A 144,179-nucleotide genomic window follows, 5' to 3' on the forward strand; every position below is an offset into this window, starting at 1 on the left:
GCTGGACTTGCGGTTGCCGCCGGGCGACGGCGGCCGGCGATGGCGGCGTCAGGCGGAGGTAGGTGGCGGTGGGGCGTGGCGAGGGAGGTAGGTGGCGGCGGGGCGCGGCCCGGTTGGCGGCGCGGGAGGGCCGTCGGCGGGCTCCGCGGGCCGGCGGCGGAGGAGATGCGGCTGGGCCAACCGGAGGGCGACACGTGGCGGCGGCGGGGCTATCCGGACATGTCCGTCGATGGACGTTTTTGTCCGGCGGCGGCGGATGAAAGGGATCTAAGGTTTCGGGGGAGGAGAAAAGAAATTTCGAAGGGGGTTCTTTAAATAGACATAGGAGGAGCTAGGAGAGTCCAAATGAGGTGCGGTTTTCGGCCACGCGATCGTGATCAAACACTCTAGATGATGGAGAGGGTTTTGGTGGGTTTTGGGCCAAATTGGAGGGGTGTTGGGCTGCAACACACACGAGGCCTTTTCGGTCCCTCGGTTAACCATTGGAGTATCAAACGAAGTCCAAATGATACGAAACTTGACAGGCGGTCTATCGGTAGTAAACCAAGGCCGCTTGGCAAGTCTCGGTCCAATCCGGAAATGTTTAATCCCCACACACGAAAGAAAGGTAGAAATGACCACCGGAGGAGAACGAAGAGCCGGAATGCAAAACGGACAACGGGGAAAATGCTCGAATGCATGAGATGAACACGTATGCAAATGCAATGCACATGATGACATGATGTGAGATGCATGACAACGACAACAACACATGGAGACAAAAACCCGAACCCGAGAAAATAAAATAACTTAACACCGGAAACGGCAAGAGTTGGAGTACATATTGGGAATGTCATATCCGGGGTGTTACAGGGAGAAACATCATAACATCCAAATATAATAGCAAAGCTCGCGATACATCAAGATCGTGCCGACTCAAGAACACGAAAGAGAGAGATCAAACACATAGCTACTGGTACATACCCTCAGCCCCGAGGGAGAACTACTCCCTCCTCGTCATGGAGAGCGCCGAGATTATGAAGATGGCCACCGGAGAGGGATTCCTCCCTCCGCCAGGGTGCCGGAATGGGTCTAGATTGGTTTTCGGTGGCTACGGAGGCTTCTGGCGGTGAAACTCCCGATCTAGGTTTCTTTCTGGAAGTTTTGGGTTATATAAGAGGTGTTGGAGTAGGGAACAAGTCAGGGGGGTCTCCGGGCTGTCCACAAGGTAGGGAGGCGCGCCCAGGGGGGTGGGCGCGCCCCCACCCTCGTGGGAAGCCCGGGACTCTTCTTGCCCAACTCTTTTACTTCCTAGCCTTCTTCTGGTCCAAAAATAAGTTTCATGAAGTTTCAGGTCAATTGGACTCCGTTTGATTTTCCTTTTCTGTAAAACTCAAAAACAAGGAAAAAACAGAAACTGGCACTGGGCTCTAGGTTAATAGGTTAGTCCCAAAAATCTTATAAAATAGCATATAAATGCATATAAAACATCCAAGGTTGATAATATAATAGCATGGAACAATAAAAAATTATAGATACGTTGGAGACGTATGAAGCATCCCCAAGCTTAATTCTTGCTCGTCCTCGAGTAGGTAAATGATAAAAACAGAATTTTTGATGTGGAATGCTACCTAACATATTTATCAATGTAATTCTCTTTATTGTGGCAAGAATATTCAGATCCGAAAGATTGAATACAAAGTTAAATATTGACATAAAAATAATAATACTTCAAGCATACTAACAAAGTAATCATGTCTTCTCAAAATAACATGGCCAAAGAAAGCTATCCCTACAAAATCATATAGTCCGGCTATGCTCTATGTTCATCACACAAAATATTTAAATCATGCACAACCCCGATGACAAGCCAAGCAATTGTTTCATACTTTTGAGGTTCTCAAACTTTTCAATCTTCACGCAATACATGAGCGTGAGCCATGGACATAGCACTTTAGGTGGAATATAATGGTGGTTGTAGAAAAGACAAAATGGAGAAGATAGTCTCACATCAACTAGGCGTATCAATGGGCTATGGAGATGCCCATCAATAGATATCAATGTGAGCGAGTAGGGATTGCCATGCAACGGATGCACTAGAGCTATAAGTGTATGAAAGCTCAAAAAGAAACTAAGTGGGTGTGCATCCAACTCGCTTGCTCACGAAGACCTAGGGCATTTTGAGGAAGCCCATCATTGGAATATACAAGCCAAGTTCTATAATGAAAGATTCCCACTAGTATATGAAAGTGACAACACATGAGACTCTCTATCATGAAGATCATGGTGCTACTTTGAAGCACAAGTGTGGTAAAAGGATAGTAGCATTGCCCCTTCTCTCCTTTTCTCTCATTTTTTTGTTTTTTTGTTGGGCCTTCTCTCTTTTTATGGCCTCTTTTTTTATCTTTTATTATTTTTCGTCCGGAGTCTCATCCCGACTTGTGGGGGAATCATAGTCTCCATCATCCTTTCCTCACATGGGACAATGCTCTAATAAGGATGACCATCACACTTTTATTTACTTACAACTCAAGAATTACAACTCGATACTTAGAACAAAATATGACTCTATATGAATGCCTCCGGCGGTGTACCAGGATGTGCAATGAATCTAGAGTGATATGTATGAAAGAATTATGAACGGTGGCTTTGCCACAAATACGATGTCAACTACATGATCATGAAAAGCAATATGACAATGATGGAGCGTGTCATAATAAACGGAACGGTGGAAAGTTGCATGGAAATATATCTCGGAATGGCTATGGAAATGCCATAATAGGTAGGTATGGTGGCTGTTTTGAGGAAGGTATATGGTGGGTTTAAGGTATCGGCAAAAGTTGCGCGGTACTAGAGAGGCTAGCAATGGTGGAAGGGTGAGAGTGCGTATAATCCATGGACTCAACATTAGTCATAAAGAACTCACATACTTATTGCAAAAAAATTAGTTATCGAAACAAAGTACTACGCGCATTCTCCTAGGGGGATAGATTGGTAGGAAAAGACTATCGCTCGTCCCCGACTGCCACTCATAAGGAAGACAATCAATAAATAAATCATGCTCCGACTTCATCACATAACGGTTCACCATATGTGCATGCTACGGGAATCACAAAATTCAACACAAGTATTCCTCAAATTCACAACTACTCAACTAGCATGACTCTAATATCACCATCTTTATATCTCAAAACAATCATCAAGTATCAAACTTCTCATAGTATTCAATGCACTCTATATGAAATTTTGTATTATATTAGGACTAAATTCATAACCAAAGCAAACTACCATGCTGTTCTAAAGACTCTCAAAATAATATAAGTGAATCATGATAGTTCATCTATTTCTTCAAAATAAAACCACCGCCGCGCTCTAAAAGGATATAAGTGAAGCACTAGAGCAAATGACAAACTACTCCGAAAGATATAAGTGAAGATCTATGAGTAGTCGAATAATTATGTAAATATGTGAAGGCTCTCTAACATTTAAGAATTTCAGATCTTGGTATTTTATTCAAACAGCAATCAAAATAAAAGAAAATAAAATGACGCTCCAAGCAAAACACATATCATGTGGTGAATAAAAATATAGCTCCAAGTAAAGTTACCGATGAATGAAGACGAAAGAGGGGGTGCCTTCCGGGCTATCCCCAAGCTTAGGCTCTTGGTTTTCCTTTAATATTACCTTGGGGTGCCTTGGTCATCCCCAAGCTTAGGCTATTGCCACTCCTTATTCCATAGTCCATCGAATCTTTACCGAAAACTTGAAAACTTCACAACACAAAACTTAACAGAAAACTCATAAGCTCCGTTAGTATAAGAAAATAAATCACCACTTAGGTACTGTTGTGAACTCATTCTAAATTCATATTGGTGTAATATCTACTGTATTACAACTCATATATGGTTCATACCCTCCGATACTACTCATAGATTCATCAAAATAAGTAAACAACACATAGAAAACAGAATATGTCAAAAACAGAACAGTCTGTAGTAATATGGATCAAACACATACTTCTGGAACCCCAAAAATTCTAAAATAAATTTCTGGACGTGAGGAATTTATCTGTTAATCATGTGCAAAAATAATCAACTAAGTAGCGCTCTCCAGTAAAACATAGCAGCAAATCTCGTGAGCGCTAAAGTTTCTGTTTTTTACAGCAAGATCGCAAAGACTTTCCCCAAGTCTTCCCAAAGGTTTTACTTGGCACAAATACTAATTAAAACATAAAAACTCAATCATAACAGAGGCCAGATGAATTATTTATTACTAAAAAGGAGCAAAAAGCAAGGAACATAAATAAAATTGGGTTGCCTCCCAACAAGCGCTATCGTTTAACGCCCCTAGCTAGGCATGATGATTTCAATGATGCTCACATAAAAGATAAGAATTGTAACATAAAGAGAGCATCATGAAGAATATGACTAGCACATTTAATTATAACCCACTTCCCATGCATAGGGATTTTGTGAGCAAACAACTTGTGGGAACCATAATCAACTAGCATAGGAGGGCAAAACAAGCATACCTTCAAAACTTTAAGCACATAGAGAGAAAACTTGATATTATTGCAATTCCTACAAGCATATGTTCCTCCCTCATAGTAATTTTCAGTAGCATCATGAATGAATTCAACAATATAACCAGCACATAAGGCATTCTTTTCATGATCTACAAGCATAGAAAATTTACTACTCTCCACATAGGCAAAATTCTTCTCATTCGGAATAGTGGGAGTATCATAAGAAACTCGAATACTACAAATTGTTTCCACATTAAAAGAGTAATATTCAGGAAAAGGGTAATCATAATCATGACAAGTTTTAATATAATCATCACTACTTTTTATAGCATACATGTCATCACAATAATCATCATAAGTAGCAACTTTGTTCTCATCATAATCAATTGAAACCTCTTCCAAGATAGTGGAATCATTACTAAATAAAGTCATGACCTCTCCAAATCCAATTTTATAATTGTCAAAATAAGATTCAATATCCTCCAAAATAGTGGGATCATTACTTCCTAAAGTTGACACTCTTCCAGACCCACTTTCATCAATATAACCATCATAAATAGGAGGCATGCTATCATCATAATAAATTTGCTCATCAAAACTTGGGAGACTAAAAATATCATATTCATCAAACGTAGCATCCCCAAGCTTGGGACAAACATTAATTGCAGCAAATACATACTCAAACATGTCATTCTCATCAAACATATCATCCCCAAGCTTGGGCCTTTTCATATCATAAGCATAATCACTCTCATCATTAATTGTATGTATAGCACCAATAGTGTAACAATTATCATCATCACGATGAGTAATACGAGCAACCTCATTTGGGAGAGATACCTTTTTACCTTTGCTTCTCCGTCTTTTCTTTCTCTTCTTCACATCATGTGTGGGTTCAATCCTCCTTTTGGAGCTCCTTATTAATGAGATTGGTTGAATAGAAGGCTCCTCCTCGTTACATGATTTATCACAAGAAATAATAGGAGTATATTGGGAAGTCTCTTCCCTTTCATTAGTATTCTCTTCATCTTCTATTTATTTTCTTGTCTTTATGTATTTGGCAATATAAGGATTTTCAACGCAATTCATAGCACAATACACATAAATTTCCTCTAGATCAAAATCAAGAACTTTATCAAGGGCAAATTATGGAATATCCTTAGTTATACGTTTCATTTCTTCATAACCCAGAAGCAAACTAAGTTCATTATGGTGCGCAAGGGAAATCAAGTCATCACAATTTTTGGACATGATTCGATCATGAAACAGTTTGCATTGGATATTTAAATGATCACGTTCATTGCAAAGTTCACAAGGATGGCAAAGAAATTTTAAATCTTCAGCACAAGCATCTAGCCTTTCTTTCAACCATTTAGTTTCTAAATACTTATGCCTCTTGCAAAATCTATCTTCCCTATTTGGTGTGTGCTTGCAAGCTCTATGCACTCCACAAAAATTGACATGCTTATAAGAGACATTTTCATCATGACTAGTGCAATCATCATTAGTACCATGGATATTCAAGGAATTCATACTAACAACATTGCAATCATGCTCATCATTCAAAGATTTAGTGCCAAACATTCCAATGCATTCTTCCTCTAGCAATTTGGCACAATTATCGAAATCCTTATTTTCATGAAAGATATTAAAAAGATGAAGCATATGAGGTACCCTCAATTCCATTTTTTGTAATTTTCTTTTATAAACTAAACTAGTGATAAAACAAGAAACTAAAAGATTCGTTTGCAAGATCTAAAGATATACCTTCAAGCACTAACCTCCCCGGCAACGGCGCCAGAAAAGAGCTTGATGTCTACTACACAACCTTCTTCTTGTAGACGTTGTTGGGCCTCCAAGTGCAGAGGTTTGTAGGACAGTAGCAAATTTCCCTCAAGTGGATGACCTAAGGTTTATCAATCCGTGGGAGGCGTAGGATGAAGATGGTCTCTCTCAAACAACCTACAACCAAATAACAAAGAGTCTCTTATGTCCCCAACACACCCAATACAATGGTAAATTGTATAGGTGCACTAGTTTGGCGAAGAGATGGTGATAAAAGTGCAATATGGATAGTAGATAAAGGTTTTTATAATCTAAAACCACCAAAACCCACTCCGGAGAAGAGGGGTATCTGTTGGGGAACGCAATATTTCAAAAAAAAATCCTACGATCACGCAAGATCTAACTAGGAGATTGATATGTCTCCAACGTATCTATAATTTTTGATTGCTCCATGCTATATTATCTATTGTTTTGGGCAATATTGGGCTTTATTTTCCACTTTTATATTATTTTTGGGACTAACCTATTAACTGGAGGCCCAACCCAGATTTGTTGTTTTATGCCTATTTCAGTGTTTCGAAGAAAAGGAATATCAAACGGAGTCGAAACGGAACGAAATCAACTGGAGAAGTTATTTTTGGAAGGAAACCTACCGGATAGACTTGGACCCTACGTCAGAAGATGAAGGAGCAGCTCACGAGGGTAGGGGGCGCGCCCCCCTGCCTCGTGGCCACCCCTTCGGTCCACTGATGTACTCCTTTCACCCATATATACCCACGTATCCTAAAACTTCCAGAACACACAATAGATCGGGAGTTCCGCCGCCAGAAGCCTCCGTAGCCACCGAAAACCAATCTAGACCCGTTCCGGCACCCTGCCGGAGGGGGCAATCCTTCTCCGGTGGCCATCTTCATCATCTCGGTGCTCTCCATGACGAGGAGGGAGTAGTTCTCCCTCGGGGCTGAGGGTATGTACCAGTAGCTATGTGTTTGATCTCTCTCTCTCTCTCTCTCTCGTGTTCTTGAGATGATACGATCTTGATGTATCGCGAGCTTTGCTATTATAGTTGGATCTTATGTTTCTCCCCCCCCTCTTCTCTCTTTTAATGAATTGAGTTTTTCCCTTGAAGTAATCTTATCGGATTGAGTCTTTAAAGACTTGAGAACACTTGATGTATGTCTTGCCGTGGATATCTATGGTGACAATGGGATATCACGTGATTCACTTGATATATGTTTTGGTGATCAACTTGCGGGTTCCGCCCATGAACCTATGCATAGGGGTTGGCACACGTTTTCGTCGTGATTCTTTGGTAGAAACTTTGGGGCACTCTTTGAGGTCCTTTGTGTTGGTTGAATAGATGAATCTGAGATTGTGTGATGCATATCGTATAATCATACCCATGGATAGTTGAGGTGACATTGGAGTATCTAGGTGACATTAGGGTTTTGGTTGATTTGTGTCTTAAGGTGTTATTCTAGTACGAACTCTAGGGCTGTTTGTGACACTTATAGGAATAGCCCAACGGATTGATTGGAAAGAATAACTTTGAGGTGGTTTCATACCCTACCATAATCTCTTCGTTCGTTTTCCGCTATTAGTGACTTTGGAGTGACTCTTTGTTGCATGTTGAGGGATAGTTTTATGATCCAATTATGTTAGTATTGTTGAGGGAACTTACACTAGCGAAAGTATGAACCCTAGGCCTTGTTTCCTAGCATTGCAATACCGTTTACGCTCACTTTTATCACTTGCTACCTTGCTGTTTTTACTATTTCAGATTACAAATACCTTTATCTACTATCCATATACCACTTGTTTCACCATCTCTTCACCGAACTAGTGCACCTATACAATTTACCATTGTATTGGGTGTGTTGGGGACATAAGAGACTCTTTGTTATTTGGTTGCAGGGTTGCTTGAGAGAGACCATATTCATCCTACGCCTCCTACAGATTGATAAACCTTAGGTCATCCACTTGAGGGAAATTTGCTACTGTCCTACAAACCTCTGCACTTGGAGGCCCAACAACGTCTACAAGAAGAAGGTTGTGTAGTAGACATCAAGCTCTTTTCTGGCGCCGTTGCCGGGGAGGTTAGCGCTTGAAGGTATATCTATAGATCTTGCAATTGAGTCTTTTAGTTTCTTGTTTTATCACTAGTTTAGTTTATAAAATAAAACTAAAAAATGGAATTGAGTTTGTCTCATACGCTTCACCTTTTTAATATCTTTCGTGAGTATGATGGAAAGGATAATTGTGCTCAAGTGCTAGAAGAAGAAATCTATAAAATGTTTGGCACTAAATATTTGAATTATGAGCATGATTGCAATGTTGTTAGTATGAATTCCTTGAATATCCATGATGCTAATGATATGCAAAGCCACAAGCTTGGGGAAGCTATGTTTTATGAAGATGATATTTTTTGTCCCCCAAGCTTTGATGTGCAAATTTATTATGATGAAAGCATGACTCCTATCTATGAGGATTATTGTTATGACACGTATGCTTTAAATAATAATGATAACCATGAAACTTGTCATCTTGATCTTAATTTTCAATCACATGATAGTTATTTTGTTGAGTTTGCTCCCACTATTATTCATGAGAAGAATTTTGCTTATGTGGAGAGTAATAAATTTTATATGCTTGTAGATAATGAAAAGAATGCTTTAGGTGCTGGTTATATTGTTGAATTCATTCATGATGCTACTGAAAATTATTATGAGGGAGGAACATATGCTTGTAGGAATTGCAATAATATCAAGTTTCCCCTCTAGATGCTTAAAATTTTGAAGTTATGCTTGTTTTACCTTCCTATGCAAGTTGATCCTTGTTCCCACAAGTTGTTTGCTCACAAAATCCCTATGCATAGGAAGAGGGTTAGACTTAAATGTGCTAGTCATATTCTTCATGATGCTCTCTTTATGTTTCAATTCCTATCCTTTATGTGAGCATCATTGAAATCATCATGCCTAGCTAGGGGCGTTAAACGATAGCGCTTGTTGGGAGGCAACCCAATTTTATTTTTGTTCCTTGATTTTTGTTCCTGTTTAGTAATAAATAATTCATCTAGCCTCTGTTTGGATGTGGTTTTATGCTTTTAATTAGTGTTTGTGCCAAGTAGAACCTTTGGGAAGACTTGGGGAAAGTCTTGTTGATCATGTTGTAAAAAACAGAAACTTTAGTGCTCACGAGAATTGCTGCCATTTTTATTTGGAGAGTGCTATTTAGTTAATTATTTTTGCAGATTATTAATAGATAAATTCCTCAGGTCCATCAATTTATTTGAGAATTTTATGAGTTCCAGAAGTTTACGTTTGATTCAGATTACTACAGACTGTTCTGTTTTTGACAGATTCTGTTTTTCGTGTGTTGTTTGCTTATTCTAATGAATCTATGGCTAGTAAAAGAGTTTATAAACCATAGAGAGGTTGGAATACAGTAGGTTTAACACCAATATAAATAAAGAATGAGTTCATTACAGTACCTTGAAGTGGTGATTTATCTTCTTATACTAACGGAGCTTACGAGTTTTCTGTTAAGTTTTGTGTTGTGAAGTTTTCAAGTTTTGGGTAAGGATTCGATGGACTATGGAATAAGGAGTGGCAAGAGCCTAAGCTTGGGGATGCCCGAGGCACCCCAAGGTAATATTCATGGATAGCCAAGAGCCTAAGCTTGGGGATGCCCCGGAAGGCATCCCCTCTTTCGTCTTCGTTCATCGGTAACTTTACTTGGAGCTATATTTTTATTCGCCACATGATATGTGTTTTGCTTGGAGTGTCAATTTATTTTGTTAGGGTTTGCTTGCTGTTATTTAGAACAATGTTTTGCATCTTTTATTTCAATAAAAGTGGCATTGATAGCCTTTATTATGCCTATGTTACAAGTATACATGTCGCTGTTTGAAAACAAAAAGTTTACCGCTGTTGCAATAATTCCCTAGAAAAGTCAGAATGTGATAAAATGTTGAAACCTTTTGCATATTAAGATCTGATAAATTTAGTACAGTGGGAATTTTATTTCATACTTTTTGGAGCTAGGGAAGTATGGATGTTGCAGCATTCTTTACAGACTATCCTGTTTAGGCAGATTGCTGTTATGTTTGCATTGTTTGCATATGGTTGCTTCTTTAATGATTCTATTTGAGGATAGGACTATTAAATATGCAGAGGCATTTAGTATGCAATGTTGAATAATAATCTTAGTGATTTGCTACAATAGAGTATGATAAGGTTTTTGCAATGGTTTATACTAACCTATCTCATGAGTCCTTGTTGAGTTTTGTGTGGATGAAGCTTTTGAGATTTAGGGAGACCGTGATATGAGAGGAATTTAGGAGACACAAAAGCTCAAGCTTGGGGATGCCCGGTTGGCATCCCACCTTTCTTCTTCAACAACTATCGGTTAGTATCGGTTGATCCTAAGTTTTTGCTTCTTCACATGATGTTTGCTATTCTTAGATGTCATTTTATTTTGCTTTGCTTGCTGTTTGAATAGAATATCAAGGTCTAAAATTATTAAATTTTAGAGAGTCTTCACATAGTTGCATAATTATTCGACTACTCATTGATCTTCACTTATATCTTTCGGAGTAGTTTGTCATTTGCTCTAGTGCTTCACTTATATCTTTTAGAGCATGGTTGTAGTTTTATTTTGAAGAAATAGATGAACTTCATGCTTAACTTATATTATTTTGAGAGTCTTAAATAGCATGGTAATTAGCTTAAAATCCTAATATGCTAGGTATTCAAGAATAATAAAATTCTCTTATGAGTGCATTGAATACTATGAGAAGTTTGATACTTGATGAGTGTTTTGAGATATGAGGATGGTAATATTAGAGTCATGCTAGTTGAGTAGTTGTGAATTTGAGAAATACTTGTGTTGAAGTTTGTATTCCCGTAGCATGCACGTATGATGAACCGTTATGTGATGAAATCGGAGCATGATTTATTTATTGATTGCCTTCCTTATGAGTGGCAGTCGGGGACGAGTGATGGTCTTTTCCTACCAATCTATCCCCCTAGGAGCATGCGCGTAGTACTTTGTTTCGATAACTAATAGATTTCTGCAATAAGTATGTGAGTTCTTTATGACTAATGTTGAGTCCATGGATTATACACACTCTCACCCTTCCACCATCGCTAGCCTCTCTAGTACCGCGCAACTTTCGCCGGTACCATACACCCACCATATACCTTCCTCAAAACAGCTACCATACCTACCTATTATGGCATTTCCATAGCCATTCCGAGATATATTGCCATGCAACTTTCCACCGTTCCGTTTATTACACACTCCATCATTGTCATATTGCTTAGCATGATCATGTAGTTGACATCGTATTTGTGGCAAAGCCACCATTCATAATTCTTTCATACATGTCACTCATGAGTCATTGCATATCCCGGTACACCGCCGGAGGCATTCATATAGAGTCATATCTTGTTCTAAGTATCGAGTTGTAAGTAAATAAAAGTGTGATGATCATCATTATTAGAGCATTGTCCCAGTGAGAAAGGATGGTGGAGACTATGATTCCCCCATAAGTCGGGATGAGACTCCGGACGAAAATAAAAAAAAGAGGAGAAAGGCCATAAAAAAAGAGAAGGCCAAAAAAGAGAAGAAAAGAGAAAGTCCATAAAAAAAGAAAGGCCAAATAAAAAAAATGAGACAAAAAGAGAGAAGGGACAATGCTACTATCCTTTTACCACACTTGTGCTTCAAAGTAGCACCATGATCTTCATGATAGAGAGTCTCCTATGTTGTCACTTTCATACACTAGTGGGAATCTTTCATTATAGAACTTGTCTTGTATATTCCAATGACGGGCTTCCTCAAAATGCCCTAGGTCTTCGTGAGCAAGCAAGTTGGATGCACACCCACTAGTTTCTTTTGTTGAGCTTTCATATACTTATAGTTCTAGTGCATCCGTTGCATGGCAATCCCTACTCACTCACATTGATATCTATTGATGGGCATCTCCATAGCCCATTGATACGCCTAGTTGATGTGAGACTATCTTCTCCTTTTTTGTCTTCTCCACAACCACCATTCTATTCCACCTATAGTTCTATGTCCATGGCTCACGCTCATGTATTGCGTGAAGATTGAAAAAGTTTGAGAACATTAAAAGTATGAAACAATTGCTTGGCTTGTCATCGGGGTTGTGCATGATTTAAATACTTTGTTTGGTGAAGATGGCGCATAGCCAGACTATATGATTTTGTAGGGATAACTTTCTTTAGCCATGTTATTTTGAGAAGACATAATTGCTTAGTTAGTATGCTTGAAGTATTATTATTTTTATGTCAATATGAACTTTTGTCTTGAATCTTTCGGATCTGAATATTCATATCACAAGTAAGAAGAATTACATTGAAATTATGCCAAGTAGCACTCCGCATCAAAAATTCTTTTTTTATCATTTACCTACTCGAGGACGAGCAGGAATTAAGCTTGGGGATGCTTGATACGTCTCCAACGTATCTATAATTTTTGATTGCTCCATGCTATATTATCTACTGTTTTGGGCAATATTGGGCTTTATTTTCCACTTTTATGTTATTTTTGGGACTAACCTATTAACCGGAGGCCCAGCCCAGATTTGCTGTTTTATGCCTATTTCAGTGTTTCGAAGAAAAGGAATATCAAACGGAGTCGAAACGGAACGAAATCAACTGGAAAATTTATTTTTGGAAGGAAACCTACCGGATAGACTTGGACCCTACGTCAGAAGATGAAGGAGCAGCTCACGAGGGTAGGGGCACGCCCCCTGCCTCGTGGCCACCCCTTCGGTCCACCGATGTACTCCTTTCACCCATATATACCCACGTATCCTAAAACTTCCAGAACGCACAATAGATCGGGAGTTCCGCCGCCAGAAGCCTCCGTAGCCACCGAAAACCAATCTAGACCCATTTCGGCACCCTGCCGGAGGGGGCAATCCTTCTCCGGTGGCCATCTTCATCATCCCGGTGCTCTCCATGACGAGGAGGGAGTAGTTCTCCCTCGGGGCTGAGGGTATGTACCAGTAGCTATGTGTTGGATCTCTCTCTCTCGTGTTCTTGAGATGATACGATCTTGATGTATCGCGAGCTTTGCTATTATAGTTGGATCTTATGTTTCTCCTCCCCCTCTTCTCTCTTGTAATGAATTGAGTTTTCCCCTTGAAGTAATCTTATCGGATTGAGTCTTTAAAGACTTGAGAACACTTGATGTATGTCTTGCCGTGGATATATGTGGTGACAATGGGATATCACGTGATTCACTTGATATATGTTTTGGTGATCAACTTGCGGGTTCCTCCCATGAACCTATGCATAGGGGTTGGCACACGTTTTCGTCGTGATTCTCCGGTAGAAACTTTGGGGCACTCTTTGAGGTCCTTTGTGTTGGTTGAATAGATGAATCTGAGATTGTGTGACGCATATCATATAATCATACCCACGGATACTTGAGGTGACATTGGAGTATCTAGGTGACATTAGGGTTTTGGTTGATTTGTGTCTTAAGGTGTTATTCTAGTACGAACTCTAGGGCTGTTTGTGACACTTATAGGAATAGCCCAATGGATTGATTGGAAAGAATAACTTTGAGGTGGTTTCGTACCCTACCATAATCTCTTCGTTCGTTCTCCGCTATTAGTGACTTTGGAGTGACTCTTTGTTGCATGTTGAGGGATAGTTTTATGATCCAATTATGTTAGTATTGTTGAGGGAACTTACACTAGCGAAAGTATGAACCCTAGGCCTTGTTTCCTAGCATTGCAATACCGTTTACGCTCACTTTTATCACTTGCTACCTTGCTGTTTTTATTATTTCAGATTACAAATACCTTTATCTACTATCCATATACCACTTGTTTCACCATCTCTTCGCCGAACTAGTGCACCTATACAATTTACCATTGTATTGGGTGTGTTGGGGACACAAGAGACTCTTTGTTATTTGGTTGCAGGGTTGCTTGAGAGAGGCCATCTTCATCCTATGCCTCCTACGGATTGATAAACCTTAGGTCATCCACTTGAGGGAAATTTGCTACTGTCCTACAAACCTCTGCACTTGGAGGCCCACCAACGTCTACAAGAAGAATGTTGTGTAGTAGACATCAGAGATGCATAGCAACGAGAGGGGAGAGTGTGTCTACGTACCCTCGTAGACCGAAAGCGGGAGCGTTTAGTAACACGGTTAATGTAGTCGAACGTCTTCGCGATCCAACCAGTCCTAGCACCGAACGTACGACACCTTCGCGTTCAGCACACGTTCAGCACGATGATGTCCCTTGAGCTCTTGATCCAGTTGAGGACGCGGGACAGTTTCGTCAGCACGACGGCGTGTTGATGGTGATGATGAAGTTACTGGCGCAGGGCTTTGCCTAAGCACTACGACGATATGACTGAGGTGTGTAACTGTGGAGGGGGGCACCGCACACGGCTAAGAGAAGACTTGGTGTGCCTTTGGGTGCCCCCCTCTCACGTATATAAAGAAGGGGAGAAGAGGAGGTCGTACCAAGGGGGCCGCGCCATAGGGGGGAGTCCTACTTGGACTCTCGGTCCAAGTAGGATGCGCCCCCCCCTTTCCTATTCCAACTAGGAGAAGGAGGGAAGGAGGAAGAGGGGAGAAGGAAAGAGGGGGGTGCTGCCCCCTCCTAGTCCAATTCGGACCAGCCATGGGGGGGCACCCCTTGAGGCCCTTCTCTCCTTTCCCCTAAAGCCCATTAAGGCCCATTACTTCCCCCCCCGGGGGGGGGGGGGTCCGGTAACCTCCCGGTACTTCAAAAATACCCGAAACACTTCGGAACCATTCTGGTGTCTGAATATAATCTTCCAATATATCGAACTATATCTCTCGACCATTTCGAGACTCCTCGTCATGTCCATGATTTCATCCGGGACTCCGAACATACTTTGGTCATCAAATCACATAACTCATAATACAAATCGTCATCGAACGTTAAGTGTGCAGACCCTACGGGTTCGAGAACTATGTAGACATGACCGAGACACATCTCCGGTCAATAACCAATGGCGGAAACTGGATGCTCATATTGGCTCCGACATATTCTACGAAGATCTTTATTGGTCAAACCGCATAACAACATACATTGTTCCCTTTGTCATCGGTATGTTACTTTCCCGAGATTCGATCGTCGGTATCATCATACCTAGTTCAATCTCATCACCGTAAAGTCTCTTTACTCATTCCGTAATGCATCATCTCGTAACTAACTCATTAGTGACATTGCTTGCAAGGCTCATAGTGATGTGCATTACCGAGAGGGCCCAGAGATACATCTCCGGTACTCGGAGTAACAAATCCTAATATCGATCTATGCCAACTCAACAAACACCATCGGAGACACCTGTAGAGCATCTTTAATCACCCAGTTATGTTGTGACGTTTGATAGCACACAAGGTGTTACAACGGTATTCGGGAGTTGCATAATATCATAGTGAGAGGAACATGTATAAGTCATGAAGAAAGCAATAGCAATAAAAGTAAATGATCATTATGCTAAGCTAATGGATGGGTCTTGTCCATCACATCATTCTCTAATGATGTGATCCCGTTCATCAAATGAAAACACATGTCTATGGTTAGGAAACTTAACCATCTTTGATTAACGAGCTAGTCTAGTAGAGGCATACTAGGGACACTCAGTTTGTCCATGTATTCACACATGTACTAAGTTTCCGGTTAATACAATTCTAGCATGAATAATAAACATTTATCATGATATAAGGAAATATAAAGACCAACTTTATTATTGCCTCTAGGGCATATTTCCTTCAGTCTCCCACTTGCACTAGAGTCAATAATCTAGATTACATAGTAATGATTCTAACACCCACGGAGTCTTGGTGCTGATCATGTTTTGCTCGTGAGAGAGGCTTAGTCAACGGATCTGCAACATTTAGATTCGTATGTATCTTGCAAATCTCTATGTCTCCCTCCTTGTCTTGATTGTGGATGGAATTGAAGCGTCTCTTGATGTGTTTGGTTCTCTTGTGAAATCTGGATTCCTTCGCCAAGGCAATTGATCCAGTATTATCACAAAAGATTTTCATTGGACCCGATGCACTAGGTATTACACCTAGATCGGATATGAACTCCTTCATACAGACTCCTTCATTTGCTGCTTCCGAAGCAGCTATGGACTCCGCTTCACACGTAGATCCCACCACGACGCTCTGCTTGGAACTGCACCAACTGACAGCTCCACCATTCAATATAAATACGTATCCGGTTTGTGACTTAGAGTCATCCGGATCAGTGTCAAAGCTTGCATCGACGTAACCATTTACGATGAGCTCTTTGTCACCTCCATAAACGAGAAATGTATTGTAACACCCACAATGCGGCTATATCTCCCACGTGTCGGGGCACGACTTAGAGGCATAGACGCATGGTAGGCATGTCGCAAGAGGGGTAATCTTTACACATCCCATGTACTGAATAAGAAAGGGATAAAGAGTTGGCTTACAATCGCCACTTCACACAAATACAAGTTGTCATACATCATCGAGAATACAAACAAGGTCCGACTACGGAACCAAAATAAAAGAAGACAACCCCAAATGCTAGATCCCCGATCATCCCAACTGGGCAGCACTACTACTCAACAGGAAACGAAACAAAACAATGATCAAGATCTCACAGATACTTCCAAACAATTGCATGTGCCGATGATACCAGTGCAAATGACGCAACCCAGCTCAAGTGGGAGCTCGATGAAGATCTTGATCATTGTTTTATTTCATTTCTTGTTGATCAGTAGTGGTGCCCAGTTGGGATGATTGGGGATCTAGCATTTGGGGTTGTCTTCTTTTATTTTGGTTCCGTAGTTGGACCTTGTTTGTATTCTGGATGATGTATGACAACTTGTATTTGTGTGAAGTGGCGATTGTAAGCCAACTCTTTATCCCTTTCTTATTCAGTACATGGGATGTGTAAATATTACCCCTCTTGCGACATGCCTACCATGCGGCTATGCCTCTAAGTCGTGCCCCGACACGTGGGAGATATAGCCGCATTGTGGGTGTTACATATATCCTTAGTACTTTTCAGGTATTTCAGGATGTTCTTGACCATTGTCCAGTGATCCACTCCTGGATTACTTTGGTAGCTCCCTGCTAAACTTACAGCAAGGCACACATTAGGTTTGGTACACAACATTGGATACATGATAGAACCTATGGCTGAGGCATAGGGAATGACTTTCATTTTCTCTGTATCTTCTGCAGTGGTTGGGCATTGAGTCTATCTCAACTTCACACCTTGCAACACAGGCAAGAATCCTTTCTTTGACTGATCCATTTTGAACTTCTTCAAAACTTTATCAAGTGATTTGGGTTCGAGCTTATCAGGTTGAAGCTTTTTCACATAAGCATCGTAGCCCCAAACTTTAAGAAATGACAGCTTAGGTTTCTTGCCAAACCACAGTTCATATGGTGTCATCTCAACGGATTTAGATGGTGCCCTATTTAACTTGAATGCAGCCGTCTCTAAAGCATAACCCCAAAACAATAGCGGTAAATCAGTAAGAGACATCATAGATCGCTCCATATCTAATAAAGTACGGTTACGATGTTTAAACACACCATTACGCTGTGGTGCTCCAGGTGGTGTGAATTGCGAAACTATTCCACATTGTTTCAAATGAAGGCCAAACTCATAACTCAAATATTCACCTCCACGATCAGATCGTAGAAACTTTATTTTCTTGTTACGATGATTTTCCACTTCACTCTAAAATTCTTTGAACCTTTCAAATGTTTCAGACTTATGTTTCATCAAATAGATCTACCCATGTCTGCTCAAATCATCTGTGAAGGTCATAAAATAACGATACCCGCCGCGAGCCTCAGCACTCATTGGACCACATACATCAGTATGTATTATTTCCAATAAGCTAGTTGCTCACTCCATTGTTCCAGAGAACGGAGTCTTAGTCATCTTGCCCATGAGGCATGGTTCACAAGCATCAAGTGATTCCAAAATCCCATCAGCATGGAGTTTCTTCATGAGCTTTACACCAATATGACCCAAACGGCAGTGCCACAAATAATTTGCACTATCATTATTAACCTTGCATCTTTTGGCTTCAATATTATGAATATGTGTGTCACTACTATAGAGATTCAACAAAAATAGACCACTCATCAAGGGTGCATGACCATAAAAGATATTACTCATATAAATAGAACAACCATTATTCTCTTATTTAAATGAATGACCGTAGCACATCAAACAAGATCCAGATATAATGTTCATGCTCACCGCTGGCACCAAATAACAATTATTTAGGTCTAAAACTAATCCCGATGGTAGATGTAGAGGTAGCGTGCCGACGGCGATCACATCGACTTTGGAACCATTTCCCACGCGCATCGTCACCTCATCCTTGGCCAATCTTCTTTAATCCGTAGCCCTTGTTTCGAGTTGCAAATATGAGCAACATAACCAGTATCAAATACCCAGGCGCTACTACGAGCATTAGTAAGGCACGCATCAATAACATGTATATCAAATATACCTTTCACTTTGCCATCCTTCTTATCCGCCAAATACTTGGGGCTGTTCCTCTTCCAGTGACCAGTCCATTTGCAGTAGAAGAACTCAGTCTCAGGCTTAGGTTGAGACTTGGGCTTCTTCACTTGAGCAGCAACTTGCTTGCCGTTCTTCTTGAAGTCCCCCTTCTTCCCTTTGCCCTTTTCTTGATACTAGTGGTCTTGTTAACCATCAACACTTGATGCTCCTTCTTGATTTCTACATCCGCAGCCCTTAGCATTGCGAAGAGCTCGGGAATTGTCTTATCCATCCCTTGCATATTATAGTTCATCACGAAGATTTTGTAGCTTGGTGGCAGTGATTGAAGAACTCTGTAAATGACACTATCATCAGGAAGATTAACTCCCAGTTGAGTCAAGTGTTTGTGGTACCCAGACATTCTGAGTATATGTTTACTGACAGAACTATTCTCCTCCATTTTGCAGCTATAGAACTTATTGGAGACTTCATATCTCTCAATTAGGGCATTTGCTTGAAATATTAACTTCAATTCCTGGAACATCTCATATGCTCCATGACGTTCAAAACGTCTTTGAAGTCCCGATTCTAAGCCGTAAAGCACGGCACACTAAATTATCGAGTAGTCATCAGCTTTGCTCTGCCAGACATTCACAACGTTCGGAGTTGCTCCTGGAGCGGGTTTTGCACCTAGCGGTGCTTCCAGGACGTAATTCTTCTGTGCAGCAATGAGGATAATCCTCAAGTTATGGACCCAGTCCGTGTAGTTGCTACCAACATCTTTCAACTTAGCTTTCTCTAGGAACGCATTAAAATTCAAGGGGACGATAGCACGGGCCATTGATCTACAACAACATAGACATGCAAATACTATCAGGTACTAAGTTCATGATAATTGATTAATCATATTACTTAAGAACTCCCACTTAGATAGACATCCCTCGAGTCATCTAAATGATCACATGATCCATATCAACTAAAGTATGTCGGATCATCACGTGAGATGGAGTAGTTTTCCATGGTGAACATCACTATGTTGATCATATTTACTATATGATTCACATTCGACCTTTTAGTGTTCTGAGGCCATATCTTCATATGCTAGGCTCGTCAAGTTTAACCCGAGTATTCTGCATGTGCAAAACTGGCTTGCACCCGTTGTATGTGAACGTAGAGCTTATCACACCCGATCATCACGTGGTGTCTCGGCATGATGAACTGTAGCAACAGTGTATACTCAGGGAGAACACTTGTACCTTGAAAATTAATGAGGGATCATCTTATAATGCTACCGCCGTACTAAGCAAAATAAGATGCATAAAGGATAAACATCACATGCAATCAACATATTTGACATGATATGGCCATCATCATCTTGTGCCTTTGATCTCCATCTCCAAAGCACCGTCATGATCTCCATCGTCACCGGCTTGACACCTTGATCTCCATCGTAGCATCATTGTCGTCTTGCCAACTATTGCTTCCACGACTATCGCTACTGCTTAGTGATAAAGTAAAGCAATTACATGGCGATTGCATTTCATACAATAAAGCGACAACCATAAGGCTCCTGCCAGTTGCCGATAACTTTTACAAAACATGATAATCTCATACAACAATTTATATCTCATCACGTCTTGACCATATCACATCACAACATGCCCTACAAAAACAAGTTAGACATCCTCTACTTTGTTTTTGCAAGTTTTACGTGGCTGCTACGGGCTTTTAGCAAGAACCGTTCTTACCTACGCATCAAAACGACAATGATATTTCATCAAGTATGCTGTTTTAACCTTCAACAAGGACCGACTATAATCAAACTCGATTCAACTAAAGTTGGAGAAATAGACACCCGCCAGCCACCTGTGTGCGAAGCACGTCGGTAGAACCGGTCTCATGAACGCGGTCATGTAATGTCAGTCCAGGGCACTTCATCCAACAATACCGCCGAATCACAGTAAGACGCTGGTGGTAAGCAGTATGACTATTATCGTCCACAACTCTTTGTGTTCTACTCGTGCATATAACATCTACGCATAGACCTGGCTCGGATGCCACTGTTGGGGAACGCAGTATTTCAAAAAAATCCTACGATCACGCAAGATCTATCTAGGAGATGCATAGCAACGAGAGGAGAGAGTGTGTCTACGTACCCTCGTAGACCGAAAGCGGAAGCGTTTAGTAACACAGGTGATGTAGTCGAACGTCTTCGTGATCCAACCGATCCTAGCACCGAACATACGGCACCTCCACGTTCAGCACGATGACATCCCTCGAGCTCTTGATCCAGTTGAGGACGATGGAGAGTTTCGTCAGCACGACGGCGTGTTGACGGTGATGATGCAGTTACCGGCGCAGGGCTTCGCCTAAGCACTACGACATATGAGCGAGGTGTGTAACTATGGAGGGGGGCACCACACACGGCTAAGAGAAGACTTGGTGTGACTTCGGGGTGCCCCCTCCCACGTATATAAAGGAGGGTGGAAGAGGAGGTTGGCCCTAGGGGGAGTGCACCATAGGGGGGAGTCCTACTTGGACTCCCGGTCCAAGTCGGATTCGCCCCCCTTTCCTATTCCAACTAGGAGAAGGAGGGAAGGAGGAAGAGGGGAGAAGGAAATAGGGGGGGAGGCGCCCCCTCCTAGTCCAATTCGGACCAGCCATGGGGGGCATCCCTTGAGGCCCTTCTCTCCTTTCCCCTAAAGCCCATTACGGCCCATTACTTCCCCGGGGGGTTCCGGTAACCTTCCGGTACTCCAGAAAATACCCGAAACACTTCAGAACCATTCTGGTGTCCGAATATAATCTTCCAATATATCGATCTTTACCTCTCAACCATTTCGAGACTCCTCGTCATGTCCGTGATCTCATCCGGGACTCCGAACATACTTCAGTCATCAAATCACATAACTCATAATACAAATCGTCAAAGAACTATGTAGACATGACCGAGACACATCTTCGGTCAATAACCAATAGCAGAACCTGGATGCTCATATTGACTCCTACATATTCTACGAAGATCTTTATCAATCAAACTGCATAACAACATACGGTGTTCCATTTGTCATCGGTATGTTACTTGCCCGAGATTCGATCATCGATATCATCATACCTAGTTCAATCTCTGTGACGCCCAGAGTCCGATGCGCCATGTGTTTTCCAGTTATTCGCCGTCGTTGCCATGTCTTTTGCTTGCGTGTTGCATCTTGCCATGTTGTCGTTGTCAAAACCGGCGGATCTCGGGTAGGGGGTCCCGAACTGTTCGTCTAAGGCGGATGGTAACAGGAGGCAGGGGACACAATGTTTTACCCAGGTTCGGGCCCTCTTGATGGAGGTAAAACCATATGTCCCGCTTGTTTATTCTTGATAATATGAGTAGTACAAGAGTTGATCTACCACGAGATCGGAGAGGCTAAACCCTAGAAGCTAGCCTATGGTATGATTGTATGTTGTCCTATGGACTAAAACCCTCCAGTTTATATAGACACCGGAGGAGGCTAGGGTTACACAAGGTCGGTTACAAAGGAGGAGATATCCATATCCGTATTGCCTAGCTTGCCTTCCACGCCAAGTAGAGTCCCATCCGGACACGGGACGAAGTCTTCAATCTTGTATCTTCATAGTCCAACAGTCCGGCCAAAGGATATAGTCCGGCTGTCCAGAGACCCCATAATCCAAGACTCCCTCAGTAGCCCCTGAACCAGGCTTCAATGACGATGAGTCCGGTGTGCAGTGTTTTCTTCGGCATTGCAAGGCGGGTTCCTCCTCCGAATACACCACGGAAGAGTTTGAATACAAGGATAGTGTCCGACCCTGAAAAATAAGTTCCACATACCACCGTAGAGAGAATAATATTTCCACAAATCTAATCCACAGACACGTTTTGGCAGCATGACATCACGCCACGGCCCGGTAATTATTCGAACCGTTTTTCTTTAACCAGCCCCGCACATAGCGCGAGGCGGTTTCTTGACACATCTTGTCAAAGCAGAGATCGTGTTCCCCTTATCACGGGATTCTCATCAATACGGACGTGGGTAACCCAACCGCGCCACCAATTACGGCGCTTGGGGGATAAGCGAGTTTTACCAGGCTAGTGGGGGGTGCATAGTTTCGTCCACCCTTATAAAGGGATAAGGTCTCACCTTTTTCTACCCACGCCTTCTTCCTCCTTGCTCATCCATTCTCGCACACTCGAGCTCCAACGCCCAAGTCCACATCCTTCTCCTCAACTCTCTCCAAACATGTCCGGAGCGGGAGGCAAGTGGATGGCCTCCTCCGTCATGGAGGGACACATCAAAAAGCTACATGGAGCTGGATACTTAGCTGCGGATATCGCGCACCGGCTGCCAGCCGCGGGGCAGGTCGTCCCTACCCGGAACCTCACGAAAGGGTGGTTTTCCTCCCCCACTTCGTCCGTGGACTGGGGTTTCCCCTCCATCCATTCGTCTGCGGCTTCATGTTCTATTATGGGCTGGACTTTCATGATCTGGCCCTGAATTTCATCCTCAACATCTCGGCGTTCATCATCGTGTGCGAGGCTTTCCTCCGCATCCGGCCCCACTTAGGCATGTGGCTGAAGACCTTCAATATCAAGCCGAAGGTGGTGGGCGTCCAACAAGCGGAATGCGGCGGAGCCATGGTGGGCAAAATGCCCAACGTTATATGGCTCGAGGGCTCCTTCGTGGAGACCATAAAGGGGTGGCAATCGGGGTGGTTCTACAACACCGAGCCACGCGACACCAACTAGGTGGCGGCCCCCGAGTTTCGATTCAGAATCCCCATGCGGCTCACTTCCTGGAAGGAGAAGGGCATGTCCTGGGGTTCATCGGTGGAGCTGGACGGACTCCAGAAGAGTATCCGGAACATGATAAGCAAGAAACTTAAGCTTGTCAACATAGTCCAGGTCATGCTCTTCCACCGGATCCTCCCGTGTCAACAATGGGATTTCAACTTATGGGAGTTCGACCCGGCCCAGCACCAGACTCTGCACGAGCTCTTCGATGCGACGCATAAGGACGTCTGGAGGGTGCTGTTCAAGGGCGCCGAGGTCCCTCCTTCTCTTACCGAGGACCGCGGGCTAAGCACGAAGCGCCATGTGAATTCGGTAAGTTTTGTACATCTGGTAGGATATTTATTTCCCATAGCTTAATCATGTGCGGGATCTGAGCTCCCATGCCTTTGACAGGACCGGGTGGAGACATCGGAGCAGATTAACTGTCCGGCCCCTCTGCCCGAAGACCCTACGGACGCTCTCCTGACGGAGTTGGAACCACAAGTTGATCCTCCACGACAGTCTAATTACCAGTGGGATCCGGAGATGATTGCCAACAAGTGGCAATCAGAGTCTTCTTCTTCGCAGTACGACCCCAACTATTACTATGGATATCCACTAGGCCAACCCTGGCCACAGACCAACTTAGGCCAAAAGCCTAAGCTTGGGGGAGTACGTATTTCTCACCGACATTACATTCATGTTCACACACTCATTGCTAGATGTCGGTGCTCATACTTTTTCATTGTAATATCCATGCTAGTTTATTTCATTTTTATGCTTTCTTCTTGTGTGTTTAATAAACCTTAAGAAAAACAAAAAAAAATTGTAGCTTTTAGCTAGTTTTAATTTCTATGCTTGTAGTAGTAATTAAAAAGAAAACCCAAAAAGATTTTGTGTTCTTCTTTTTGCTTGTTGGGAGATTTCCTGTGTAAATAGTTTTATTTCTTTTCTTTTCTTTGGGGGTCGATAGGAGAAGACCTTGATTAAATTGTTGAAGTGGCTCTTATATGCATTATTGTTGATCTGACAAAAGAGCCCATATTGCCTTGTCTTCTCCTGTTTATTGAATGCTTGCAGATTCCAGCTTAGTCCAATGCACGCGCACTATTATTATTATCCACATCGTTCGGTCGTGCAAGTGAAAGGCAATAATGATGATTATATGATGAACTGATTGAGATGGGAGAAGCTGGTATGAACTCGATGTTGGGAATATCACTACTGGGTGTAAACCGGCCTATCTAGGCCGGGTTAACTTCGTCAGTAGTTAACTATGTTAAAGCCCAAGAAGGCAGATGAGGGCTCAAGGCCCATAGTCGGTTCAAGGCCTGTAGCAGTAAACCGGCGTTGGTATGTAACTTGTATTGTAAGTTAGGAATAAGTAGAGACCAAACCGGACACATCTATGAGTCGGTATTGGGACTCTGTGAACCAACGGGCATCACCTATGTATATAAGGGGATGACCCGGCGGCGGTTCAGACAACAGACAACAGCTCGAGACTTAGGCGAAGCTTGTTTGCTCCCTAGTCATCGAAACCCCATCAATTCCATCACAACTAGACGTAGGCTTTTACCTTCATCGAAGGGGCCGAACTAGTATAAACTCTCTTGCGTCCCTGTGTCCGCTTTAACCCCTTCAAGCTAACCCGTTGCGATGGCTCCACGACTAAGTCCTTTCACGAGGATATCTACCGTGACAAAACCACGACAGTTGGCGCCCACCATGGGGCTATCGCACGATGGTTTCAAGTTCTTGGAGGGCCGCTTTGAAGGACTCGAGGGCTACGTTGTGGGCCAGATGACTAAGAATCATCGCGGCAAGCTCTACATCGATGATGCAGGTTGGGGCCCCAAGGCCGGCTCAGTTGAGTACGGGTACCGGGTCCCCTTTGGTGGCATACACGTTTTCATCAGCAAGATCGGTGAACCGGGCCCTGAGCCGGACATCTGCACCGACCTCGTCGAAATGGCTCAGCGTGCGCGATCCGCCCGGGTTAAACTGGCTGTGAAGCGTGCCTTCGTGGGAGTCATCCATGGAGGAAGTTATGAGGATGGATCGGAATCTCGCGGCGAGACCGTCGTTTATTCTGACGACGAGTCATCAACCGGAGAAACCGAATCTCTATATCAGCTACAAGATGGCCGGATTGGGGGCTGTTCCAATGGCGACAGTATTCCGGACCCCCTCTGATCTACCCAACCGAGTTGGAATATTCATGGCCGGCACACAAGCAGCGCTTCATTCTTCAACCGCTGCGCCAATAACCTCCGGTTTAGTAGCGGCGACAGCTGCCGGGGCAGGAAGCTCTGCACGCCCGCCGGTTCAAGTTCTATCAGATCTATTTGATGCATTGGCTGTGCTTATGGCAGAAGCTAACCTGGCGGATCAGGACGTCCACAACGCGGAGATTGCAAAGGTGAAGGAACAGATCACCCAGGCCAAGGCGGACCTGGCAGCTGAGAATGCCAAGATGACCGCAGAGCGGGCCGCTTTAGACGCACAAGCCTACAGGCTCATGTTGGACCAGAACGCGTCGCATGAAGTCATGAAGAGGAAGTACCAATCCCGTCTGCCTTCGGTTTTCGAGGCTAGAGACCTTTTCAACACCCCAGGAGCAGGAACCAGTGATCCGCTGTAGGTAAATCGGGCGGAAGCTCCTGGGACCGGCGCGCCGGTTTAGCCCCGTCTGATGGATCTGCCTCGTCAGAACACTGTTATACCTCAGGCTGTTTCAACACCTCCGGGTCACTACTCCAACCCGATGGACAATCTCGTTGCTGCTGCTACACGACTGGAGGCCATTCCAATTGAAGGTGACTCGCTGCAGGCGGTAGAGACGCGATGGGTCAAGGAGCTTCTTAGGACAGCTTTGGTCCAACAGGAAGCATACTCGTACAGCCGCGACCGGATCCACTCGACCCCTCGCCCAAGCCGGAGCTATAACAGGCGTATGGATGAACCAGCCGTGTCAAGTAATGAACGACGGGGAGCACCCCGTGGCAACAACCCGGCGGGTGGTGTTGATAACGCTCAGGAAGTGGTGGACCGGGCCCGAGCGCGCAGGGAGGCCGAGTTAGCCGCACAGTATTAGGCTCGGCAGCTTACGCCGGTTCATCCAACTATCTCGGTCGAACCTGGTGTTACTTCTAGTTCTTTGGGGGTGCCTTGCCTTGTCCCCGCTTTACGCAATGTGCGCCTGCCCAAGGATTTCAAGGGCCCGCGCAAGGTACCAAATTACACGGCGGATCAACCCCCAGAGACATGGGTGGAGAGCTATGAGATGGCCATGGAGATGCTTGATGTGGATGATACGACATGTGAGAAGTACTTCACCATGATGCTTGAAGGAACGGCCCGCACTTGGTTAAAAAGCTTACCGGCCAATTCTATCAGTTCATGGGCCCAATTACGAGCCCAGTTTATCAGTAACTTCAAGGATACATGTAAGCAGCATATGTCGATAGTGGACTTAGCTGCTTGTGTCTAGGAGGAAGGAGAATCGACGACTCATTGGGTGCGCCGGGTCTCGCAGGTTCTGCATTCATCAGACCGCATCAATGCTGACACTGCGGTTATAACCCTAGAAGGCAATTGCCGGTTTGGGCCCCTAAAGCTGAAGTTAGGACGGATGAAGCGCCATTGCACTGACATGGGGACCCTCATGGCTGCCTTGGTAAAGTATGCTAATTCTGATAGTACCAAGGATCCCGAGTCTGATGATGACAAGACAGGGAAGGGAAAGAAGAACAGCAACTCCAAAGGTCAGCAGCACCACTCGGCAGGTAACGGTAGCGGAGGCAAGCGTAAAGCGGATGGCAACATGGACTTCGTGGCTAATACCAACGCGCAGGACAAGGGTCAGCGACGCAAGGGTAAACCACCGAATCGCAGTGGAGCGCCTAACCCTAACCCGGACCGCTTAAATTATCTATTGAACCAGCCCTGTCCAAAGCATGGGACGAAGGAAGTGCCAACAAACCACCTTTGGAAGGATTGCTTCATTATGCAGGAGTTCAAGAATTCTAATGCTTTCCGGTATGATCATGGCTCCGGCGGTGGCTCAGGATCCGGGCCGGGTTACGGTGGAGGAAATTCCGGTTCAGGATTTAATGGTAATCCGGGCGGACATAACAATCAAAATAATCAGAACAACCAGGGTGGTTACAACCAGCAGCAGCAACAGTCGGGTTACCAGAGCAACCCAAAGCAGTTGAATAGTGGGCAGTACCATGTTTTCACCACTAGCTTGGACAAGCGAGACCGGAAGGTTCAGAGGCGGGCAGTCAACTCTGTTGAACCGGCCGTGCCCCGTTATCTACGCTGGTCTGAATAGCCAATCATATGGAGCAGAGAGGATCACCCTCCCCAGGTTGATAATCCGGGTCAGTTGGCTCTGGTGGTGGCGCCTCAGGTGGGAGGTTACAAGTTCACCAAGGTGCTCATGGATGGAGGGAGCAGCATTAATATCTTGTACTATGAGACCTTCCGTCATATGGGACTAACAGATAAAAATCTCAAACCGTCCAATACGGTGTTCCACGGTGTGGTACCTGGCAAGTCAGCATATCCTGTTGGTAAGATAGCTCTGGAAGTGGCCTTTGGAGATGATCATGATTCCAGGTCGGAAACATTGACGTTTTAAGTGGTGAAAATCCAAAGTCCGTATCACGCCCTGTTTGGGCGACCGGCCTATGCCAAGTTTATGGCACGACCCTGTTATGTGTATTTGCAGCTCAAGATGCCGGGTCACAAGGGGACAATAACGGTTCACGGAAGCTGTAAAATCGCTTTGGAGTGCGAGGAAGGAGATGCGGCCTATGCAGAGTCGGTTTGTGCCACCGGGGAGCTGAAGTATTATAAGGACAATGTTGATCCGGCGGACATGACTCCATTAAAGAAGCCAACTACGGAGCATGATCCGGCCCTGAAGTTCAAATCGACAGCTGAAACTAAGCTTGTTGACTTCGTGCCTGGCGATTCATCCAAGAAGTTCAGCATCAGTGCCAACTTGGATCCAAAATAGGAAAGCGCGCTCATCGAGTTCATCCGTGAGAATCGGGACATTTTTGCATGGAAGCCCTCTGACATGCCAGGTGTACTGAGGCAACTCGCTGAGCACACCCTTAATGTGGATCCTAAATACAAGCCGGTGAAACAGTTCCTCCACCGGTTTAACGAAGAAAGACGCAAGGCGATTGGAGAAGAGGTAGCTAGGCTCTTAGCAGCTAGCTTTATTATTGAAGTTTTCCACCCTGAGTTGCCTGCCAATCCGGTGCTGGTCCTTAAGAAAAACGGCACTTGGCGCATGTGTGTGGATTACACAGATCTTAATAAGGCTTGTCCAGCAGATCCTTTTGCCCTCCCCCGTATTGATCAAATTATTGATGCTATGGCGGGTTGTGAGCGTTTGAGTTTTTTGGATGCATATTCTGGCTATCATCAAATCAAAATGGCAGTTAAGGACCAGGAGAAGACGGCATTCATAACTCCCTTTGGAGCCTTCTGCTATGTGTCTATGCCCTTTGGGCTCAAGAGTGCCCAGGCAACTTATCAACGGTGTGTACAAAATTGTCTTCACAAGCAGATCGGTCATAATGTACATGCTTACGTGGATGATATCGTGGTTAGGTCAAGGGAGAAGGAGACTCTGGTTGACGACTTGAAGGAAACCTTTGATAACCTGAGGACGTACAAGATGATGCTTAATCCGGCCAAGTGTGTCTTTGGTGTACCGGCAGGCAAGTTATTGGGTTTTCTGGTGTCCAACAGGGGAATCGAGGCTAATCCAGAGAAGATCACAGCCATCACCTCCCTGGCTAAACCGAAGTGTATCAACGATGTTCAACGCCTGGCAGGCCGGATTGCCGTGCTAAGCCGGTTTATCAGCCGCCTTGGTGAGAAGGCAATCCCTTTGTATCAGATGTTGAAGAAGACGGATCAATTCGTCTGGAGTTCTGCTGCTGACAAAGCATTGAGGACTTAAAGCGGCAATTGGCCAATCCGCCTGTGCTCGCCGCTCCCATTGACAAGGAGCCGTTGCTGCAATATGTTGCTGCTAATGCTCGTGCGGTCAGTGTGGCTATTGTGGTGGAGCGGAAAGAGGTAGGTAAGGAGCATCCGGTTCAACGTCCGGTCTATTATATTAGCGAGGTACTCATTGAGTCCAAGCAAGGGTATCCGCATTGGCAGAAGCTGGTATACGGAGTTTTTATGGCAAGCCGGAAGCTTAAGCAATACTTCCAAGGGCACCCCATTACGGTGGTCAGTTCTGCTCCCTTGGGGGATATCATCCAGAACCGGGAAGCGACTGGCCGGATTGCCAAGTGGGCTATAGAGCTTGGGCCGCACGGGTTGAAGTATGTGCCTCGGACGGCGGTTAAGTCTCAAGAACTTGTTGATTTCATCAATGATTGGACGGAACTGCAAGCACCTGAAGAAAAGCTGGATCACACATATTGGACCATCCATTTCGACGGATCCAGGCAATTGGAAGGCTCGGGGGCTGGAGTCGTATTAACTTCCCCATGAGGTGATAAGTTTTGTTACGTTCTCCGCTTAATGTTCCCTTGTACTAACAATGCAGCTGAGTATGAAGCCTTGCTCCATGGTCTCCGGATGGCTAAGGAGATGAATCTAATTCGAGTTAAGTGCTTTGGTGACTCGGACCTCGTGGCTCAACAAGTATCTGGTACTTGGGATTCCAAGGACCCACTCATGGCAGCATATCATCGTGAGGTGGATATTGTTGCAGGTCACTTTAAAGGCTATCAGGTGGACCACGTGGACCGACAGAAGAATGAAGCGGTGGATGCTTTAAGCCGGCTGGGCTCTCAGCGCAAACCGGTCCCGCCCAATGTTTTTCTGGATGTGCTGCACAACCCGTCGGTCAAGCTCCCTGGTGAAGCGGATTTGGCTATTCCTGATCCGGAGGCTCAATTGGTGGCAGCTCTTCATGTCATTCCGGATTGGACGCTTCCTTACCCGGCGTACATGAACCGGGGCGAGTTACCAGAGGATGAGACTCTGGCCCGACAGATAATCCGACGGTCCAAGTCCATTACTATTGTCAATGGCGAGTTGCATCATTGCAGTGTATCAGGGGCATTTCAACGATGTGTGTCTCCTGAAGAAGGCTGTGAAATTTTGCGTGAGATCCACGAAGGAGATTGTGGTCACCACGCCGGTTCAAAATCTTTGGTGGCTAAAGCATTCCGCCATGGTTTCTATTGGTTAACTTCTCATGCTGATGCGGAGGATCTGGTTAGACGATGTGACGGTTGCCAAAAGTTTTCAAGACGTGCTCATGTGCCGGCTCAAGAATTGAGAATGATTCCAATTACTTGGCTGTTTGCGACTTGGGGGCTAGATATGGTTGGGCCTTTCAAAAGGTCCAAAGATAAGAAGACCCACCTCCTGGTGGCGGTTGAAAAGTTTACAAAGTGGGTGGAGGCAGAACCTGTTAGCAAGTGTGATGCGGCCATGGCGGTTCAGTTCATCAAAAAAGTGATTTTCCGGTTTGGCTTTCCACACAGTATCATCACAGATAATGGTACGAATTTGTCCAAGGGTGCCATGAAGGAGTTCTGCGAACGGGAGCACATCCGGCTTGACGTTTCATCAGTGGCACACCCACAGTCCAATGGTCAAGCAGAATGGGCTAATCAAGATATCTTGAGAGGCATCAAGCCCCGGCTTATGGTTCCTTTGCAGAGAACACCGGGTTGTTGGGTAGAAGAGTTGCCATCTGTGTTGTGGAGCATCAATACTACACCCAACAGATCAACAGGATATACACCGTTCTTCATGGTCTACGGAGCGGAGGCGGTTCTCCCCAGTGATATCTGTCATGACTCACCTCGTGTGGCGGCTTATGTTGAAGCGGACAACGAGAGAGCACGGCAAGATGCTTTGGACCTGTTGGATGAAGAACGAGACATAGCAGCCACCCGCTCAGCGATTTACCAACAGGATCTTCGTCGTTATCACAGTCTCCGAGTCAGAACCAGAACCTTTCAGGAAGGAGATTTGGTGCTTCGGCTCATCCAAGATCAGTCTAATATGCATAAGCTATCCCCACCTTGGGAGGGACCTTTCATGGTCAGCAAGAATCTGCACAACGGGTCATACTATCTGATCGATATTCGAGAGCATAAAGACTCACGTACATCAGAGGAGGAGACCAACAGGCTGTGGAACATAGCTCATCTTCGGCCTTACTATACCTGAGCCATTGGCTCTACTTATGTACATATTACGACGATGTATATATATGATTAAATATAATAAACCGGAACCTCAGCTAAAGCGGGGTATCTGTTCTTTTACATCATGTGTGGTTACACAGAGTTGTTCTAAAGCGGCCTTCGGTTTACCCCTTGAGTTAGCTTTTCAAAGCATCATGTTATACCACTTGGGGGCTTGGTCGTGTCCGAACCAATGCAACACCTCTTGATAGGCGAGAGCCACCAGATCACTTGGGGACTTGGTCATGTCTGAACCAGTCACGCCTCTTGATCGGCCTAAGGCCACAGAATCACTTGGGGGCTTGGTCGAACCCGAACCATTGCCACGCCTCTTGATCGGCATAAATGCCACGGTTTCATTTGGGGACCTGGCTGACTTGAACCACAGCTACACCTATCGGGAGCTTGGTCGTGTCCGACCATGGTAACGCCATCTGATCGGCTCAAATAAAGCCTCTTTTAGCAAACGGTTTTATCATTGCCTTTGCTTCACATTTTTCTTTGATAGATATTTCTTTCTTTTTGTTGTGTTTTTTAGAAACCGACAAATTTTTAAGCCGGTTCAAACTGTCAATTGACGGAACACGGTCCATTTTTGATCCGGAGACTATTTGCCTGGTTTGATTTTTTATTAACATCCTATTACAGAGTAACACGGTGTTTTGTTATAACCCAGCACGGTTTACATGGTAAACCGGCATTATATGTATACAGGAGCTGCTATCTCCTCCAACAGTGTGGGTTTATAAACCTCCGCTTCTAGATTGTCCAAGCCAACCTCATGCCCAACGATGGCAGGTATTATGTATCTCAAAGATTTGATCATATGCTTAAATTTCAGATATTTTGGTTTCATATATGCAGACATCATACTCCGCCTGACGGTACAACCGCAGTGGCACTTTAAGATTTTTTGTATTGTAGAAAGTACTTTGGAAAGTTCATCACCCAAAGGAAGAACAAGTTGCAGTAATTATGCACAAAGGCATATCAAAATCAAGAGTATCGGCTAGCCTATTACAAGGCAACACGGTGCCCAAAATAAGATCATTGTTTTTTCGCAAAGGAGAAGCAGTTTAAACCGGCTTCCGGTTCAAGCTTGGTCACCAGCCTGGCCTGATAGTTGTGGGTCATCCCGCGCCGCTTCAACTTCAGCTTCTCTACCCAACGGCTGGAAATCAATAGTTGTCCAGTCGATTCCCATTAATGCTCGAAAGACAGCTTCATCATGGATCAACGACGGTTCAATATCGGGAGCATAAGTATGCTTACGGATTGGAGGGATAAGATTTTCCGCTTCAGGAATTGGTGCAGCTACTCGCTTGTTTTGGTTGTCATATTGGGCTTGATAATGAGACAAGTCTGCTTCTTCAACCAATTGACAAGCTAGCGGACGCACCTCCCGGTTTATTGCTCGCAGATCCGCTTCACTAAACTCTGACCCGTCTTCCTTCAAGCTGGGATAGCCCTGAGCCGCTTCAACAGGATCAAAATCTGGCACCCAAGCTTTTGCCCGGATTAAGGCATTGACTGCACCGGTTCGAGCAGCAGATTTCTTTAGCTCTTTAACCCGAGCAGGAAGCATCGACAGTCTCTTCAGAGTATCCTGTATCAAAGTGGGCGCCGGATTGTTGTGGGATGCAGTACAGATGATCCGCTGTGCACCAGTGTACAGTTGTTCGATCAATGTGTAGGCGGCTTTCAATTTCTTCCGCACATCTGACCCCAAGTGACCAATGCGTGTCCCTGGAATATTACAAAGGGTTAACAAACGGGCAGCTCTATAAGACGGCCGAATCAATCCAGAAATCAAACCAGCTTACCAAAGATAGCAGCGGTCATGGCATGCACATGCCGCTTTATGCTGGTCAGTTCGTCCACCACCGGTTTCAGTGCAGCCTCGGCATCTTCTGCTCGTTTGGTTAAAGCGGATTTTTCAGTGTCCCAATCCGCCCGCTCTTTCTTGAAGCCCTCCTTAAGTTGTTCCATGGCGCTTAAAGCGCTGGTTAATTCCTCTTTTGCTTTGGAGGTTTCAGCTTGTTGGGACTTCAGATTTTCTTGGAGATCGGCGACTTGGTTTTCTTTTGTCTTTAGCTCAGCCTGCATACAGACAGTTATATGATTCAGCAAGCAGTGCAAGAATTGAAGCACCAACCACATCACAAGTTATGCACTTGGCGCTTGGGGGCTAATGCCTATTTGATCTTCATATTTCACTTGATTATAAAGTCCCAAGATCAATACAAGTATTCAACTTGGCACTTGGGGGCTAATGGCTATTTGCTCAAATAAAGATGGCAATTACTTAAAGTCCCGGTTTAACTACGCTAAGTTGAACCAGCCCTTAGGGGCTACATCAGCGAATTCCAAAGTATTGAGATTTATACTAGCAAGTCCCGGTTTGAATGAAGATTCTAAACCGGCCCTTGGGGGCTAGGAGAGTTAACAAGATTGAAATATCCAAGCAGGGAAAAGCACATGGAAGTTACCTCAAGTTTCTCTTTCATCATATTCACTAGACCAGCTTCATAATCACGGCTGGTATACAGCCGGTTCAGATAGCCAGAATGAAGATCTTGGGCATTCAGAGCAGCATAGGTTGCCAAGTCAACATTCCACTTGCCTTTGCCCATGGCAGCAAATTCTTCTTTGGCGGTATGCTTGGATAAAACAACAGGATTGCTGGGCTCTGTACGGCCAATACCAGTAATTACAACTTCATCATCCTTAGCATCACCGGTTTGCACTGGCGCAGTCGGTTTGTCAGCAGGCTGGGATGGACTGCTGGATCTTCCAAACTGGATGGGGCTTGTGGGCTGGTTGACAGGACTTGAGGTATCAATAGGCCTTTCTTCAGCAATAAAATTGCCATCTTGCTGTGGTGGATCATTGGGTATATCTTCAGGAATAGCCGCTTCAAAATCTGGTGTTTTACCTGGTTCAGGGACGGCGTCCTCCTCAGCCGCTTTATCCAGGCGAGCCTTCTTGCTCGGCCTAGGCTTGGCCCTGAAAGGAATAACAAAGTCAAATACAGCATATGTTCCAAGGTGATGTACCGGAAATATTGTGATAAGTATAACTTACCCAAGCACCGTTTTGAGCGGTGGCAGCTGAGTAGCCGATGACTCGCCAGAGGATGAGTGGGAAGTAACCTGATAATCGGAGTCAGATGGATTAAGAGGTTGACGAAAACAGCCCGCTTTAGGACAAGCACTGACAAGCAAATTAGAGACCTCTGAACGGCGTTTCCGAACCGGACTGTTCGGTAAACCGGCGGAGGTAACTACCTGGCCGCTGTGCCGGGTTGTGCGGCGAGCTTCATGCTGTTGGGTCTTCATAAGAAATTTGGGATCCAAGTAAGCAAGAGGATGAGAAAATTTAACCTTCCGGTTTGCCTGACGGATTTTTAGTGAAGGCAAAGGGTCTGAATCGGAAGAGAGAATAATTACCTCTGCAGCATCAGCATGGCTGGCTTCGACATCATCCTGACAAATATCATCATCAATAAGGCGCATGAAAAACAAGCCAAGTGAGTCAAGCTCTACCTCAAGGTCCGGATTACCCACATCATCATCAGGGGCCGGATCAGAAGATGTAGTGGTTTTCTTCTTATGAGCAGGCCATTTCACGACTTTAGTCTTTGGTCGGGTTGGTCGTTCTGGTTTGTCTGTTTTTTCTGGCTTCTCTTGTGGAAGTTTCTTGCTCCAAAATGGATCATTACCCTGTTTAAACAGACATTGATATTAAACAATGACCAGATATATCAATAATAGGTTCAATAACAAGAAAAATCAAACTCTTACAGCTGGCGGTTTGTTGGTGGCACAGAAGGGAAGCAGGCCGGTTCGAGCACAGACGTGTTCCGGTTCATTCAGCATTTTATTCACAGCCTCTGTGATTTCTTCGTCAGTGAGCTGGATGTTAGCATGTCGCAGTGGGTCATCAACACTGCCAGTATACTCGCACATCAAACCGGAGCACTGACTAAGGGGCAATATGCTCCACGATATCCAACAGCGAGCAAGATCGACTCCTGTTAAACCATTGGCCATGAAGGCTCCGAGCTTGGACAGTTGAGGAGCGTATTTGCTTCTCTCCTTGGCAGTCAACCTTTGCGGAAAGGTGTGTGTATTGCTAAGCCGCTCCGGACGAAAGCCAGGCAAAGGATTTTCACCAGCAGGGGAGGTGTCTTTGCAATAGAACCATGTTTGATTCCACTCTTTGGGGTGGCTGTGCAGTTTGGCGTGAGGGTATGTGACCTCTTTCCTTTTCTGAATCGCCACACCACCCAATTCCGTATTGGAACCGTCAGTAAACTTAGTACGACGGTTTAGATGGAAACAGTCTCTGAACAACTCCACTGTGGGCTCCTCTTGAAAGAACACCTCACAGAGCACTTGGAAGTGACACATGTTTGTAACAGAGTTGGGGCCAGTGTCTTGTGGGCGGAGTTGAAAATCGGCTAAAACGTCCCGGTAAAATTTAGAACCGGGAGGATTAAAGCCCCGGGCTAAGTGATCTACGAAAACGACGACCTCTCCTTCTTGAGGTGTGGGAGGGCATACTTTTCCAGGGACCCTCCAATGGATGGTGTTTTTGCTGCCTAAAGCGCCGATCAGGACTAAATTGTTCAGTTGAGTCTCTGTGACGCGAGAAGGAACCCAGTTGCACTCATATACTTGCTTGGCCATGATGAAATCTACAAGATAGGTGATTCCGGTTCAAGAATGCATTGATTAAAGTACACTGGTATGTACAATGTTAAACCGGAGACAGCTCTATCTAAACCGGAGTTTTATAAAGCAACAACATCTGGCAGTTCAACAAGGGGACTAATGGTATGTACCGGTTTGCCAATTTTTCTACAAAGTTAAACCGCCGGATCTAAGCATTGAAACAGTTGAGATTGCGAATGGGTAAGTGTAAACAGATTTCACAAGATTTCTCTACGGCGACGGATCTGAAGCAAGTTTAGAAAAGAAGGAAAATATTGAAGGTTCAAAAAAGAACAGTACCAAATCAATGGGCAGAGATACAGGTAGATCTATGGTCTTGAGGCATGTAAGTGAAGGCGGATGCTAAAAACTACCGCTACATAGAGCAAAGATTCACAGGTTCATCTAAGATCTATCATATGAATACGAAGCAGACGATGAACACTGAAGAACTTGGAAACCCTAGAACGGATCTACGGAGGAAAAGGTGAAGAACTCACCGGAACCTAGGAAGAAGCAGAAGGTCGCCGCGATGTTCTGGTACAATCAGGGTGATGCAGCGGCCAAGGTTGGAGCAGAGGTCATCGATGGCGGCGGAGCTCCGAAGCTGGACGACGCAGGGAAGACGAAGCAGAAGGGCACGAAGGGGAAAAAGAAATGACCCTTCGGTCCTATTTATAAAGCAAGGGACATGTGTCAGGTGCGAAAATCAAGGGACTGTGGGTTTGGAAACAAAGCTGTCGCCTCGATTGTCGCAGACCTATTAAACAAAAAAGGTATCATGGACAAGTTTCTTTATAAATAGGTGACGTCACGCCGGTTTACAACGACCAGAGAAGATGACATCACGATGGTCCAACAAACTACAAGAAGATGTTGAAGATGAAGATTTTTGCTAAGGATTGACATGAACTGTTCAAATCAATCTGGGGCCTAATGTTGGGGATATCACTACTGGGCGTAAACCGGCCTATCTGGGCCGGGTTAACTTCGTCAGTAGTTAACTATGTTAAAGCCCAAGAAGGCATATGAGGGCTCAAGGCCCATAGTCGGTTCAAGGCCTGTAGCAGTAAACTGGCGTTGGTATGTAACTTGTATTGTAAGTTAGGAATAAGTAGAGACCAAACCAGACACATCTATGAGCCGGTATTGGGACTCTGTGAACCGACGGGCGTCACCCGTGTATATAAGGGGACGACCCGGCGGCGGTTCAGACAACAGACAACAACTCGAGACTTAGGTGAAGCTTGTTTGCTCCCTAGTCATCAAAACCCCATCAATTCCATCACAACTAGACGTAGGATTTTACCTTCATCGAAGGGGCCGAACTAGTATAAACTCTCTTGCGTCCTTGTGTCCGCTTTAACCCCTTCAAGCTAACCCGTTGCGATGGCTCCACGACTAAGTCCTTTCACGAGGATATTTGCCGTGACAAAACCACGACACTCGACCTCTCTTGTTTTTGCAAATATGATTAGTTCATCGTTCCTGATTCAGCCTATTATGAATAAACATGTTTGCAATGACAATTAGAGATCATAGTTTCTTATGCCATGCTTAATTATCTAGGAGCTTATAATGGTTTACCTTGCGTGCCAACATGCTATTAAAATGGTTGTGATGTGGTATGATAGGGTGGTATCCTCTTTTGAACGATTCGAGTGGCTTGACTTGGCACATGTTCACGCATGTAGTTGAAACAAAATCAACATAGCCTCTACGATATTTATGTTCATGGTGCATTATATCCTACTCATGCTTGCATTCGGTGTTGATTAATTTTAATGCATGTTCATGACTGTTGTCGCTCTCTAGCTGGTCGCTTCCCAGTATTTTTCTAGCCTTCACTTGTACTAAGCGGGAATACTACTTGTGCATCCAACTCCATAAACCCCAAAGTTGTTCCATATGAGTCCACCATAACTACCTATATACGGTATCTACCTGCCGTTCCAAGTAAATTTGTAGGTGCCAAACTCTAAACCTTCAAATAAACATTCTGTTTTGTATGCTCGAATAGCTCATGTATGAACTAGGGCTGTCTGTATCTTCCATGCTAGGCGGGTTATTCTCAAGAGGAGTGGACTCCGCTCCTCACTCACGAGAAAATGGCTGGTCATCGGGATGCCCAGTACCATGCTTTATGCAAATCAAATCAAAATAATTGCAAACAAAACTCCCCCTGGGACTCTTGTTAGTTGGAGGCACTTGTTGTTTCGAGCAAGCCATGGATTGATGCTTGTTTGTGGAGGGGGAGTATAAACTTTACCATTCTATTTGGGAACCACCTATAATGTGTGTAGCATGGAAGATATCGCCATCTCTTGGTTGTTATGTTGACAATGAAAGTATTCCGCTCAAAATAATATTCATCTCTATTTCAAAACTGAGCTCTGGCACCTCTACAAATCCCTGCTTCCCTCTGCAAAGGTCCTATCTATTTACTTTTATGTTGAGTCATCATCCTCTTATTAAAAAGCACCAGTTGGAGAGCACCACTATCATTTGCATTCATTACTGTTAGTTTACATTGAGTATGACTTGACTGGATCTCTTTTACCATGAATTACAATGTCTAGTCAGTCCTTGATCTTTAAAGGTGCTCTGCATTTATGTTTTGCGGTCTCAGAAAGGGCTAGCAAGATACCATCTTGTTATATCATATTATGATTGTTTTGAGAAAGTGTTGTCATCCGAGATTTATTATTATTTCTTGCTAGTTGATTATGCCATTGATATGAGTAAACATGAGACCTAAGAGTTATTGTGAATATGGTTAGTTTATAATCTTTGTTGAAAACTTGAATGCTGGCTTTACATATTTACAACAACAAGAGAAAACAGAGTTTGTAAAAGTTTTTCTTTATCACTTTCAGTTTGTCAACTAAATTGCTTAAGGACAAGCAAAGGTTTAAGCTTGGGGGAGTTGATACGTCTCCGTCGTATCTACTTTTCCAAACACTTTTGCCCTTGTTTGGGACTCTAACTTGCATGATTTGAATGGAACTAACCCGGACTGATGCTGTTTTCAGCAGAATTGCCATGGTGTTATTTATGTGCAGAAACAAAAGTTATTGGAATGACCTGAAACTCCTTGGAGCGTATTTTTGGAAATAATAAAAAATACTGGCAAAAGATCATGGCCAAGGGGCCCACACCCTAGCCACGAGGGTGGGGGGCGCGCCTGCCCCCCTAGGCGCGCCCCCCTACCTCGTGGGCCCCCTGGAGCTCCTCCGACCTGAACTCCAACTCTATATATTCGTGTTCGGAGAGGAAAAAAATCAGGGAGAAAGATTCATCGCATTTTACAACACGGAGCCGCCGCCAAGCCCTAAACTCTCCCGGGAGGGCTGATCTGGAGTCCGTTCGAGGCTCCGGAGAGGGGAATCCGTCGCCATCGTCATCATCAACCATCCTGCATCACCAATTTCATGATGCTCACCGCCGTGCGTGAGTAATTCCATCGTAGGTTTGTTGGACGGTGATGGATTGGATGAGATTTATCATGTAATCGAGTTAGTTTTGTTAGGGTTTGATCCCTAGTATCCACTATGTTCTGAGATTGATGTTGCTATGACTTTGCTATGCTTCACGCTTGTCACTAGGGCCCGAGTGCCATGATTTCAGATCTGAACCTATTATGTTTTCATGAATATATGAGAGTTCTTGATCCTATCTTGCAAGTCTATAGTCACCTACTATGTGTTATGATCCGGCAACCCCGAAGTGACAATAATCGGGACCACTTCCGGTGATGACCGTAGTTTGAGGAGTTCATGTATTCACTATGTGTTAATGCTTTGGTCCGGTACTCTATTAAAAGGAGGCCTTAATATCCCTTAGTTTCCGCTAGGACCCCACTGCCACGGGAGGGTAGGACAAAAGATGTCATGCAAGTTCTTTTCCATAAGCACGTATGACTATATTCGGAATACATGCCTACATTACATTGATGAATTGGAGCTAGTTCTGTGTCACCCTAGGTTATGACTGTTACATGATGAACCACATCCGGCATAATTCTCTATCACCGATCCATTGCCTACGAGCTTTCCATATATTGTTCTTCGCTTATTTACTTTTCCGTTGCTATTGTTATCATCACTACAAAATACCAAAAACATTACTTTTGCTACCGTTACTTTTGGTATCATTACCACTACTATCATATTACTTTGCTACTAAACACTTTGCTGCACTGACCCAAGCTCCTCCTCCAACCAGAACCCCAGCACCAGCAGTCAGCCGTGTGCCCACTCGGGAGGGCCCGAGGCCTCCACTGTAACGCCCCGAGACCGATGTGCCAGGTGTCTTCCAGTTATTCGCTGTTGTTGCCATGTAATTGCTTGCGTGTCATGCATCTCATATCATGTCATCATGTGCATTGCATTTGCATACGTGTTCGTCTCATGCATCCGAGCATTTTCCCCGTTGTCCATTTTGCAATCCGGCGCTCCTATGTCACCCGGTGTCCCTTTCTACTTCTTTTCGTGTGCGGGTGTTAAACGTTTTCGGATTGGACCGAGACTTGTCATGCGGCCTTGGTTTACTACGGGTAGACCGCTTGTCAAGTTTCGTACCATTTGGACTTCGTTTGATACTCCAACGGTTAACCGAGGAGCCGAAAAGGCCTCGTGTGTGTTGCAGCCCAACACCCCTCCAAAGTGGCCAAAACCCACCAAAACCCCCTCCATCATCTCGGTCGTTCGATCACGACCGCGTGTCCGAAAACCACACCTCATTTGGACTCTCCTAGCTCCCTCTACCTATAAATATGCCCTCCCCGTCCATTTTCGCGGACGAAACCCTAGCCCCGCTCCTCCACGCCGTCGGACGCGTCCAGCCTCCACCTCACTCCGGCGAATCAAGAGATGCCACGTCGCCCCGCCGCCGCCCTCGTCCACTCGTCGCGCGCCACCTGGCCTCTTGCCTCCTCCCCGCCGCCGCGGCCCGCCGGGCCCAGGCACGGCCCGCCGAGGCCCGCGCGGCCGCCCGAGCCGCCCCCGCGCGCCACTGCTCGCGCGCCGCCGCCATGCGCCTCGTCGCCGCTGCGCTCACCGCCGGCCGCCGCCTCCACCGCGCGCCGCCCCACCGCTGCTGCGCTCGCTGCCGGTCGCCGCTTCCACCACGCGACCTCGCCGGTGACCTTCACCGCGCCGGCGCCGCCCGTGCTCCGTCGCCCTCCGCCGTCTCCGGCGTCCCGCCGGACCTCCTCCGCCTCCTCGCGCCTCCCCGCGCCGGGATCCGGCCGGATCCGCCGCGTGCGCCCGTCTCCGGCCATCTTCGTTCCCCGTGCCGCCATTGACTTTTGCTTTGAGGTGGTGAAATTTCTGCTCAGTCCCCAGGATTTCAGTATTTTTTATGCATCTTTGACGCATCATAACTTCCTCATCGTGGCTCCGATTCGTGCGTCTAGCATATCAAAATGTTCATCTCAACGAGTGCATCATTTCATCTCATTGCATCATTTTTATTTGAGCTCATCTTGATGCCCGAAATGCTGTTGGAAGAGGGCTATGTGAGGATTATTAAAGATCTATTTCAGCAAATGCACTTTTGTCATTTTTGCCATGATTAATGTGTGCGTGCTCTGATCCTGAGCTCTACATGTGTTTTGAAGAATGCCATGCCATATTTACAAGGGTGTATGCCATGTATTTTTTTGATCTTCGTGGTGACTAGCACAAGCATGCAAAGTAGCTTACTTAAGGATGCTGATTTCAGGGACTTAGAATTTCACTAAGTCCTTGCCTTGTCATTATTTTTATGCCATATGTTCATGTTGCTTCCTAGTGATCCGTGCCTCTTTTGACGATGATTAGTAAGGATGTTTTGTAGATATTGTGGTGATATTTCCATCCATGTCTTTGTTTGCAATTATGGAGCACCCTAGCTTGAGTCAATCAAGCTCTACTTTTGCTATAAAATGTTCCTGGCAGATTTTTAACATGTTTAGCAATTTTGCCAAGCTTGTTGTTGTTGATCTGTGCATGATATGTTGTTGTTCTTGCCATGTATAGCTTCTATGCCATGTCTATTTGCTGGGTGTATGCTTAGTTTGTCATGCAATGACTCGTAGTGAGTGCATTGAGCTCGTAAACATGCCTACACGTTATCTGTTTTGCCATGCTCCAGTTTTTCACTAAGTCTGAATCTATTTATGTTTTTGCTATGTTCACATGCTTGCAATTGTATTTTCTGACCCCTTTTGGCTCATGGTCACTAAAGGACTTTTGTTATATGTTTAGAGTAGCTTCATGCCATGCCTTGCTTTGCCATGATATGTTCCTGTAGCATGTAGTTTTCATGCTTTAAAGATTGCTTCCTAATGAAAAATTCCTGATTTGTTGTTATTTCACTAAGTCTGAAACCTGTTATCTTTTGCACTTTTGCCATGCTTGTTTGGACCTGTTAATGAGTGAATTATCCGTAGCTCATTGTTAATCTTTTGTCAAGCATCATGAGTGGATCCCTGCCATGTATTTTGTTGTCATGTTTGAGTGCTGTAGCATATTTATCTTGATGCATTTAGATGGCTACTTGCTGTTTATCGCAGATCGGTGCCATATTTGTTTTGCTTGCCATTTCCAAACCGTGCATCTGATTCCGGTGATCTTTATATCGATTTCGACCGAAATCACCTCCCATTTCCAGTGGCACTCTTGGATTTCCATGTTGAGGCCAGGTTCAATAATTCCTTTCCAAATCATGCATATGCATCACATACCGCATCCCGCATATCATGCCATGTTCATGTGTTGGTTGTTTACTATGTTGTGTGCTTCTTTCCGGTGTTGCTTCTTCGGGTTGGTTCCGATAACATCGCATTTGTGAGGACCCGTTCGACTACGTCTGTTTGTCTTCTTCATGGACTCGTTCTTCTTCCTTGCGAGATTTCAGGCAAGATGACCATACCCTCGAAATCACTTCTATCTTTGCTTGCCAGTTGCTCGCTCTTTTGCTATGCCTATGCTGCGATACCTACCACTTGCTTATCATGCCTCCCATATTGTTAAGCCAAGCCTCTAACCCACCTTGTCCTAGCAAACCGTTGTTTGGCTATGTTACCACTTTGCTCAGCCCCTCTTATAGCATTGTTAGTTGCAGGTGAAGATTGGAGTTTGTTCCATGTTGGAACATGGATTATTGTTGGGATAACACAATATCTCTTATTTAATTAATGCATCTATATACTTGGTAAAGGGTGGAAGGCTCGGCCTTATGCCTGGTGTTTTGTTCCACTCTTGCTGCCCTAGTTTCCGTCATATCGGTGTTATGTTCCCGGATTTTGCGTTCCTTACACGGTTGGGTTATAATGGGAACCCCTTGACAGTTTGCTTTGAATAAAACTCCTCCAACAAGGCCCAACCTTGGTTTTACCATTCGCCACCTAGCCTCTTTTTCCCTTGGGTTAGGCCAGCCCAAGGGTCATCTTTATTTTTAAACCCCCGGGCCAGTGCTTGTCTAAGTGTTGGTCCAACCCAGAGCACCGTGCGGGGCCATCCCTTGACAACTTGGGTTACGTTGGCTCCCGTACGCTTAGCTAATCCGGTGTGCCCTGAGAACGAGATATGTGCAACTCCTATTGGGATTTGTCGGTACAGCGGGTGGTCTTGCTGAACTTGTTTTACCATTGTCGAGGATGTCTTGTAACCGGGATGCCAAGTCTGATCGGATTCTCTTGGGAGGAGGAATATCCTTCGTTGACCGTGAGAGCTTGTGATGGGCTAAGTTGGGACACCCCTGCAGGATTTGAACTTTCGAAAGCCGTGCCCGCGGTTATGGGAAGATGGGAATTTGTTAATGTCTGGTTGTAGAAAACCTGAAGTTGATCTTAATTAAAATACATCAACCGCGTGTGTAACCGTGATGGTCTCTTTCCGGCGGAGTCCGGGAAGTGAACACGGTGTTGGAGTTATGCTTGACGTAGGTTGTTCTAGGATCACTTCTTGATCATAGTTGTTCGACCGTGCTTTTGCCTTCTCTTCTCGCTCTCATTTGCGTATGTTAGCCACCAAATATGCTAGTCGCTTGCTGCAGCTCCACCTCATACCTTTTTCCCCCTACCTATAAGCTTAAATAGTCTTGATCGCGAGGGTGTAAGGTTGCTGAGTCCCCATGACTCACGGATACTTCCAAAACCAGTTTGCAGGTGCCGATGTTACCGAGCAGGTGACGCAACCAAGCTCAAGGAGGAGCTCGATGAAGATCTTGTCCTTTGTGTTGTTTCGTTCTAGTTGATCAGCAGTGGAACCCAGTTGGGATGATCGGGGATCTGTGTAGCTTTTGGGGTAGTCTTCTTTTATTTTGGTTCCGTAGTCAGACCTTGAATGTATTTGGATGATGTAATGCTTTATTCATGTATTGTGTGAAGTGGCGATTGTAAGCCAACTATGTATCTTTTTCCCTTATGTATTACATGGGTTGTATGAAGATTACCTCATTTGCGACATTGCTTTCAATGCGGTTATGCCTCTAAGTCGTGCTTCGACACGTGGGAGATATAACCGCATCGAGGGCGTTACAAGTTGGTATCAGAGCCTTCCCCGACCTTAGGAGCCCCCTGCTTGATCGAATCGCTGGCGTTGTTGAGTCTAGAAAAATGTTTTTGAGTCTTTAGGATTTTATATATCGGAGAGTAGGACTTCTTTTTACTCCTCAGTCCCTTCGTCGCTCTGGTGAGACATCCTGACGTAGAGTTTTGACTCTTCTCTTCTCAAATTTCACTAATTTTTTTAGGATCATGCGGGTATATTGGAATCGTTCCGATGGTTTTGTGACGAGAACATTGTTCTTGGTGCCTCCTAACATTTAGGGGTTGTGGCAGTGTCCCGGGGAGTTGAGCCCCGAGGTGTTGTCGTCACAATTTTATCGTTGCATTTCTGGAATACCTGAGTTTCGCCGACATCGAAAATCTCTTTTATGCAGTTGTTGGTGAGATAACCTCGACGCCACCTAGTACTGGGGCGGGAGTTCGGGAGTATTGCCATAACTCGTATAACAGATGCTTTTCGAAGGTTGAGGTAAACGATTTCCGAAGGTTTCTTGGTTATGTGTGAAGGATGGATACAGCTGGATGTAGGATTTGTTAGTTTGGGTGAGATATTATGCTTCCCCTGTATCCCCTACACCTGATTGCATAACCGGAAAGTTTTGGGAGTTTATAAGTGGGAATTCAAGTAGCTCTTAGGATATCTTTCTGACAGATGTATGATATGAAATTTGGGTTCGACGTCTAGTGGTCCGCCTATTCATGGTTGGTTTTACAGTGGTCTTGTTGTGCCTTAAAGAGTCCTTGGCTATGCCGACTCGGGGCGCTTCGTATGTCATGTGCACTGCCTTGTACATGATGGTGCTGTACGATCGAGCCCGTGTAGGCCCCACCACGAAAACTTCGGATGAAATCTCTATCATATGTTTGTTCCGGCTTATTTTGCAAGCCAATCCTTTGTTTTGTTTTGAGTTGTGGTATTCGAGTTGCTTCGAAGTCAAATGTTGATCCCATACCTTTCCTAAGCGGTGTTCTCATACTCCGATGTTAATACCAATCATTCTTGCTAATCGAGATTGTCATGTCAATCCTTTTCAACCGGTGTGTTTCTCTTCAAGATGATCATATCATTTTTCCCCATCTGTAAGATCTACTCAACGTCTTCTCAACGTTATTTGTTTCATCCGCCCAAATTGCCTTTGTTTTTCCCGCCCACCCACCCTTTTTCTTTGAGGACTCATATTTCTTAATCAAGTATCCATCTTATGGATGTGAAGTCTCTCCATTCTTTTCTGTCTATGTCCTTACCCGGTGTTTCTCATGAAGATTCTAACGGAGCTTCTAGTTCATCATTATTCATTTCTTTTCTTCTTCGGTGGGTCAAATTCAAGTTTTTGGTATTGACCATATCCTTTCCTCATTTCTATGCCTTTTCATGCCAGTGCACCTCTTAATCATCCATTCTCGCTATTCATTTGTTCCGGAGTGCTCAAGATATCTCAAAAGGCTCGTCTTACCATTCAAGATCCGTTTAACCTATTTCGAGGTTGCTATCTAATTATAGCCATTTAAATCAACCGGTGCAATCTCTCTTCAAAATCGTCCAACGGTGTATCTTTTCAGTGGGCCCTAACCCACAGGTCTTTTTCCAGGATCTTACCTGACTCTTCTTATTTTTTCCCGGAGCTATCTCAAATTCTTTTCTAAAGTTTGATGTAAGAATGATTTATCATCAGTCAAATGTCTTTCTCCAAGCTCTTTCAAATTCTTTTCATCGTTGGCTCAATCTATTCGCTTTTGATTCTTCCGGAGCGTCTAAATAATTCATGGTGGTGTTTCTCGTCGTCATTCTCAGATTGGAAGACCGAAGAAGAGTTTTCTCTGCAATCTTGCTCCTGTCTCTCAGAGAGGTGTGGTTCTAGTTTGATGCCATCCTCTCATAATTGTTTTCGTTCGTGAGAATTCTTTTCACCTATCCGGAGCAATTAAAGAATCTTTTCAATTTGATTCTCCAAAGGCCATCGTTTCAAATATTAATCATTCTCAGCTTTCAGCTTTTGTTTCTCCAAATCTTACCGGTGCATCGTTCAAGTGTTCTCTAATTAGCTCGTCAACTTGTCGTTCTCATGTATCTAAATTCTCTCAAGCATCTTCGTTTATCTGCAAATCCTTCCGGATGTCTCTTCATCTTTTATTCGTTCATTTTCAATTCTTACGGTGGTTCGTTCAAGATTTCTCTTCCTTCGTTACCTTATCAATTCTTTTGTTCTCCCCAATCCTACCAGTGGTTCATTGAAGACCTTCCTAAGTTGCGCTATATCTATCTTCATCCTTGCTACGAGAATAAGTGGTATGCCAAATTCGTTTGCTTGTCATCAATTTAAAGTGGTGAAGGATGAGCATAACATAATTCTTATTCTTGATTCACCCAAGTGATTAATTCCTTATTCCAGAGGCTCATCAAATTCTCGGTTGAGATGCTTTATCTTTTATTCCGGAATTCCAAGCTTCCACTTTATCCCGTCGTAAAGCTTCATCTAATCATCGCAAGGCTTCACCTTGTGTTTTCAGCTTCTCTTTCCTTCATTATTCTTTTCTTACCGAAGTTCTTCATGGAGGTGCTACATGATGGTTCATAAAGGATTTAATTCCTTCTCGAAGTGTTCATTGAGATTCTTTTCAGAGGAGCTCATGCATTCTTCATCTTGCAATCTGGAGTGCTATTCTTTCATGCATATCTTTTGAGGTGGTGTTATGTCTTTCTTGATAATTTCCCTTCGTGCTCCGTGATTCACAAGTTATCGAAATGACATATATTAAATCCATCAATCGCGTCATTGGAGTTATGTTGGGTTATTTTTCACCTAAAGCCTTCCCTAAGGATTGTTGCTATTTATGGTGCTTATAAATGATCCAAGTTCTTATTTTATCCTCCCAGTGAAATAAGTTTCTCGTCTCCTCATTGATATCAATCCAATCTTTTCCGTGAGTGGCAAGTTGTCACCTCATAATGTTGGGATGCCTTCTATAAGACCATATCAAGCTTATTCTTTTCGTTGTTGGTGTTCTAACAACTCCGTTCAACTTTTCTCCTGAGGATGCCTTTTCAAGCTCATTTGTGGCAGAAGTTGTCATTTTCTTCTCAATTCCTTCTTTTTCAATTACCTATCTTCTATTTCTTCCTTCCGGAGGAATTGTGATGTTGCTCTCTTCGACCCATCATCTCATTCTGCCAAGTTCATATTCTTTTCCTTGCTTATCCCATTTAACTGGAGTGTCGTGTCCCTTTACTCAAGCTCTTTCATTTTATCAAGTCTTTCATCTCTTTTCAACCGAAGTGCTACCCGAATCGGTTCTTTCTTTTCCTCTTCCTTAACGGGGTGCTTTCAACTTCATTCATCTCCGTTGTATTCGCTTCTCGAAATGGCTTAACCTTTTTAAGGTTCTTTTGTTTCACTTGTTTGTCAAAGAAGCAACTTAGTTTTACCTCTTCTCTTTTCTCTTCCGTTTTCCCTACGGTGCCATTCTAGATCTTGCGACGAGACCCTCTCGTAGTGGTGGAGTGTTGTAACGCCCCGAGACCGATGTGCCAGGTGTCTTCCAGTTATTCGCTGTTGTTGCCATGTCATTACTTGCGTGTCATGCATCTCATATCATGTCATCATGTGCATTGCATTTGCATACGTGTTCGTCTCATGCATCCGAGCATTTTCCCCGTTGTCCGTTTTGCAATCCGGCGCTCCTATGTCACCGGTGTCCCTTTCTACTTTTTTCGTGTGCGGGTGTTAAACGTTTTCGGATTGGACCGAGACTTGTCATGCGGCCTTGGTTAACTACCGGTAGACCGCCTGTCATGTTTCGTACCATTTGGACTTCGTTTGATACTCCAACGGTTAACCGAGGAGCCGAAAAGGCCTCGTGTGTGTTGCAGCCAACACCCCTCCAAAGTAGCCCAAAACCCACCTAAACCCCCTCCGTCATCTCGGTCATTTGATCACGATCGCGTGGCCGAAAAACACACCTCATTTTGACTCTCCTAGCTCCATCTACCTATAAATATGCCCTCCCCGTCCATTTTCGCGGACGAAACCCTAGCCCCGCTCCTCCACGCCGCCGGACATGTCCGCGCCCGCCAGACGCGTCCAGCCTCCACCTCACTCTGGCGAATCAGGAGATGCCACGTCGCCCCGCCGCCGCCCTCGTCCACCCACTCTCGCGCGCCACCTGGCCTCCTGCCTCCTCCCCGCCGCCGCGGCCCGCCGAGACCCGCGCGGGCGCCCGAGCCGCCCCCGTGCGCCACTACTCGCGCGCCGCCGCCGCCATGTGCCTCCTCGCCGCTGCGCTCGCCGCCGGCCGCCGCCTCCACCGCGCACCGCCCCGCCGCCGCTACGCTCGCCGCCGGTCGCCGCCTCCACCACGCGACCTCGCCGGTGACCTTCACCGCGCCGGCGCCGCCCGTGCTCCGTCACCCTTCGCCGTCTCCGGCGTCCCGCCGGACCTCCTCCGCCTCCTCGCGCCTTCCCACGCCGGGATCCGGCCGGATCCGCCGCGTGCGCCCGTCTCCGGCCATCTTCGTTCCCCGCGCCGCCATTGACTTTTGCTTCGAGGTGGTGAAATTTCTGCTCAGTCCCGAGGATTTCAGTATTTTTTATGCATCTTTGACGCATCATAACTTCCTCATCGTGGCTCCGATTCGTGCGTGTAGCATATCAAAATGTTCGTCTCGACGAGTGCATCATTTATCTCATTGCATCATTTTCATTTGAGCTCATCTTGATGCCCGAAATGCTGTTGGAAGAGGGCTATGTGAGGATTATTTCAGATCTCTTTCAGCAAATGCACTTTTGTCATTTTTGCCATGATTAATGTGTGCGTGCTATGATCCTGAGCTCTACATGTGTTTTGAAGAATGCCATCCCATCTTTACAGGGGTGTATTCCATGTATTTTTTTGATCTTCTTGGTGACTAGCACAAGCATGCAAAGTAGCTTACTTAATGATGCTGATTTCAAGGACTTCGAATTTCACCAAGTCTTTGCCCTGTCATTATTTTTATGCCATATGTTCATGTTGCTTCCTAGTGATCCATGCATCTTTTGACGATGATCAGTAAGGATGTTTTATAGATATTGTGGTGCTCTTTCCATCCATGTCTTTGTTTGCAATTATGGAGCACCCTAGATTGAGTCAATCGAGCTCTACTTTTGCTATAAAATGTTCCTGGCAGATTGTTAACATGTTTAGCAATTTTGCCGAGCTTGTTGTTGTTGATCCGTGCATGCTATGTTGTTGTTCTTGCCATGTCTAGCTTCTATGCCATGTCTATTTGCTGGGTGTATGCTTAGTTTTTCATGAAATGACTCGTAGCGAGTGCATCGAGCTCGTAAACATGCCTACTCGTTATCTGTTTTGCCATGCTCCAGTTTTTCACCAAGTCTGAATCTATTTATGTTTTTGCTATGTTCACATGCTTGCAATTGTATTTTCTGATCCCTTTTGGCTCATGGTCACTAAAGGACTTTTGTTATATGTTTAGAGTATCTTCATGCCATTCCTTTCTTTGCCATGATATGTTCCTGTAGCATGTAGTTTTCATGCTTTAAAGATTGCTTCCTAATGATAAATTCCTAATTTGTTGTTATTTCACTAAGTCTGAAACCTGTTATCTTTTGCACTTTTGCCATGCTTGTTTGGACCTGCTAATGAGTGAATTATCCGTAGCTCAGTGTTAATCTTTTGTCAAGCATCATGAGTGGATCCCTGCCATGTATTTTGTTGTCATGTTTGAGTGCTGTAGCATATTTATCGCAGATCGATGCAATATTTGTTTTGCTTGCCATTTCCAAACCGTGCATCCGATTCCGGTGATCTTTATATCGATTTCGACCGAAATCACCTCCCATTTCTAGTGGCACTCTTGTATTTCCAAGTTGAGGCCAGGTTCAATCATTCCTTTCCAAATCATGCATATGCATCACATACCGCATCCCGCATATCATGCCATGTTCATGTGTTGGTTGTTTACTATGTTGTGTGCTTCTTTCCGGTGTTGCTTCTTCGGGTTGGTTCTGATAACATCGCGTTTGTGAGGACCCGTTCGAATACATCTGTTTATCTTCTTCATGGACTCGTTCTTCTTCCTTGCAAGATTTCAGGCAAGATGACCATACCCTCGAAATCACTTCTATCTTTGCTTGCCAGTTGCTCGCTCTTTTGCTATGCCTATGCTGCGATACCTACCACTTGCTTATCATGCCTCCCATATTGTTAAGCCAATCCTCTAACTCACCTTGTCCTAACAAACCGTTGTTTGGCTATGTTACCGCTTTGCTCAGCCCCTCTTATAGCATTGTTAGTTGCAGGTGAAGATTGGAGTTTGTTCCATGTTGGAACATGGATTATTGTTGGGATAACACAATATCTCTTATTTAATTAATGCATCTATATACTTGGTAAAGGGTGGAAGGCTCGGCCTTATGCCTGGTGTTTTGTTCCACTCTTGCCGCCCTAGTTTCTGTCATATCGGTGTTATGTTCCCGGATTTTGCGTTCCTTACACGGTTGGGTTATAATGGGAACCCCTTGACAGTTCGCTTTGAATAAAACTCCTCCAGCAAGGCCCAACCTTGGTTTTACCATTCGCCACCTAGCCTCTTTTTCCCTTGGGTTAGGCCAGCCCAAGGGTCATCTTTATTTTTAAACCCCCGGGCCAGTGCTTGTCTAAGTGTTGGTCCAACCTAGAGCACCGTGCGGGGCCGTCCCTTGGCAACTTGGGTTACGTTGGCTCCCGTACGCTTAGCTAATCCGGTGTGCCCTGAGAACGAGATATGTGCAACTCCTATCGGGATTTGTCGGCACAGCGGGTGGTCTTGCTGAACTTGTTTTACCATTGTCGAGGATGTCTTGTAACTGGGATGCCAAGTCTGATCGGATTGTCTTGGGAGAAGGAATATCCTTCGTTGACCGTGAGAGCTTGTGATGGGCTAAGTTGGGACACCCCTGCAGGGATTTGAACTTTCGAAAGCCGTTCCCGTGGTTATGGGTAGATGGGAATTTGTTAATGTCCGGTTGTAGAAAACCTGAAGTTGATCTTAATTAAAATACATCAACCGCGTGTGTAACCATGATGGTCTCTTTCCGGCGGAGTCCGGGAAGTGAACACGGTGTTGGAGTTATGCTTGACGTAGGTTGTTCTAGGATCACTTCTTGATCATAGTTGTTCGACCGTGCTTTTTCCTTCTCTTCTCGCTCTCATTTGCGTATGTTAGCCACCAAATATGCTAGTCGCTTGCTGCAGCTCCACCTCATACCTTTTTTCCCTACCTATAAGCTTAAATAGTCTTGATCGCGAGGGTGTGAGATTGCCGAGTCCCCGTGACTCATGGATACTTCCAAAACCAGTTTGCAGGTGCCGATGTTACCGAGCAGGTGACGCAACCAAGCTCAAGGAGGAGCTCGATGAAGATCTTGTCCTTTGTGTTGTTTCGTTCTAGTTGATCAGCAGTGGAGCCCAGTTGGGATGATCGGGGATCTGTGTAGCTTTTGGGGTAGTCTTCTTTTATTTTGGTTCCGTAGTCGGACCTTGAATGTATTTGGATGATGTAATGCTTTATTCATGTATAGTGTGAAGTGGCGATTGTAAGCCAACTATGTATCTTTTTCCCTTATGTATTACATGGGTTGTGTGAAGGTTACCTCATTTGCGACATTGCTTTCAATGCGGTTATGCCTCTAAGTCGTGCTTCGACACGTGGGAGATATAGCCACATCGAGGGCATTACATCCACGTTGGAGCCACGAGCGCCACCGCCGCCGTTTGGAGCGCCGCCGTGCTAGAGATGAGTGCCCCGCTGCCCATGCTTCTTCTCCCTCTCCTCTCATTCATTTCTCTTGGATCTCTAGCTCCCTGCCTTCAAGTCTCTCTCGTTCTCTGCACAGGGAGCCCCCGAGGAGTTGCGCCGGCCATCCTCGCCTCCCGCGCCCGGACGTCGTCGTCCTCGACTAGTTCCGATTTCTTCGCCGGTTTTTCTCGACCCCGCCGCCCTACGTCGTCCTTGCCATCCTCCTGCCGGTGAGCCACGACAACAGCATCTCCTCCGTCTTCCTCCTCTCGCGGTTGCTCTCTGATAACTCACAAGTATAGGGGATCGCAACAGTTTTCGAGGGTAGAGTATTCAACCCAAATTTATTGATTCGGCACAAGGGGAGCCAAAGAATATTCTCAAGTATTAGCAGCTGAGTTGTCAATTCAACCACACCTGGAAACTTAATATCTCCAGCAAGGTATTTGGTAGCAAAGTAGTATGATAGTAGTGGTAGTGGTAGCAAAAGTAATATTTTGTGGTTTTATAGTGATTGTAACAGTAGCAGCGGAAAAGTAAATAAGAGAAGAACAATATAGGAAAAGCTCGTAGGCATTGGATCGGTGATGGAGAATTATGCCGAATGCGATCGATCATGTAACCGTCATAACCTAGGGTGACACAGAACTAGCTCGAGTTCATCAATGTAATGTAGGCATGTATTCCGAATATAGTCATGCGTGCTTATGGAAAAGAACTTGCATGGCATCTTTTGTCCTACCCTCCCGTGGCAGTGGGGTCCTATTGGAAATTAAGGGATATTAAGGCCTCCTTTTAATAGAGTACCGGATCAAAGCATTAACACATAGTGAATACATGAACTCCTCAAACTACGGTCATCACCGGAAGTGGTCCCAATTATTGTCACTTCGGGGTTGCCGGATCATAACATATAGTAGGTGACTATAGACTTGCAAGATAGGATCAAGAACTCTCATATATTCATCAAAACATAATAGGTTTAGATCTGAAATCATGGCACTCGGGCCCTAGTGACAAGCATTAAGCATAGCAAAGTCATAGCAACATCAATCTTAGAACATTGTGGATACTAGGGATCAAACCCTAACAAAACTAACTCGATTACATGATAAATCTCATCCAACCCATCACCGTCCAGCAAGCCTACGATGGAATTACTCACGCACGGTGGTGAGCATCATGAAATTGGAGGTGGAGGAAGGTTGATGATGACGATGGCGACGGGTTCCCCTCTCCGGAGCCCCGAACGGACTCCAGATCAGCCATCCTGAGAGAGATTAGGGCTTGGCGGCGGCTCTGTATCGTAAAACACGATGAATCCTTCTCTCTGGTTTTTTCTCTCCCTGAAAGTGAATATATGGAGTCAAGGTTGAGGTCGGTGGAGCGTCAGGGGGCCCATGAGGTAGGGGGTGCACCCAGGGGGGTAGGGCGCGCCCCCACCCTCGTGGATAGGGTGTGGGCCCCCTGACGTGGACCTTTCTTCCAGTATTTTTTATATATTCCAAAATAATTCTTCGTTGATTTTCAGGTCATTCCGAAAACTTTTATTTCTGCACAAAAATAACACCATGGAAATTCTGCTGAAAACAGCGTCAGTCCGGGTTAGTTCCATTCAAATCATGCAAGTTAGAGTCCAAAACAAGGGCGAAAGTGTTTGGAATAGTAGATACGACGGAGACGTATCAACTCACCCAAGCTTAAACATTTGCTTGTGCTCAAGCAATTCAATTGATAAACTGAAAGTGATAAAGAAAAACTTTTACAAACTTTGTTTGCTCTTGTTGTTGTAAATATGTAAAGCCAACATTCAAGTTTTCAGCAAAGATTATGAACTAACCACATTTGCAATAACATTTAGGTCTCATGTTTACTCATATCAATGGCATAATCAACTAGCAAGCAATAATAATAAATCTCGGATGACAACACTTTCTCAAAATAATCATGATATGATATGACAAGATGGTATCTCGCTAGCCCTTTCTGAGACCGCAAAACATAAATGCAGATCACCTTTAAAGATCAAGGACTGACTAGACATTGTAATTCATGGTAAAAGAGATCCAGTCAAGTCATACTCAATGTAAACTAACAGTAATGGATGCAAATGACAGCGGTGCTCTCCAACTGGTGCTTTTTAATAAGAGGATGATGGCTCAACATAAAAGTAAATAGATAGGCCCTTCGCAGAGGGAAGCAGGGATTTGTAGAGGTCCCAGAGCTCGGTTTTGCAATAGATATGAATAATATTTTGAGTGGTATACTTTCATTATCAACATAACAACCGAGAGATCTCGATATCTTCCATGCTACACACATTATAGGCGGTTCCCAAACAGAATGGTAAAGTTTATACTCCCCCTCCACCAACAAGCATCAATCCATGGCTTGCTTGAAACAACGAGTGCCTCCAACTAACAAGAGTCCCGAGGAGTTTTGTTTGCAGTTATTTTGATTTGATTTGCATAAAGCATGGGACTGGGCATCCCGGTGACCAACCATTTTCTCGTGAGTGAGGAGTGGAGTCCACTCCTCTTGAGAATAACCCGCCTAGCATGGAAGATACAGACAGCCCTAGTTGATACATGAGCTATTCGAGCATACAAAACGGAATGTTTATTTGAAGGTTTAGAGTTTGGCACATACAAATTTAGTTGGAACGGCAGGTAGATACCGTATATAGGTAGTTATGGTGGACTCATATGGAACAACTTTGGGGTTTATGGAGTTGGATGCACAAGCAGTATTCCCTCTTAGTACAAGTGAAGGCTAGAAAAAGACTGGGAAGCGACCAGCTAGAGAGCGACAACAGTCATGAACATGCATTAAAATTAATCAACACCGAATGCAAGCATGAGTAGGATATAATGCACCATGAACATAAATATCGTAGAGGCTATGTTGATTTTGTTTCAACTACATGCGTGAACATGTGCCAAGTCAAGCCACTCGAATCGTTCAAAAGAGGATACCACCCTATCATACCACATCACAACCGTTTTTATAGCATGTTGGCACGCAAGGTAAACCATTATAAGCTCCTAGCTAATTAAGCATGGCATAAGCAACTAGAATCTCTAATTGTCATTGCAAATCTGTTTCTTTCATAATAGGCTGAATCAGGAACGATGAACTAATCATATTTACAAAAACAAGAGAGGTCGAGTTCATACCAGCTTTTCTCATCTCAATAAGTTCATCATATATCGTCATTATTGCCTTTCAGTTGCATGACCGAATAGTGTGGATAATAATAATAATGCACGCGCATTGGACTAAGCTGGAATCTACAAGCATTAAATTCAAGAGAGAAGACAAGGTAATATGGGCTCTTTGTTAGATCAACAATAATGCATATGAGAGCCACTCAACATTTTCATTATGGTCTTCTCCTCTCGGCCCCCAAAGAACAAGAAAAGAAATAAAACTATTTACACGGGAAAGCTCCCAACAAGCAAAAGAAGAACAAGAAATCTTCTTGGGTTTTCTTTTAATTATTACTACTACAGGCATGGAAAGTAAACTAACTAAAAGCTACAACTAATTTTTTGGTTTTTTCTAAACTTTATCAAACACACAAGAAGAAAGCATAAAAAGGAAAATAAACTAGCATGGATATTACAATGAAAAAGTATGAGCACCGACACCTAGCATGAGTGTGTGAATAGGAATGTAATGTCGGTGAGAGACAAGTACTCTCCCAAGCTTAGGCTTTTGGCCTAAGTTGGTCTATGGCCACGGCTGGCCTGGCGGATATCCAAAGTAATAGTTGGGGTGGTACTGAGAAGGATCCCCTAGGTGTGTTCTCAGTGCCAGATATTCTCAAATATTCTAGAAAAAATCATATTTAAATTTCAGGGCATTTGGAGAACTTTTATTTTCGTGGTATTTTTTATTGCATGGATAATTCAGAAAACACACAGAAATTACTATTTTGCTTTATTTAATATAAATAACAGAAAATAAAAAGAGGGTATAGAGAGTTGTGTTTTCTAAATTCATCCATCTCATGCTCATCAAAATGAATCCACTAACAAGGTTGATCAAGTCTTGTTAACAAACTCATTCCGAATTGCATGAAACCGGAGAATTTTCGAATAACACTAGGTTACCTCAACGGGGATATGCATGTCTCAAACAATTAGAATATCATATTTCTTCTTGACAGTAGGAAGAGCAAATTCAAAACCTCCAATAGTAATTGTTGAAAATTTTCCAATAGAATTGATATTGTGTACTTGAGGTTGTTTCCTCGGAAAGTGTACCGTATGCTCATTACCATTAACATGAAAAGTGGCATTGCCTTTGGTGCAATCAATAACAGCCCGGGGACTGAGCAGAAATTTCACCACCTCAAAGCAAAAGTCAATGGCGGCACGGGGAACGAAGATGGCCGGAGACGGGCGCACGCGGCGGATCCGGCCGGATCCCGGCGCGGGGAGGCGCGAGGAGGCGGAGGAGGTCCGGCGGGACGCCGGAGACGGCGGAGGGCGACGGAGCACGGGCGGCGCCGGCGCGGTGAAGGTCACCGGCGAGGTCGCGTGGTGGAAGCGGCGACCGGCGGCGAGCGCAGCAGCGGTGGGGCGGCGCGCGGTGGAGGCGGCGGCCGGCGGTGAGCGCAGCGGCGACGAGGCGCATGGCGGCGGCGCGCGAGCAGTGGCGCGCGGGGGCGGCTCGGGCGGCCGCGCGGGCCTCGGCGGGCCGTGCCTGGGCCCGGCGGGCCGCGGCGGCGGGGAGGAGGCAAGAGGCCAGGTGGCGCGCGACGAGTGGACGAGGGCGGCGGCGGGGCGACGTGGCATCTCTTGATTCGCCGGAGTGAGGTGGAGGCTGGACGCGTCCGACGGCGTGGAGGAGCGGGGCTAGGGTTTCGTCCGCGAAAATGGACGGGGAGGGCATATTTATAGGTAGAGGGAGCTAGGAGAGTCCAAATGAGGTGTGGTTTTCGGACACGCGGTCGTGATCGAACGACCGAGATGATGGAGGGGGTTTTGGTGGGTTTTGGCCACTTTGGAGGGGTGTTGGGCTGCAACACACACGAGGCCTTTTCGGCTCCTCGGTTAACCGTTGGAGTATCAAACGAAGTCCAAATGGTACGAAACTTGACAAGCGGTCTACCCGTAGTAAACCAAGGCCGCATGACAAGTCTCGGTCCAATCCGAAAACGTTTAACACCCGCACACGAAAAGAAGTAGAAAGGGACACCGGGTGACATAGGAGCGCCGGATTGCAAAATGGACAACGGGGAAAATGCTCGGATGCATGAGACGAACACGTATGCAAATGCAATGCACATGATGACATGATATGAGATGCATGACACGCAAGCAATTACATGGCAACAACAGCGAATAACTGGAAGACACCTGGCACATCGGTCTCGGGGCGTTACAGTGGAGGCCTCGGGCCCTCCCGAGTGGGCACACGGCTGACTGCTGGTGCTGGGGTTCTGGTTGGAGGAGGAGCTTGGGTCAGTGCAGCAAAGTGTTTAGTAGCAAAGTAATATGATAGTAGTGGTAATGATACCAAAAGTAACGGTAGCAAAAGTAATGTTTTTGGTATTTTGTAGTGATGATAACAATAGCAACGGAAAAGTAAATAAGCGAAGAACAATATATGGAAAGCTCGTAGGCAATGGATCGGTGATAGAGAATTATGCCGGATGTGGTTCATCATGTAACAGTCATAACCTAGGGTGACACAGAACTAGCTCCAATTCATCAATGTAATGTAGGCATGTATTCCGAATATAGTCATACGTGCTTATGGAAAAGAACTTGCATGACATCTTTTGTCCTACCCTCCCGTGGCAGTGGGGTCCTAGCGGAAACTAAGGGATATTAAGGCCTCCTTTTAATAGAGTACCGGACCAAAGCATTAACACATAGTGAATACATGAACTCCTCAAACTACGGTCATCACCGGAAGTGGTCCCGATTATTGTCACTTCGGGGTTGCCGGATCATAACACATAGTAGGTGACTATAGACTTGCAAGATAGGATCAAGAACTCTCATATATTCATGAAAACATAATAGGTTCAGATCTGAAATCATGGCACTCGGGCCCTAGTGACAAGCGTGAAGCATAGCAAAGTCATAGCAACATCAATCTCAGAACATAGTGGATACTAGGGATCAAACCCTAACAAAACTAACTCGATTACATGATAAATCTCATCCAATCCATCACCGTCCAACAAACCTACGATGGAATTACTCACGCACGGCGGTGAGCATCATGAAATTGGTGATGCAGGATGGTTGATGATGACGATGGCGACGGATTCCCCTCTCCGGAGCCTCGAACGGACTCCAGATCAGCCCTCCCGGGAGAGTTTAGGGCTTGGCGGCGGCTCCGTGTTGTAAAATGCGATGAATCTTTCTCCCTGATTTTTTTCCTCTCCGAACACGAATATATAGAGTTGGAGTTCAGGTCGGAGGAGCTCCAGGGGGCCCACGAGGTAGGGGGGCGCGCCTAGGGGGGCAGGCGCGCCCCCCACCCTCGTGGCTAGGGTGTGGGCCCCTTGGCCATGATCTTTTGCCAGTATTTTTTATTATTTCCAAAAATACGCTCCAAGGAGTTTCAGGTCATTCCAATAACTTTTGTTTCTGCACATAAATAACACCATGGCAATTCTGCTGAAAACAGCATCAGTCCGGGTTAGTTCCATTCAAATCATGCAAGTTAGAGTCCCAAACAAGGGCAAAAGTGTTTGGAAAAGTAGATACGACGGAGACGTATCAACTCCCCCAAGCTTAAACCTTTGCTTGTCCTTAAGCAATTTAGTTGACAAACTGAAAGTGATAAAGAAAAACTTTTACAAACTCTGTTTTCTCTTGTTGTAAATATGTAAAGCCAGCATTCAAGTTTTCAACAAAGATTATAAACTAACCATATTCACAATAACTCTTAGGTCTCATGTTTACTCATATCAATGGCATAATCAACTAGCAAGAAATAATAATAAATCTCGGATGACAACACTTTCTCAAAACAATCATAATATGATATAACAAGATGGTATCTTGCTAGCCCTTTCTGAGACCGCAAAACATAAATGCAGAGCACCTTTAAAGATCAAGGACTGACTAGACATTGTAATTCATGGTAAAAGAGATCCAGTCAAGTCATACTCAATGTAAACTAACAGTAATGAATGCAAATGATAGTGGTGCTCTCCAACTGGTGCTTTTTAATAAGAGGATGATGACTCAACATAAAAGTAAATAGATAGGACCTTTGCAGAGGGAAGCAGGGATTTGTAGAGGTGCCAGAGCTCAGTTTTGAAATAGAGATGAATATTATTTTGAGCGGAATACTTTCATTGTCAACATAACAACCAAGAGATGGCGATATCTTCCATGCTACACACATTATAGGTGGTTCCCAAATAGAATGGTAAAGTTTATACTCCCCCTCCACAAACAAGCATCAATCCATGGCTTGCTCGAAACAACAAGTGCCTCCAACTAACAAGAGTCCCAGGGGGAGTTTTGTTTGCAATTATTTTGATTTGATTTGCATAAAGCATGGTACTGGGCATCCCGATGACCAGCCATTTTCTCGTGAGTGAGGAGCGGAGTCCACTCCTCTTGAGAATAACCCGCCTAGCATGGAAGATACAGACAGCCCTAGTTCATACATGAGCTATTCGAGCATACAAAACAGAATGTTTATTTGAAGGTTTAGAGTTTGGCACCTACAAATTTACTTGGAACGGCAGGTAGATACCGTATATAGGTAGTTATGGTGGACTCATATGGAACAACTTTGGGGTTTATGGAGTTGGATGCACAAGTAGTATTCCCGCTTAGTACAAGTGAAGGCTAGAAAAATACTGGGAAGCGACCAGCTAGAGAGCGACAACAGTCATGAACATGCATTAAAATTAATCAACACCGAATGCAAGCATGAGTAGGATATAATGCACCATGAACATAAATATCGTAGAGGCTATGTTGATTTTGTTTCAACTACATGCGTGAACATGTGCCAAGTCAAGCCACTCGAATCGTTCAAAAGAGGATACCACCCTATCATACCACATCACAACCATTTTAATAGCATGTTGGCACGCAAGGTAAACCATTATAAGCTCCTAGATAATTAAGCATGGCATAAGAAACTATGATCTCTAATTGTCATTGCAAACATGTTTATTCATAATAGGCTGAATCAGGAACGATGAACTAATCATATTTGCAAAAACAAGAGAGGTCGAGTGTCGTGGTTTTGTCACGGCAAATATCCTCGTGAAAGGACTTAGTCGTGGAGCCATCGCAACGGGTTAGCTTGAAGGGGTTAAAGCGGACACAAGGACGCAAGAGAGTTTATACTAGTTCGGCCCCTTCGATGAAGGTAAAATCCTACGTCTAGTTGTGATGGAATTGATGGGGTTTTGATGACTAGGGAGCAAACAAGCTTCACCTAAGTCTCGAGTTGTTGTCTGTTGTCTGAACCGCCGCCGGGTCGTCCCCTTATATACACGGGTGACGCCCGTCGGTTCACAGAGTCCCAATACCGGCTCATAGATGTGTCTGGTTTGGTCTCTACTTATTCCTAACTTACAATACAAGTTACATACCAACGCCAGTTTACTGCTACAGGCCTTGAACCGACTATGGGCCTTGAGCCCTCATATGCCTTCTTGGGCTTTAACATAGTTAACTACTGACGAAGTTAACCCGGCCCAGATAGGCCGGTTTACGCCCAGTAGTGATATCCCCAACATTAGGCCCCAGATTGATTTGAACAGTTCATGTCAATCCTTAGCAAAAATCTTCATCTTCAACATCTTCTTGTAGTTTGTTGGACCATCGTGATGTCATCTTCTCTGGTCGTTGTAAACCGGCGTGACGTCACCTATTTATAAAGAAACTTGTCCATGATACCTTTTTTGTTTAATAGGTCTGCGACAATCGAGGCGACAGCTTTGTTTCCAAACCCACAGTCCCTTGATTTTCGCACCTGACACATGTCCCTTGCTTTATAAATAGGACCGAAGGGTCATTTCTTTTTCCCCTTCGTGCCCTTCTGCTTCGTCTTCCCTGCGTCGTCCAGCTTCGGAGCTCCGCCGCCATCGATGACCTCTGCTCCAACCTTGGCCGCTGCATCACCCTGATTGTACCAGAACATCGCGGCGACCTTCTGCTTCTTCCTAGGTTCCGGTGAGTTCTTCACCTTTTCCTCCGTAGATCCGTTCTAGGGTTTCCAAGTTCTTCAGTGTTCATCGTCTGCTTCGTATTCATATGATAGATCTTAGATGAACCTGTGAATCTTTGCTCTATGTAGCGGTAGTTTTTAGCATCCGCCTTCACTTACATGCCTCAAGACCATAGATCTACCTGTATCTCTGCCCATTGATTTGGTACTGTTCTTTTTTGAACCTTCAATATTTTCCTTCTTTTCTAAACTTGCTTCAGATCCGTCGCCGTAGAGAAATCTTGTGAAATCTGTTTACACTTACCCATTCGCAATCTCAACTGTTTCAATGCTTAGATCCGGCGGTTTAACTTTGTAGAAAAATTGGCAAACCGGTACATACCATTAGTCCCCTTGTTGAACTGCCAGATGTTGTTGCTTTATAAAACTCCGGTTTAGATAGAGCTGTCTCCGGTTTAACATTGTACATACCAGTGTACTTTAATCAATGCATTCTTGAACCGGAATCACCTATCTTGTAGATTTCATCATGGCCAAGCAAGTATATGAGTGCAACTGGGTTCCTTCTCGCGTCACAGAGACTCAACTGAACAATTTAGTCCTGATCGGCGCTTTAGGCAGCAAAAACACCATCCATTGGAGGGTCCCTGGAAAAGTATGCCCTCCCACACCTCAAGAAGGAGAGGTCGTCGTTTTCGTAGATCACTTAGCCCGGGGCTTTAATCCTCCCGGTTCTAAATTTTACCGGGACGTTTTAGCCGATTTTCAACTCCGCCCACAAGACACTGGCCCCAACTCTGTTACAAACATGTGTCACTTCCAAGTGCTCTGTGAGGTGTTCTTTCAAGAGGAGCCCACAGTGGAGTTGTTCAGAGACTGTTTCCATCTAAACCGTCGTACTAAGTTTACTGACGGTTCCAATACGGAATTGGGTGGTGTGGCGATTCAGAAAAGGAAAGAGGTCACATACCCTCACGCCAAACTGCACAGCCACCCCAAAGAGTGGAATCAAACATGGTTCTATTGCAAAGACACCTCCCCTGCTGGTGAAAATCCTTTGCCTGGCTTTCGTCCGGAGCGGCTTAGCAATACACACACCTTTCCGCAAAGGTTGACTGCCAAGGAGAGAAGCAAATACGCTCCTCAACTGTCCAAGCTCGGAGCCTTCATGGCCAATGGTTTAACAGGAGTCGATCTTGCTCGCTGTTGGATATCGTGGAGCATATTGCCCCTTAGTCAGTGCTCCGGTTTGATGTGCGAGTATACTGGCAGTGTTGATGACCCACTGCGACATGCTAACATCCAGCTCACTGACGAAGAAATCACAGAGGCTGTGAATAAAATGCTGAATGAACCGGAACACGTCTGTGCTCGAACCGGCCTGCTTCCCTTCTGTGCCACCAACAAACCGCCAGCTGTAAGAGTTTGATTTTTCTTGTTATTGAACCTATTATTGATATATCTGGTCATTGTTTAATATCAATGTCTGTTTAAACAGGGTAATGATCCATTTTGGAGCAAGAAACTTCCACAAGAGAAGCCAGAAAAAACAGACAAACCAGAACGACCAACCCGACCAAAGACTAAAGTCGTGAAATGGCCTGCTCATAAGAAGAAAACCACTACATCTTCTGATCCGGCCCCTGATGATGATGTGGGTAATCCGGACCTTGAGGTAGAGCTTGACTCACTTGGCTTGTTTTTCATGCGCCTTATTGATGATGATATTTGTCAGGATGATGTCGAAGCCAGCCATGCTGATGCTGCAGAGGTAATTATTCTCTCTTCCGATTCAGACCCTTTGCCTTCACTAAAAATCCGTCAGGCAAACCAGAAGGTTAAATTTTCTCATCCTCTTGCTTACTTGGATCCCAAATTTCTTATGAAGACCCAACAGCATGAAGCTCGCCGCACAACCCGGCACAGCGGCCAGGTAGTTACCTCCGCCGGTTTACCGAACAGTCCGGTTCGGAAACGCCGTTCAGAGGTCTCTAATTTGCTTGTCAGTGCTTGTCCTAAAGCGGGCTGTTTTCGTCAACCTCTTAATCCATCTGACTCCGATTATCAGGTTACTTCCCACTCATCCTCTGGCGAGTCATCGGCTACTCAGCTGCCACCGCTCAAAACGGTGCTTGGGTAAGTTATACTTATCACAATATTTCCGGTACATCACCTTGGAACATATGCTGTATTTGACTTTGTTATTCCTTTCAGGGCCAAGCCTAGGCCGAGCAAGAAGGCTCGCCTGGATAAAGCGGCTGAGGAGGACGCCGTCCCTGAACCAGGTAAAACACCAGATTTTGAAGCGGCTATTCCTGAAGATATACCCAATGATCCACCACAGCAAGATGGCAATTTTATTGCTGAAGAAAGGCCCATTCAAGTTTTCAGCAAAGATTATGAACTAACCACATTTGCAATAACATTTAGGTCTCATGTTTACTCATATCAATGGCATAATCAACTAGCAAGCAATAATAATAAATCTCGGATGACAACACTTTCTCAAAATAATCATGATATGATATGACAAGATGGTATCTCGCTAGCCCTTTCTGAGACCGCAAAACATAAATGCAGATCACCTTTAAAGATCAAGGACTGACTAGACATTGTAATTCATGGTAAAAGAGATCCAGTCAAGTCATACTCAATGTAAACTAACAGTAATGGATGCAAATGACAGCGGTGCTCTCCAACTGGTGCTTTTTAATAAGAGGATGATGGCTCAACATAAAAGTAAATAGATAGGCCCTTCGCAGAGGGAAGCAGGGATTTGTAGAGGTCCCAGAGCTCGGTTTTGCAATAGATATGAATAATATTTTGAGTGGTATACTTTCATTATCAACATAACAACCGAGAGATCTCGATATCTTCCATGCTACACACATTATAGGCGGTTCCCAAACAGAATGGTAAAGTTTATACTCCCCCTCCACCAACAAGCATCAATCCATGGCTTGCTTGAAACAACGAGTGCCTCCAACTAACAAGAGTCCCGAGGAGTTTTGTTTGCAGTTATTTTGATTTGATTTGCATAAAGCATGGGACTGGGCATCCCGGTGACCAACCATTTTCTCGTGAGTGAGGAGTGGAGTCCACTCCTCTTGAGAATAACCCGCCTAGCATGGAAGATACAGACAGCCCTAGTTGATACATGAGCTATTCGAGCATACAAAACGGAATGTTTATTTGAAGGTTTAGAGTTTGGCACATACAAATTTAGTTGGAACGGCAGGTAGATACCGTATATAGGTAGTTATGGTGGACTCATATGGAACAACTTTGGGGTTTATGGAGTTGGATGCACAAGCAGTATTCCCTCTTAGTACAAGTGAAGGCTAGAAAAAGACTGGGAAGCGACCAGCTAGAGAGCGACAACAGTCATGAACATGCATTAAAATTAATCAACACCGAATGCAAGCATGAGTAGGATATAATGCACCATGAACATAAATATCGTAGAGGCTATGTTGATTTTGTTTCAACTACATGCGTGAACATGTGCCAAGTCAAGCCACTCGAATCGTTCAAAAGAGGATACCACCCTATCATACCACATCACAACCGTTTTTATAGCATGTTGGCACGCAAGGTAAACCATTATAAGCTCCTAGCTAATTAAGCATGGCATAAGCAACTAGAATCTCTAATTGTCATTGCAAATCTGTTTCTTTCATAATAGGCTGAATCAGGAACGATGAACTAATCATATTTACAAAAACAAGAGAGGTCGAGTTCATACCAGCTTTTCTCATCTCAATAAGTTCATCATATATCGTCATTATTGCCTTTCAGTTGCATGACCGAATAGTGTGGATAATAATAATAATGCACGCGCATTGGACTAAGCTAGAATCTACAAGCATTAAATTCAAGAGAGAAGACAAGGTAATATGGGCTCTTTGTTAGATCAACAATAATGCATATGAGAGCCACTCAACATTTTCATTATGGTCTTCTCCTCTCGGCCCCCAAAGAACAAGAAAAGAAATAAAACTATTTACACGGGAAAGCTCCCAACAAGCAAAAGAAGAACAAGAAATCTTCTTGGGTTTTCTTTTAATTATTACTACTACAGGCATGGAAAGTAAACTAACTAAAAGCTACAACTAATTTTTTGGTTTTTTCTAAACTTTATCAAACACACAAGAAGAAAGCATAAAAAGGAAAATAAACTAGCATGGATATTACAATGAAAAAGTATGAGCACCGACACCTAGCATGAGTGTGTGAATAGGAATGTAATGTCGGTGAGAGACAAGTACTCTCCCAAGCTTAGGCTTTTGGCCTAAGTTGGTCTATGGCCACGGCTGGCCTGGCGGATATCCAAAGTAATAGTTGGGGTGGTACTGAGAAGGATCCCCTAGGTGTGTTCTCAGTGCCAGATATTCTCAAATATTCTAGAAAAAATCATATTTAAATTTCAGGGCATTTGGAGAACTTTTATTTTCGTGGTATTTTTTATTGCATGGATAATTCAGAAAACACACAGAAATTACTATTTTTGCTTTATTTAATATAAATAACAGAAAATAAAAAGAGGGTATAGAGAGTTGTGTTTTCTAAATTCATCCATCTCATGCTCATCAAAATGAATCCACTAACAAGGTTGATCAAGTCTTGTTAACAAACTCATTCCGAATTGCATGAAACCGGAGAATTTTCGAATAACACTAGGTTACCTCAACGGGGATATGCATGTCTCAAACAATTAGAATATCATATTTCTTCTTGACAGTAGGAAGAGCAAATTCAAAACCTCCAATAGTAATTGTTGAAAATTTTCCAATAGAATTGATATTGTGTACTTGAGGTTGTTTCCTCGGAAAGTGTACCGTATGCTCATTACCATTAACATGAAAAGTGGCATTGCCTTTGGTGCAATCAATAACAGCCCCTGTAGTATTCAAAAAGGGGCTTCCAATAATAATAGACATACTATCGTCCTTAGGAATATCAAGAATAACAAAATCCGTTAAAATAGTAAGGTTTGCAACCACAACAGGCACATCCTCACAAATACCGACAAGTATAGCAGTTGATTTGTCAGCCATTCGCAAAGATATTTCAGTAGGTGTCAACTTATTCAAATCAAGTCTACGATAAAAAGAGGGAGGCATAACACTAACACCGGCTCCAAGATCACATAAAGTAGTTTTAACATAGTTTCTTTTAATGGAGCATGGTATAGTTGGTACTCCTAGGTCTCCAAGTTCCTTTGGTATTCCACCCTTAAAAGTATAATTAGCAAGCATGGTGCAAATTTCAGCTTCCGGTATCTTTCTTTTATTAGTAACAATATCTTTCAATTATTTAGCATAAGGGTTCATTTTAAGCATATCAGTCAAACGCATACGCAAAAAGGTAGGTCTAATCATTTTAGCAAAGCGCTCAAAATTCTCATCATCCTTTTTCTTGGATGGTTTAGGAGGAAAAGGCATGGGTTTCTGAACCCATGGTTCTCTTTCTTTACCGTGCTTCCTAGCAACAAAGTCTCTCTTATCATAATGTTGATTCTTTGATTGTGGGTTATCAAGATCAACAACAGGTTCAATTTCTACATCATTATTATTTCTAGGTTGAGCATCCACATGAACATCATCATTAACATTATCACTAGGTTCATGTTCATTACCAGATTGTGTTTCAGCATCAGAAATAGATATCATTGGGATTCTTAGGTGTGTCATAATAGGTTCACTAGAAACATGCAAAGTCCTATCATTTTTCTTTCTCTTCCTTTTAGAAGGATTAGGTGCATCAACGTTAATTCTCTGAGAATCTTGCTCAATTCTCTTAGGATGACCCTCAGGATACAAAGGTTCCCGAGTCACTTTACCTCCTCTAGTTGCAACTCTAGCAACAAAGTCATTATTTTTACTATTCAATTCATTGAGCAAATCATTCTGAGCTTTAATTACTTGTTCTACTTGAGTGGTAACCATAGAAGCATGTTTACTAATAAGTTTAAGTTCACGTTTAACACTATCCATATAATCACTCAGGTGTTCAATCATGTAAGCATTATGTTTTAATTGTCTACCAACATAAGCATTGAAATTTTCTTGTTTAACAATAAAATTATCGAACTCATCTTAGCATTGGCTAGCAGACTTATTATGAGGAATATCACCTTCATCAAATCTATAGAGAGAATTTACCTTTACTACCTGTGTCGGGTTATCGAGACCATGTATTTCTTCAATGGGAGGTAAATTCTTAACATCTTTAGCTTTTATACCTTTTTCTTTCATAGATTTCTTTGCCTCTTGCATATCTTCGGGACTGAGAAATAGAATACCCTTTTCTTCGGAGTTGGTTTAGGAGTTGGTTCAGGAAGTGTCCAATTATTTTCATTAGTCAACATATTATTCAATAGAATTTCAGCTTGATCAACTGTTCTTTCCCTGAAAACACAACTAGCACAACTATCCAGGTAATCTCTGGAAGCATCGGTTAGTCCATTATAAAAGATATCAAGTATTTCATTTTTCTTGAGAGGATGATTAGGCAAAGCATTAAGTAATTGGAGAAGCCTCCCCCAAACTTGTGGGAGACTCTCTTCTTCAATTAGCACGAAATTATATATTTCCCTTAAAGCAGCTTGTTTCTTATGAGCGGGGAAATATTTAGCAGAGAATTAGTAAATCATATCCTGGGGACTACGCACACAATCAGGATCAAGAGAATTAAACCATATCTTAGCATCACCCTTTAATGAGAACGGAAATAATTTAAGGATATAATAGTAGCGAGTTTTCTCATCATTAGTGAACAGGGTAGCTTTATCATTTAATTTAGTAAGATGTGCCACAACAGTTTCAGATTAATAGCCATAGAAACGATTAGATTCAACCGAAGTAATTAACTCAGGATCAACAAAGAAATCATAATCCTTATCAGTAATAAAGATAGGTGAAGTAGCATAAGCAGGACCATATTTCATTCTAGCATTCAGAGATTTTTCTTTCAGCTTAGCTAATAGTTTCTTAAGATCACTTCTATCATTACAAGCAAGAAACTATCTAGCAGTTTCTTCATCCATAACATAACCCTTAGGAACAACAGGCAATTCATATCTAGGGGGAGAATCTTCATCATCACTTTCATCAATATTATCAGTTTCAACAATTTCATTCCCTCTAGCCCTAGCAAGTTGTTCATCAAGAAATTCACCAAGTGGCACATTATTATCAAGCATAGAAGTAGTTTCATCATAAGTATCATATGCATAGAAGAAGTGGCATCATCAATAACATGCGACTTATATAATTAATAGCAGAAGCAGGTTTAGGTGTCGCAAGTTTACTCAAAACAGAAGGTGAATCAAGTGCAGAGCTAGATGGCAGTTCCTTACCTCCCCTCGTAGTTGAGGGAAAAATCTTGGTTCTTTGATCTTTCAAGTTCTTCATAATGATAAGCAGATATAAATCCCAAGTGACTCAAAGAATAGAGCTATGTTCCCTGGCAACGACGCCAGAAAATGTTCTTGATAACCCACAAGTATAGGGGATCACAACAATTTTCGAGGGTAGAGTATTCAACCCAAATTTATTGATTCGACACAATGGGAGCCAAAGAATATTCTCAAGTATTAGCAGCTGAGTTGTTAATTCATCCACACCTAGAAACTTAATATCTACAACAAGGTATTTAGTAGCAAAGTAATATGATAGTAGTGGTAATGGTAGCAAAAGTAATATTTTGGGGTTTTATAGTGATTGTAACAGTAGCAGCGGAAAAGTAAATAAGCGAAGAATAATATAGGAAAAGCTCATAGGCTTTGGATCGGTGATGGAGAATTATGCCTGATGCGATCGTTCATGTAATAGTCATAACCTAGGGTGACACAGAACTAGCTCCAGTTCATCAATGTAATGTAGGCATGTATTCCGAATATAGTCATACGTGCTTATGGAAAAGAACTTGCATGACATCTTTTGTCCTACCCTCCCGTGGCAGCGGGGTCCTATTGGAAACGAAGGGATATTAAGGCCTCCTTTTAATAGAGTACCGGACCAAAGCATTAACACATAGTGAATACATGAACTCCTCAAACTACGGTCATCACCGGTAAGTATCCCGATTATTGTCACTTTGGGGTTAACGGATCATAACACATAATAGGTGACTATAGACTTGCAAGATAGGATCAAGAACTCTCATATATTGATGAAAACATAATAGGTTCAGATCTGAAATCATGGCACTCGGGCCCTAGTGACAAGCATTAAGCATAGCAAAGTCATAGCAACATCAATCTCATAACATAGTGGATACTAGGGATCAAACCCTAACAAAACTAACTCAATTACATGATAAATCTCAAACAACCCATCACCGTCCAGCAAGCCTATGATGGAATTACTCACGCACGGTGGTGAGCATCATGAAATTGGTGATGGAGGAAGGTTGATGATGACGATGGCGACGGATTCCCCTCTCCGGAGCCCCAAACGGACTACAGATCAGCCCTCCCGAGAGAGATTAGGGCTTGGTGGCGGCTCTGTATCGTAAAACGTGATGAATCCTTCTCTCTGATTTTTTTCTCCCCGAAAGTGAATATATGGAGTCAAGGTTGAGGTCGGTGGAGCATCAGGGGGCCCACGAGGCAGGGGGGCACGCCCCCACCCTCGTGGAGAGGGTGTAGGCCCCCTGACGTGGATCTTTCTTCCAGTATTTTTTATATATTCCAAAATAATTCTCCGTTGAATTCCAGGTCATTCCGAGAAATTTTATTTCTGCACAAAAATAACACCATGGCAATTCTGCTGAAAATAGCGTCAGTCCGGGTTAGTTCCATTCAAATCATGCAAGTTAGAGTCCAAAAAAAGGGCAAAAGTGTTTGGAAAAGTAGATATGACGGAGACGTATCACTCTCTTCTCATGTATCTCTCCTTGATGTTCACAACTCCGGCGACCTCCGTCTCGAATCCGTCGTCTCTGATCGGATCCACTGTGGATCAAGCCCTCCCGCCGGTTGCCTCGCCCCTCCCCCCCACGTTCGTGGGATCTTTCATGGCCCTCTGCACCACGACCGTCGCCCTGCATCATCTGCTTTGAGCAGGAGGACGAGCGCGCCGCCCCTGCGTTGACCCGCTCCTGGTCCTGCTTCGCTTGACCGCGCCTCCCCATCTCGAACGCCCAGCACCGAATCCGGCCTTTGGCCCAAAGTGAGTAGATCCCCTCCAGCCCCTCTACCCTGTGCATGTTGGGCCAGCCTCTGTTTTGGCTCGTTTAGGTTTTTTTCCTGCCTGCGAATTTGACTATTAATCGGAGAACTGCAGTTTTTCAGAATACCCCTTAATGTTCATGCATATAATAACTAACAAACCATGCATCGGATTAAAACAACTTATATATGAAAAATGCTTAGATTTTCGTCTAGTTTCATAATATGCCACTTTCATCCATGTTAAAAATGTTTAAAATGATGTTTGTGTAATTTTGCTCATATGCCATGCTAAAATGATTTAATTCATAACTAAATAACCGTAGCTCCAAGCTTAACAAACTTTATATGTAAATGGGGTGTAAAAATGCCTAGTTTAACATGGTGGCATTACTTTGCATGTTTAATAACTCTAAAATTGTGTATAGGGCAGAACAGTACCAACCTTAGAATATGCACATGGGGATTTTCCGGAATTGTTGTTTGTTGTTTCCGGCCTCATTTAAACTTGCCTAAATAGTTAGTTTAATTATGCTTCACCCCTTGCCATGCTAACCAACATTTAATATTTTTGAGTACATAACCGGGAGTGAACTAAATAAGTCATGTGGTGTTTTCTTCAATATGCAACTCTGTTGCATATTGCGCTCATCTTAATTTGTAGTTTTGCTACACTTTGCCATGGCATGCCTCATTAAATCGGACATGCATCATACTTGGTTGTGCATCATTCCATGTTTATGTGATGGTTGTTTACTATGTCGTTTGCTCTTTTCCGGTGTTGCTCCTTCTTGTTAGTTCCGGTAACGTCGCGTGTGTGAGGATCCGTTCGACTATGTCTGTTTGTCTTCATCATGGACTCGTTCTTCTTCCTTGCGGGATCTCAGGCAAGACGACTGAGGGAGTCCTGGATTAGGGGGTGTTCGGATAGCCGGAGTATACCTTCAGCCGGACTCCTAGACTATGAAGATACAAGATTGAAGACTTTGTCTCGTGTCCGGAAGGGACTTTCCTTGGCGTGGAAGGCAAGCTTGGCGATACGGATATTCAGATCTCCTACCATTGTAACCGACTTTGTGTAACCCTAACCCTCTCCGGTGTCTATATAAACCGGAGGGTTTTAGTCTGTAGGACAACATAGACAACAACAATCATACCATAGGCTAGCTTCTAGGGTTTAGCCTCTCTGATCTCGTGGTAGATCTACTCTTGTACTACCCATATCATCAATATTAATCAAGCAGGACGTAGGGTTTTACCTCCATCGAGAGGGCCCGAACCTGGGTAAAACTTCGTGTCCCTTGTCTCCTGTTACCATCCGGCCTAGACGCACAGTTCGGGACCCCCTACCCGAGATCCGCCGGTTTTGACACCGACATTAGTGCTTTCATTGAGATTTCCTCTGTGTCGTCGCCATCAGGAAGGATGCCTCGCCCCGTCTTTAAAGACGGCACCGTTGCTAAGGGAGCTTTGGCTGTCGGCCAAACCCTCCGGCTAGGTGGTTTTCTTATGACTGCCCGTTCGGCTTCTGCGCCGACGATGACCTCTCGGGCCATCGAAAACAATCTTCATGTCAGCTCGGAACTCACCGAGCAGTTAGATCCAATGGAGCTCTCTTCCATAAATGAGCTCTTGGATCGCTTCGCCGCCCTAGGAGTCACTACGGATTACGACCAGATTGGGCCTAAACCCGATCTAAGAGAGATTAACTCTCCCCAAGTCACCCATCACGTTGCCGTGGTAGAGGGACAGTGCAGCGACCCTTCATCTATCTTGAGGACTCGTTATGTCCAGATTCCCGACCCCTCCAAGCCGGATACCCGCGGAGGGGAGGATATCACTCAAGACCTGAACTTAGAGTCAGGTGACAGACTGGATTCATTGGACAACGTCCAGGAACCCAAATTTTTGAGTTCAGAAATTCCTCGGCCTCTGAGCCTCAGATGGGGTGAGGCTTCGGATTTAATTCCACCCACCCACCCGAACATTAGCGATCTATCCCAAATTAGGCAAGAGCCCGAAGATACAGTACATCATTACTGGGCCAGATTCCTCCTGGTTATGAACAGGATAAAGGACTGCCGCGAGGAAGATGCGATTTCATTCTTCTGCAATAATTGCGTGGACAAGGGAATCCTCAACGCCATAAGTCGCCGTGATATTACACGCTTCGCTGACTTGGCGTCCATAGTACGAAAGTACTGTGCCATGGAAAGCGCCCGGAAAACCGAAATAAAATTTTGGGACAATCCGGCCCTAACTGCAAACCCAGTCCAAAATAAAAGGGTGCATCATCACCAGACACCCGGGTCAAACACCAAAAAGAAAAAACCCTCTACAGGGCATGGAACCGTATTGGAAGGATGGCTTAATGGACCCTATAAAATTCACAGTACAGAGGACGCGACACCAACTCACAACCTTAGAGCATGTTGGATACTCCGGCAGGTGGCCAAAATTGGCGAGAATCTCCTAATTCCGGAGGCCAAAGAAAGCCACCCCAGAGACACCAATACGGTATTAACAGTCTTTGAGACTTTCGCATCAAATAATATGCGAAAAAGGACACTCCGCAGCCTTGCCGAAGTCTACTAAGTAGCAATCAACCCATGGAGTGACACGGCCGTTACCTTCAACGCCAGTGATGAACCTAAATTACGAACAGCCCGAGCACCAGCCGAATTGGTCCTCAGTCCAATAGTGGACGGCTTTCGTCTTACCAAGGTACTCATGGACGGCGGCAGCGGATTGAACCTCATTTATGAGGAAACTCTTCAAAAAATGGAAATAGACTCGAACCGCATCGAGCGAAGCAGCACAACCTTTAGAGGAATAATCCCCAGTCAGGAAGCGCACTGTACAGGAAAAATCACACTAGATGTGGTGTTCGGCACACAGGATAATTACAGGTCTGAAGAAATCATGTTCCATGTGGCTCCGTTCAGCAGCGGTTATCACGCTCTGCTAGGGCGGGAAGCATTTACAATCTTCCAAGCAATACCCCATTACGGGTACATGAAGCTCAAGATGCCTGGGCCCCACGGGATCATCGCTCTCGCTAGTGATCTAGACATAGCACTCCGCGCCGAAAACAAGACAGCTGCACTGGCCCTCGAGGCACTATCCGAAGCCCTAGCGGCTGAGGAACTGACGGCGCTGCGCTCTACGGTGAATAGGGACGATGTGGTACTCGACAAAAGATCCAAGTCCATCTCCTTTAAACCGGCGGACAAAATAGTCAAATTCCAAGTCCATCCAACGGACCCCAATAAAACAGCTTCCATCGAGGCACAGTTAAACCCTGACGTAGACGCTGCACTGCAAGAGTTCCTACGAGAGAACTGGGACATTTTCGCCTGGCACCCTTCAGACATGCCAGGAATCCCACGCAGGCTGGCCGAGCACAGCTTAAATATCCAAACAGGATTCAAACCTGTCAAACAGGCTCTTCGGCGTTTCTCCGAACCTAAGAGACATGCCATGGGAGAGGAGCTAGCAAAGCTATTGGAGGCCGGATTCATCAGAGATATAAAACATCCGGACTGGCTAGCAAACCTGGTGATGGTACCAAAGAAGGACAAATCCTAGCGCTTGTGCGTTGATTTTAAAGACCTTAACAAGGCTTGACCAAAGGATCCCTTCCCCCTCCCCCACATCGATCAAATTATCGACGCTACCGCAGGACATGATTCGTTGTGTTTCCTGGACGCATATTCCGGCTACCATCAAATCAAGATGGCAGAACCAGACCAAGCTGCAACGGCATTCATCACACCATACGGCCCATTCTGCTTCAACACAATGCCCTTCGGGCTCAAAAACGCCGGTGCAACATATCAGTGCATGATTCAGACATGTCTGGCAAACCAGATCGGCAAAATAGTGGAGGCATATGTAGATGATGTGGTCATCAAAACAAGACATGTCGAATCTCTAGTAGACGACTTGAGGCTCACATTCGATAACCTCTGAACATATGACATCAAGCTCAACTCAGAAAAATGTGTTTTCGGCGTTCCAGCCGGAAAGCTCTTGGGCTTCATTGTATCCGGTAGAGGAATTGAAGCGAATCCAGCCAAGATCCAAGCTCTGTCGCAACTGGATATCCCAAAGGACCTCAAACAAATACAAAAGTTAACCGGATGCATGGCGGCTCTAAGCCGCTTTATCTCCCGCTTGGGAGAAAAGGCCCTACCCCTTTACCGCCTCCTTCGGCGCACCGAACACTTCAAATGGACGGATGCAGCCACGGCCGGACTCGACGAAATAAAAGCCATATTGGCAACAAACCCAGTCCTGGCCGTGCCAAACACTGGCGAACCAATGCTATTGTACATCGCAGCAACACATCAGGTTGTAAGCGCAGTACTCGTCGTCGAACAAGAAATGGACGGACACAAATTCCCCCTTCAAAAGCCGGTCTATTATGTGTCCACTGTCCTCACTCCCTGCAAATCACGGTACCCACATTATCAAAAGATTGCGTGTGCGGTATTCATGGCATCCCGGAAGCTACGGCACTACTTTCAAGAGTGTTCAATCACAGTAGCCTCGAAAGTACCACTTAACGATATTATAAATAATCGTGACGCAACGGGCCGGATTGCAAAATGGGCCATTGAGCTCCTCCCGTTCGACATAACTTATAAGCCACGGCGAGCCATCAAGTCACAAGTCTTGGCCGACTTCGTCGCAGAATGGACGGAGGCCGAACTCCCTAAAGAGTACGGTACATATTCAAATTGGATCATGCATTTCGATGGCTCCAAGATGTTGGCTGGACTGGGGGCTGGCGTCATTTTGACGTCCCCCACAGGAGACACAGTTCAATACGTACTCCAGATTATGTACACAGACTCCAACAATTCAGCCGAATATGCGGCACTTTTACATGGTCTCCGGATGGCAGTATCCATGGGCATTCAACGCCTAGAGGTGCGCGGGGACTCGAACCTCACAATATCCCAAATAAATGGAGACTTCGACGCCAAGGATCCAAAGATGGCGGCTTACCGCAACACCGTCCTAAAAATGTCAGCTTGATTCGAAGGGCTTGAGTTTCACCACATAGCCCTGGAAAATAATCAGGCGGCAAATGTCCTGGCATGCATCGGCGCAAAATGCGATGTAGTCCCCCCCAACATCTTCTTGGAAAGGCTATTCAAGCCATCCGTAGTATGGGAAGGGGAGCCGCACAACAACAGCCCGGACCCAACCGCACTGCCCGACACCGAACATTCTGACACAATCGGCGGCTCTGCCAATGAAATAACACCTTCAGCCCACGTAATAATGGTCATCATCGCCCCGTGGACAGAACCATTCCTCGCCTACCTTATTAGGTAGGAACTCCCCGAGGACCAAAACGAGGCACGCTGCCTAGTGCGGCGATCCAAAGCCTACAAAGTCCATGAGGGAGAGCTTTATAATAAAAGCACTACCGGAGTCCTTCAAAGGTGCATCTCCAAAGTGGAAGGGCGGAACCTCCTGGCGGAAATTCATGCCGGACTTGGCGGTCATCACGCTGCAGCTCGGTCCCTTGTGAGCAAGGCTTTCCGTACAGGCTTTTACTAGCCGACGGCCCGGGCAGACGCCCAGGACTTAGTCCAACGATGCACCGGTTGCCAGCTCTTTGCAAACCAAAGCCATATGCCACCCACCGCCCTCCAAACTATCCCCATCACTTGGCCCTTTGCGGTCTGGGGGCTTGATATGGTTGGACCCCTTAAAGGCGGAACCCACAAGCACAAATACTCACTGGTCATGGTGGATAAGTTCACCAAATGGATAGATGCCAAGCCTGTCAAGACGGCCGAATCCGGACCTGTGATAGACTTTATATCTAGGGTTGTACACCATTATGGCGTCCCCCACAGCATCATCACTGATAATGGCACGAACTTTACGGCCGACGAGGTAAAACTCTGGTGCAAAAACATGGGCATCAAGCTCGATTATGCTTCCGTCTATCACCCACAAACCAACGGCCAGGTCGAACGTGCAAATGGTCTTATCATCAGCGGCATTAAACCCAGATTAGTGCGGTCCCTCAAGGAATCTAACACGCACTGGGTAGAGGAGCTCGACTCCTTACTCTGGGGGCTGCGGACCACGCCGAATCGCACCACCGGATACACACCATTCTTTATGGTGTACGGCGCAGAGGCAGTTTTGCCTTGCGACATAATTCACGACTCACCTCGAGTGCGCATGTACGAAGAAAGAGAAGCCGAGCTCGATCGGCAGGACAGTTTGGATGCATTAGAGGAGGAGCGTGACGTGGCAAAAGCCCGTTCCACATTCTATCAACAGCAGGCTCGAAGATACCAAAGCAGAGAAGTATGGGCCAAAAATTACAACGTTGGCGAATTAGTTCTACGACTGCCGGACAAGAAAAAGGACAAACTCAAGCCCAAGTGGGAAGGTCCCTTCATAATTGACCAAGTCCTGACTGGTGGAGCGTACCGCCTGCGAAATGCATCGGATAATTGACTCGAGCCGAACCCATGGAACGCAGCCTATCTCCGAAGATTCTATGCCTAGCGCCGGATCCTGTGTTCGTCTCCTTACTCTGTCCATTTTTTATATACTTTCTGTCTTCCATTTCTCTCCTTCTCTCTCTCTCTCTTATAGCCTTTAAAGGCTCATAAAGTGACGTGCTATCCGCGCTCATTAAACCTGGGGGCTTCTTTAAACAGAAGCTTATTTATACGGGCTTCATGCCCAACACATGTGTTACGCTTCCGCATGTACCTTTTATTCACCATTATATGCATCGATATGACTTAAGTTTTGGCCAAGCTGGGTTGCCTAGCTCATGTGCTTACCCCTACGTTCCCGATTGTTCGGCTAGGTGGTAAAGGGAGCACCTCTGCGATTGTTACTGCCAGGTCAGCCGGACGTGTACCTCATACTGGGTGAAGCCGAAAGCTAGCATTCTTAAGGGAATATTCGGTCGGTGAACTAAAGATGATCTTTTTTATTTATCTATATGCCTCCAGATGTTTTTCCTGCATTTCTTTTCGCAACATGGACATGCACTTTAGGGCATGCCTCCCAGGGAAAGGAACCCCTAACGGAACTATTCTCCCTGGAAGATGTTTCTTACTAACCATGTAATATAACATAACTAGTCGGGCACTTGTCTGTTCATGCACTAATGACCCATACGCCTGGTCTCCATGCATTCCCCGGTTCTTATATAACTGTATGGGAATTCTGACACATTCCGGACCATCAGGTCCCGAGGCTGAAGCGAAAAGGTCGGCCATGACAAATGATCTACAATCTGGCTAGAAGGCATTATAAATGCCAATTAAATTACATAGTCATTTTGACTGATTGTATTCCTCTTCAATACCATCTAACAGGTTGTCTAATTTACAGTCTTGCTAGGAATACTTTGCGGCCAACTCTACTTGGCCATATACTAAGCTTACAGGGATCTCCTTCCCATCGGGCCCTATAGGACCGACCTCGGCCATGTGGTTGGGGTCAGCCTTTGAGTACCGCATCTTCACCATGGCCCAGGCCTCCCTAGCACCTTGACGGCAGGCCGATATCTTCCACAATCGGAAGCGCCGCCGTGCTCCGTTTAGCTTCTCCGCAAGCTCTCCAAGACCTTCGGGCATGGAGATGGATGGCCATAGGGCCTGGGCGACACCTTGCATCGCCTGCCGAACTCGACCGAGCAGTTGTGAGAGCTCGAGAAGAAGATCACCCGTAGAACCGGGCATCTCCTCTGTAGGACGACCTGTTAGCACACCTACGGACATTGCTCTGTTAGTTGACTTCCCCGCCGAACTTTCTTTTAAAGGTTCGTTCAAGCACTTACTAAATATGTCGCGTCGAAGCCGCTGATTCTCCTTCACGGAGTCTGACAGCTGGGCACGAACATCTTTCAGCTCGACGCCCAGCTTGGTGTTGGCATCCTGGAGATCGTTCTTCTCCCGCCTCACCGTTGTCAGCACCTTCTCACCAGCCTTTAGCTGGCGTAGGAGGTGTTGCCTTTCCGGATTCAATCCGGCGCCATCTGCAATTTCATTTGTCAGATTCGCACCCATGCCGTGCTTCGCAAAATACTTATCTTTCAATGTATATATTACTAGAGGGGGTCTCCTTGGGCTCCCCTGCTGCGGCCAGTGCGGCCTCAAGTTGGGCTTTGCACTCTTCCAGCTCCTTTGACAGTAGGGAATTCTTTTCTGTAAGAACCTGCATAACAAATGATCCTTAAATCAGTTATTCTAACTGTTTCAAGTCTCGGGGGCTACTGGTCTATATATAATTACCAAAATTTTCTTACCTGTATGTCTTTTACATATTGCTCTGTGGCTCTGGCTAGACCATTTTGAGCGGCACGGAGGTACGCATCTCCCGAATTGAAGGCATCTAACGCCCCTTGGGAGAAGCAAGCGTCGCGAAGAATTGTCTGGCGGCGCCTGTGGTTCATGGCACTCTCCACCTCAGATTGGTGGCAGACAACCCGTCCGCATCCTCCGTCGGAGGAGCGTCTGGCACGCGCCTTGCATTTGCCTCCGCCTCCGGACCAGGCTTTGGAGCCTGGCTGGTGGAGGCGCGATTGGCAGCCTCTCCGGATATAGTCCGGCGAGGTCTCTTTGTCCTGAAGAGAGCACGAGTGTCAAATGTGCCTCGAAGGTATAACACCTGGGATAGGGGGCGTGCCATACCTTTCCGCTGATGCCTCGGTCCGAACTGCACTTCTTTTCTGCCCACGGGCCCCTGCGGCCCCTCGTTGGCTTGTCACCGCAGGTTCGGCCTTCCGCCTCAAAAACCTCCCCTGCAAAGTTCGGTTGTAATCAGGAAACTGAAAACACGAGAGGACGGACACCTATTCGGGATATCGGGACTTCGATCTCAGTTACCTGGGAGGCCGGAATTAGCCCTGGGTAATCAGCCGTAATGGCCACCAAGGCGTTGTCCATGCTCAATTGATGGAACACTCCATCAATTAGCTCCACACATATGTCCGGATCCTCTTGAGAGGCCGGGTCGAGGGACCATCCTGGGTCCTCGGGTTGTGGAGGAGGGCTGCTTATTTCCTTAACAGCCCGACGTAGTTCCTGTGTTGAAGTCGTCAGACTGAATATTTAACAATGGGAATACAAAACGGATGAGCAAGTAAATGCGACCACTTACCCAGCTTGGGGGATTGTGCATAGAGAATCCACCTTGTGGGTTGACGTGGAGAAATTCCTCCTCTTCTCCCTTATACAAAGTGGACAAGATCTTTAGTAGAGCGGCAGCTGAATCCGGCCCCTTACGGCCATAGCGGGTGGCGTCGTCCTCCCCGTTGAAGTCCCACATGGGGTGGCTTCTGTACTGAAGCAGTTGCACCCCCCGCATGATGCATTCGGCCATAACCCCGATCATGGTTAGTCCGGAATGGGCTAACAATTTTATTCGGCCCATCAGGTAAATGATGTCCCTGTCACTTTCCCTCTGAGGGCTCCGCGGACGCCAGCTTAGGCGCTTCTTTAAGGGAGCACCGTCGAATTCAGGGAGGCTGATCCGGACAGGATCCGGCAGCGGGACGTCTTCTATATAGAACCATTCCGAGGGCCAGTCTTCGGATGCCTTCTTTGGGGTTCCGGACAGATATCCGGTCCCGGCGATGCGCCACACTTCGGCTCCGCCCACTTGATACATTGACCCCTCCTTAGAACGGGGCACAAGGCAGAATAACCTTTTCCATAGCCTGAAATGAGCCTCGACGCCCAAAAATAGCTCGCAGAGGGCTACGAAGCCCGCGATATGCAATACGGAGGCAGGCGTGAGATTGTGTAGCTGGAGGCCATAGAACTCCAGCAGCCCCCGGAGAAATGGATGGATTGGAAACCCGAGCCCCCTTATTAAATAAGGGACGAGGCACACCCGCTCTCCTTTGGAGGGATTGGGGGCACTTTTCGCTTGCTTCCCACCGTTATAGGTGGCGAGACCGGCTCGAACCGGGATCATGTAGGCCGGGGGGAGGAATCCCTTGGTCTGGAGCTTCACCAGCTCGCTATGCGGGACGGAGCATCTCTCCCAGTACCCGGGCTGAGGGCTGGAAGGGCGAGGGGAGGAGTTGTGATGACTGGCCATGGTGGAATGGACCTTTGTCGGATGCGCTCTGATGAACACTCGCAAAAGGGGGAAGATGTGGTTTGGATCTAAATCCTCGTCCCCTTAAATAGGGCAGCTCATTTACGCGGCTAGGGGTGTGAATGTAAAAGTACTCAGGCTTTTCATATTCATTTGACACGTGGGAAGCGGCCATTATTGGGTGTAGAAGCCAAGGAGCGCAACATCTACAGAAAACCGGACTTTATTCAACAGGTGCACGGAATTTGGGGGAGAACCCGCCTTGCAATGCCGAAGACAATCTGCGCCGGACTCATCGTCATTGAAGCCTGGTTCGGGGGCTACTGAGGGAGTCCTGGATTAGGGGGTGTTCGGATAGCCAGACTATACCTTCAGCCGGACTCCTAGACCATGAAGATACAAGATTGAAGACTTCGTCTCGTGTCTGGAAGGAACTTTCCTTGGCGTGGAAGGCAAGCTTGGCGATACAGATATTCAGATCTCCTACCATTGTAACTGACTTTGTGTAACCCTAACCCTCTCCGGTGTCTATATAAACCGGAGGGTTTTAGTCCGTAGGACAACATAGACAACAACAATCATACCATAGGCTAGCTTCTAGGGTTTAGCCTCTCTGATCTCGTGGTAGATCTACTCTTGTACTACCCATATCATCAATATTAATCAAGCAGGCCGTAGGGTTTTACCTCCATCAAGAGGGCCCGAACCTGGGTAAAACTTCGTGTCCCTTGTCTCCTGTTACCATCCGGCCTAGATGCACAGTTCGGGACCCCCTACCCGAGATCCGCCGGTTTTGACACCGACAACGACCATACCCTCGAAATCACTTCTATCTTTGCTTGCTAGTTGTTCACTCTACCGCTATGTCGTGCTACCTACCACTTGTTATATCATGCCTCTCATATTGCCATGTCAAGCCTCTAACCCACCTTCCTAGCAAACCGTTGTTTGGCTAAGTTACCGCTTTTGCTCAGCCCCTCTTATAGTGTTGTTAGTTGCGGGTGAAGTTGAAGATTGTTCCATGTTGGAACATGGTTATGTTGGGATATCACAATATCTCTTATTTTTAATTAATGCATCTATATACTTGGTAAAGGGTGGAAGGCTCGGCCTTATGCCTGGTGTTTTGTTCCACTCTTGACGCCCTAGTTTCCGTCATACCGGTGTTATGTTCCTTGATTTTGCGTTCCTTACACAGTTGGGTGTTATGGGAACCCCTTGACAGTTCGCTTTGACTAAAACTCCTCCAGCAAGGCCCAACATTGGTTTTACATTTGCCTAACAACCTAAGCCTTTTTCGCTTGGGTTTCCGGAGCCCGAGGGTCATCTTATTTTATCCCCCCCCCGGGCCAGTGCTCCTCCGAGTGTTGGTCCAACCTAGAGCCACTTGCAGCGCCACCCCAGGGAAACTTGAGGGCTGGTTTTAACTGTACGTAGTGTTCATCTGGTGTGCCATGAGAACGAGATATGTGCATCTCCTATCGGGATTTATCAGCACATCCGGGCGGTCTTGCTGGTCTTGTTTTACCATTGTCGAAATGTCTTGTAACCGGGATTCCGAGACTGATCGGGTCTTCCCGGGAGAAGGAATATCCTTCGTTGACCGTGAGAGCTTGTGATGGGCTAAGTTGGAACACCCCTGCAGGGTTTTAAACTTTCAAAAGCCGTGCCCGCGGTTATGTGGTATATGGGAATTTGTTAATGTCTGGTTGTAGAGAACTTGACACTTGACTTAATTAAAATGCATCAACCACGTGTGTAGCCGTGATATCGATGGTCTCTTTTCGGCAGAGTTCGGGAAGTGAACACAGTCTTGTGTTATGTATGAACGTAAGTAGTTTCAGGATCACTTCTTGATCACTTCTAGCTTCTTGACCGTTGTGTTCTTCTCGCTCTTGTCTGCATATGTTAACCACCATATTTTCTTAGCGCTTGCTGCAGCTCCACCTCATTACCCTATCCTACCCATAAGCTTAAATAGTCTTGATCTTGCGGGTATGAGATTGTTGAGTCCTCGTGGCTCACAGATACTTCCAAACAGTTGGGTGCCGATGATGACAGTGCAGGTGATGCTACCGAACTCAAGTGGGAGTTCGACGAGGACCTTGGTCGTTACTACGTTTCGTTTCCTGATGATCAGTAGTGGAGCCCAGTTGGGACGATCGGGAATCTAGCATTTGGGGTTTATCTTCCTTTTTATTCGGATTTGACCATAGTCGGTCTTTGAGTGTATTTGGATGATGTATGAATTATTTATGTATTGTGTGAAGTGGCGATTGTAAGACAACTCTTTATCCCTTTCTTATTCAGTAGATGGGATTATGTGAAGATTACCCCTGTTGCGACAAAACCACCATGCGGCAATGCCTCTAAGTCGTGCCCCAACACGTGGGAGATATAGCCGCATTGTGGGTGTTACAAGTTGGTATCAGAGCCATCCCCGACTTAGGAGCCCCCTGCTTGATCGAATCGCTGACGTTGTTGAGTCTAGAACAAAATGTTTTGACTCTTAGGATTATATATATCGGAGAGTAGGATTCTTTTTACTCCTCGGTCCCTTCGTCGCTCTGGAGAGGCCTCCTGACGTAGAAGTTTTGACTTCCCTCTCCTCAAATTTCACGAATTTTTTTAGGATCAGGCGGGTATCTTGGAATCGTTCCGATAGTCTTGTGACGAGAACATTGTTCTTGGTGCCTCCTGACATTTAGGGGTTGTTGCAGTGTCTCGGGGAGTTGAGCTCCGAGGTGTTGTCGTCATAATTTTATCGTTGCAGTTCTGGAATACCTGAGTTTCGCCGACATCGAAAATCTCTTTTATGCAATTGTTGGTGAGATAACCTCGACGCCACCCAGTACTGGGGCAGGAGTTCGGGAGTATTGCCATAACTCGTATAACGGATGCTTTTCGAAGGTTGAGGTACATGATTTCTGAAGGTTTCTTGGTTATGTGTTGAAGGATGGATACAGCTGGATGTAGGGATTGTTAGTTTGGGTGTGTATTATGCTTCCCCTGTATCCCCAATACCTGATTGCATAACCAGAAAGTTTCGGGAGTTTATAAGTGGGAATTCAAGTAGCTCCTTGTCGGCGTCCTAGGAACGGGGGTCCCTAGACTTGCCTGCCTGCGGCCCGCGGCGTGGCTGAGCCAGCAGGCCGTACGGCCCATCTTCACCAACAAAGCACCCAAGACCCTTGCGAGGGGCCAAGCCTCATGAGGCGGACGATGCAAGACCTCCTCTGGTGTGGCCTAGCTAGGCAGGCTCACGAGGAGCGGAGATATCAAGGCGAGCCGAACCTCACGAGGCTCTCATGACGTGAGCCGTGATGATCGACATCAGGCGGGCGCCAGCGCGCACAACGTCCTTGTTTCCTCTTTGGTGCAAAGGGGGCAAGCGCAGCCGCGGAGTACCGAGGCCACATGCAAAGGTTGCCATTTTGGTGCAACAAGACCAAGACCATGGACTGCAAGACGGAGGTCACCGTGGAGCCCAGAACAGCGTCACCACCAGAACTTTGTGCAGGCGAAGACTACTTTTGTTAAGATAGCTTGTACTAGCTGTCCCCCTTCAAATTAGCCCGCCATTGTTGGCTCCCTTCCCGCTAGATATTTGGGAAGAGGACCAGGGCCTATATAAGTAGAGCTAGCCACCATAGTAGGGGCATCGGATCTTAGCTTGATCCAACCCAATCGAGAGCCTACTAACAAGAACACCTCAACCTCAGGAGGCCGTTCTTCCCTTATATTGTTCATCATCAGCCCAAGAGGCAATCCACCACCACCACACTGGAGTAGGGTATTACACTACAACGGTGGCCTGAACCAGTATAAACCCTGTGTCCATTTGTGTTGTGAGTTCGTTGAGTTCATCCGCGAGATCCTAGAGAGCTAGAGCATAGATCGGTTGATGGGAAAGACTTCGCGCGCACCCCAGTGTTCGAACCTTAAGGGTTTGCCGGGACCCCAACCCCGACATTTAGCGCGCCATGTAGGGGGGCGCCGGAGCTTTTCTCCATCAACCAGCGCCCTGTATCGCCGCACCGCACTCCCATGACAGGTACCTCGCCACCGACCTCCTCGGCCGGCGCCAGCAGCAGGTAGTCTGGGTACCGATCCCTAGCCCCCGCTCTCCGGTGGGTGCAGTGGCTGGTCAAGTTCAGGCCGGAGATGCCGCCGCGTTACGACGACGCGGCAGACTCGGCGCTCTTCCTGCTAGCGTACGAGGAGGCCGTCCTCGTAGCCGGAGGTGACGACAAGATCATGGCAAACTTGTTCCCCCTGGCCCTCGCCGGTGAGCCGCGCGCCTGGCTGCTCGGCCTCCCGGGATCCACGGTGACGTCCTCTGGGGAACTCCGAGACCTCTTCACTGCGCGCTACGCGGCACCGGCACACCATGCAGTCATGGCACTGCTGGGGGGCTCCCAAGCACCTCCTTCAGATTGCCACATCAAGCCTTTCTTCCGCCATATTGGGGCCGCCTGCAAGCGCTCGGGGGCTCCGCCGGGTTGGGTCGCGCCGGAAGCCGACCTCACCTTAGACTCGGAAGACCACCCCGGCTCCACCGCCGGCTCAGGGATGCTTCCGATGCTCTGCACGCCCACCATCTGCAACGTGGCCGTCACCAAGACCCTCATCGACGGCGGCGCTGGTCTCAACCTACTCTCCGTGGAAGCTTTCAGCCTTCTTCATGTGCCGCTCGAACGGCTCGGCCTCAGCAAGCCCTTCAAAGGGGTGGGCGGTGGAGCTGCTCACCCCTTGGGGCAGATCCGCCTCCCTGTCACCTTTGGCATGCGGGATAACTATCGCACCGAGCTGGTGGACTTCGACATCGCCCGCATCGGTCTCCCGTACAATGCCATCCTCGGGTACCCGGCCCTCGCTTAGTTCATGGCTGCAACTCACCCGGCCTACAACCTCATGAAGATGCCAGGGAGCAAGGGCGTCCTCACCATCCAAGGGGACACTAAGGAGGCCGTGATGGCGCTCAGGCTCGCCTTCAAGACTACGGTAGCAGTGCAGCCAGCCGGCACCGGTGCGCCGGAGGCCAAGGAGGCCGCGCCCACCAAGAAAAAGCAGTTGTTCACCCAAGACAAGGCAGAGACCAAGCAGGTGCCGGTCAACAAGGATGAGTCTTCAGGAGCTGCCTTCACCGTAGGAAACAGCCTTAACCCGGGGCAAGAAGAAGCTTTGGTGAGGTTCTTGCGTGCGAACAAGGAGATATTCGCGTGGGAGCCCGATCAACTAGTAAGGGTCCCGAGAGAGGTAATCCAGCATCATCTAAAGGTGTGCCCCAACGTACGCCCCGTGAAGCAGCGAGCAAGACGACAGTCCACTGAGAAGCAGGCCTTCATCATCCAAGAGACACGCAAGCTAGAGGCGTCAGGTACAATCCGGGAAGTTCGATACCCCGAATGGCTGGCGAACCCTGTTGTAGTGCCGAAGAAAGGCGGGAAGGAACGGATGTGCGTCGACTTCACCAACCTAAACAAATCCTGCCCCCAAGACCCGTTCCCCCTTCTGTGCATCAATCAAATCATCGACTCCACCACCGAGTGCGACCTGCTGTGTTTCTTGGATGTGTTCTATGGATACCATCAGATCAAGATGGTGGTGGAGGATGTGGAGAAGACGGCCTTCTTGACACCATGTGGGGTGTACTGCTACACCTGCATGCCTTTCGGCCTTCGCAACATGGGCGCAACCTTTCAGCGGCTGATGCACATCGCCTTGGGGCGGCAGCTCGGCAGGAACACAGAGGCCAACTTTGATGGCATAGTGGTTAAATCTCGTGAGGCGAGGACGTTGATTCAATACTTGGAGGAGACCTTCGAGAGCTTGCGCCAAGTGAACTTGAGGCTTAACCCGGAAAAGTGTGTGTTTGGCGTCCCATCCGGAAAATTGCTAGGGTTTCTCGTATCCCACAGAGGGATCGAGGCGAACCCGGAAAAGATCAAGGGCATCGAAGACATGGGCCCACAATAGACCCTCAAGGAGATGCAAAAACCGGCAGGACGGGTGACCGCGTCAGGGTGTTTCATCTCTAAGCTAGGCGAGCGCGCCTTTCCCTTCTTTAAGCTCATGAAGAAGAAAGGCCCCTTCGAGTGGACCCCGGAGGCCGACCAGGCCTTCTGAGACCTCAAGAAATACCTCACCAGCCCCCCGGTGATGGTGGCACTATGGCCTCTCAAGCCTCTCTTGCTCTACCTTGCCTCCACCCCGTACTCTGCCAGCGCGGCATTGGTGGCGGTTCGGGAAGAGCGTCAAGATAAGGGTAGAGCTGATACAGCATCGGGCCGGGGAGGTGCAGTGAAGCCATCAGCGGCGGAAGACCTAGCTCAGCAGAGCAACATCGCGAAGGCTCTCGGGGGCGGTCAGGTCTCAGGAGACCCATCACCGCAGGATATGCCGCAATCTACACAGGACCCGAGACTCAACGGTGTACCGGCCCTCGTCGAGCACCCAGTGTACTTCGTTAGCACTATATTGCGGGACACGAGGGAGTGCTACCCCATGCCGCAGAAGCTCCTGCTCGCACTTTTGGTGGCCTCACGCAAGCTATGACACTACTTCCAGGGGCACCCCATCAAGGTCATCTCGTCTTACCCGTTGGAGAGGATACTCAGGAGCCCAAACTCAGCCAGAAGGGTCGCTGAATGGAACATCGAGCTGCAAGCATTTCAGCTAGAGTTTAGCACCACCAGGGTCATCAAGGGAGCCGCGCTTGCTGATTTTGTGGCAGAATGGACAGATGCCCCGGCTCTTGAGGAAGGAGAAGACCGGTCCACTTCCCCAGGAAGTGAGGCACCAGACTGTTGGGTCATGTATTTTGATGCCGCCTTTGCGCACCAGGGCGCGGGGGCTGCAGTAGTGCTCATCTTGCCCACTCAGTACAAGCTTTGCTATGTCGTGCAACTCTGCTTTCAACATGGCGAGAAGGTCTCTAACAATATCATAGAATACGAGGGCCTCATAGCCGGCCTGAAGGCTGTGGCGGCTATGGGGGTGAGACGCCTTACCGTCAAGGGCGACTCGCAGCTCCTCGTCAACTTCTCCAACAAAGTGTATGAGCCAAAAGACGAGCACATGGAGGCTTACCTTGCTGAGGTGCGCAAAATGGAAAGGCAGTTCGCAGGCTTGGAGCTGCAGCGCATGCCCCGGGGCACCAACAAGGAAGCCGACGACATCGCCAAGAGAGCATCCAAGCGGCAACCGCAGGAGCCTGGTGTCTTCGAAGAGCGGCTCTTCAAGCCGTCAGCTATGCCGCCTCTTTCAAGCACGACTCAGCCTCGGGAAGAGCTCCCTCAGCCCCCGGCCTCGGGAGCCCCAGATTGCGGCCCAACCTCAGGAGTTCGGCTGCTCTTGGCGCTCGAGCCCCAGGAGGAGTGCTGGACCAAGGAGTTCAGGGAGTACCTGATGCACGGGACACTGTCGGAGAAAGAAGAGGACGCGGAGCACGTGTCTCGACAGGACACGGCATACTGCATTCAAGACGGCGAGTTGTACAGGAAACGACCGAACGATGTCAGGCTGCGCTGCATCTCCAGTGATCAAGGGAGGGAGCTGCTGACTGGCATACACGGCGGGGACTGTGGGCATCACTCGTCATCACGTACCCTTGTCGGCAAGGCCTTCCGCAGCGGATTCTATTGGCCTACAACACTTAATGATGCAGCCGAGCTGGTGAAGTCCTGCGAAGCTTGCCAATTCCACGCCAAGCAAATCCATCAGCCTGCTCAGGGCCTCCAAACCATCCCGCTCACGTGGCCGTTCGCGGTCTGGGGGCTGGAAATCCTAGGCCCGTTCCCACGAGTGCCAGGGGGCTACCGCTATCTCTACGTCGCCAATGATAAGTTCACTAAGTGGGCAGAGGTGGAAGCCGTCCGAACCATCCCAGCCGGCTCTGCCGTCAAGTTCATCAAGGGCCTCGTGAGCCGCTTCGGGGTCCCCAACCGCATCATCACAGATAACGGCTCGCAGTTCACTAGTAACCTCTTTAAAACCTACTATGCTAACCTTGGAACGAAGATCTGCTATGCTTCGGTAGCCCACCCCAGGAGCAATGGTCAGGCCGAGCGCGCCAACGCTGAGGTCCTGAGGGGCCTCAAGACCAGGACCTTCAAGAAGAAGCTGGGGGCCTGCGGCAGCGGCTGGCACGACGAGCTCTAGTCCGTGCTGTGGTCCATCCGCACCACCGCTACCAAGCCAACGGGCGAGACTCCGTTCTTCCTCATCTACGAAGCTGAAGCAGTCCTCCCTCACGAGGTCAGGCATCGCTCTGCACGGGTCCTGGCGTTTGACGAAACGCAGTAGGACGCCATGCGGGGGATGGATCTCGTGCTGGGGGAGGAACGACGTCGCGAAGCTGCATTAAGGGCGGCAAGGTACCAGCAAGCGATGCGGCGCTACCACTGCCGCAACATTCGCTCCAGGACGCTCGAGATGGACGACCTGGTCCTGAGGCGGGTCCTCTACAGGGAAGGCCTGCACAAGCTCTCACCCATGCGAGAGGGCTCGTTCAGGGTCGCTCACATCACCAGGCCTGGCGTCGTGCGCTTGGAGACGCAAGAGGGGACACCCATCCAAAACGCCTGGAACATCCAGCACCTCCAGAAGTTCTACCCATGAAGCAAGGCCCAGAGCCTGAGAAGCAAGGCCTAGAGCCTGAGAAGCAAGGCCCGGTGCCTGTGAAGCAAGGCCCGGTGCCTGTGAAGAATCGCCGCCCGTGACACTCTCACGTAATAATGAGTTGGGGATGTACACGCCCCGGAGTCTCAGGAGCGCCGACCTCAGGCCCTGGGGCTCCCTCCCACGCCTAGTGGACAGCAGTTAGCTCCGCGCTGGTGAGAAGACTCGAAGACTAGATTAGGTGCTGGACGCGGCTCTTCATTTGCTTTCCGTAGTTGGCTTGCTTTTCCTTAACCGAGTTTGCCTTTGGCGTTCCTTGCTGATTTGGTTCCTTCACCTTTTACCGCGTTTTTCGGCTCTGGTTTACCCGTGATCTCTCTCTCTCTTACCTCGCGAGGGGGCTAGGCAGGTGCCCTCGCGAGCTTTTCCTTCTCCCTGCCTTCTCGTGAGTCACCCTCGTTCAAGCCTGGAAGCTGGTGCAACTCTCCTAAATCCATGCCCCTCGGGTACCGCGATGCAAAGCTCCAAGTCAAGGTTCGGGTGAACAGCAAAATCTTCTAGTGCACCCCCTAACAAATTCTTAAAGTTCCTGAGCAAACGCAAATATGTCGTGAAGGAAGGGGCGTCCCAAACACGCCAGGTTAGGTTATCTCTTCGCAAAATAACAGCATGGCATGGGAATAACTCGCATGCTGCATTAACCAAGAACCATAGTTCGATACATGCCCCTCTGGGCGCATACTGGTTTCATTTTCTGGTGCAGGGAAAGAAAGGAAAAAACCAAACAAAGCGGCATTTCAACAATCTGCTGGGGCAGGCCCTTAACGACGCCCAAGCCTAGCCGGACCCCTCCTCACGCTTCACGGAGGTGCGGCGATGAGATGACCCGCTGCCTCCTTCGAAGCGGGTGCGGCAGCGCGGCGGATGATCGTAACCATTGCTGCTGGAGCTGTCGTAGGAGGAAGAGCCGCCGTAGCTGGAGGAGATGCGGTCGCCGCTGAGGGCAGGCTCGCCCTCCCCCTCGTCACGACCGTCGCCAAGACCAAGCACCTCCTCGCCGTCGTTCGTATCGGGGCAGCATCCGGCGTGGTGGCCATCTTCCCCGAACACCCTCACGAAGAGGGTCGACCTGCCGTCATACTTGAAGTGGAGCGTGCACCGCCTGCCTAGGCCGCGCGCGCGGGCGAACGTCTGCCAACCGCGGGCCAGGGCTATGTTGCCCGCGGCAGAAGTCTCGACTGCGACCCAGGAGGCCTCGCTGCAGCAACCATCCGCCTACAACCAGAGCCCCCCTAGACCAGGGGTCGGCAGCTCAGCGACAAAGAAGCGCGGAAGCTGGAGCCAGTTGCCGGCCGGGTTTTCTGACCAAACAACGAACTCCGGCGATGCCTCCGCTGAATGGAAGCGCGGGCGGGGAGGCCTCGCCACCATCTCGCACCCCCCGTCGACTGGACCGCCACGATTGGGACGGCCCCCTCCGTGTGCCGTGGCGCCGCCTCGACGGTGGGCCACGGCAGGGGTCGCAGCGTGCTTGCGCGGGTGGCCGCGACCGCACTTGGGCACTGGGGAACTAGGGCCCTTGCGAGGGGTCTTACCCTTCTCGGCGGCAGAGAACTTCCTTTGAGGCGCCATCGGAGGCACTGCAAGAAATGGAGCAAGAAGGAGGAAGCAAGCAAGGAAGAGATGGGCAACGGGGGCTCCGCCCCACTCCCCATTTATAGCAAGAGAAGGCCAACCGGCATCCCCCACGATCGCAGGTAATGATGGTTTCCCTTGCATGTTGCAGGGACTTGTCAAGTCGTGCAGTAGCCAAGGCAACATGGGGAAGCGAAGACGCCCACGTCCAATCAACCGCCACGCATCAACCGAGGCCGCAGGCTTTTGTGGCCCGCGGCGCTTCGAGCTTGACCCTTGGCTTCGCTGTGAAGCCAAGCCCGCGCGCACCTTGGGCCCGGGGGCTACTGTCGGTGTCCTGGGAACGCGGGTCCCCAGACTTGCCTGCCTGCGGCCCGCGGCGTGGCTGAGCCAGCAGGCCGTACAACCCATCTTCACCAACAAAGCACCCAATACCCTCGCGAGGGGCCAAGCCTCGCGAGGCGGACGACGCAAGACCTCCTCTGGAGTGGCCTAGCTAGGCAGGCTCAAGAGGAGCGGAGATATCAAGGCGAGGCGAACCTCACAAGGCTCTCGTGATGTGAGCCGTGACGATCGACACCAGGCGAGCGCCAGCGCGCACAGCGTCCTTGTTTCCTCTTTGGTGCAAAGGGGGCAAGCACAGCCGCGGAGTACCGAGGCCACAGGCAAAGGTTGCCATTTCGGTGCAACAAGACCAAGACCATGGACTGCAAGACGGAGGTCACCGTGGAGCCCAGAACAGCGTCACCCCCAGAACTTTGTGCAGGCGAAGACTACTTTTGTCAGGATAGCTTGTACTAGTTGTCCCCCTTCAAATTAGCCCGCCATTGTTGGCTCCCTTCCTGCTCGATATTTGGGAAGAGGACCAGGGCCTATATAAGTAGAGCTAGCCACCATAGTAGGGGCATCAGATCTTAGCTTGATCCAACCCGATCGAGAGCCTACTAACAAGAACATCTCAACCTCAGGAGGCCGTTCTTCCCTTGTATTGTTCATCATCAGCCCAAGAGGCAATCCACCACCACCACACTGGAGTAGGGTATTACACCACAACGGTGGCCCGAACCAGTATAAACCCTATATCCATTTGTGTTGTGAGTTCATCGAGTTTGTCCGCGAGATCCTAGCGAGCTAGAGCGTAGATCGGTTGAAGGGAAAGACTTCGCGCGCACCCCAGTGTTTGAACCTTAAGGGTTTTTCGGGACCCCAACCCCGACACTCCTAGAATATCTTTCCAACAGACACATGAAACGACATGGGATCTATCATATGTTTGTTTCTGGCTTATTTTGCTAGCCAGTCCTTTGTTTTTGTTTTGAGTTGTGGTATTTGAGTTGCTTCATTGTCAAGTGTTGATTCCATACCTTTTCCTAAATGGTGTTCTCATATTCCTATGTGAATACTAGCCCTTCTTATTTATCGAGATTGCCATCTCAATTCTATTTCCAACCGGTGCGTTTCTCTTCGAGAAGATCCCATCATTTTCCCATTCGCAAGATCACCTCTCAGTTTTCTCAACGGTATCCATTCCATTTGCCCAAGTTGTCTTTCTTTTCCCGCCCTCCCTCCCTTTCTTTTTCTTCAAGGACTCAGATATCTTAATCAACTTTCCGTTTTTATTCATGTGAAGTCTCTTCATTTTTTTCATCCATGTTCTTATTCGGTGATTCTCATGAAGATGCTAAGGGAGCTTCAAGTTCATCATTCTTCATTCTCTTTCTTCTTCGGTGGATTCAATTCAAGCTTTGTTGATCATATTCTTTTCCTTGTTTTAAACGATTTCTCATGCCGGTGCACTTATTAATCATCCACCTCTTGCTATTCATGTTTATCTGGAGTGTTGAAGATATCCCAGAAGATTCAAGTTTCTATTCATAATCCTTTCAAGCTGTTTCGAGGTCTTACCTTATTCAAGCCATTTAATTCAACCGGCGCAATCTATCTTTTAAGTCATTCAACGGTGTTTCTTTTGAGTGGGCCCTAACCCACAGGTCTTTTTCCAGGATCTTACCTGACTCTTCTAATTCTTTCTGGAGTTATTCTCAAAGTCATTTCAAAGTTGACGTAAGAATGAATTATCATCAGTCATATGTCTTTCTCCAAGATCTTTCAAATTCTTTTCATTGTTGATTCAACCTTTATATTCATCATTATTCCAGAGTGTCTCAACAATTCATGGTGGTGTTTCTCATCATCATTCTCGGGTTTGTGAAGACCAAAGAAGAGTTTCTTCTAAATCTTGTCCGTTCTCCCGGAGAATGGTGGTGATAGCATATTGCCATCCTCTCATAATTGTTTTCGATTGTGAGAATTCTTTTCACCCATCCGGAGCAATTCAGGAGTCTTTTCAGTTTGATTCTCCGGAGCCCATCATCTCAGAATTATTCATTCTCAGCGTGTAGCTATCGTTCTCCAAATCTTACCGGTGAATCGTTCAAATATCCTCTAATCAGCTCGGGATCTCTTCGTTCACTTGTATCTAAATTCTCTCAAGTATCTACGTTCATTTTCTAACTCTTCTCAGTGTCTCGCTATCTTTTCTTCGTTCATTTTTAATTCTTGCGGTGGTTCTTTCAACATTCCTTTTCCATTGTTATCGTATCAATTCATTCGTTGTTTCCAAATCCCACTGGTGGTTCCATCAATACCTTCTCAAGTTTACACTATATCTATCTTAATCCTTTCTACGAGAATAAGTAGTATGCCAAATCTGTTGCTTGTCATCAATCCAAATTGATGAAGGATACGCATAACGTAATTCTTATTATTGTTTCATCCAAGTGATCTAGTTTCTTCTTTCCGGGGTTTGTTCGTGGTATCGATTTCTCGGTTCGAGGTGCTTCATCTTTTCTTTTCGGAGTTCCAAGTTTTCCGCATTATCTCATCGCGAAGCTCCATCTAAATCATCGCAAGGCTTCACCTTGTGTTTTAAACTTGTCTTTCTTTTATCATCCTTTTATTACCGGAGTTCTTCATGGAGGCTCTATATGGTGGTTCACCAAAAATTTCTTTCATTCTCGAAGAGTTCTTCAAGATTCTTATTGGAGGAGCTCAAGCATTCTTCATCTTACATTCAAGTGCAATTCTTTCTACCTTATCTTTTGAGGTGGTGTTATGTCATTCTTGACAATTTCCTTTCATGTTTCATGATTCGCAAGTCTTAAGAATGAGATATTTTAAACCCATCATTTTCTCTTCGTTCAGGAGATCCTTTGCAACCCATCAATCTCTTCATTGGAGTTATCTTGGGTTATATTTCACCTAAAGCCTTCCCTAAGGATTGTTGCTATTTATGGTGCTCATAAATGACTCAAGTTCTTCATTTATCCTCCCGGTGAAATAAGTTTCTCGTCTCCTTGTTCATACCAATCCAATCTATTGTTTCTGTTAGTGGCAGAATTTCACCTCAAGATTTCGAGATGTTTTCCATAAGCCCACTACAAGCTTATTCTTTTCGTTGTTGGTTTTCCAACAACTCCATTATAACCTTCTTGTAAGGGTTCCTTCCAAGATCATTTATGGCAGTAGTTGGCATTTTCATCTCCACTCTTTTATTACAATGATCTAGCTTATATTCTTTTGTTCCGGAGGCATTGTGATGTTGCTATCTTCACTCATCATCTCGGGTTGTGAGGACCGTGTTCTTATCCATTTTCAACCGGAGTGTTGTGCCCTCTTTTCAAGTTCTTCACATTCTGTCAAGTTTTGCCTCCCTTCTCAACCGGAGTACTGTCTGAAATCTTTCTTACGCCTTGTGCCATTCTGTCAATAGTTCCGGAGGCAGTGTGTTGTTGATTTCATCAAGTATCCTCTCATCTTGTCAAGTTCATATACTATGCCTTCCATTTCCAACCGGAGTGTTGTCATAATTGATCTTTATCGTTCCTTGTACATCTCGTTTCAACTAGAGTGCTTGCATGTACTTCTTATCCATTGCACCCCTTTTCTTATGTCTTTCAACCTACAAGGTTCTAGTAATGTTCCTTGTTCCTCTTTTCTAACAGAGTGTTTTCAACTTTGTTCATCTTCGTTGTATTCTTTCTTTCAATTTGTGCAACCTCTCAAGGCTCGTGTTTTCACTCGTTTGTCCAAGAAGCAACTTAGTTTTACCTCTTCTCTTCCTCTTCCGTTTCTCTCCGGTGCCATCCTTAGATCTCGTGACGAGATCCTCTCGTAGTGGTGGAGTATTGTGACGCCCCGAGTGTGATGCGCCAGGTGTCTTCTAGTTATTCGCCGTCGTTGCCATGTCTTTTGCTTGCGTGTTGCATCTTGCCATGTCATCATGTGCATTGCATCATCATGTTTTCAAAATTTGCATCCGTCTGGGTTTCCCCAGTTCTTTTCGTTGTCCGTTCTGAGCCCAGACACACTTGCACGCGCCCGCGACACGTCAAAAATATTATTTTATAAGTGGCCGGAAAGTGTTCTTGGAATGGGATGACAGTTGGCATGCGGTGTTGTTATGTTGTCAGTAGATCGTCTGCCAAATTTCATCGCATTCGGAGTCCGTTTGATGCCCCAACAGATAACTATAGCGGCTTTATAGTCGCTCAAAACGTCGGACGTTTTCGGTCTCCGAAAACTGTTGCCGGGCTTTCCCTCTCTTTCCTCCCTAGACCATCTACACAGTCCACTACCAACCGCCAGACCCAACCTAACCCTCACCGCGTCCGGAGCCGTCCGATTGTTATCGGAGGGCCCCGAAACCCCTCCTAACCACCTGACCCCTCTTTGCACAGTGCATCAACCCCTCGCGTGCGTGTCCAAAACTTACCCGAACTCGACCCGGGTAGTCGTCACCGTTGGGTCCGGATCATCCCCAAACATCTGGAAAATATCTTCATTTTATTTATTGGACTTCCTAGCCTATTTTTTCCCGACCGTCTAATTTCGATCGGAGGGACTGGATAGCCCTACCCTAATCTCATTGCAATATATATAATGGGCAACCCTAGAAACTAGGGATCCTATCCCATCCATCCATCCAATCCCTCACCCGCCGCCGCCACTCTCTCCCTTGGGATCCTCCCAGATCCCCTCCTCCTCTCTTCCCGCAGCAACCACTGCTCCACCTCGTCTTCAGCGCCGGGCCAACCAGCGCTTGCCCTTCCACCATCACGCACCAGGGAGAGGAGCCCCTGTGCGCCTCATCCTCGCACCCGAGACCCCAACTGACCCAAGCTCCTCCTCCAACCAGAACCCCATCACCAGCAGTCAGCTGCGTGCCCGCTCGAGAGGAGCCCGAGGCCTCCACGCTGGAGCCACGAGCGCCACCGCCGCCGTTCAGAGCGTCGCCGTGCTGGAGATGAGTGCACCGCTGCCCATGCTTCTTCTCCCTCTCCTCTCATTCGTTTCTCTTGGCTCTCTAGCTATCTACCTTCAATTCTCTCTCGTTCTCTGCACAGGGAGCCCCCGAGGAGTTGCGCCAGCCATCCTCGCCTCCCGCGCTCGGACGTCGTCGTCCTCGACCAGTTCCGACTTCTTCGTCGGTTTTGCTGGACCCTGTAACATCCCAAATTTTCAATTTGGAATGTTATACATAGATCATCCATGTATATCATATTTTACTGCATTTTGTTTCGCGATCCTCGAAATCCTAAGAAACTCAAGGACCCTCGGAGAGAGTTGGGGATTTCATTGGAGTCATATTTGAATTTTATCAAATATTGAAACGAGGATTTTGGATTGGAGGAAAATTATTAAAACCAAAATCCTCGTTTCAATATTTGATAAAATTCAAATATGAAAGCAATGAAATCCCCAACTCTCTCCGAGGGTCCTTGAGTTGCTTAGGATTTCGAGGATTGCGAAACGAAATGCAGTAAAATATGATATGCATGGATGATCTATGTATAAAATTCCAAATTGAAAAATTTGGGATGTTACAGACCCCGCCGCCCTATGTCGTCCTTGTCGTCCTCCCGCCGGTGAGCCATGACAGCAGCACCTCCTCTGCCTTCCTCCTCTGGCGGTTGCTCTCTTCTCACGTATCTCTCCCTCTTGATGTTTACGACTCCGGTGACCTCTCTCAAACCCGTCGTCTCCGACCGGATCCGCTGTGGATCAAGCCCTCCCGCTGGTTGCCTCGCCCCCTTGCATTCGTGGGCTCTTTCGTGGCCCTCTGCACCACGACCGTGGCCCTCCATCCTCTGCTTCGAGCAGGAGGACGAGTGTGTCGCCCCTGCATTAACCCGCTCCTGGTCCTGCCTCGCTTGACCACGCCTCCCCATCTCGAACGGCCCAGCTCCGCAGCGCCACCCTGGCCCAACACCGAATCCGGCCTTTGGCCCAAAGTGAGCAGATCCCCTCCAGCCCCTCTACCCTGTGCATGTTGAGCCAGCCTTTGTTTCGGCCCGTTTAGGCTTTTTTCCTGCCTGTGAATTTGTCTATTAATCAGAGAACTGCAGTTTTTCAAAAAAACCCTTAATGTTCATGCATATAATAACTAACAAACCATGCATCGGATTAAAACAACTTATATATGAAAAATGCTTAGATTTTCGTCTAGTTTCATAATATGCCACTTTCATCCATGTTAAAAATGTTTAAAATGATGTTTGTGTAACTTTTCTCATATGCCATGCTAAAATGATTTAATTCATAACTAAATAACTGTAGCTCCAAACTTAACAAACTTTATATGTAAATGGGGTGTAAAAATGCCTAGTTTAACATGGTGACATTACTTTGCATGTTTAATAACTCTAAAATTGTGTATAGGGCAGAACAGTACCAACCTTAGAATATGCACATGGGGATTTTCTGGAATTGTTGTTTGTTATTTCCGGCCTCATTTAAACTTGCCTAAATAGTTAGTTTAATTATGCTTCACCCCTTGCCATGCTAACCAACATATAATATTGTTGAGTACATAACCGGGAGTGAACTAAATAAGTCATGTGGTGTTTTCTTCAATATGCAACTCCGTTGCATATTGCGCTCCACTAAATTTGTAGTTTTGCTTGTGCATTTTGCCATGTCATGCCTCATTAAACCGGACATCCATCATGCCATGTTTATGTGATGGTTGTTTACTATGTTGTTTGCTCTTTTCCGGTGTTGCTCCTTCTTGTTAGTTCCGGTAACGTCGCGTGTGTGAGGATCCGTTCGACTACGTCCATTTGTCTTCGTCATGGACTCGTTCTTCTTCCTTGCTGGATCTCAGGCAAGTTGACCATACCCTCGAAATCACTTCTATCTTTGCTTGCTAGTTGTTCACTCTACCGCTATGTCGCGCTACCTACCACTTGTTATATCGTGCCTCCCATATTGCCATGTCAAGCCTCTAACCCACCTTCCTAGCAAACCGTTGTTTGGCTAAGTTACCGCTTTTTCTCAGCCCCTCTTATAGCGTTGTTAGTTGCAGGTGAAGTTGAAGATTGTTCAATGTTGGAACATGGTTATGTTGGGATATCACAATATCTCTTATTTTTAATTAATGCATCTATATACTTGGTAAAGGGTGGAAGGCTCGACCTTATGCCTGGTGTTTTGTTCCACTCTTGCTGCCCTAGTTTCCGTCATACCGGTGTTATGTTCCTTGATTTTTCGTTCCTTGCGTGGTTGGGTGTTATGGGAACCCCTTGACAGTTCGCTTTGAATAAAACTCCTCCGGGAAGGCCCAACCTTGGCTTTACATTTGCCTAACAACCTAAGCCTTCTTCCCTTGGGTTTCCGGAGCCCGAGGGTCATCTTATTTTACCCCCCCCCCCCGGGCCAGTGCTCCTCCGAGTGTTGGTCCAACCTAGAGCCACTTGCAGCGCCACCTCGGGGAAACTTGAGGGCTTGTTTTATCTGTACGTAGTGTTCATCTGGTGTGCCCTGAGAACAAGATATGTGCAGCTCCTATCGGGATTGGTCGGCAGATCTGGGTGGTCTTACTGGTCTTGTTTTACCATTGTCGAAATGTCTTGTAACCGGGATTCCAAGACTGGTCAGATCTTCCCGGGAGAAGGAATATCCTTCGTTGACCGTGAGAGCTTGTGATGGGCTAAGTTGGAACACCCGTGCAGGGTTTTAAACTTTTGAAAGTTGTGCCCACGGTTATGTGGCAGATGGGAGTTTGGTAATATCTGGTTGTAGAGAACTTGACACTTGACTTAATTAAATGCATCAACCGCGTGTGTAGCCGTGATGGTCTCTTTTCGGCGGAGTCCGAGAAATGAACACAGTCTTGTGTTATTTATGAACATAAGTAGTTTTAGGATCACTTCTAGCTTCTCGACTGTTGCGTTGCTTCTCTTCTCACTCTTATTTGCGTATGTTAACCACCATATTTTCTTAGCGCTTGCTATAGATCCACCTCATTACCCTATCCTACCCATAAGCTTAAATAGTCTTGATCTCGCGGGTGTGATATTGCTGAGTCCTCGTGGCTCACAGATACTTCCAAACAGTTGCAGGTGTCGATGATGCCAGTGCAGGTGATGCTACCGAACTCAAGTGGGAGTTCGACGAGGACCTTGGTCGTTAGTACGTTTCGTTTCTTGATGATCAGTAGTGGAGCCCAGTTGGGATGATCGGGAATCTAGCATTTGGGGTTTATCTTCCTTTTTATTCAGATTTGACTGTAGTCGGTCTTTGAGTGTATTTGGATGATGTATGGATTATTTATGTATTGTGTGAAGTGGCGATTGTAAGCCAACTCTTGTAGCGACTAGACCTCAAATGGTCCAATCTCTGTGCTCAGGTGTCATCCCTGGATCAGTAATGCTGACACCACACAGTACTTGAAGGATTTATATCGGAGTAGCAATCACACACTTATTACATCGAGTGTCTCAAAAGAGAACTTATTACAATAAATATGGCTTAAGGCCATCTAATAACGATAACAGCGGAAGGCTTGGAAGATAAGTGAGTCCATCAACTCCAACGGCATCACTGAGTATAGAACCACGACCTAAAAGGCACCTTACTCGTCGTCTGAAAAGTCTGCAACATGAACGTTGCAGCCCGAAACGGGTCAGCACATGGAAGATGCTAGCAATATAACACATAGAGAGCAATGAAAGGAATAAGACTATACTATATGCATATTTGGCTGGTGGAAAGCTCTATGGTTACAGTTTTGCGTAAAGCCAATTTTTCCCTACTGCAAAGGAATAAATTTGTATTTAACTATCATGGTAGTTGTTAAACATTGAGAGTGGTTGACGGCATTCTCAATCCCAATTAAGCATCATCATTAAAAACCCAACAATATTAATTTAGAGTAACATGATGAGATTCACATGATAATCCAAGTACTAGATACTCAAGATGTCCATAATCGGGGACACGGCTAATCATGATTAGTTTATACATTCTGCAGAGGTGTGCGCACTTTTCCCCACAAGACTCGATCTCCTCCGTTGGGATTCTCGCACTACATGGTGTTTGAGAAATGGATGACCGAGACATAGTCTTTCAGAAGCGCTAGCACCTTACGATCGGGTAGACTGTTACACCTACTTTCCCCTACATCTGCTAGTCTACCACTGTAAGAGTTCGCACAACTTAGTCAACTATGCTAGAGCCCATAGTAGCTTGTGGCTGCACACGGAAGTTTCTAGCATGAATAATCTCATGATCCCTTTGAGCCTGGGTGGCGGTCCAAAAGAAAAACAGGCAATCACTGGAATACCCAGGTGCCTCAATCCACCCAGATGTGTATTTAGGTTGCCACCTTAGATAAACCATTAATTTAACAAACTCACATCTGTCATGGATTTCACTCACCCAATCCACGTCTACTAGCATAGAATGGCCTAAGCAAACATAGAAGTAACTCCCAAAGGTTTGAAAATAAACAGGTAATAGGTGCTACCTCAACTACTTCCCAAACCCACAACTTAATTAAATCCTAATCATGCAATGTGTGAGGATTGATCTAATGCAATCAAAACTGAGTAGTAGGAAGTATGATCAAAGTGTTACTTGCCTTGCTGATGATCCGCAAAACCTAGCGATTCGAAGCAGCAAGCGGCGCACTCCGGGTACCCTATCGCAAACAAACAAGCATACAATAAGTACTCAACTAATGCACAGGTAAAACTCAAATAAGAGATCTAACCAGAAAATTCAACTTAAGAACACCGGTTGGCAAAAAGAACCAAATCGAACGAAGCAACGAAAGACAAACGGCAAAAGAAACATGCTTCATTTACTATTCTGGATCTAGGGAAATTTTTATAGAGGCAAAAACTTGTTTGAGTTGGTTAAATGGAAAGAGGGTTTCAAGACGAAACTCCAGGCGCTTGAATCGCCTGATTCCGATAAACGAGCGAAAAGTTATACTAGAACAAAAATCAGATCAGGAATCGCGATCAGAAAAATCGCGGATTTAATCCAAGAAAAAGAAAAACGACAAACAGATTAACAAACGAACGTTCGTTATCTAGATCTAAACAATGAACGCGTTCGTTAAAACGAACGAACGAGCGAACGCTTGCTAAATAAATAAACCGGAAAAACCGATCTATCTAAAAAACCGAAAAAAACGGACGGAAAACCGAATGGTTTTCTCGAGGAAAACCGCCGGCGGCGGGCCAGCGGCCAACCTCTGGCGGGGCGGCGGCTCCGGCGGGACGGTGAGGTCACGGGCGGCGGCTCCGGGCGGCGGCTCCGGGCGGCAGCGGCGTGGGCGGCGGCGGCGGCTCCGGGCGGCGGCGCGGCGGCGCGGCTCCGGCGGCGGGGCGGCGGCGGCTCCGGCGGCGGGGCGGCGGCGGCGGCGGCTCCGGGCGGCGGCGCGGCGGCGCGGCTCCGGCGGCGGCGCGGCGGCGCGGCTCCGGTGGCGGGGCGGTGCGGCGGCAGGGCGGCGGTGCGGCGGCGCGGCGCACGAGGCGAGGCGGCGGCGGCGTCAGGGGCGGCGGGGTTGGGCGCTAGGGCTTGGGGCGGCGCGGGCTGGGCTCCCCGGCTTATAAAGGGCGGCCGGGCCAGGAGTCCGGGTTGGACACGGCCCGGTAGGTCGGTTCGACTTTTTTTATATTACGCTCAGAAAAAAATAAAAGGAATACTAAACGGACTCCAAAAATCCCGAAATAAATTTTCCCTGGCTTCTAAAATCAAGCCGCATAGGATGAACATTTATTTGGGGCCTAAATGAAATTTTGAAAAACGCGGATTTTCCTAAATTCAAATAAAATAGCAAATAAAACCAAAATAAAATCTTATTTGATTTTATTATTAAATCCTCAATATTTCTTTATTTGGGAAAGTTATTTTATTCCCTCTCTCATATTTTGATAATAGAAATAATTGAAGATAAAATAAAAATCAAATGATCCTATTTTCAAAATTTGAGAAAACTCAAATATGAAAATAACGAAATCCCCAACTCTCTCTGAGGGTCCTTGAGTTGCGTGAAATTTCTAGGATCAACCAAAATGCAATAAAATATGATATGCAATGATGATCTATTGTATAACATTCCAAATTGAAAATTTGGGATGTTACAACTCTTTATCCCGTTCTTATTCAGTACATGGGATTGTGTGAAGATTACCCCTCTTGCGACAAAACCACCATGCGGCTATGCCTCTAAGTCGTGCCCCGACACGTGGGAGATATAGCCGCATTGTGGGTGTTACAATCTCGTCACCGGCAAGTCTCTTTACTCGTTCCGTAATGCATCATCCCGTAACTAACTCATTAGTCACATTGCTTGCAAGCCTCATAGTGATGTGCATTACCGAGAGGGCCCAGAGATACCTCTCCGATACTCGGAGTGACAAATCCTAATCTCGATCTATGCCAACTCAACAAACATCATAGGAGACACCTGTAGAGCATCTTTATAATCACCCAGTTACGTTGTGACATTTTATATCACACAAGGTGAGGGAGTCCTGGATTAGGGGGTGTCCGGGTAGCCGGACTATATCTTCGGCCGGACTCCTGGACTATGAAGATACAAGATTGAAGACTTCGTCCCATGTCCGGAAGGGACTTTCCTTGGCGTGGAAGGCAAGCTTGGCGATACGGATATGTAGATCTCCTACCATTGTAACCGACTCTGTGTAACCCTAGCCCTCTCCGGTGTCTATATAAACCGGAGGGTTTTTGTCCATAGGTCGAACAACAATCATACCATAGGCTAGCTTCTAGGGTTTAGCCTCTCTGATCTCGTGGTAGATCTACTCTTGTACTACCCATATCATCAATATTAATCAAGCAGGACGTAGGGTTTTACCTCCATCAAGAGGGCCCGAACCTGGGTAAAACATCGTGTCCCCTGCCTCCTGTTACCATCCGACCTAGACGCACAGTTCGGGACCCCCTACCCGAGATCCGCCGATTTTGACACCGACATTGGTGCTTTCATTGAGAGTTCCTCTGTGCCGTCGCCATCAGGAAGGATGCCTCATCCTGTCTTTAAAGACGGCACCGTTGCTAAGGGAGCTTTGGTTGTTGGCCAAACTCTCCGGCTAGGCGGTTTCCTTATGACCGCCTGTTCGGCTGCTGCGCCAACGATGACCTCTCGGGTCATCGAAAGCAATCTTCACGTCAGCTCGGAATTCGCCGAGCAGCTAGATCCAATAGAGCTCTCTTCCCTAAACGAGCTCTTGGATCGCATCGCCGCCCTGGGAGTCACTATGGATTACGACCAGATTGGGCCTAAACCCGATCTGAGAGAGATTAACTCTCCCCAGGTCACCCATCACATTGCCGTGGTAGAGGGACAGTGCGGCGACCCTTCATCTATCTTAAGGACTAGCTATGTCCAGATTCCCGATCCCTCCAAGTTGGATACCCGCAGAGGGGAGGATATCACTCAAGACCTGAACTTAAAGTCAGGCGACGGACTAGATTCATTGGGCCGCATCCAAGAATCCCAACGTCCGAGTTCGGAAACTCCTTGGCCCCTGGGTCTCGGATTGGGTGAGGTTTCGGATTTGATTCCACCCACCCACCTGTACATAAGCGATCTATCCCAAATTAGGCAAGAACCCGAAGAAACAGTACATCATTACTGGGCCAGATTCCTCCTGGTTATGAACAGGATAAAGGACTGCCGCGAGGAGGACGCAATTTCATTCTTATGCAATAATTGCACGGACAAGGGAATCCTCAACGCCATAAGTCGCCGTGATATTACATGCTTTCCTGACTTGGCGTCCATAGTACGAAAGTACTTCGCGATGGAAAGCGCCTGGAAAACCGAAACAAAATTTTGGGACAATCCGGCCTTGAATACAAACACGGTCCGAAATAAAAGGGTGCATCATCGTCAAACACCCGGGTTCAATACCAAAAAGCAAAAGCCCTCTATAGGGCACGGAACCGTACTGGAAGGATGGCTTGATGGACCCTATAAAATTCACAGTGCACAGGGCACCACACCAACTCGCAGCCTTAGAGCATGTTGGATACTCCGGCAGGTGGCAAAAATTGGCGAAGATCTTCTAATTCCAGAAGCCACAGAAAGCCACCCCAGAGAAACCAGTACGGTATTAAAAGTCTTCGAGACTTTCGCATCAAATAATATGCGAAAAAGAACACTCCGCGGCCTTGCCGAAGTCTACCAAGTAGCAACAATAAACCCATGGAGTGACACGGCTATTACTTTTAACGCCAGTGACGAACCTAAATTCCGAACAGCCCGAGCACCAGCCGCATTGGTCCTCAGTCCAATAGTGGACGGCTTTCGTCTTACCAAGGTATTCATGGATGGCGGCAGCGGATTGAACCTCATTTATGAGGAAACCCTTCAAAAAATGGAAATAGACTGGAACCGCATTGAGCGAAGCAGCACAGCCTTTAGAGGAATAATCCCCAGTCGGATAATTACACTAGATGTGGTGTTCGGCACGCCGGATAATTACAGGTCCGAAGAGGTTACGTTCCAGGTGGCCCCGTTCAGTAGCGGATATCACGCTCTGCTAGGGCGAGAAGCGTTTACAGTCTTCCAAGCAATACCCCATTACGGGTACATGAAGCTCAAGATGCCCGGGCCTAACGGAATCATCACTCTCGTTAGTGATCTAGACATAGCACTCCGCGCCGAAAAGAAGATAGCCGCACTGGCCCTCGAGGCGCTATCCGAAGCCCTAGTGGCTGAGGAACTGACTACGCTGCGCTCCACGGTGAATAGGGACGATGTGATACTCAATAAAAGATCCAAGTCCACCTCCTTTAAACCAACGGATGAAATAGTCAAATTCCAGGTCCATCCAACGGACCCCAATAAAACAGCTTCCATCGGGGCACAGTTAAACCCTGATGTAGACGCCGCACTACGAGAGTTCCTATGAGAGAACTGGGACATTTTCGCCTGGCACCCTTCAGACATGCCAAGAATCCCACGCAGGCTGGCCGGACACAGCTTAAATATCCTAAAAGGATTCAAGCCAGTCAAACAGGCTCTTCGGCGTTTTTCTGAACCTAAGAGACAGGCCATGGGAGAGGAACTGGCCAAGCTATTGGAGGCTGGATTCATCAAAGATATAAAACATCCGGACTGGCTAGCAAACCTGGTGATGGTACCAAAGAAGGACAAATCTTGGCGCCTGTGCGTTGATTTCAAAGACCTTAACAAGGCTTGCCCAAAGGATCCCTTCCATCTCCCCCGCATTGATCAAATTATCGACGCTACCGCAGGACACGATTCGTTGTGTTTCCTCGACGCATACTCCGGCTACCATCAAATAAAGATGGCAGAATTAGACCAAGCCGCAATGGCATTCATCACACCATACGGCCCATTCTACTTCAACACAATGCCCTTCAGGCTCAAAAACGCCGGCGCAACATATCAGCGCATGATTCAGACATGTCTGGCCAACCAGATCGGCAAAACAGTGGAGGCATACGTAGATGATGTGGTCGTCAAAACAAGACATGTCGAATCTCTAGTAGACGACTTGAGGCTAACATTCGATAACCTCCGAACATACGACATCAAGCTCAACCCGGAAAAATGCGTTTTCAGCGTTCCAGCCGGAAAGCTCTTGGGCTTCATTGTATCCGGTAGAGGAATTGAAGCAAATCCAGCCAAGATCCGAGCTCTGTCACAATTGGATATCCCGAAGGACCTCAAACAAATAAAAAATTAACCGGATGTGTGGCGGCTCTAAGCCGCTTTATCTCCCGCTTAGGAGAAAAGGCCCTACCCCTTTACCGCCTCCTTCGGTGCACCGAACACTTCGAGTGGACGGATGCAGCCACGGCCGGACTCGACGAAATAAAAGCCATCTTGGCAACAAACCCAGTCCTGGCCATGCCAAACATTGGCGAACCAATGCTATTATACATTGCAGCAACCCATCAGGTCGTAAGCGCGGTGCTCGTCGTCGAACGAGAAACGGACGGACACAAATACCCCCTTCAAAAGCCGGTCTATTATGTGTCCACTGTCCTTACTCCGTGCAAGTCACGGTACCTGCATTATCAAAAGATTGCGTACGCGGTATTTATGGCATCCCGGAAGCTATGACACTACTTTCAAGAGTGTTCAATAACAGTAGCCTCGGAAGTGCCACTTAACGATATTATAATCAACCGCGACGCGACGGGCCGGATTGCAAAATGGGCCATTGAGCTCCTCCCATTCGACATAACTTACAAGCCACGGCGGGCTATCAAGTCACAAGTTTTGGCCGACTTCGTCATAGAATGGACGGAGGCCGAACTCCTTAAAGAGTACGGTACATATTCAAACTGGGCCATGCACTTCGACGGCTCCAAAATGTTGGCCGGTCTAGGGGCTGGCATCGTTTTGACGTCCCCCACAGGAGACACGGTTCAATATGTACTCCAGATAATGTACACAGACTCCAACAACGCAGCCGAATATGAGGCCCTTTTACATGGTCTCCGGATGGCAGTAACCATGGGCATTCAACGCCTAGAGGTGCGCGGGGACTCGAACCTCGCAATATCCCAAATAAATGGAGACTTTGATGCCAAGGATCCAAAAATGGCAGCTTATCACAACGCCGTCCTAAAAATGTCAGCTCGGTTCGAAGGCCTCGAATTTCACCATATAGCCCGGGAAAATAATCAGGCGGCAAATGTCCTGGCATGCATCGGCGCAAAACGCGATGTAGTCCCCCCCCAACATCTTCTTGGAAAGGCTGTTCAAGCCGTCCGTAGTATGGGAAGGGGAACCTGGCAATACCAGCCTGGACCCAACCGCACTGCCCGACACCGAACACTCTGACATAATTGGAGGCTCTGCCAATGAAATAACACCTTCAGCCCACGTAATAATGGCCGTCATCGCCCCGTGGACAGAACCATTCCTCGCCTACCTTACCAGGCAGGAACTCCCTGAGGACCAAAATGAGGCACGCTGCATAGTGCGGCGATATAAAGCCTATAAAGTCCACGAGGGAGAGCTTTATAAGAAAAGCACTACCGGAGTCCTTCAAAGGTGCATCTCCGAAGAGGAAGGGCGGAACCTCCTGGCTGAAATTCATGCCGGACTCGGTGGACATCACGCTGCAACTCGGTCCCTTGTAAGCAAGGCCTTCCGTACAGGCTTTTATTGGCCGACGGCCCGGGCAGACGCCCAGGACTTAGTCCAACGATGCATCGGTTGCCAGCTTTTTGCAAACCAAAGACATATGCCACCCACCTCCCTCCAAACTATCCCCATCACTTGGCCCTTCGCGGTCTGGGGGCTTGACATGGTTGGACCCCTTAAAGGCGGAACCCATAAGAAAAAATACTTACTAGTCATGGTGGATAAGTTCACCAAATGGATAGAAGCCAAGCATGTTAAGACAGCCGAATCCAGACCGGTGATAGACTTTATATCCGGGGTTGTACACCGTTACGGCGTCCCCCACAGCATCATCACTGATAACGGCACGAACTTTACGGCCGATGAGGTAAAACTCTGGTGCAAAAACATGGGCATCAAGCTCGATTATGCTTCCGTCTATCACCCACAAACCAACGGCCAGGTCGAACGTGCAAATGGTCTTATCATGAGCGGCATCAAACCCAGATTAGTGCGGTCCCTTAGGGAATCTAATACGCACTGGGTAGAGGAGCTCGACTCCGTACTCTGGGGGCTGCGGACCACGCTGAATCGCACCACCGGATACACACCATTCTTCATGGTGTACGGCGCAGAGGCAGTTTTGCCCTGCGACATAATTCATGACTCACCTCGAGTGCGCATGTACGAAGAAAGAGAAGTCGAGCTCGATCGGCAGGACAGTTTGGACGCCTTGGAGGAAGAGCGTGACGTGGCAAAAGCCCGTTCCGCATTCTATCAACAGCAGGCTCGAAGATACCAAAGCAGAGAAGTATGGTCCAAAAATTACAACATTGGCGAATTAGTTCTACGCCTGCCGGAGAAGAAAAAGGACAAACTCAAGCCCAAGTGGGAAGGTCCCTTCATAATCGACCAAGTCCTAACTGGTGGAGCGTACCGCCTGCGAGATGCATCGGATAACCGACTCGAGCCGAACCCATGGAACGCAGCCCGTCTACGAAGATTCTATGCCTAGCGCCGGACTCTGTGTTCGTCTCCTTCCTCTGTCCATTTTTTATATACTTTCTGTCTTACATTTCTCTCCTTCTCCTCTATCTCTCTCTTATAGCCTTTAAATGCTCATAAAGTGACGCGCTATCCGCGCTCATTAAACCTGGGGGCTTCTTTAAACAGAAGCTTATTTATACGGGCTTCATGCCCAACACATGTGTCACACTTCCGCATGTACCTTTTATTCGCCATTATATGCATCGATATGACTTAAGTTTTGGCCAAGCTGGGCTGCCTGGCTCCTGTGCTTACCCCTACATTCCCGATTGTTCGGCTAGGTGGTAAAGGGAGCACCTCTGCGATTGTTACTGCCGGGTCAGCCGGATGTGTACCTCTGACTGGGTGAAGCTGAAAGCTAGCCTTCTTAAGGGAATATTCGGTCGGTGAACTAAAGATGATCTTTTCTTTCACTTATTTATCTATACGCCCCCAGATGTTTTTCCTGCGTCTCTTTTCGCAGAATGGACATGCACTTTAGGGCATGCCTACCAGGGAAAGGAACCCCTAACGGAACTATTCTCCCTGGAAGATGTTTCTTACTAACCATGTAATATAACATAACTAGTTGGGCACTTGTCTGTTCAAGCACTAATGACCCCTACGCCTGGTCTCCATGCATACCCCGGTTCTTATATAACCGCGAGGGTATTTGGACACACTCCGGACCGTCAGGTCCCGAGGTTGAAGCGAAAAGGTCGGCCATGACAAACGATCTACAATCCGGCTAGAAGGCATTACACATGTCAATTAAAATTACATAGTCAACCTGACTGATTGTATTCCTCTTCAATTCCATCTAACAGGTTGTCTAGTTTACAGTCCTTGCATCACCTGTCGAACTCGCTCGTGCAGTTATGAGAGCTCGGGAAGAAGGTCACCCGTAGAAGCGGGCATTTCCTCTGCAGGATGACCTGTCAGCATACCTACAAACATTACTCTGTTAGTTGACTTCCTCGCCGAACTCTTTTTTCAAAGTTCATTTAAGCACTTACTATATATGCCGCGTCGAAGCCGCTGATTCTCCTTCATGGAGTCCAACAGCTGGGCACGAACGTCCTTCAGTTCAATGCCTAGCTTGGTGTTGGCATCTTGGAGATCGTTCTTCTCCCGCCTCACCTTTGTCAGCATGCTCTCACCAGCCTTTAGCTGGCGTCGGAGTTGTTGCACTTCCGGATTTAATCCGGTGCCATCAACAATTTCATTTGTCAGATTTGCACCCACGCCGCACTTCACAAAATACTTATCTTTCAAAGCGTATATTACCAGAGGGGGTCTCCTTGGGCTCCCCTGCCGCGGCTAGTGCGGCCTCAAGTTGGGCTTTGCACTCTTCCAGCTCCTGGGACAGCAGGGTATTCTTTTCTGTAAGAACCTGCATAATAGATGATCCTTAAATCAGTTATTCTAACTGTTTCAAGTCTCAGGGGCTACTGGTATACATATATAATTACCAAAATTTTCTTACCCGTATGTCTTTCACATACTGCTCTGTGGCTCTGGCTAGACCATTTTGAGCGGCACAGAGGTACGCGTCTCCCGAATTGAAGGCATCCAATGCCTCTTGGGAGAAACAAGCGTCGCGGAGAACAGTCCGGCGATGCTTGTGGTTCATGGCACTCTCCACCTCGGAATTGGTGGCAGACAGCCTGTCCGCATCCTCTGTCGGAGGAGCGTCCGGTGCGCACCTTGTGTTCGCCTCCGCTTCCGGACTAGGCTTTGGAGCCTGGCCGGTGGAGGCGCGATTGGCAACCTCTCTAGATATAGTCCGGCGAGGTCTCTTCGTCCTAAAGAAAGCACAAGCGTTAATATGCCTTGAAGGAATAACACCTGGGAATAGGATGGCGCGCTATACCTTTGCACCAGCGTCTCAGTCCGGACCGCACTTCTTTTCAGCCCGCGGGGCCTCGCCGCCCCTCGTTGGCTAGTCGCCGTAGGCTCGGCCTCCCGTCTCAAGGACCTCCCCTGCAAAACATGGTTGTCATACGGCAGTCAAAAACATGCGAGGACAGATCCCTTTTCAAAGTGTTGGGACTTCGATCTCAGTTACCTGTGAGGCTGGGAGTAACCCTGGGTAATCGGCCGTAATGGCCACCAAGGCGTTGTCCTTGCTCAATTGATGAAATACCCCATCAATCAGCTCCACAGATAAGACCGGATCCTCTTGAGAGGACGGGTCGAGGGACCTTCCTGGGTCCTCGGGTTGTGGAGGAGGGTTGTTTATTTCTTTAACAGCCTGGCGCAGTTCCTGCGTTGAAGTCGTTAAACTGAATATTTAACAATGGGAATATGAAACGGATAGGCAAGTAAAAGTGACCACTTACCCAGCTTGGGGGATTGTACATAGAAAATCCACCCTGTGGGTTGACGCGGAGAAATTCCTCCTCTTCTCCCTTGTACAAAGTGGACAAGATCTTTAGTAGAGCGGCAGCCGAATCCGGCCCCTTACGGCCGTAGCGGGTGGCGTCGTCCTCCCTGTTGAAGTCCCACATGGGGTGGCCTCTATACTGAAGCGGCTGCACCCCTCGCATGATGCATTCGGCCATAACCCCAATCATGGTCAGTCCGGAATGAGCCAACAATCTTATCCGGCCCATCAGGCAAAGAACGTCCTTGTCGCTTTCCCTCTGAGGGCCCCGTGGACGCCAGCTCAGGCGCTTCTTCAAGGGAGCACTGTTGAACTCAGGGGGGCCAATCCGGACAGGATCCGGCAGCGGGACATCCTCTATGTAAAACCATTTCGAAGGCCTGTCCTCGGACGCCTTCTTTGGGGTTCCGGATAGATATCCGGTCCCGACGATGCGCCACACTTCGGCTCCGCCCACTTGATATATTGACCCCTTCTGAGAACGGGGCACAAGGCAGAATAGCCTTTTCCACAGCGCGAAATGAGCCTTGCAGCCCAAAAACAGCTCGCAAAGGGCTACGAAGCCCGCGATATGCAATATGGAGGCAGGCATGAGGTTGTGCAGCTGGAGGCCATAGAACTCCAGGAGCCCCCAGAGAAATGGATGAATCGGAAATCCGAGCCCTCTTATTAAGTAAGGGACAAGGCATACCCGCTCTCCTTTGGAGGGATTGGGGGCGCTCTCCGCTTGCTCTCCGCCATTATAGGTGGCAAGTCCGGCTCGAACCGGGACCATATAGGCCGGGGGGAGAAATCCCTTGGTTTGGAGCGTCACTAACTCGCTGTGCGGGATGGAGCATCTCTTCCAATCTCCAGGCTGAGGGCTGGAAGGGCGAGAGGAGGAGCTGCGGCGGCCGGCCATGATAGAATTGACCTCTGTCGGACACGCTCTGATGAATACTCGTGGAAGGGAGAAGATGTGGTTTGGATCTAAATCCTCGTCTCCTTAAATAGGCGGCTCATTTACGCGGCTAGGGGTGTAAATATGAAAACACCCTGACTTTTCGTATTCGTTTGACACGTGGAAGACGGCCATTATTGGGCGTAGAAGCCAAGGAGTGCTACATTTACAAGAAACCGGACATTATTCGACAGGTACACGGAATTTGAAGGAGAACCCGCCTTGCAATGCCGAAGACAATATGCGCGCCGGACTTGTCGTCATTGAAGCCTGGTTCGGGGGCTACTGAGGGAGTCCTGGATTAGGGGGTGTCCGGGTAGCCGGACTATATCTTCGGCCGGACTCCTGGACTATGAAGATACAAGATTGAAGACTTCATCCCATGTCCAGAAGGGACTTTCCTTGGCGTGGAAGGCAAGCTTGGCAATACGGATATGTAGATCTCCTACCATTGTAACCGACTCTGTGTAACCCTAGCCCTCTCCGGTGTCTATATAAACCGGAGGGTTTTTGTCCATAGGACGAACAACAATCATACCATAGGCTAGCTTCTAGGGTTTAGCCTCTCTGATCTCGTGGTAGATCTACTCTTGTACTACCCATATCATCAATATTAATCAAGCAGGACGTAGGGTTTTACCTCCATCAAGAGGGCCTGAACCTGGGTAAAACATCATGTCCCCTGCCTCCTGTTACCATCCGACCTAGACGCACAGTTCGGGACCCCCTACCCGAGATCCGCCGGTTTTGACACCGACACAAGGTGTTCCTCCAGTATTCGGGAGTTGCATAATCCCATAGTCAAAGGAACATGTATAAGTCATGAAGAAAGCAATAGCAATAAAACTAAATGATCATTATGCTAAGCTAACAGATGGGTCTTGTCCATCACATCATTCTCTAATGATGTGATCCCGTTCATCAAATGACAACACATGTCTATGGTTAGGAAACTTAACCATCTTTGATTAACGAGCTAGTCTAGTAGAGGCATAATAGGGACACTCAGTTTGTCTATGTATTCACACATGTACTAAGTTTCCGGTTAATACAATTCTAGCATGAATAATAAACATTTATCATGATATAAGGAAATATAAATAACAACTCTATTATTGCCTCTAGGGCATATTTCCTTCAGTCTCCCACTTGCACTAGAGCCAATAATCTAGATTACATAGTGATGATTCTAACACCCATGGAGTCTTGGGGCTGATCATGTTTTGCTCGTGAGAGAGGCTTAGTCAACGGATCTGCAACATTCAGATCCGTATGTATCTTGCAAATCTCGATGTCTCCCTCCTTGACTTGATCGCAGATGGAATTGAAGCATCTCTTAATGTGTTTGGTTCTGTTGTGAAATCTGGATTCCTTCGCCACGACAATTGCTCCAGTATTGTCACAAAATATTTTCATTGGACCCGATGCACTAGGTATTACACCTAGATCGAATATGAACTCCTTCATCCAAACTCCTTCATTTGCTGCTTTCGAAGCAGCTATGTACTCCGCTTCACACGTAGATCCCGCCAAGATGCTCTGCTTGGAACTGCACCAACTGACAGCTCCACCATTCAATATAAATACATATCCGGTTTGAATTAGAGTCATCCGGATTAGTGTCAAAGCTTGCATCTACGAAACCATTTACGACGAGCTCTTTGTCACCTCCATAAATGAGAAACATATCCTTAGTCCTTTTCAGGTATTTCATGATGTTCTTGACCGTTGTCCAGTGATCCACTCCTGGATTACTTTGGTACCTCCCTGCTAAATTTATAGCAAGGCACACATTAGGTCTGGTACACAGCATTGCATACATGATAGAACCTATGGCTGAAGCATAGGGAATGACTTTCATTTTCTCTCTTTCTTCTGCAGTGGTCGGGCATTGAGTCTGACTCAACTTCACACCATGTAACATAAGCAAGAATCCTTTCTTTCACACCTGCAACCGAAGGTCTGAAGTAAACTACTTACACATCATCGGAGGGGCCATGGAGTTGATGTAGAGGCCCTCCGTGATCGATGCCCCCTCCGGCGGAGCTCCGAAAAAGGCCCCAGGATGGGATCTCTTGGGTATAGAAGGTTGTGGCGGTGGAAATAGGGTTTTGTGGTGCTCCTGGATTTTTGCGGGGTATATGGATATATATATATAGGAGGAAGAAGTAGGTCGGTGGAGCAACAAGGGGCCCACGAGGGTGGAAGGCGCGCCCAGGGGGTAGGCACGCCCCTGCCTCGTGGCCTCCTCGTTTATTTCTTGACGTCCACTCCAAGTCCTATGGATCATGTTTGTTCCAAAAATCACGCTCCCAAAGGTTTCATTCCATTTGGACTCCGTTTGATATTCCTTTTCTGCGAAACACTGAAATAGGCAAAACAAAACAGCAATTTGGGCTGGGCCTCCAGTTAATAGGTTAGTCCCAAAAATAATATAAAAGTATAAAATAAAGCCCGTTATCATCCAAAATAGATAATATAATAGCATGGAACAATCAAAAATTATAGATACGTTGGATCCGTATCAATCATCTCCAAGCTTAATTCTTGCTCGTCCTCGAGTAGGTAAATGATAAAAACAAATTTTTTGATGTGGAATGCTTCCTAACATATTTCTCAATGTAATTTTCTTTATTGTGGCATGAATGTTTAGATCTGAAAGATTCAAGATAAAAGTTTAATATTGACATAAAAATAATAATACTTCAAGCATACTAACTAAGCAATCATGTCTTCTCAAAATAACATGGCCAAAGAAAGTTCATCCCTACAAAATCATATAGTTTGGTCATGCTCCATTTTCATCACACAAGAATGCTCTCATCATGTACAACCCCAATGACAAGCCAATCAATTGTTTCATACTTTAGTAATCTCGAACTATTTTCAACTTTCACGAAATACATGAGCGTGAGCCATGGATATAGCACTATGGGTGGAATAGAATATAATGAAGGGGGTTATGTGGAGAAGACAAAAAGGATAAAGTCTCACATCGACGCGGCTAATCAATGGGCTAGGGAGATGCCCATCAATTGATGTCAATGCAAGGAGTACGGTTGCCATGCAATGGATGCACTAGAGCTATAAATGTATGAAAGCTCAACAAAAGAAACTAAGTGGGTGTGCATCCAACTTGCTTGCTCACGAAGACCTAGGGCACTTTATTGTTGGAATAAACAAGCCAAGTTCTATAATGAAAATTTCCCACTAGTATATGAAAATGAGAAAACAAGGGACTCTCTATCATAAAGATCATGGTGCTACTTTGAAGCACAAGTGTGGAAAAAGGATAGTAGCATTGTCCCCTTTTTTGTTTTATTGTAATGATTCTAACACCCATGGAGTCTTGGTGATGATCATGTGTTGCTCATGAGAGAGGCTTAGTCAACGGGTCTGCAACATTCAGATCCGTATATATCTTGCAAATCTCTATGTCTCCCTCCTTGACTTGATCGCGGATGGAATTGAAGCGTCTCTTGATGTGCTTGGTTCTCTTGTGAAATCTGGATTCCTTTGCCAAGGTAGTTGCACCAGTATTGTCACAAAAGATTTTCATTGGACCCGATGCACTAGGTATGACACCTAGATCGGATATGAACTCCTTCATCCAGACTCCTTCATTTGCTGCTTCCGAAGTAGCTATGTACTCCACTTCAGACGTTGATCCCGCCATGACGGTCTGCTTGGAACTGCACTAACTAATAGCTCCACCATTTAATAAAAATACGTATTCGGTTTGTGACTTAGAGTCATCCGTATCAGTGTCAAAGCTTGCATCGACGTAACCATTTATGACGAGCTCTTTGTCACTTCCATAAACGAGAAACATATTCTTAGTCCTTTTCAGGTATTTTAGGATGTTCTTGACCGCTGTCCGGTGATCCACTCCTGGATTACTTTGGTACCTCCCTGCTAAACTAATAGCAAGGTACACATCAGGTCTGGTACACAACATTGCATACATGATAGAACCTATGGCTGAAGCATAGGGAATGACTTTCATTTTCTCTCTATCTTCTGCAGTGGTCGGGCATTGAGTCTGACTCAACTTCACACCTTGCAACACTGGCAAGAACCCTTTCTTTGACTGATCCATTTTGAACTTCTTCAAAACTTTATCAAGGTATGATTGCTCGCTTGAGTGACTTGTTATTTAGAATCTCAAATGATGTTAGAGGAGTAAGAGAACATGCCTCTATGGTTCAAACTCAACTGGAACCTCTTGCTAAATCTCAAAGAGAGTTGGTAGATGAAATGAATAATATTATCAATGATCATGATGTTAGACTAATGACTAGAGGAGGTAAAATTACTCAGGAACCACTTTATCCTGAGGGACACCCAAAAAGAATTGAACAAGACTCTCAAAGAATTGACACTGATGCACCTAGTCCTTCTAAAAAGAAGAAGAAAAATAAAAATGATAGGACTTTGCATGCCTCTAGAGAACCTGAAATAGAAAAGCCTCCTGATAATGAATATGATGTTTCTATCTCTGATGTTGAAACTCAATCTGGTAATGAACATTCACCTAGTGATAATGAAAAAGATAATGATGAGGTTCATGAAGACACTCAAACAAACAATAAAGAACTAGATAGTGATGTTGAAGTAGAACTAGGTGTTGATCTTGATAACCCACAACCTAAGAATAAAAGATATGATAAAAGAAACTTTGTTGCTAGGAAACATGGTAAGGAAAGAGAACCATGGGTTCAAAAACCTATGCCCTTTCCACCTAAATCAACTAAGAAGAAGGATGATGAAGATTGAAGAATTTGAACGCTTTGCTGAAATGATTAGGCCAGTCTTTTTGTGTACTCGCTTGACTGATATTTTAAAGATGGCCCCTTATGCAAATTACATGAAAGACATCATCACCAATAAGACACAAATACCAGAAGCTAAAATCTCCACCATGCTTGCTAATTATTCTTTTAATGATGGAGTACCTAAAAAAGTTGGAGATCCGGGAATACCAACTATACCATGCTCCATCAAAAGAAATTATGTGAAAACTGCTTTGGGTGATTTAGCAGCTGGTGTTAGTGTTATGACTTTCTCTTTATACAAAATACTTGATTTGAATAAAATCACACCTACTGAAATATCTTTGCAAATGGTTGCCAAATCAACTGCCATACCTATCGGTATTTGTGAGGATGTGCTCGTTGTTGTTGCAAATGTTACTATCTTAACAAACTTTGTTATACTTGAGATGCACGAGGACGAAAACATGTTGATTATCCTTGGTAGACCCTTTTTGAATACTGCAGGGGCTGTTATTGATTGCAATAAAAGCAAGGTCACCTTTCATATCAATGGTAATGAGCATACGGTGCACTTTCCGAAGAAACAATTCCAAGTGAATCGTATAAATTTTATTGAAAAATCTCCGACCCTCACTATTGGAAGTTTTCAAATACCTCTACCTACTGCCAAAAATAAATATGATATACTTATTGTTGGGCACATGCATATCCCCGTTGAGGTAACTTAGAGTTTTACGAAAGTTCTTTGGTTTTATGCCAATCGAAGGTGGTTGTTAATAAGACTTGATCAACCTTATTAATGGATCACTTTTGGGACGTATGAAGTCGATGAATCTAGTAGGCACGATCTTCTGGCCCTACCTTTTATTTTCTGTTTTTCTTAGTTAAATAAAATAAAATGCCATGTTTATCTTGTTTTTTGGATTTTTCGTGCAATAAGAAAAATGACCCAAAAATAAAAGTCTCAGAATGTCCTGGAAATTTAATACGTTTTTTCTGAATTTTTGATGCAAATAACATCAGAGGGGGTGAACCAGGTGGGCGTAACCCACCTGGGCGCACCAGCAGCCCCAAGCGCGCCCTGGTGGGTTGTGGTCCCCACGTGGGGCCCCTCACTTATCTCTTTAGCCCATGTCATCACCTACCTCTAGAAAAAAATCACCATTGCTCTCTCTCTCTCATGTTCTTGCTCTCAAACCCGCAAATTTCGATCACTTTGCTCGAAGCTCTGTTTCCGAAACTGTTTGGGGGGATTGCTACTTGGTATGTGACTCCTCCATTGGTCCAATTAGTTTTTGCCTCAGTGGTTTATATTTTGAATAATTAGCTATTCTTGGTGTTGTTGTAGATGAGCTTGCATGTTGAGTTCTTAGAGTTCTAAGTAGTTTGAATGCTTGATATGGCCTCTATGCATCCCTAGGAGTAGTTGCTATCAATCTTGTGAAGTTGTGTTGAGAAAAAAATTGTGGACTAAAAATTTCAGAATTTTATTCATAGAAAAAATATGAGTTTCTTTAGGAAGTTTGCTTCCAAGAAGAGCTCTAAGGGAGTTATTGGGGAGTCATCAGATAATGATCTCTGCACCCGGAGAATGGCGGAGGTACGAGTGTGCAAATGGCCGCACAACCCATTCATGGATGAAGCCGAAATCCATCAAGAGTTTGCACAATTTGCTACTAATGCCGGCCTCACCGCGACTTCATCGCAGCTAAATGTGAACAGTATCATCTCCTTACAAATTCCTTTGTGCAAAGTTTTCATTTCATAAGTAGGAATAACCCTCCTAAGGTGCAATTTGATTTATATGTGATAACCCACAAGTATAGGGGATCGTCTGTAGCCTTCTTTGATAAATAAGAGTGTCGAACCCAACGAGGAGCTAAAGGCAGAACAAATATTCCCTCAAGTTCTATCGACCACCGATACAACTCTACGCACACTTGACGTCTGCTTTATCAGAAACAAGTACGAAATTATTTTGTAGGTGTGATGCTAGAACTACTTTGCAAGAATAAAACTAGAATTACTTTGCAAGATAATAAAAGTTAGGTGTTTAGTAAAATGTTTGTGTCAACAAGAAAGTTATTTGTCCCTAGGCAATCGATAACAAGTACCGGTAATCATTCTTGTAATTTTATATGAGGGAGAGGCATGAGCTAGCATACTTTCTCTACTTGGATCATATGCACTTATGATTGGAACTCTAGCAAGCATCTGCCACTACTAAAGATCATTAAGGTCGTGAAACCCAGCCATAGCATTAAGTATCAAGTCCTCTTTATCCCATACGCCATAGCTCACCTACTCGGGTTTAAGCTTCTGTCACTCTCGCAGCCCACCATAAGCGAACCATGAACATATTGCAACACCCTACAGTGGGGGCCCCTCATGTTTGTGCGAGAACGGAGGGCACCATAGGACAGCACCATAAATAAAATATACAATCATACCAACCAAGATCACGATTAACCCACAGGATAAAACGGATCTACTCAAACATCATAGGATAACCATAGATCATTGGGAAATAATATATGGAGTTGAGCACCATGTTTAAGTAGAGACTACAGCGGGGAGAAGAGGTGTTACACCACTGCATAGAGGGGAGAAAGTTGGTGTTGACAGTAGCAAACAAACACCCTTTGGAAGCAATTCAAGACTTGTCCATTGGCAAGATTCGTCCAACGGAAGTGAAGGAGAGTACCTCGTCCGTCCAAGTGGAAGCTTCTACCTCACGACAAGGTGAACCAAGAGTTGATACGGAAGCATCCACAAGTGGGACACGCCAAGATGAAGAAAACGAGGAAGCACACCAAGATGAACATCAACAACCTCCTTCTCCACTACGATAAGAGAACGACAACGTCAACAATGAAGAAGGCCAAGAAGAAGCACAAGATGAAGAGGATGTTCCACCCCGACCCAAGCGAAAGCTTTCACGAGTTCGAGCAAGAATTGCTAAGGATCATCCCGTCGAGCAAATCTACAATGATATCCAAACCGGGAGAATCACTCGCTCTAAAACTCGTTTAGCTAACTTTTGTGAACATTACTCATTCATCTCTAGCATTGAACCTATGAAGGTTGAAGAAGCATTGGAGGATCCAGACTGGATAAACGCTATGCATGAAGAGCTACACAACTTTGAGAGAAATCAAGTGTTGACATTGGTCGAGAAGCCCGACAACAACCACAACATCATTGGTACCAAATGGGTGTTTCGCAACAAGCAAGATGAAGATGGACAAGTGGTTCGCAACAAAGCATGTCTCGTCGCCCAAGGCTACACACAAGTTGAAGGTATGGACTATGGTGAAATATATGCTCCCATTGCTATACTTGAGTCCATTCGCATCTTACTTGCTTATGCTAATCACCATGATATCACCTTGTACCAAATGGACATTAAAAGTGCTTTTTTAAATGACAAAATTGAGGAAGAAGTTTATGTTAAGCAACCTCCCGGCTTCGTCAATCCTAAGAAACCTAATCATGTTTACAAACTTCACAAAGCCCTTTATGGTCTTAAACAAGCTCCTAGAGCATGGTATAAATGCTTGACCAAGTTCCTTATTGAAAAAGGCTTTGAAATTGGTAAAATTGATTCTACTCTTTTTACTAAAAGGGTTAATGGAGAACTATTTGTGTGCCAAATTTATGTTGATGATATCATATTTGGTTCAACTAACCCTCATTTTAGTGAGAAGTTTGGAAAGCTAATGTCGGAGAAGTTTGAGATGTCTATGATGAGTGAACTCAAATTCTTTCTCGGTTTGCAAATCAAGCAAACTAAGGAAGGTACCTTTGTCTCTCAAACGAAGTACACCAATGACTTATTCAAGAAGTTCAATATGCAAGAATGCAAAGGTATGACTACACCCATGCCTACTAGTGGACATCTTGATTTGACCAAAGATGGTGAACCGGTTGATCAAAAGGTTTATCGCTCTATGATTGGTTCATTGTTATATCTATGTGCCTCTCGTCCCGATATTATGCTAAGTGTGTGCATGTGTGCACGATATCAAGCTGCTCCTAAAGAGTGTCATCTTAAGGCTGTGAAAAGGATAGTGAGATACCTAATCCATACACCAAATTTTGGCATTTGGTATCCTAAGAGGTCCTCTTTTGATCTTGTTGGCTACTCCGATTCAGACTATGCCAGAGACAAGGTTGATAGAAAATCCACTTCGGGTACTTGTCAATTCCTTGGTAGATCTCTTGTGTCTTGGTCTTCCAAAAAACAAAACTCGGTATCCTTATCCACCGCCGAAGCGGAATACATTGCCGCTGGTTCATGTTGTGCTCAATTACTTTGGATGACCCAAACTCTTAAAGATTATGGGATATATGTGAAACATGTTCCATTGCTATGTGACAATGAAAGTGCTATTAAGATTGCTCACAATCCCGTGCAACATTCTCGAACTAAGCATATTGAAGTTCGTCATCATTTCATTCGAGATCATGTTGCAAAAGGGGACATTAACCTTAAGCATGTTCGCACCGATAAGCAATTGGTGGATATATTCACTAAACCACTTGATGAGAAAGTGTTTTGCAGGTTGAGAGGTGAATTGAACATCATTGATGCTTCAAACTTGGAGTAGGAACTCCATTCGATACATGCGGGGCATGAGCCTATGACTAATCCTCGATATTTCTCTTATGATGCTATTCATATGTCTTGGATATATTTGTACCTTGCATGTTATCTAACCCGTGTAGGTACTTGGTTGAATCTAAATCTATGAGATTGCAACTCACTCACATCTTGAGAAATCTCTACATCACAAGTCTCTACACAATGGTGGTTGAAGACAAGGAAGCACGAAACCATTCAAACATATCCTTTGGCAAATTCTATGTTGAGTCTCATGATTGTCATTTTGGATACACAAGTGCTCTTCCTTGCAAAGCTAACCCATGTAGGTAGATGAACTCAAACTCCAAGTGGTGCTCCCAACTCTTGATGAACTACATCAACCTTGAGCAACCCACACAAGTTCAACTACATGATCAAGATCAATACCACCACCCAAGGTATGTTATTCCATCTTAGAGAAGCTTTACTCTAAGTCATGAGCCAAAGCAACTCGACAAGATGTGAATACATCAAGATGCTTAAACGAAAAATGGTAACCCCATTTTGAGCTTAAACGATGAGTATGACCTATGATCAAGTGCTCTCACTTGACTCCTAAGTCAACATACTCTAACATAGGTGACTTTGTCACCGACCATTTCTAGATGAAGTTCTCTAGTGTTTCTCCGTGCTTTTGCATTTGCATATTTGTTTCCCCTTTCAAAAAAAACTTCATCTAGAACTTTTAGTTTCTTTTCTTTCCTTTTTGTTCTGCATTTTCTGCATCCAATTCATTGCAAATCTTTCAGTAAATTCCTTGCATATCCTTGTGAGATCTTACTTGTCTAGTGAGCTGAGGTGACAAGTGGTTTCACTCTGATGAACTCGGTCACACCGGTTTGTTCTCTTCGGCCCAACCGAAATCTTTCGGTGCAACCGAAGCACACAACTCGGAGTCACCGATTCCATCACAGGAAAACCAACTTGCCACTTATTCCTGATTTCTGTTTGCTCCAGCTCCACTCAATGATTCTTGTCCTCTACCAGCATCATATTAGACATGCTGCTTTGCTCTGTGACTCGAGGACCAACCCATTTGTATCATATGTCCAGAAGAGCCCTTCTTGGAAATTGATGTCAAAGGGGGAGAGAGAGATCACATCAAAGCTTAATCCTTCCTATAGGGGGAGAAAGAGAGAATACTCAGGGGGAGAGAGTTTCTCAACTAGGAGAAAGTAAAATCATCAAAGGCCCCAGATGCTTGGTGAGGGAGTCCTGGATTAGGGGGTGTTCGGGTAGCCGGACTATACCTTCAGCCGGACTCCTGGACTATGAAGATACAAGATTGAAGACTTCGTCCCGTGTCCGGATGGGACTTTCCTTGGCGTGGAAGGCAAGCTTGGCGATGCGGATATTCAAGATCTCCTACCATTGTAACCGACTCTGTGTAACCCTAACCCTATCCGGTGTCTATATAAACCGGAGGGTTGTAGTCCGTAGGCAATCAACTCCATATACAACAATCATACCATAGGCTAGCTTCTAGGGTTTAGCCTCCTTGATCTCGTGGTAGATCTACTCTTGTACTACCCATATCATCAATATTAATCAAGCAGGACGTAGGGTTTTACCTCCATCAAGAGGGCCTGAACCTGGGTAAAACATCATGTTCCCTGCCTCCTGTTACCATCCGGCCTAGACGCACAGTTCGGGACCCACTACCCGAGATCCGCCGGTTTTGACACCGACATTGGTGCTTTCATTGAGAGTTCCTCTGTGTCGTCGCCTTTAGGCCCGATGGCTCCTTTGATCATCAACAATGATGCGGTCCAGGGTGAGACTTTGCTCCCCGTACAAATCTTCGTCTTCGGCGGCTTCGCTCTGCAGGCCAATTCGCTCGGCCACCTGGAGCAGATCGAAAGCTACGCCCCTGGCCATCAAGTCAGGTTTGGAAGCTTAAACTACATAGATGACATCCGCGGAGACTTGATCTTCGACGTACTCGAGCCACGGCCAAGCGCGCCGCACTATCTCGAGAGGCATGATCTAGCTCTGCCCCCGGACAGTGTCCTGGAGGCCGCACACGCATCAGTTCTGACCCCTAACTCGGAGCCTATTGCGCCAATCGAGGATGAGCGGTTGGACGTCACCTCGGGGGCTGCGATCCCAAAAGCGATCGAGCCGAACGCTAGCCCCGCACTCCGCACGACCCGTGACTCCGAGGATCCGGACTCCTCCTCGGACTCCGAACCCCCCGCGCCCCTGCCAATCGAATCCGATTGGGCGCCGATAATGGAGTTCACCACCGCAGACATCTTTCAGCATTCGCCTTTTGGCGACATCCTAAATTCTCTTAAGCCTCTCTCTTTATCAGGAGAGCCCTGGCCGGACTACGGTCAGCGAGGGTGGGATACGGACGATGAGGAAATTCAAAGCCCACCCACCACCCACTTTGTAGCCACTGTCGACGATCTAACCGACATGCTTGACTTCAGCTCCGAAGACATCGACGGCATGGACGACGATGTAGGAGACGAACAGGAACTAGCACCTGTAGGGCGCTGGAAGGCCACCTCGTCATATGACATATATATGGTGGATACTCCAAAAGATGGAGATGGCGATGGAACAATGGGGGATGACGCCCCCAAGAAACAGCCAAAGCGCCGGCGTCAGCGGCGCCGCTCTAAATCCCGCCAAAGCAAAAACCATGATTCCGGCACGGGAGATAATACTACCCCGGATAGCGCCGAAGAACACCCACCTCAGCAAGATTCGGCATAGGAAGATGGAGAAGCTAGCCCTCATGAGAGAGCGGCAGATCGAGAGGTCGAGGATGATAACTATACGCCTCCCTCCGAAGACGAGGCAAGCCTCGATGACGACAAATTTGTCACACCATCAGACCCCGCCGAACAAGAGCGTTTTAAACGCAGGCTTTTAGCCACGGCAAGCAACCTCAAGAAAAAGCAGCAATAGCTTAGAGCTGCCCAAGATTTGCTAGCTGACAGATGGACTGAAGTCCTTGCGGCCGAAGAGTATGAACTCGAACGCCCCTCCAAGAGTTACCCGAAGCGCAGGCCGCTACCCCGATCAGAGGAGGAAGCCCCTACATCACCAGCGCATGACACGGCAGACCGGCCACCTCGCGGCCGCGACAGAGAGGCCTCTCGGCCCTCCACCCAAGCCATGCCCCGACGCCGCTCAACTAAGGCACGGGAAAATGCGCCCGACCTGCGAGACATACTGGAGGATAAGGCAAGACAAACAAGATCGATCTACGGATCACGTAGGCGCCCTACGGCATGTGACAATGATCTTCACTCCGGATACAACAAATCCGGCGGGGCCGAACACAACAGACATAGCTCTTCCGAGCTGCGTCGTGATATAGCTCAGTACAGAGGCGCCGCACACCCGCTATGCTTCACGAATGAAGTAATGCATCATAAAATCCAAGAGGGTTTCAAACCTGTAAACATCGAATCATACGATGGCACAACAGATCCAGCGATATGGATCGAGGATTATCTCCTTCACATCCACATGGCACGCAGCGATGATCTACACGCCATCAAATACCTCCCGCTCAAGCTTAAAGGACCGGCCCGGCATTGTCTTAACAGCTTGCCAGTAGACTCAATCGGTTCTTGGGAGGACCTGGAAGCCGCATTCCTCGACAACTTCCAGGGCACTTATGTGCGACCGCCGGATGCCGACGACTTAAGCCACATAATTCAGCAGCCACGGGAATCGGCCAGACAATTCTGGACAAGGTTCCTAACAAAGAAAAACCAGATAGTCGATTGTCCGGACGCAGAGGCCCTAGCAGCCTTCAATCATAACATCCGCGACGAGTGGCTTGCCCGGCACCTGGGACAGGAAAAGCCAAAATCCATGGCAGCCCTCACGACACTCATGACCAGCTTTTGCACGGGAGAAGACAGCTGGCTAGCTCGCAGTAACAACTTATCAAAGAACCCTGGTAATTCGGATACCAAGGACAAAAGTGGCAGGACACGTCGAAATAAGCAAAAACGCCGCGTTAACAGCGACAGCAATGAAGACACGGCAGTCAATGCCGGATTCAAAGGCTATAAATCCGGTCAGCGGAAAAAGCCATTCAAAAAGAATACTCAGGGCCCATCCAGTTTGGACCGAATACTCGATCGCTTGTGCTAGATACATGGCACCCCCGAAAGGCCAGCCAATCACACTAACAGGGATTGTTGGGTGTTCAAGCAGGCAGGAAAGTTAAGGGCCGAAAACAGAGACAAGGGGCTGCACAGCGACGACGAGGAGCCCAAGCCGCCGAACAACAATGGACAGAAGGGCTTTCCCCCACAAGTGCGGACGGTGAACATGATATACGCAACCCACATTCCCAAGCGGGAGCAGAAGCGTGCGCTACGGGACATATACGCGATGGAGCCAGTCGCCCCAAAGTTCAACCCATGGTCCTCCTGCCCGATCACTTTTGATCGAAGGGACCATCCCACTAGCATCCGTCATGGCGGCTTCGCCGCATTGGTTCTCGACCCAATCATCGACGGATTTCATCTCACAAGAGTCCTCATGGACGGCGGCAGTAGCCTGAACCTGCTTTATCAGGATACAGTGCGGAAAATGGGCATAGATCCCTCAAGGATTAAGCCCACAAGAACGACCTTTAAAGGCGTTATACCAGGTGTAGAAGCCAACTATACAGGCTCAGTAACACTTGACGTGGTCTTCGGATCCCCGGACAATTTCCGAAGCGAAGAGTTAATCTTCGATATAGTCCCGTTTCGCAGTGGCTATCACGCCCTGCTCGGACGAACCGCATTCGCAAAGTTCAATGCAGTGCCGCACTACGCATATCTCAAGCTCAAGATGCCAGGCCCTTGAGGAGTAATTACGGTCAATGGAAACACCGAACGCTCCCTCCGTACGGAGGAGCATACAGCGGCTCTCGCAGCGGAGGTACAAAGTAGCCTTCTCAGGCAATTCTCCAGTCCGGCCATTAAAAAGCCAGACACTGCCAAGCACGCCCGGAGTAACCCACAGCAGGACCGCCTGGCACACTCTGAGCAAGCATAGCAATGCGGCCCCAACCCCAGCTTTCGCGACATAGCGAAACCAGTACCTCGCGTACATAACTACGCCCTTGAAATACCATGGGCACAGGGGAAGGGGCACAATAACGGCCCGCCCAAAATACGTCTTAAAACGTACTAGGGGCTACCGGATTCTTTTTTTAATTTTTTCTTACTTTCAGGACTCCATACTTCGGACGACCTGTTCGGCAATTCGACTGCCGCACAAATGATGCAAGATCCAGGGAGGCAGACAAGCCATGCCGCATTATGGAACTCCCAGGTGGTCTCTTTTACGAGCGGTATACCTGTTTTAAATACAATTCCGCGGCCTGCCCCTGGTCAGGACATACTGAATAGTCCAATATCTTTTGCTTACCGCACTATTTGTATCGTTCGGCTTTGATAAATAGCCTCTCTATAAACAATGCTTAGCTTCTTGTCTATTTTTTGCATTATCCTCTTTTCACATATATGTTTATTAAATGACATGATTGCACCCGTACACCATGGTACGGCAAACACGCCAGGGGCTTCAGTACCCCTCATTATGGCGTGAGAAGTCCGTACACTTTCACAAGTGCGGCACCCCGAACTTATAGCACTATATGCATCGGCTCCGAATCATGATTTGGGTCAATAGTTGGGTTTGCCCGGCTCCTATATTTTGGTGCCTTACGTTCCGCTCTATCGGCTAAGGTAGCACTAGGAGAACCACTGCGATTGTGCCCCGGTTCAGCTGGGTTAAGCACCTCAGTGGAGAAAGCTAAAACTGACTGTCATGATGAGGCGAGAGACCGGTCGCTGTTCGAGAGGTTTTTCGAGTCCCTAAAGACTTATGCCGCTTCGAGTGAGGAGCTGGCTTTGTCCGGCCAAGGCGTGGATAGCGCCCCGAACTCGGTCTTCCGAACTAGGGGCTTCGCCGAAATTTAAAATTATAGAGTTCTATGGCTAAGTGAGAGTGTTCAAGCATTATAGTCCGATTGCCTGGTTTGTTGTGCTGAGCGCCTCCCTCGAAGGACCCAACTATGGGAAAAAGAGCGCTCAGGTTTATCCTGAACACCCCAGCACTAGTGGCATGGGGGCAGAAGCCGACGACTGGCCATCTCTCAATTTTTTGATAAACGGCCACACAGAAAGTAATATTTTAAATTCAATAAGCATTGCTTAGCGCATATGAACAAGTTTTCAGCGCACAGGATAAACACGAGCGAGTTCATTCAAAAATCACATCCTTGGTACATTCATCCGCCACAAGGTGGGCACCTGCAAGAACATCCTTGTAGTAGTTCTCGGGCTTGTGTTGCTCCCTCCCCGGCGGCGGCCCATCCTTCACAAGCTTCTCACCGTCCAGCTTACCCCAGTGCACCTTTGCACGGGCAAGGGCCCAACGGGCACGTTCGATGCAGACGGAGCGCTTGATGACCTCGAGCCTCGGACAGGCCTCCACCAGCCGCCGCACCAGCCCGAAATAGCTCCCAGGCAGGGCCTCTCTAGGCCACAGCCAAACTATGAAGCCCTTCATGGCCTGTTCGGCCGCCTTGTGGAGCTCGACCAGCTGTTTCAGCTGGTCGCTCAAAGGCACAGGGTGTCCGGCCTCAGAATACTGAGACCAGAACACCTTCTCCGTCGAGCTGCCCTCTTCAGCTCGGTAGAATGCGGCGGCATCGGATACGCTGTGGGGAAGATCTGCGAATGCCCCTGGAGAGCTTCGGATTCGGGTAAGTAACAAGTAGTTTACTTTTATATTTCTACTTTGCATGAAGAATGCCTTACCCGCTGCTATCTTCCTCATCTCCTCCAACTATTGGAGGGCCTTTTGGGCTTCGGCCTTGGCAGACTTGGCAGTCTCAAGGGCCATCGCGAGCTCGGATGCTTGTGCCTTTGACTCAAGCTCCAAACTCTCATGTTTTTTCATGAGAGCCTGAAGCTCTTGCTGCACCTCGCCGACCTGAGCCCCAAGTCTGTCTCACTCGACGCGCTCCGCAGCCGTTTTATTTTCGGCCTCAGACAGCGCCTGCTTAAGGGTCGCCACTTCAGTCGTGGCCCCTACAATAAGCAGTACAATCCTGTTATCTTTTTTGCAATCACGCCTTTCTATAGGCACCTTTTTTGTAAGGTATTTCTTACCTTCTTTCTCCTCGAGCCGCCGCTTGGCAAGGCCGAGCTCTTGCTCGGTCTGCTTGAAGTCCTGCTTCAGGACACCCACCTCCGCAGTCAGTGCGGCGGTGGATAGCAGCGAAGCCTGCATACGCATATTGACTCTTTTTTTGTTAGACTCCTGCGAAATTTAATAGATCCTCTATTCGGCTTTTCTTTCCGAACGCCAAACAGAGCATCAGGGGCTACTGTCTATGCGGTAATATTTTTACATATTTTTACTTACCTCGAAGCCTGTTAGAAGGCTAGCGTAAGCTTCAGTCAGTCCGCTCTTGGCGGACTGAACCTTCTGGATCACCGTACTCATAATAGTACGGTGCCCCTCGTCGATGGAGGCGCCGTCAAGCACCTCCAGCAGATTGTCCGGCACCTCCGGTTGGACGGAGGCCACCGGCTCAGAAGGCTTGCTTCTCTTGGAAGGAGTTCGCCTACCGCGGTCCGGAACTGTGGAAGATTCTGGCGCGGTGTCCGGCACAAAGCCGGACTTGGAGCCCTGGGGGGCCTTATCCCCTTCACTCCTGGAGTCCGGGAGGTTGCCTTGCGGCTCCTCCGGGACCACCTCCTCCTGCCCCGGAGCTTGTCGCGACGCCACTTCGGCGTCGTCTGTAGTGCGGGGGGAGACAGCGGGCGGAACTGAGTTCACGTCCGATGAGTCCAGGGAGCCGCCCAACGATTCGTTGAATTCGGCCTGGGGCGGGCTGCATAATTACGTTCGACATCAGGGAAAGCTGTGCAACAAAGGAACATCATGAGTTATTCTGATATCCGAACTTATGATTTCGCCAGACGCTTGGCCCTGTTTGGCCACTCCTCTTTGCCCTCTTCGGCGTTGGGGGGGGGTAGTCCGGCGGAGGGGTCTTCCTTTTCCTAGACCCCTCGGCCTCCCCCGATGGGGCGACCTTCCTCTTCTCTCCTCCCTCCGCTGGGGGGGAGAGTTTTCTTCTTCCTCCTCCTCGTTTCCGCGGGAGGAGGGCGTCTCGGACTCGTCGGATGACGAGTCTGACACCACCACGTTACGGGCACTCCTCCGAGTCCCGTGGTCTTCTTCTTCTTGGCCTTCTTCTCCGGCACCACATAAGGCGCCGGAGCCAGCAGCTTCACTAGTAGAGCTGGGGCTGGGTCTTCGGGCAGCGGAGCCGGACAGTTAATCGGTCCGGATATCGCCCGCCAAGCCTGTCAAAGGTAGGGGAGTTTAGATCCCGCATAGAGTCAAACTATGAAAAAAGCTTAACATCCTGTAAAAGGTGAAGATAGCTTACCTCGCTAGCGTGACGCTGCGAGCTGTATCCGCGGTCCTCGGAAGTGGATGCGGGAGCCTCGACACCCTTGAATAGCACCTTCCAGGCATCTTTGTACGTCGTGTCGAAGAGCCTGCTAAGGGTTTGGTGCTGTGCCGGGTCGAACTCCCACAGATTAAAATCCCGTTGTTGGCACGGGAGGATCTGGCGGACGAGCATAACCTGGATTACATTAACAAGCCGGATTGGCTTGTTCACCAGGGACTGGATGCATGTTTGCAATCCGGTCACCTCTTTTTCGTCACCCCACGACAGGCCCGTCTCTTTCCAGGACATAAGCCGCGTGGGGGGTCCGGATCGGAACTCGGGGGCTGCGGTCCATTTCGGATCTCGTGGCTCGGTGATGTAAAACCACCCGGATTGCCACCCCTTTAGGGTCTCCACAAAAGAGCCCTCGAACCATAGGACGTTGGCCATCTTGCCCGCCATGGCGCCTCCGCACTCCGCCTGGCTGCCTCGCACCACCTTGGGCTTGACGTTGAAGGTCTTGAGCCAGAGGCCAAAATGAGGGCGGACGCGGAGGAAAGCCTCGCACACGATGATAAACGCCAAGATGTTGAGGATGAAGTTCGGGGCCAGATCGTGGAAATCCAGGCCGTAGTAGAACATGAGCCCCCGGACAAATCCATTGTAACCGACTCTGTGTAACCCTAACCCTATCCGGTGTCTATATAAACCGGAGGGTTGTAGTCCGTAGGCAATCAACTCCATATACAACAATCATACCATAGGCTAGCTTCTAGGGTTTAGCCTCCTTGATCTCGTGGTAGATCTACTCTTGTACTACCCATATCATCAATATTAATCAAGCAGGACGTAGGGTTTTACCTCCATCAAGAGGGCCCGAACCTGGGTAAAACATCGTGTTCCCTGCCTCCTGTTACCATCCGGCCTAGACGCACAGTTCGGGACCCACTACCCGAGATCCGCCGGTTTTGACACCGACACTTGGTGTTCAAGAGGAGAGATGTCACATGTCTTTAAGAGGGGAAAGACATGTTTGGTTGCTTGCTTTAGCTCAAGCTCTGTTGTTTCCTTTTTTTGTTGCTCTGATTTTCTATTCCCTATCTTCTCCCAATATCCCATGCAGATTCAGGGGGAGCAAGACATCTAAGGGAAGGAAATCTCTGATTTTATTGCATATCTTTACCTTTGGGGACATGTCTATATCCAATGTGGTACTTAGTACTCACTCTACATGTCATCCCAGTCTTGGTTCTCTTGTGGTTTCTCTTGCTTGCTCTGGTCAGTAGGTGTATCTGTGTTATTTAACCTTGTTTGCGTAGGTTCATTCCATCCTAAGCCAACTCAAGACCACAAGGTAAGTATATGCATCACAGTCATGTGAATGAGAAATTCTTGCTGATGTACATACTGTTTGCAAGAAGGACTCATGAGCATGAAGGTACATTTCTCACATTCACATCATTTGCTCTGATGCATATAGCCAAGATACATGTAACACATTGCTTACTCTGTCATGTTTACGCATTCACATGCTCCTATATTCAATATTCACATGATTGCATACATGTGGGGGAGCCTATGCATGTTACATGTCTTTCCAAAGCTTTACTTGCTATTCTCTATATCTTTATCTAAAGCTTTGATGTATGTTGTCATCAATTACCAAAAAGGGGGAGATTGAAAGCACAAGTGCTCCCTGGGTGGTTTTGGTAATTAATGTCAACATATCTCTTGTTGGACTAACACTTTTACCTAGTATGTTTCAGATAAGTTCAACAATGGAGTGGCATGGACTAGAGGATGTGGAACCCCTTCAAGATGCTAAGGACAAAGGATTGGCTCAAGCTTCAAGATCAAGACTCTACATTTTCTATTTTAGTGATCCAAGATCACATTGAGTCTATAGGAAAAGCCAATACTATCAAGAGGGGATGAGGTGTTGCTTAATGGCTTGCTTGCTCAAAGTGCTTAGTGATATGCTCCAAAACCCTCAACTACCTTCCCACATCCACATATGACCTAAACCAAAAGTCAAACTCGGCCCCACTGATTCTATCTATCCGGCGCCACCGAGTTTCAGATGTCATAGCCACTGCCACAAACCCTAGCAAATCGGTTTCACCGATAGGGATCTCGGTCTCACCGAGATGGGATTGTAATCTCTTTGTGTATGTCCATTACCAAAATCGGTCTCACCGAGTTTGAGCAATCGGTACTACCGAGATTACAATGCAAACCCTCTGGTTAGCTTATTACCAAAATCGGTCCCACCGAGTTTGTGTAATCGGTCTCACCGAGTTTGTGTAATCGGCCTCACCGAGTTTGCCTGACCAACTCTCTGGTTAGCTTATTACCAAAATCGGTCCCACCAAGTTTGTGTAATCAGTCACACCGAGATTACGTTATGCCCTAACCCTAACCATATCGGTCCTACCGAGTTGCATCTCAGTCCCACCGAAAACTAACGGTCACTAGGTTTGCTGAATCGGTCCGACCAAGTTTAACCATTCGGTCCCACCGAGTTTGGCAAATTGTGTGTAACGGTTAGATTCTGTGTGGAGGCTATATATATATATATCCCTCCACCCACTCTTCATTCGGGGAGAGAGCCATCAGAACATACCTACACTTCCAATACACATTTTCTGAGAAAGAACCACCTACACTTGTGTTGAGGTCAAGATATTCCATTCCAACCATATGAATCTTGATCTCTAGCCTTCCCCAAGTTGCTTTCCACTCAAATCTTCTTTCCACCAAATCCAAATCTTGTGAGAGAGAGTTGAGTGTTGGGGAGACTATCATTTGAAGCACAAGAGCAAGGAGTTCATCATCAACACACCATTTGTTACTTCTTGGAGAGTGGTGTCTCCTAGATTGGCTAGGTGTCACTTGGGAGCCTCCGACAAGATTGTGGAGTTGAACCAAGGAGTTTGTAAGGGCAAGGAGATCGCCTACTTCGTGAAGATCTACCGCTAGTGAGGCAAGTCCTTCGTGGGCGACGGCCGTGATGGAATAGACAAGGTTGCTTCTTCGTGGACCCTTCGTGGGTGGAGCCCTCCGTGGACTCGCGCAACCGTTACACTCCGTGGGTTGAAGTCTCCATCAACGTGGATGTACGATAGCACCACCTATCGGAACCATGACAAAAACATTTGTGTCTCCAATTGCGTTTGAATACTCCAAACCCTTCTCTTTACATTCTTGCAAGTTGCATTCTTTACTTTCCGCTTCTCATATACTCATTGCATGCTTGCTTGATATGTATTGTGTTTGTTAAACTTGTGCTTAAACTCCACTTAAACTCAAGAATATTAAAATTTGTAACTTTTGGCACTTAGTGTCTAATCACCCCCCTCTAGACACCTCTTCTCGATCCTTTCAGATTTTCCTTAGGTGCGGCTTGAAACCGTGCACAAATTCCCACACTAAACATGATATCCAGTCTAGATGCACAAAGGTAAAGCAAGGAGCCAATCATGGAGCGATATACCTTTTGATCCACCGCTTTACCATTGGGATCTATGTCGAGTTGGCATTTGACGGGCATAGGAGTGGACGCCGGCTTGACATCACTTAGCTTGAATCTCTTGAGCATGTCTTGAGTGTATTTGGCTTGGTTGATGAAGGTTCCTTCTCTTCTTTGCTTCACTTCGAACCCGAGGAAGAACTTCAACTCTCCCATGGAAGACATCTCGAACTTTGAGGTCATGAGAGCGGCAAATTCCTCATTGAAAGCTTTGTTAGGGGAACCAAAGATAATATCATCAACATATAATTGGCACACAAACAACTCCCCTTTGACCTTCTTAGTAAAAAGAGTGGGATCGATTAGCCCGACTTCAAAACCACGGTCTTGTAACAACTCGGTAAGGTGGTCATACCACGCACGTGGGGCTTGTTTAAGGCCATAGAGTGCCTTATCGAGTTGATACACATGATAGGGAAAGTAGGGATCCTCGAACCCGGGGGGTTGCTTGACATATACCAACTCATTAATGGGACCATTAAGAAAAGCACTCTTCACATCCATTTGTTGTAACTTAAAGTTATGATGAGAAGCATATGCAATCAACATGCGAATGGATTCAAGACGAGCAACGGGGGCAAAGGTTTCACCGTAGTTGATACCCTCGACTTGGGAGTAGCCTTATGCTACCAAACGAGCCTTGTTGCGAATGATAATCCCATGAGCATCTTGCTTGTTCTTGAATATCCACTTGGTTCCAATGACATTGTGGTTCCCCGTTGTCCTTGGCACCAATCTCCACACCTTGTTGCGCTCGAAGTTGTTGAGTTCTTCATGCATGGCATTGAGCCAATCCGGATCTTCGAGCGCCTCATAGACCTTTTGGGGTTCAACACAAGAGACAAACGCGTGATGTTCACAATAGTTTGCTAATTGTCTACGAGTGCTTACCCCCTTTCTTAAGCTTCCAAGCACATTTGTCATGAGATGATCCTTGGTGGAGAGCTTGGAAGCAATCTTGGCGGCACGACGCTCCAATTCCTCCTCGGGGTTGAGTCGAGGAGTGGTCACTTGATCATCTTGAGCGCCGTCTTGAGCTTGTTCTTGATCTTGAACTTGCTCGGAGGACAGAACTTGACCTTGGGCATCACTTGATGTTACAACACCATCTTGAGATTGACCTTGCCCTTGGTCTTGTTCTTGAGGTTGAGGGCCTTCACTTTGTTCTTCGGAAGCGTGTGGGCCTTGGGTTGGTGATGGCTCCACTTGAGTGGAGCATTGTCCTTCTCCTTCGGCCACAAGGGGTTCCTCAATGGGTAGGATAAAACCAACACCCATTCTTCTTATGGATTGGGGAGGAATTTCATCACCTACATCACAAGTGCCACTTTGCTCCACTTGGGAGCCGTTATACTCATCAAACTCCATGTTACATGTCTCCTCAATAAGTCCCCTGGACTTATTGAGGACACGGTAAGCATGGGAGTTTGTAGCATAACCAACAAATATGCCCTCATGAGCTCTAGCCTCAAATTTAGACAAACGAACAGCTTTCTTAAGAATGAAACACTTACACCCGAACACCCGGAAGTACTTGAGGTTGGGCTTGTTCCCGGTGAGTATCTCATATGGAGTCTTGTTCAAGCCTTTGCGGAGGTAGAGCTGATTTGATGCATGACACGCGGTGTTGATGGCTTCGGCCCAAAAGTTGTATGGAGACTTGAACTCCGCCATCATGGTCCTTGCCGCATCCATCAATGTCTGGTTCTTCCTCTCCGCTACACCATTTTGTTGAGGGGTGTATGGTGCGGAATATTGATGCTTGATCCCCTCATCACTAAGAAACTCATCCAAGGTGTAGTTCTTGAACTCGGTGCCATTGTCACTTCTTATTGTGAAGATCTTTGCATTGTGTTGACGTTCAGCTTCATTTGCAAAGTCGATGACGGTTTGTTGGGTCTCACTCTTCCTATTGAAGAAATATACCCAAGTGTATCTTGAATAATCATCCACAATCACCAAGCAATACTTCCTACCCCCAAGACTATCAAAAGATGGAGGCCCAAAGAGATCCATGTGAAGGAGCTCCAAAGGCCTCTTCGAGAAAATGATAGTCGTGGGAGGGTGAGCCTTTTCATGTAGCTTTCCTTCGATACAAGCACTGCAAGCACGATCTTTGGCAAAACTAACATTTGTTAGTCCACGGACATGTTCCCCCTTGAGAAGACTTTGCAAAGATCTCATATTGACATGGGCTAGACGGCGATGCCAAAGCCATCCCACGTCAACTTTAGCCATTAGGCATGTCGCGGTCTTAGCGAGCCGCTCCGAAAAGTTGATCACATAGAGACCATTTCCGACATGCCCAACAAAGGCTACTTTAAGAGTCTTGCTCCACAAGAGGGCCACGGTATTAACATCAAAGAAGGTGGCAAAACCCATGAGTGCTAGTTGACGAACGAGAGTAAATTGTATGCAAGGGACTCAACAAGCATGACCTTCTCGATCGTAAGATCATGAGAAATGACAACCTTGCCAAGTCCCAATACCTTAGAGGACGAGGTGTCACCCCACTCGACGTTGGTGGCCATGGATGGAATCTTTTTCATGTCCACCACCAAGTCCTTGCTTCCGGTCATATGATTAGTAGCTCCACTATCGAGCAACCATGAACCCCCACCGGAAGCAAACACCTACAAGAGATTAATGCTTGGTTTTAGGTACCCATTTTGTAATGGGTCCTTTGATGTTAGTAACAAGGGTCTTAGGAACCCAAATATACCATTCAATGTACTCATAAGGAGAGCCAACAAATTTGGCATAAACATGCCCATCACTAGCATGGCACAACACATAAGAAGGGTTAAAGTTGCCAGCTTTGTTGGGAAGGGAAGAGTTGCCCTTCTTGGCATCACTACCCCTCACGGTGTTCTTATCCTTCTCCTTAGTAGCACCCTCTCCCTCCTTCACAAAGGTTTGCTTGAGAGGAAGAGGTCGTTTGGCCTTGTCATTCTTCTTCTTGTTCATGGACTTGGGCACGTACCCAATCCCTTCCTTGGCCACAACTTCCTTTTGGTTGCTCAAAAGGTCATTGAGGTTCTTCTCGCCTTGTATGCAAGACACAAGACCTTTCTCAAGTTGCACCTTCAACTTAGCGTTCTCCTCAACAATATGCACATGCTCACAACATAGGTTAGTAGCATTTGCATTATCAATTAACATCATATGAGGAAAAGTGGCTTTCTTCTTGGTTAGATTTACTTGAAGTTGATCATGAGACTCTTTGAGGCTAGCATGAGCACCCTTCAAGACCTTGTGAGACTTGTCAAGTAGGTCAAACTCCTCTTTGAGTCTAGCAAGATCAACCCCAAGCTTGGCCTTCTTGGAGTTTAGCACATGAGAAACAACAAGAGCATGATCAAAATCTTTCTTTAACTTAGCGTGATCAACGTTGTGTGACTCCTCAAGAGCCAAACGAAGACCATGCTCTTCCTCAAGAGCATTGGAAAGATCCGAAATCTCATCAGCATAGTCACGACTATGCCCCTCCATCTTGGAGATAGTATCTTCGTGAGCCTCGATCATGTCATTGGCTTCACCAAGTTGTTCCAAGAGAGCAACGAAATGCTTCTTGGATTTACCCTTGAGTTTACCCATAAAGGACTCAAACTCATTTTCCTCCACACTAGATCCCTCATATTCATCAATGCAATCCGTCAAGGAAGGATTATTAATGATGGTAGTTTTGATGTTGGGGGTTACCTTGTTGGTGGCTTTAGCCATGAGGCACTTGGCGGTGATGTTCTCATTGGGTGAGTCAAAGAGAGACACGCATGGAGTTGTTGCAATGGCAACGGAGGCCATGGCAACTGACTCACCATGTTCATCATCATCATCATCCTCATGGTACTCTTCTTGAACCACCAACGCCTTGTGAGGGGTCTTCTTGGTGAAGTTGCTCTTGTTTGGGAAAGACTTGGCTTTGTCCTTTCGGATGAGCTTGCCACCATTGTCTTCCCTCTTCTCATACGAGCACTCCACAACAAAATGGCTCACATTGCCACAATTATAGCAAGTCCTCACACGTTGCTTGCTCTTCGTGCCACTTGAGTTGTTCTTGTTGAAGTTTGGCCTTGAGTTTTTCTTGCTCCAAAATTGCCTTGAAGCAAGTGACATGTGTTCATGATAGGCATACTTTGTATCTTCGGGGTTGCTTTCCTCTTATTCCTCTTCTTATTCTTCTTCAACACAAACCTTGGCCTTCAATGCAAGGTTGGGCTTCTTTTCCCTTTGAGAGCGAAGCACCGCATTGTCGGCGGTCCTGTCCAAGATGCTCATAGCCACAAACTCATCCAATACTTCACTTGAGGACAAGGTGTGGAAGTCTGGCCTTTGACGAATGACGGAGGACATAGCCTTGTGGTAAGGCATCATTGCCTTGAGGAATTTGCACTTGATCCAATTGTCATCCGTGTCCTTGCTCCCATGATCTCGGAGTGAAACCGCGGGTTTGGTTACTCTTCGATAAAGCTCATGAGGTTCCTCATCTTCCTTCATTGCAAACTCATCGGCTTCATCTTGCACCACTTCATAGTTGGAGTGTTGAATTCTTGCGCTTCCCCGGTAGAGAGAAACAACTTGGTGCCATGCATCTTTGGCTATGGCGTAGGGCCGGAGGTGAGGAAGATCTTCGAGTGGAATTGCATCTTGGATAATGAAGAGAGCATTCTCATTGAATTGATTATCCGCGGCTTCTCTTGGAGTGAAGTTGCTTCGGTTATGTGGATAGAAACTTTCTTCAATGATTCTCCAAAGATTAGTATTCACGTGATTTAAATGATGCTTAAACCGATAGACCCAAGAATCAAAGTCCTCATTTTTCACAATCTTAGGGGGAGGATCGGCATGATTCAAATGAGTGGAAGGAATCGGTACACCATAAACAAGTGGAGGTTCCACATGGGCAAAGATGCCGGTGCCATTTTTACCACTAGAGGAAGGAGCCTTTTCACTAGTAGCTTCCCCCTTGTCGGAGTTAGCATCCGTCACCTTGTTAGTGGGATCACCCACTTTCAACGGTGCGGTGGATAGTTTAAGACCTTCAATGAATTTAGTAAACATGCTTTCAACCTCGGTCGTCATGGAGGTTTTCAATGTCTCCAAGGCCACATTGAATTCCTCGCGAGAGACCGAGGTTCCCCCATCGCCTATAGACAAGCACCGGAGTGCTCCTCCACACCGTCTACGGTGTCAACCATACTCTTCGGACAGCAAAGTCATTAGTAAAGAGACGAGGCTCTGATACCAATTGAAAGGATCGATATAGTTGACTAGAGGGGGGTGAATAGGCAACTAACAATTTTTAACTTTTCTTTACCAAATTAAACTTTGCATCAAAGTAGGTTGTCTAGACATGCAACTATATGTGAGCAACCTATATGATGCAACAACAACAAGCACACAAGCAAGCAAGGGAAATAACACAAATAAGCTTGCACAAGTAAAGGTACGAGATAACCAAGAGTGGAGCCGGTGGAGACGAGGATGTGTTACCGAAGTTCCTTCCTTTTGAGGGGAAGTACGTCTCCGTTGGAGCGGTGTGGAGGCACAATGCTCCCCAAGAAGCCACCAGGGCCACCGTATTCTCCTCATGCCCTCACACAATGCGAGATGCCATGATTCCACTATTGGTGCCCTTGGAGGTGGCGACCGGACCTTTACAAACAAGGTTGGGGCAATCTCCACAACTTAATCGGAGGCTCCCAACAACACCACGAAGCTTCACCACAATGGAATATGGCTCCGCGGTGACCTTAACCGTCTAGGGTGCTCAAACACCCAAGAGTAACAAGATCCGCAAGGGATTAGTGGGGGGAATCGAATTTCTCTTGGTGGAAGTGTAGATCGAGGCCTTCTCAACCAATCCCTAGAAAATCAACAAGTTTGATTGGCTAGGGAGAGAGATCGGGCAAAAATGGAGCTCGGAGCAAAAATGGAGCTTAGGGTTGGAAGAGATAGTCAACACGGAGAAGAAGATACCCCTTATATAGTGGAGAGAGAAATCCAACCGTTATCCACTTAACCAGCACCTGCCAAGCGGTACTACCGCAAGGCCTCACGGTACTATCGCACCCCCTTGCGGTACTACCACAAGGCAGGGTTGGACCAGCCTGGGAAGGCCGTTGAGGGAGTCCTGGATTAGGGGGTCCTTGGACAGCCGGACTATATACTTTGGCCAAACTGTTGGACTATGAAGATACAAGATTGAAGACTTCCTCCCGTGTCCGGGTGGGACTCTCCTTTGCGTGGAAGGCAAGCTTGGCAATTCAGATATGTAGATATCCTCCCTTGTAACCGACTCTGTGTAACCCTAGCCCCCTCCGGTCTCTATATAAACCGGAGGGTTTAGTCCGTAGGACAAGAACAATCATAATCATAGGCTAGCTTCTAGGGTTTAGCCTCTACGATCTCGTGGTAGATCAACTCTTGTAATACTCATATCATCAAGATCAATCAAGCAGGCAGTAGGGTATTACCTCCATCGAGAGGGCCCGAACCTGGGTAAACATTGTGTCCCCTGCCTCCTATTACCATCCGCCTTAGACGCACAGTTCGGGACCCCCTACCTGAGATCCGCCGGTTTTAACACCGACATTGGTGCTTTCATTAAGAGTTCCACTGTGTCGTCACCATAAGTATCGATGGCTCCTTCGATCATCGGCAACGATGCGGTCCAGGGTGAGGTTTTTCTCCCCGGACAGATCTTCGTATTCGGCGGCTTCGTACTGCGGGCCAACTCGCTTGGCCATTTGGAGCATATCGATAGCTACGCCCCCGGCCATCAGGTCAGGTTTGGAAGCTTGAACTATACTGCCGACGTCCGCGGAGACTTGATCTTCGACGGATTCGAGCCCATGTCAGGTGCACTGCATAGTCGCGACGAGCATGACTTAGCTCTACCGCCGGACGGTGTTCGGGAGATCACACCTGTGGCTACTCCGTCCCTCAATCCGGAGCAGATCGTGCCGTCCGAGGACGGGTGGATGGACCCCGCCACGGAGGCCGCACACCCAGCGGCGATAGAGCCGAATACTAACCTCACCTCCTGTGAGACCTGTGTTGCCGGACCCTTGGATTCGTCCCCGGCCATAGGCTCCGAGCCGCCTGCATTCATGCCTATCGAATATGATTGGGCACCAATCATGGAGTTCACCTCCGTGGATATCTTTCAGCACTCACCCTTGGGCGACGTGCTAAATTCATTAAGGTCTCTCTCCTTGTCACGAGGCCCTTGGCCGAACTGTGTCTGGCTCGAGCGGGAAGCGGACGACGAAGAAATTCGTCCCCCACCCACCACCCACTTAATAGCCATTGTCGATGACTTAACCGACATGCTTGATTTTGGCTCCGAAGACATCGACGGCATGGACGACGATGCAGGAGAAGAACATGAACCACCGCCCACAGGGCGGTGGACAACCACCTCATCATATGATATATACATGGTGGACACCCCCAAAGAAAGCGATGGCAATAAGGCAACGGAGGATAATCCCCTCGAGAAGCAATCTAAGCACCAGCGTCATCGGCGCCGCTCTAAGCCCCGCCATAGCAAAAGCAGCGATACCGGCATAAGAGACAATAACGCTACGAACAGTGCCGAAGACAATCCTCTCCAGCCAGGCTTCGAGCGGGAGGATGGGCAAGCTAGCCCTAAGGAACAGGCAGCAGACGGAGAATCAGAGGATGACAATTACATGCCTCTCTCTGATGATGAGGTGAGCCTCGGCGATCGTGCCTGGGGATCCCGTCGAGCAGGAGTGCTTCAAGCGCCGGCTTATAGCCACAGCAAAAAGCCTGAAGAAAAAGCAACAACAGCTTCAAGCTGATCAAGATCTGCTAGCAGATAGATGGACCGAAGTGCTGGCTGATACGTCTCCAACGTATCGATAATTTTTGATTGCTCCATGCTATATTATCTACTGTTTTGGACTATATTGGGCTTTATTTTCCACTTTTATATTATTTTTGGGACTAACCTATTAACCGGAGGCCCAGCCCAGAATTGACGTTTTTTTTCCTATTTCAGTGTTTCGAAGAAACAGAATATCAAACGGAGTCCAAATGGAATAAAATCTTCGGGAACGTGATTTTCTCACCGAACGTGATCCAGGAGACTTGGACCCTGCTCCAAGGAACAAAAGAGGTGGTCACGAGGGTGGGGGGCGCCCCCCCCTAGGGCACGCCCCCCTGCCTCGTGGGCCCCTCGTTGCTCCTCCAGCGTACTTCTTCCTCCTATATATATACACATGTATCCCCCAAACGATCAGAACAGGAGCCAAAAACCTAATTCCACCGCCGCAACTTTCTGTATCCACGAGATCCCATCTTGGGGCCTGTTCCGGAGCTCCGCCGGAAGAGGGCCGTCATCACGGAGGGCTTCTACATCATCCTAGCCCCTCCGATGAAGTGTGAGTAGTTTACCTCAGACCTTCGGGTCCATAGTTAGTAGCTAGATGGCTTCTTCTCTCTCTTTGAATCTCAATACAAAGTTCTCCCCCTCTCTTGTGGAGATCTATTCGATGTAATCTTCTTTTTGCGGTGTGTTTGTTGAGACCGATGAATTGCGGGTTTATGATAAAGTCTATCTATGAATAATATTTGAATCTTCTCTGAATTCTTTTATGTATGATTGGTTATCTTTGCAAGTCTCTTCGAATTATCCGTTTGGTTTGGCCAACTAGATTGGTAGTTCTTGCCATGGGAGAAGTGATTAGCTTTGGGTTCGATCTTGCGGTGTCCTTACCCAGTGACAGAAGGGGCAGCAAGGCACGTATTGTATCGTTGCCATCGAGGATAACAATATGGGGTTTATTTCATATTGCATGAATTTATCTCTCTACATCATGTCATCTTGCTTAAGGCGTTACTCTATTTTTAACTTAATACTCTAGATGCATGCTGGATAGCGGTCGATGAGTGGAGTAATAGTAGTAGATGCAGAATCGTTTCGATCTACTTGTCACGGACGTGATGCCTATATACATGATCATGCCTAGATATTCTGATAACTATGCTCAATTTTGTCAATTGCTCAATAGTAATTTGTTCACCCACCGTAGAATACTTATGCTCTTGAGAGAAGCCACTAGTGAAACCTATGGCCCCCGGGTCTATTCTCATCATATCAATCTCCATCACTTTAATATTGCTTTGCTTTTTACTTTTCTTTTACTTTTTACTATGCATCTTTATACCAAAAATATTATATCTATCAGATCTCACCCTCGTAAGTGACCGTGAAGGGATTGACAACCCCTAATCGCGTTGGTTGCGAGTAGCTATCGCTTTGTGCAGGTACGAGGGACTTGAGCGTGGGCTCCTACTGGATTGATACCTTGGTTCTCAAAAACTGAGGGAAATACTTATGCTACTCTGCTGCATCATCCCTTCCTATTCGGGGAAAACCAACACAAGCTCAAGATGTAGCAACAAGGATTTCTGGCGCCATAGCCGGGGAGTCTACGCAAAAAGTCAACATACCAAGTACCCATCACAATCCCTATCTCTCGCATTACATTATTTGCCATTTGCCTCTCGTTTTCCTCTCCCCCCAATTCACCCTTTCTGTTTTATTCGCCCTCTCTCTCTCTCTTTATCCTCCCTCTCTATTTGCCTCTTTTTGCCCGCTTGCTTTTTGTTTTCTCGTGTGTTAGATTGCTTGTTTGTCGCGATGGCTCAAGATACTACCAAATTGTGTGACTTCACTAATACCAATAATAATGATTTCCTTAGCACTCCGATTGCTCCTCTTACCGATGCTGAATCTTGTGAAATTAATACTGCTTTGTTGAATCTTGTTATGAAAGATCAATTCGTCGGCCTTCCTAGTGAAGATGCCGCTACTCATCTGAATAGCTTTGTTGATTTATGTGATATGCAAAAGAAAAAAGATGTCAATAATGATGTCGTTAAATTGAAGCTATTTCCTTTTTCACTTAGAGATCGTGCTAAAGCTTGGTTTTCATCTTGCCTAAGAATAGTATTGATTCATGGAACAAGTGCAAAGATGCTTTTATCTCTAAGTATTTTCCTCCCGCTAAGATCATCTCTCTTAGGAACGATATTATGAACTTTAAACAACTTGATCATGAACATGTTGCACAAGCTTGGGAGAGAATGAAATTAATGATACGTAATTGCCCTACTCATGGTTTGAATTTGTGGATGATCATACAAAATTTTTATGCCGGATTGAATTTTTCTTCTAGAAATCTTTTAGATTCGGCCACGGGAGGCACTTTTATGGAAATCACTTTAGGAGATGCTACTAAACTCCTAGATAATATTATGGTTAATTATTCTCAATGGCATACTGAAAGATCTTCTAATAAAAAAGTGCATGCGATAGAAGAAATTAATGTGTTGAGTGGAAAGATGGATGAACTTATGAAATTATTTGCTACTAAGAGTGTTTC

This window comes from Triticum urartu, chromosome 1A (genome assembly GCF_056163025.1).
Source record: "Triticum urartu cultivar PI428250 chromosome 1A, HENAU_Tu73, whole genome shotgun sequence".
Lineage (NCBI taxonomy): Eukaryota > Viridiplantae > Streptophyta > Magnoliopsida > Poales > Poaceae > Triticum > Triticum urartu.